The following is a 144179-nucleotide window of genomic DNA, read 5'->3' on the forward strand; positions in this document are numbered from 1 at the left end:
CTAGTTAGATGTCATCCATCCCTCCAGCTCCTCAAGACATTTCCTCAGTCGGCCAGCTGTCTCAGACTGAGTCAGGTCCAGACACACCAGGATCTGGGTGTCATCCGCATAGGAGTAATACCGGAAACCATGTGACTGGAGAAGGACCAGAAGTCTAATATAAATATTAAACAAGATGGGAGATAGCGCTGATCCCTGAGGAACCACACATACAAGTGAGGTAGGAGCAGAGCGGAAGGGAGACTGGACACTGCTTAATTTGCTGCTCCTAGTGTTATTACTTGATTATTACGTGTGTGCATTTTTATTGAATTGTGTGCCTGTGACACCCTTTCCTTAAATCTCCTGTCTGTGCTTTTAATTTATTTTGACATGCCAATGTTCATGCAGCGAACATAGTCTTTCTTCCTACCTTGGGTACAGTGGAGAAACTTTTCTGCAAATGTTGGGGGGGACATGACCTCTGAAGAAAAGGTGGCCCATTCAAATGAATGGGGACAAAATCGTGTGCCGTGAAAGTTGGGGGGGACAAACACCCCCACACCCTTTAAAATTACACCCATGCTTGGGTACCTGAAAAGTCTGCTCTTCATTGCCACGCATCCCGTGGTCACGTGGTGCTCATTCACGACACTTCTGTGCCAGAGTGAGGAGGTCAGTGTTAACTGTGGCCCCTGCTTAATTTGACCCTCCTAGTGTTATTACTTTTTTATTATATTGTGTGTGCATTTTTATTGAATTGTGTGCCTGCACCTTCCTTTCCCTAAATCTCCTCTCTGTGTTTTTACATTATTTTGACACAGCATTTGTGCTGCGAGCGTAGTCTTTTTCTTCCTACGCTGGGTACCTGATTAGTCTGCTCTTCATTGTGGCACATCCCGCAGTTATGTGGCCCTCATTCACAACACTTCTGTGCCAGAGTGTGGAGGTCAGTGTTGACTGCGGGCGCTGCTTAATTTGCTGCTTCTAGTGGTATTACTTTTGTATTATATTGTGTGTTCATTTTTATTGAATTGTGTGCCTTAGCCTCCCTTTCCCTATATCTCCTATCTGTGCTTTTAAATTATTTTGACACAGCAATGTTGCGAGCATAGTATTTCTTCCCACACTGGGTACCTGATTACTCTGCTCTTCCTTGCCACGCATCTCTGGTCATGTGGCCCTCATTCATGACACTTATGTGTCACCCATTCAGGTGGCGCAGTGGATGGCACAGCAGGATCACCTGTTGTGCTCCAAAGGCGTGCTTAAGGCAAGCCTGTCTGGGCCCATCCGGGTCCTGGCAGGGTTGCTGGGTCAATGCTCCTTCTTATCTGGCGAGGCTAACTTAGTCCCTTATGCTTTTGGCAGACGGGATCAACTCATTGCCCTGCCCCCGGCAGACACTATTTGGCCTTCTGGCTTTCTACCTAGGTTAGTAGCCAATGATACTGAGCCTGTACTGAATCTGTATCAGCTTAATTGCTTTTCATTAAATGCTAGGTCACTGGTGGCCCATGCTGCTGACTGTTTTGACCTGCAATATCACTTGAAGCCAGATTGTTTACTAGTCAGTGAAACCTGGCTCTCTGATTCCTCAGAACCAGTGGTAGTAGCAATGCATCCTGGTGGCTACAATATCCTGCGATCTGACCAAGTTTCCAGTCACCCTGGGGGTGGCGTCGCTTTTATTTATGAATCTAGTTTTTCGTCTACTGTGATTCCTCTGTCGGTACACTGCAAGATTGAGGCACTTTTGTTGCGTATGGTCCTCTATGTGACCAGAACTGTTCATTTCTGATGGCCTATCTCCCTCCAGGCTCTACTCCACTTTTATTGATATATTTGTTGAGGTGGTAGCTTCATTGCAGCTTCAATACTCTATTCTGATTGTTTCTGGCGATCTTAACTTTATGTGCAATGATCACTATGATAAAGTTGCTGCCAAATGAATTGCTGTTATGGATGATCTGTCGCTGGTAAAACTTGTCACTGAGCCGACACATATCCTTGGCAATCATTTGGATTTGGTGTTTGCTAAACATGACCTGGTGGTTATTTCTACCCCTTTCAGGATCACTTTGTCTGATCACTTTTCGATTCCTTTTGTGCACGATTTTGTTGATAGTCCCTCTGGTTCTGGTAATGAGAGAATAAGGAAGAGCAACTTGCATGCAGTTGACCCTTCTCTCCTTGCTGCAAATATTAATGCGTGCTGCAATGCTGCTCCGTCATTGGATCTTGGTGTTCTTTCTGAGATTTTTACTACTGTGGCTGATGCAGTGGCTCCTTAGGTGAAGATCCAGGTACGCTGTCGGCTGTCTGAGCCTTGATTTAGTGAAGACCTTAAAGCTTTTTGTCTTAATATTAAACATAGACAAGCGGAACATAAATGGCAATCCTCTTACTCGGCTAGTGATAGGACTGTTTTCTGTGCTATTACATCTAGTTATCATCTGGCCATTAAACAGGCTAAACAAAAGTATTTCACTGCACAAATTGAGAACTCTAGTACTCAGCCTAAAAAGCTGTTTATGGTGGTTTGCTCTTTGTCTGTCAAAGAGTCTTCTACTGTCTCCACTCCTCCGACCCGAGGACGATGTGATTCTCTGGCTGATTTCTTTCTTGAGAAAATAGTATTTGGGAACATATCTCTGCTACTCGCAATCCTGTTGAGGTGATGCCAGGTTTATCTTCTGCTCTGTTCTCTGGGTCTTTGTTACCATCTTGTGTTTTATGGGACTCTTTTCCTCCGTTTATTGCCACAGATTTTACTTCAGCAGTTGAGAGAATGAAGTCAGCATCCCCTACTGATACCGTTCCTCTGAGTATAGTGAAAGCCATTTTGCCTTTGATTGTGTTTCATATCACAGCTGCAGTTAACTACTCTTGTTCAACTGGGACCATTCCCTCTGCACTGAAATGTGCCACAATGATCCCTCTCTTAAAAAAAAAAAACCTTCCTTGGATTCCTTGATTCTTGCTCATTTTCACCCTATTTCACTCTGCCGTTTCTTATGATGTTGTTGGAATCCCTGGTCTCTCTGTGGCTTGGGAAGTTTTGTGCAGATATGTTCCTGTTACAAGACTGTTCTGGTGTCAGTGCTTGATAATTTGACAGTCATTGAGGATCAGGGTGGAGTGGTGGCATTGAACCTACTGTATCTTTCTGCTGCGTTTGATACTATCGATCACTGCATTCTGATCAGTCATTTGGCAGCTGCTGGGATATCTGGCTCTGTTCTTTTATGGTTTTGTTCCTTTCTTTCTGATCGTTTGAAGCTCATTTCACTTCAGCCTTTTGTTTTTTCTTTTTCTGAACTGGTGTCTGGGGTTCCCTAGGGCTCTGCCTTATCTCAAACCCTCTTCAATATTTACATCCAGCCTCTTGTTGCTCTTATCAACTCCCACTGGTTTAGATGTTACTCGTAAACTGATGATACTCAGATTCTTGTCTGGCTGGACCTTTCCCATCTGGCCCATGCCAGTCAACTGTGAGACTGTCTGTCTGCTGTGGGATAGTGGATGAGGGAGAACTGGCTTAAATTGAAAGGGGATCAATCTGAGGTTATGCTTGCTGGCTCTACTGCTGTCACATCCCTCTGGACTCCGTCTTTTTGGCCTCCCTCTTTTGGTTCCTTTCCTGTTGCTGTTCCTGTGGTCAAGAATCTTGGTGTAAAGTTGTTGGCATCCCTCTCTATGTCTTCCCAGATCAGCTCAGTTTGTCAAGCTGACCATTTCAGCTGAAGATACTTAGTACCGTTCTGCTGTTTATTCCACCTCACCTAAGGGCACCGGTTGTCTCTGCTCCGGTCCTTTGTCAGATCGATTATTTTTACTCTCCTTATTTGGCCCAGCCTGCTTATCTACTTCGCCACCTTCAATTTCTTCAGAATTCAGCTACCCGACTCACCACGGGTTCTTCCTATCAGGCGCTTATTTCCCCAGTCCTCAGTGCTCTGCACTGGCTCCCAGTGGCTAAATGTTTAGATTTTAAATCTCTTTGTCTGTTGCATAGAGCTTTTCATGCAGCTGGTCCTGAGTATTTACAGCTGAAGTTTGAACCCTATGTTCCTGGCAGTGTACTGTGTTCTAGGGACTGCTTCCTTCATGCCTTCCCTTTCGCCAGGCTTGACTTGGCGGCTGCTCATTTTCTGTTAAAGCTGCTATGCTGTGGAATGCCCTACCTATTGCTCTTCACTCTGTTACTGCTCATTTGTGTTTAAAAGGGCTCTTAAAACTCTGCTCTTCTGAGCCCTGCCTTTCTCCTTATTAGTGCCACAGTCTTTTCGCCAGGTTGCCTTTGGTGTCAGTTGCACCGTACCTCGGTACGACAATCTCTAACATGACATAACATAACATGTCCCACCCACATCATGCTTTAGTATTTAAAGACAAAAACCACAAAATTAGAATACATTTTGTATACATTCTTGGTGTAAGCACATTCTAACCATCCAGTTGGCTCCTGCCCATATAGACTAATTTCAACAGAAATTGGCCTACCCAAATTGGTTACTGCAAAAATATGTAACAATATGTAACATTCTATGTCCATCCCATCGCATATGACCTAACATACAGTCAGTGAAAAAAGTGAGACCTAACCCCAATAGCAACAACTAAATACATTGATATTCCATCCTGTGTGACCAGACATCTTGACATCCCAAGCTATTCACCAAATCCACTGCTTGTTACTGTCACATACCGGTCTGCATATGTCAAGAACACAAAGAGTTATTTCACAGTGTGCTCGACTCTCTGGGGAAGGTTTTATGAGAAAATATAACCATGGTCTAATTCTTTGGAAAATAACTTATATTTCTGCTATCATCACCCTTCCACGTACTCGGCAGCCTTGAAGGCTCTCTACAGTGAAGTAGAAATGAAACCCAATTCAACAAAATGGAAAACACATTAACTTCAATAATGTTCAACAGGCCAAGACTTAATTTACTAATCACAAAGCATAAACCCAATTTAATAAAATGACCAAGGTGAATTCCAACACATGGCAGGCCTATTCACTGAAATAATATTCAATAATATTCTTGCAGCTTATATTTTCTCTTACATGTAAAATGTTGCCCCTGCATGTTTACGTTATCAACATACCAATGAGCCAACTCCCAACTTCCTAAGGACAAACAACCTTCAGCAAGAGAAACTCTTTACCTTGAGGAAGTCAGAAATCATATGGATCACACCCAGTCCAAACCACCATGAAGCAGACCTCTTAATATCGGAGGGAATTTTAGTGACACTAGAAAACTGGATTTCCAGTGCAGAGGGCACCCTCATCACACTAAGCACCATGAGTCTGTGAAGAAAAAAAGAATTCAGCCAAATGGTTCACACCCAACTTAGAAAAAACTGAAAATCTGAAATCCACCATTACAAAGCAAAAAGCATTAAAGCAAAGAAACAATTATACCGAATTAATCAATACTTCACCTCACCCAAAGAAATGTTTTTAACAAATCAATAATGAGATAAGATGCTGCTGACAACCCTTGCATTGCAAGGACTGCAATGAGGAATAACAAAATGGTTCCCCTGTTTTAAGGCACAGCTCCTGTTTTGTCTGTTTTATTCAAAAGCATAACATGCTGTGATGAGCTTTGACAACCTAGATGCAAGGGTTGGGGTGGCCGCATCGGCCGATCGGCCACTGGCCGATGTACTTTGGGGACCTGGGGGGCCGGTTTTTCTTGAAGCCACCCTGGCTGGTTTTTTGTGACTATAATAAATTATTATACTCACTCACACAGCTCGCAGGCAGCCAGCCACTCTGTCAGGCAGTGCTGTGGCATGGCACTGCGCTGCATGCGTGAGTCAGTGTGCAGTGTCACACGTGGCGGGCACGAGTCGTGTGGGTGGCCCAAGCTGGGCCGTGTTTTTTTTTTTAATGGAATGTTTGTTGTCGCTGCCGCAGCTGTGTCACACGCGACTCAGGAGGGCCTGGGGGCCTTGGGCCAGGATGGCTGCTGCTGCCTCGCCGGGCTCGCCCTCGCCTCGCTAGCGGAGGAAACTGACACCATTCACGCACTCAGGGGGAGGGCAGGGGTCAGGAGGGCTGTCAGCCTGTCAGTGCAGCATACATTATGATCAAAGCAAGGTAACAACACACACGTTGTTACCTTGCTTTGATGATTTGACAAATCATTTGCAAATTTGCATGCATGCATCATGCATTACGCACCATGCAGATGCCAGAACTCAGGCCTCAGAGGCCGGGGTATGGTGCTCACTCGCCTTCGCCCCGGGCCGCCCCCAGCTCGCTCTGAAATGCTAATGAAAGAATTAGCAGGCCTGCTTGCCTGGCTGCCCCCTCGGCCTCCTGCTGCCAGGGCTGGGCCGGGGGCTGGACTGGGCCCCGGGGCACAGCACACAGTCTGGCTTCCCCAGGCGGCACCTTACAACAAGTTGCTTTCAACTTTAGGAAGTTGTTGTTGCCCTTTGTGATCTGAAAAGTTGAAAGCAACTGCTGTGCTTGGGGGGCTGGGCTGGGGCCTGGGAATTGTCTGTGGCTCAGGCCGCGGCCCAGATTCTGTGTCGCCACTCGCCGCAATTGGACTACACTGACTCTTCATCATACCACGTGACGTGCTAGAGAGAGGATAAGTTGGGCCTCTCCTCCGTCCCTGGGCATGATGATTTTTTTGGCCAGTGACACCGGCAGCAGCAGGCAGCGCCAGGAGGAGCCAGCCCACGAGATTACGAGTCCACACTCCACGGCAAACAGTCAGCACCTGTCCATCCCGAGAAACACTCCAGTCCCTCCCCAGCAGCAGTAGCGGCCCAGACGACTAGAGTCACTCACGAAAGACAGACAGAGAGAGACCGGAAGTTCAGCAGTCAGCACACTGTAGGAGCCGAGCCTGTGCTCTGTTAGGTAAGAAGAATTTGTTGTCATATGCAGCATTTAAACATTTTCACTGATGATTTGAGTTTTCAATTTAATTGCTGCAAACGTACGGCAAGAAGTATGCGTAGCCGTAGATAGCCCACAAAACAGTTTTCATTATTCATCAAAAGATGAGTGTGATAAAGTGATTTAAATGGGCCTTTTATTATATATTAATGGTTCTACCAGCAATTTAATGGCCTCTGTGGGGAGTGGGACCGTGTACACAGGCAGAGGCTAGCATTTCTAATGTTTGGAAGTTGGGGGTCTAGTGGTAATGGGTGTGCCACAGAAGCGAGGGCACGGTCTCTTGTTCCCAGTTAGGGCCAGGAGAAGGGTGGGGGAGGATGGAATGTGTTTCTGGGGCTGGAGGAGGGGTGAGGCTGCTTCTAGCCTGCAAGTGGAGGGAGAGTCAGCAGTGGAATGTGTTGTTTTGTGGGTGTGAGTGCGTAACAAGGAACGCAGATGCTGGAAAAGGTTTACTGTAGGAGGTATGCTGGTAGTGCAGGGTTTCAGACTGGGCATCGCAGTGCGCCTCGGGTTAGAATGCAGAGGCAGCATTATTATCAGCCAAAATCTTGGTGCTACAAGGATTTTTCACTGAGGGAGTGGGCATCCCGGAGGCAGTTCCCTGATTGTCCTCTCAAGTGCACATGCGCACAGGCAGAGGCTTTTGGGTTTTGTTGTGGTATAAGAGTATTGGGAAGGCTAATTCAGGCATGTTCTCTTGGCTCCAAGTACTGCAAGAAAGAGGGCGGAGTTGAAGTCAGTGAAGACAGGGCAAGTTAAGATTTGAAATATGGACGCATGTAGATAGAATCATCCATTCTCTGTGTGCTAGTTCGACTCTGGGTCAGGGCCGGTGCAAGCATTAGGCGAGGTTAGGCTTTTGCCAACATTGTAAGAATCAAGTTGGAGTGGCAAATGCCGCCCCCGGCAATAAGTGCTTTTTTTAAACATTATTTATTTTCGTACAGAATATTTATTTTCATTCTTGTGAAGGTGGCACTGCAGGCAGCAGGCGCCTTGAGGTTCGGGTGTGGCGTGGTGTTGTGCTGCCTGTCACTGTGCCCCACGTGGACTGCACCTGTGAGAAGCACCGCACATGCCCGCATGCAAATGTTCTGTTCTGTGTTGGCTTTGTAGTGGCTGCAGCCTCCAACTGCCAGCCTGACCGAGAGACAGCTCAGTCAAGCCAGTCAGAAGTGAACGAGGGCGGCATGTGATGTCAGCACCATCGGACTCTGAGATGGAGACAGCCTGGCAGCGAGCGAGGAGAGGATAGAGAAGTACACAGTACACTCCGCCCCAGCTAGTAGGGGGACAGCACAGATACTGCCAGCTCAATTGTAAGACACCATTAGGGGTCAGACACGTTAATGAAATGGCGTTAATGCTGAACCATCCCCGTTTGTGTTTAATAGGATGGGACAGTTAGAATTTTGCTGTTTATTTATGTTGTATTACTGTATTTGCACCCTGCACTTGGAAGAATGTCCGTCCGGTGGCATTGAAATACATTGCTGCTTTTATGAATTTGAATCTTCAATGGTGTTCTCCAGTGAACAGTAACAGGCCGAAGCCCTCACATTAACAAATGTGTTAGGTTTTGTTTTCTCAGAGCCCGTTAAAAAGGCAAAAATTGTCGTGTCTTGTTTTGCTTCAATGCTTCAATGCACCACCTTCACTCCCTTATTGTGACCGTGACTCTGGGCGTAGTACATAACATAGTTTGTGTTTCTGCTCTTCATGACTCAACTTGCCCTGGTGTGGGGCAGATTTTCAGTCAAGGCTGCGTCATCTGTGCAAACGTGGTCAGAACTCAGAAGGGTTTTGAAACTGTACAGAAATGCTTTCAGTGCGTTACTGTTGTATTGGGCGACAGAAGGCTTATTTCACGCTAGGCCACTTTGCAGCAGGTCCGTCAGGTCACAGGTCAACTAATATGATCTTGTCTGCGAACCAGACCGTTTGTGCATGTGAGTCTTGTTTCTGACCATGGAAGGAGTCATATTTGCTATTTGTTCCTCACTCGTCTGTGAACAGCAGTCAGAGTTCAAGCTGACAGTGGGTTTTCCGTTTCCCGACCTACAGTTCAGTGTGGTGTTTCTACATTCCCTCTGTAGAAGGATTTTCATTAGCTTTTGTGGCCAGTGCCTGACATCCTTGGCCTCTCTGCTGAGACTTCTACCAACTAATGACTATGCAGTAATGCTGTGTTCGCCTATTAAACCCCCAGCTGCCTTATTGAAATTTATGACTGCCACATTCGTATTCATTATGTACAGCACAACCAAACCTGTTTGTGCTAAAAATACAAAGCATAGTTCTATTTTTTTCTACTTGCAACTCTTTGTGCTTAAAATGGAAAAGCATAGTTCTTCTAGTCTTTCTATTTCCAAAGTGGGTGCATTGAAAATAGAATAAGTCTAAAATGCCCTCTGCCCTGTGACAGTCCACCAGGCCACTCTAACATGCTGTGTGACATGCAAATGGGCTCTGCGTTGGATGTCAGCAGCCTGCCTCTCTTCACAAGGCCAACATGTGTGACCCTCAAACATGTTCTCCCAGGACTAGTAAAAAGGGAGTTGAAACTTCAGTTGTTGAGTTCTCTAATTATACTACTAAGATGCTAGCATACATTCTTACACACACCATCGTCATACTCACACTAGACTCAACACACAGAAGCTATTCACTGATAAAAACCAGAACTACTGATTTTAAGAATCTTTGTTTCTATGTCCTTCCTCCCTCCCTCCCTGCCTCCCTCTCTTTCTTCCTTCCTTCCTTCCTCGTGACCAAATGCAGGCATTAGAGGATTATTGTATGGGGCATATCTTCAAAAGAATGCACTGCAGTGTTGTCATATGCTGGGCGTCCGGTACCCAGAGCCGTAGCCAGGATTCTCAAGCAAGTGGGGCCGGAAGCTAATGTAGTTGGGCCCACCGCAGTGACATTAACATCTGTAGGTGGGCTGAGTGGGCATGTACACATTTTGGGTGTGCCTTGCCCACTCAGGCCCTACCCTGTCTACGTCTCTGCCGGTACCGCCATCAAAACGGCATTTATCACAACATGCCTTGCCTTTTTACATCCTGTGTAAGCAACTCGCTCAGTGTGTGCAGCGGTAGCACCACATGTTGAGCTACACAGTCAACAAAATGGCTCGAGTTTTGCTGGCGCATTTTACTTGAGGGCAGCATTTTAAAAAGACAGTAGGCCTGATTCATGGAACATTTTGCACGGTGCAAATTGACTCTGCGTGGCAAAAAGACACTTTGCACTATTCCATGAATCAGGGTGTTTGTTGGCAGTGCAAAGTCACTTTGCACCATTGAAATGTACTTTGCACCGTGCAAAATATTGCATGAATCAGGCCCAGTATTTTTCAAAATAAGGTAATATGAGCACCTGTTGTTAAAGTGCTTAGAAGCTAGTGGAGTCTGGCATGAAGCATTATATCAGCACATCATATTACAGTGATTTTGAAAGCTTTGTGTTTACCTTTGTTAAAAAGGCTAGATTTGATGACACAAAGGTTAACATGAAAATAAAAAGGAGCCCTCGATAAAACTTGCTGTGGACACTTTTCCACATCCTAAAGCAGCCATTTATATGGAAACCTTCATGTTGAGCCTCTCTGATGTTTCTTTAAACCAGGATGAATCAAGCCCAATTCTTCTACAATCCACAACTAGCCAAAATCAAAATCTATGTATACTGATAGATAGCTCAGTGAGTTAAGCACACACCGCAAACATCTGTTTTCAGCTTGTGGGACAGAGGTTTGAAGAATCACGGCAGGGCCGACTTGTCCCTTCATCGGGGAGAGATTGATCAGTTGAGGGTAGTAATACCTATTATTACAGCACTTAGAAGCGTGATAAATCATATATGAAGTGCCATATCAAAACCTGATACTATCTCCACCACTGGCATTGCAGCTTCATTGCAGCAAAAAACACCTCTGCTCACCTTCTAAAGCTCCACGGTTGAACTTCCTCTTACCGGCCTGTGTCTAGTAGCAGCTTCATTGTATTGTGAGAGCACTGCAGATATCTAATTGTTGTAATACAATACAAATGCATATTGCAGGTCAGGAAATAGGTGACCTGTGAGAGATCTAGGGATTCCTAAGCACTGGGATACGTATGAATACTGCAGATTTGAACAAGGTGCATTGGATGTATGACTTACTAGTGGGATACCAGCTTGTGCAGTGCACACAATTAGACTAGAGGTGCATTGCAAGCACTCTATGGATATTTCATTAGAGGAACACAAATGCATACTTCTCGGGGAACACAGTGCGTTGTGGGAGCTGTTGTATATGTATCAGTATGAGTACATTAGAACATTTATGAAAGTCTATATAGAGGTGCATTGTGAGACTTCTGCTGCTCCACGGATATTTTGTACTATGACTCCCATGATCCTCGCCATTGACTATGAAGGCTAGGGCTGATGGGAGTTATAGTCCAAAACATTTGAAAAACCAAAGGTTTCAGCCGGCTGCACTAATGGAGTAGCATACAATGGTGCAAGCCCAGATACAGGTAAATGGTAAGTGGTAAGAGATGTCTCAGTGCAGGAAGAGCAGTGAATGGTGCGGATCAGGATAGGCATGGAATGATGGCTGGAATGTTTAGAATGTATCTTCACCTATGGCATAGCTCTGGGCAACCCTCCATACCATTGTTCTTTGCCTGCCAAGCTATTACAGAAAGGGCAAGAAACATATACAAATCTGGCTGGGTCCCACCTAATTGGGCATCATCAGTAAGGTGTAACTTGGGTCTCTAGATCCAGCAGGCTCCGGACCCACCCTAGGCCAGCTCTAATGTATTTAGGCTTTCCCCAATCCCACTGCTTGCTGTTTGGTGGGAAACTCAACATACTGAGTGACTTCTAATACAGACATAGCCTGAAAAGTAGATGCATTGCACACAGGCTTGAAATGCGGCCAAATTTGCACCAGACCTGCAGATGCTCATTTTACTATAGCCGATATGATAGCTTAGTGGGTTGAGTGCTCGCTGCTGTGATGTGTGTGTGATCTGCAGGTTCGAATCCCAGCAAGGCCATCTTAGCATTTCATCCTGAGGGCGATAAATGTGTACCAAAACAGATTGGGTGATATTGTATGCATATTTGTTCTATAAAAACGAGCTCAAGCGTAAGTGCTATACAATAACATATTATCATTTGGCCTTGGATGTCTGCTTGTATTCACAGTAATTTGACAATATAGATTTATGCACACAGATATTAATGATACATATGGTGATCCATTCTTGTATGAAATGTATATCACATTAGTGAAATCATAACCATATTTTTCATAGTGTACTTAGGAACAATGCTATTTGATGGCCATTTCCTGTTTTGTCAAGGGGTGAAAGGTAGTGTTTCATTAATGGCACTGATTCTGTAGAAACATCTGTGTTTGCGCAGTGAGAACCAGGGTAGGCAATGGATTCCTTTCTATAGCGTTGCGCTTTGCTGGGCACAGATTCCTCAGTCAGTGTTCACTCTGTATCAAGTCTCACTCACACACATTGTTTTTTACAAGCCCTTGCAGTTGATGTCTAGTTTAGAGCTTATATTCAAATGACCTTTACCTGTTTACTGCAATCCCAGTTCCCTGCACTAGCATGTTACTATCTGGAAATTCTTGAGCAATGTGCATCCTCCAAATGATACAAGGAATACATCAACACATCACAAACCATCCTCTATTGTTTTTTAGCTCAATTTGTATACAGCCTTTATGGACCTGGATGCTCTACTTCTTTTTTGTTACAGACTATCTATGGTTTAGCTAGCTATTGGGGATGTTGGCGCCCATCATATTTTGTTACAAGCCCTGCACTGTATTTATATGCTATATACTGTGTTTATTGGGTTTTCATCATCTTTACCTTGTTTCTTTTTGCAGGCAGGTCACTGTTCAAGTATCCACTCCAGTCAGGCCTTAGCGCGGAGCTACCAACAGCCAACCAGGCGAGCCCATCCCTGTGGGTAAGTAACCACTAGAGACTGTACATCTTCAATGCAGTGCAATGTAAGGTGGTCCTGTGTAGCACACTTAAACCACTTTGGCAACCTTTATTATGCACACCTGTTGTCACCCCCAGAAGCACGGCCACCCTAGGCTCCAGTCCAGCCTATAAGCAGCACAGTGACCAGGCAGAACTCCTAGCCTATTCCTCCTCCTTCAATCTGGCCATGTTTTGTTATTGTGAATTTGCATCCAGACCTAATGTGTGCTAGGGCAAAAGGAAAACCTGGATTATACCTCTCTCAAACACTGGGGTGGAGGGTAGGATGACTACACAAACGTGTGCATCTTTGTGCATGCAGCAGGAATTCACTTGCTATATGCACCCTTGGTGTTTTTCATAAGTTAATTACAATGCAGCTTTCCTTTTTGGCTACTATTTTTTTTCTGAGACCTCATACCATAATACAACGTCTAGGCCACTGTTTTCCTGGAGAAATAAAATGCATGCATCCAGTTCATTTACCATGCCATGGGACCGGATTACTGTTAGACTCAGCATTTTATAGACACAGCTGGATATTGTTCTCTTTTTTGGGAGGGAGGTTATTGTGAGGCTGGGGACAGTCAAATCTGAAAATGCTGACAAGCACTTGTTTCCTCTTAATGAAATGATATTTTGGATGTTGGCACTGGCAGCCAGGTTACTTAGACCTAGTGTGATAAAGGTAGGAATCAGATGCACAATTAAGCTAATTTTATTTTTTAGGAGAGTTCAAAAAAAAAGAAAGGGAGGAACAGAAAAACTAAGAGAAAAGAAGAAAAAGCGAATTGAAGAGAAAATCCAGCAAAACCAAAGAATTGAAGATCTGTTTACAGGTCAGACCATCAAAATGTCAGATGGTGGTATTGCTGGGAGAAAAGTGGATGAGGGTGACCAGCCATGTTTTTCAGGTACAAGTGTGAAACCTGGTTCTTCACTGGACCCATCAACAAGAGCTCCAGATGTGAGAAGACTAGAAGCCAGAGTCTCTCCAGTTATTGGAGACATCTCAACAGAGGCAGATGCTGAGGCAACTACAATGTCATCAATTATGGAAGGTGCCCCCCGAGAGGAAGTGTCGGAATCAAGTCTGCCAGAAATAATTGAGGCTGTCCATCTCGAGGAAGAGGCAGCCGGTGGTGGTACCAGTCTGCCACAAACCATTGAAGATTCCCCCGAGGAAGAAGTGTCGGAATCAAGTCTGTCAGAAATAATTGAGGCTGTCCATCTCGAGGAAGAGGCAGCCGGTGGTGGTACCAGTCTGCCACAAACCATTGAAGATTCCCCCGAGGAAGAAGTGTCGGAATCAAGTCTGTCAGTAATAATTGAGGCGGTCCATCTCGAGGAAGAGGCAGCCGGTGGTGGTACCAGTCTGCCACAAACCATTGAAGATTCCCCTGAGGAAGAAGTGTTGGAATCAAGTCTGCCAGAAATATTTGAGGCTGTCCTCCTCGAAGGGGAAGTGGCAGCTGGTGGTGGTACCAGTCTGCCACAAACAATTGAAGATTCCCCCAAGGAGGAAGTGTCAGACACAAGTCTGCCAGAAATAATTGGAGACAACATCATCCCCCCAGAGGAAGTGGCAGGTGCTAGTAATTTGAAGAATCTTCATCTGCTTTACAACATACTGAAGACTCAGGGAAGGGGGGTGTGAAGCACAGTGAACGGAAAGATGATCTACAGGTGGCAGACTATTTGTTTCAACGTCCAAAACCAGATCAACTTTCCTATTTCTTTCAGCACCATCCAATTCAACCTCCCAAATATAGACTCATTAAAGCAGGTTTAGCCTTTTGGAGGAAAGATGGGGGAAAACGGTATTGGTTAAGTTACTCTGAAATATAGAAGGCCCTTTTTTGCACAGTTTTTTTAGCGTTTACTAAACGTGGAGAGAGGGGTCTTTTCATCAACGGGGTGAAAAACTGGAGGCGTATTTACAAGCGCATTGCAGAACATGAGGCAGGCCAAGGTCACCAGAGGTGCACAGATTCATATATGTTGAACTTTTCAGGGGTCGACATAGGTGATTTACTCTTTCACTGACAGAAATTAGCTTGAAGTGAGCAAATCAGAAAAAGGAGCGACATATTGGAGCGCGTTATTGACGTTGTAAAAGTCATTGGGAAAAGGGGGCTCAGTTTTCGTGGGAAATCAGAGTCCATGTCCGAGCTGGATAATGAAGAGCTGGATCATGGCAACTTCCTTGAAATCCTTCTGATCCTAAGTAAATATGACAGACCTATAAAGGAACATATTGAGGCCATTCAAACCAAATCCAAAAAGAAAACTGGGCAAGGACGGGGTTCTTCTGTGACCTTCATGTCAAAGACTACAGTTGGGTATGTGATTGAAGCCATTTCCAAACTGATCAAAATGGTAATCTGTCAAGAAATAAAGGAAGCAGGGATATTTTCCATTCAGATAGACTCAACCCAAGATGTGAGTTTTATTGATCAGTGCTCTATAATTATTAGATATGTTACTGACACTATACATGAACACCTATTAGCAGTAACCAACTGCACTTTGTCTACTGGAAAGGGGCTGTGTGAGTTGGTGCAGAGTATTATTAAAGATAATGGTCTCGACTTACGCAAGTGCATTGGGAATTCAACCAATGGTGCATCCAATATGCAGGGGCAGTACAATGGTCTCACATCCTGGCTTAGTAAGGAATCCCCTGGTCAAATACATGTCTGGTGCTATGCACATGAATTAAATCTTGTACTTGTAGAAGGGACACAAGTATCAAATGAATCCACGTCTCTGTTAGGCCTGTTAAACTCCTGTTCCGTTTTTTTCAGGGAGTCCTACAAAAGGATGGATGTGTGGCGTGAGCTGTCTGTGGAAGGCCGCACAATCCAAATAATAGGAGAAACAAGGTGGTGGGCAAAGGATGCAGCACTACAGAAAGTTTTTGGCTCCTTTAATAACCCAAACAAAGCAATGTTCATTGATGTGGTGGTTGCACTCAATAATATTGGCTCAAATACGGATACATTCAATGCAAACGTCTGTTACCAAGCTTTAACCTTTTCTGAGGCTCTGTGCAAATTCCAAACAGTGCTCACAGCGCAGTTATCTAAGTACCTCCAGACAAGTGGAATGGACATCCTACAGGCACAAAGAATGGTCTTGGACACTACAAAGAGCTTGCTGCACAGTCAAGAAATTTTGATTCTGTGTATTCTGCAGCTGAAAAATTTGCAAAATGGGCCAGCGTGGGCTTGGAAGAGAGAGACTGCACTTCCAAAGGCGATAGTGATAAAGGAGTGGAAACTGCACTTCCAAAGGCGATAGTGTCCCACAAAAAGTGGATGCCTGGAATGAATGCAAGGGATGAGCCAATCACCTTGGCTAAAGACCGGTTTAGAGTTACTGTACATAATGCCATTATGGACTACATTCTTCAAAGCCTAACTTGTCGTTTTAAAACCCACTCATCTCTTGCCACAGATATAGCATGCCTGGATCCCAAAAATGCCAATGAAAGTCTACCCGACAATGCTCTTACAAATATGTGCTCCTTGCTTGAAAGACTGGATGACTCCATAACGCTACAAGGGTTAAGGGAAGAACTCTCAGACTTTGCAAGCAAGTGGACTAAACTGAGGAGGACACTACCAGAAGAGTATGCCTTTGAAGCCTACATAATGAAGATCCAGCACTACAAGATTTTGGAGAGCTACCTTTAGTACAGAAATGCAATACATGTCGTAACTTTGCAATATGTTCCTATGCAATTCTAAATAGGTATGAACTTTTTAGTAGTGCTTATCGGCAATAGTATTTGGCATACAAGTTCATCTTGACCTTATCTTGCACACAGGTAGCATGTGAAAAATGTTTTTTCAAAATTGAAGAATATTAAAACCCGCCTAACAAACCACCTCTGCCAGGACAACCTTGAAGCCTTTATGCTCATGTCTGTGGAGCGTAATGTGCTTGTCCAATTGCAAAATCCGGACATAATCGACCTGGTTGCACATAAAAGTGCATTGTTGCAGGAACTCTTGATTGAGTGATTTCCAGGATTTTCATGAACCTGGAAACAGGATTTCCAGGAGCTGTGGACCTGGCTGTCACAGAACTGTATGCAAAGTGATGTTATTTTACGAGTTGTGTTGTTATTGTGTCATCATTTGGCTGTACTGCTTATTAAATGCAACTCTATTTTCATTACTGGTGTCAAAGAGTAGACATGCTTTGAGTCTGGTTCTTCAAAATAAGTATTTTACTATGTGATGATGTTTTTTTTTTTTAAAAAAAGAACAAAAGGAATGTTATCACTTTCTCAGGCGTTTACACACAACATAACAACATGCAACAGACACATGAACCCTCCATAAGTAGCATTTTCTGTTAAGTCGTGAATTGACGCGATTCACGGATGATGGTTTGAGGGACACTTTTTTTGAGGTGAGGGATGGGCCACTTTTCTGAGGTGAGGTGTGGGCAACTTTATTTTGGGTGTCTGGGCCTATTTCTTGTCCCAGTCCGACCCTGTATTACCATTATGCCATGCATATGGGATGCATGTGATATTACATATAATAGCTATTTGTTATATATGTATGTATCATATATACATGTTGGTTCTATGTTGTTACATTGGCAGTTATTTTTTAATCGGTTTTTTGACGATATTCTTTTTGAACAAACTCATCAAAAAATGTTTTTTTTAAATATCTGGCGGTCCCCCTCAGCTTCCCTTTCTCCTATTATTTACTCCATATACCCACCACCCCCCAACCCATATATCTGCTTAGCCGTCCTCTGATATTTCTCAATTCGTTTTTTTATTGAAATATTTTCGGCAGAAAAAACGAATTGAAATATATACTGGAAATGTAACAATTTCATACCATGTTTTTTAAATATCACATATGTTCCATACATGTGATCAATATTAAAGTTACATATGTGGAACCAGGACATATTTGTCAGCCTGAAGCCAATATTTGTGTACATCAAGTACTTGCACCACACTGATGCCTGACTTTGTGTGGTGCAGGTTTGCACTAAAATTCAACACTGACCTATTTTGCATGTAGACCTGCACACCTGATATTTCCAAAGGTCGCCACAAACTGCTGTATGGTGGTGCAAACTATTTGGGCCATTTCATGGAATATTTGCCCGGTTCAAAGTGACTTTGCACTGCTGAAAAGTGACTTTGCACTGCAGACACAAACCGTGATTCATGGAACCTTGCAAAGTCAGCGCATAGTCCTCGGACTTGCACGGGAAAATACACTTTGCACAGTTCCATGAATTAGAGTTTGTGTCGGCAGTGCAAAGTCTCTTTTCAGCAGTGCAAATTCACTTTGAACCGGGCAAATATTCCATGAATCAGGCCCTTTGTCTTTGACACTTTTACTATCTAAATAGAGTATGACATAGAAATGGCGACAGCAAATGCAGTTTCGCAATATAAATGCAATGGATCGATTAAACATGATCCCAGAATCATTGGGCAAGTAATACATCATTAAATATAAGAATCAGCTAACAAGACACATGTACAAGCTATTCAAAACATTGGCTGGGTGTAATCTCTATGGCAAAGAATGTTCACACTGCTGTAGAAATCGTGGGTACTAAATGAAGGGACACAGGCTATATGCATCAAGGATAAATGGATGGTATCTCAGTACGAGTAGTAAGGGCCACCTTTGGGCAGCATTCCTCAATGCTCATGATGCCGTTTTAATAGTATGAACTAAATTGAATTTTTGCAGTTATAGAGATGCATTAATTCATACTTTTAAGATTAGAACATTATGATGAGCCAATGATTTACTCCAAAAACTGATTACCGGTAATGCCACTCAGTTCAATGAATTTACCACGGGATTACCAGTGGTGTAACAGTTGTGTAAGTCCCCATTTTTGGACTCCATAGGACTCTGCAAGAATTACTGTGAGTGACAATTCCGCTGCAGTTATTCTGACTCTTTTTGGTGGTAAGGTTGATGATTTACTTCCAGCTTTTGGCTAAACGTGTTTCCTCCCCCTTACAGCTGAAACTCATAGTATTGTGGTAATGTGGCAGTAATTTGATAATTGACCACCACTTGTTACCGCACTGCCGGAATGAGGCCTATTGTCACATCTGACAAAGTTCTGATGGCAAATGTTTTCTGGAGCATGATCGATGTCAGGAGTGAGAGTATTCTTTCATATCCAAATTGTCAACAGATTAATTAGCACTCAGAATATCCTGGGGTTTGGACGGATTGCATGCAGTGGACAAAGCTGATGACTTTCCACATTTTGAGCCCGATTCATGGAATTCTTTGCAAGGTTCAAAGTGACTTTGCACTGCAGAAAAGTGAATTTGCACTGCCGACACAAACCCTCATTCATGGAACTGTGCAACATGTATTTTTGTTGTGCAAAGTCATTTTGTACTGCAAAAAACACGTTGTGCTGACTTTGCACTGCAAAAATACACTTGGCACAGTTCCATGAATCAGGGTTTGTGTCGGCAGTGAAAAGTCACTTTGAACTGTGCAAAAAAATTCATGAATCAGGACCTATGAGTTTGGTGGAAAATAGATTTACCACCGAAATTATTTACTATTACTGATTCTTGGCCCCACGGCAATCGATCCATGTCTTTTTTGTTGTTGCAGAGTAACCATGAGCGGTAATTATACATAGGAAATCCACTTTTTTGTAATCTAGTAGTGGAATATTTACCTCCAGCATCATGCCAAACTCGGAAATCAGCAATACAATTGGTAGTTATTCAGTTACTGCCAAACAAAGCGGTGGTAACGTTATTACAGCCTTTTTATTCACCACAGTGCCAACTGCGGACTGAGACGTTTTCGTCTTTAAGCTACGCGTACAAACACTACCAGTTTTGGAATTGCAGGGAAATGGAGAACACTGAACACTCAGACAATGCTAAGTATCTGTGATGCTTGACATTGTAACTGTGGTTAATATCTTGTTTCTCTGCCATCACTATGAAGGGTGCAAGCAGATACGGTTGAAGCCAATGCTAAAGGAATACTGAATTAGGGAAGTTGCTGCGGCTCGCTCTTTTATAGATTGACAGAGATCCCCACTGTCACGATAGTTAATCGGTGGAACTTGGCAGTTCAGAACTAGGCTTTTCCAAACGATGATGTAGAAGAAAAATGGTCAACATAAATTATCTAAAAGAGTTAACAGAATACTTTTATATTGCCCTGATTGATCACTGAGGTGTTTCTCCTTTGGCTCTTTTTTTAAACAAGATATTAACTTTTGTGATGAGTGCTATTGTTATAGTTATATGTGAAATTACATGTTTTCGTTTACACATTTTAACATTGTGTGAACCGTGTATGATCTGTTTGCTAAACATTTTGGATACCAATTAAAAGAGAGAGATGGATATATATGTATGTACTGGATGTATAAAGTGCATACATAGTTGGTAATCAACAGAGCATTGTACATGTGGGACACACATTTGCAAGGCATGGGGGCAGCAGCAGTTACTGGGGTGGGTAATTGGTGCAGGCGGCCTTCAGAGGTGGACATATAGTTTTCAATTGCACAAAACGTTATTGTTTATATGTTGTTTGAAAAGTGCATCCTCAGGTGCTACCTGAACTGAAGTATGGATAATGCCATTCTGATCTACATTGGTCACATGAAGGGTGTGGAGCAGGAAAAGATATGGTTCCAAGTTTTCTTCCTCATGCAGTTATTTTCTTTCCAGTCTGGGGACATGTTGAGGTTCTCGGTCACACAGTTTGGTCTTTTAGTTATGATTGCTTCATAGTTGATGCAGGCTGCCTTGTGCATGATGCATACTTGAGGCGAAAGTCATTGCAGATGGGGGTGATATAATTGAATGTTCTAAGTCCTATAATCATGGAATGCTTTTAGAGGGGTCATTTTGACAGCTGAACGGATGTAATTGTCTATGTGGACGATGACTGGGGCTTGGCCATGAGTTCACAAACTCTGTGTCAGCATGAAGATTTTGACTTGGCTGAGGAGTGCAAGCAGCTACCAATGATGGTTTTTGTTTTCATGGCAATGCGTGCTTAGAATGAGAGTGTATAGTAAATGGTAAATAAGAGATCTTGCTCTTGGTTTAAGTTGAGGCATGCATCCAAGAAGTTTAATTTCCATCATCCAGTTCTGAACTTGGCATGCTTGATGGGGTTTCTGTGGAGAATGTTGAACTTTGTTGGGCTGAACATCATGTAGGTGTTTAGCATTTATGGTTAAATAAGGGGCAGGCGGTGCTTGAGTACATGGATGTCATTGATGCAATTACCCCGTGGGCAAATCTGTCTCTCATCTGTGTATTGATATATCTTGTTGGCACATTGGTGAACAGTGCACCCATATGTTCCATGACTGGTTGAAGTTGAAAGAGTCAGGGTGGAGCCTTGGTAAACTCTGCAGGTTATTGGGTGGTAAAGACTTTTGTTTGTGCCCATCGAAAAAAGCTGTTCCCTTCTGGTTAGGTAGGAGGTGAACCACTGCAGAGGAGTTCCATCAAAGGCAGGAAGATGGTGAGAATGTTGAGGATGACTTCATGGTCAACTGTGTCGATGACAGAAGAGTGGTTGAATAGGATGAGAATGCAGGGTCTCCTTGTTTGAAATGTGGAGAGTACTGTTGATAAATTGGAGGCTGATGGTTTATGTGCTGCATCGTGGTGGGCGGAATCAGGATTGGAGGTTCTGTAGAAGATTTGTTGCATGAACCTTTGAAACATCTGGATGGCAACAGTCTTGACATCTGCTTTGCAAACCAAGGCTATATATTTTTTTAATGGGGAAATGAGAGTCCAGTTTATTCAGCAGATGACAAATCTGTCCTATTCGCATTGTGTCCGGGAAGGCTTCTTATATGTGCAGTGCATTGACAATGTTAAGTCGTGGTGTGAGTGCTTCTCCAGTAATGACAGCCACAAATGACATAGGAGGAAATCTCTCTTTGCAGGTTGTATTTTTGAAGGCTGCAAGAGTGTTGGGTGGGTCTTCTGGAACGATTCGCATGAAATTAATCCATCTTGATATGAAGATGAATGGTATGAGTGTGACATATGTGTTGTTTTTTAAAAAATTACTACATGATCTCTTTTCTTATCGATTATTTATTTGAAGATGTTGATGGTGTTGCACCTGTATGTGGCGTGCAGTACTGCAGGGATCTGGCAGGGTTGATGCCATTACTCACTGTCATGTCTGATGCTTCCAAGATGGTTGTTGTCATAGTAATATGAGTACCCTGTGGTGATGTCAGTACCACATCTTAAATTGAGGGTACTCAGTTTGAGGAAGTCCTGTTGGTGGTAGGTGTTTCTCCAGAATGTTTCTAGTCTACGGATGGTTCTCTTACTGTGAATTAGTTTTGAGTTTTACCAGGTTCTGGAAGGCTTATGTTTGTTGAATTGACATTTCATTGATGCATTGATGTTGGTGGTGTCAGTTAGGGTGGGATTAAGTATTAGCTTGCTTGGGGAAGATATTTTCAGAGGGTTTGGACAAGGATGCTTAGCTCATGAGATTTCCATCCAATATTTCCATGAGACAATTCTTGAAGGAGAGGTGCTGCAACGTTTTTTTTGTTTAGGTTGAGGCCCGTGGTGGAGTGGTGCATGGAGCATTTGTTGTGGGTTGATTCTGAGGTGGGTTTATTGATGATAAATAGTTCACCTGGAGCCTCTCTAGTTTTCTTGTTAATTTAGCTTCCAGAGAGGTTGAGATCTCTGGGGAAGAGAAAGAACATACAACCTTTTCTCAGGGAATGCACATAGTTATGAATAGTTATACATTCAGAAAGGAAACTGACATGTTTATCAGCGTCTTTTTCTTTATTAATTATTGTTTTTTTTCTCTTTAAATAACAGCCTTTGCCCGGCACATATTTCTTTGCCATTTCGTGGGGTTATGATTTGCATATCACAAATATTATAATGTATCCGACAAAGTTCACTTTCTTGGAGTTTTCTTAGTAATGAGAGAAAAAATAATTGTCATAGATAACAGAAACCTTACATGGTCACTTTTGTTGTGGGAATTTCACAGTGTGGCCCACCACCGCCAGCACTTACGTGCACAGCAGTCCCTTTCATGCAATTTTAAATAGTTTCCATGCATAGTGACATGTACCATATTTTAGCAGGTGCAGGCAGATGTAATAGACATCAAATACATCAACAATTGCATGAACATCAATGTTTGGTTGTAAAGCATGTTTATGTATCATGTAAGTCGGCGTGGTGGAAGCCTTCATTTTGTTCTGTGTCATTGCTCTGCCTGCCAAACAACGAAGGTCCCCTGAATCAATACAACATTTGTATAATCATATCTAAAAGTTGTGTACATTTTACACACGTTTTTTCACATGTTTAACAAGAGGAGGGATTGGAATATGGCTTCCTTGGTATTTAACCCTGCAATAAATTGTGCCCATATAATAGAAGCTTTGAATTTATGTTATTGCAGATTTAGGCAACTCAAAAGCATATTCAAGGTATCGAAGCATACACAAGCATTTGACACAGCATTTTTATTATCATTAATGTTGGTTTTGTTGATGCTATAGATATTATTATTATCATTAGTCATACTTATTAGTAGTAGTATCATGAGCATGATCTTTCACATTTTCCCAAACATATGGATATTAAGTAAGATAGTATGTTCTGGATTAACTACACAACATCCAGCAACTGAGAAGGGATTACATCAACACTCTCTTACTGTGAGATAGCCATTGAGGTGAATCGTTGTACAGCGGGGCATTGTGCTGGTGTTGCATTCCCAAGGGAAATGAAGCAAATAATGCTAACAGTGGCAGAAGATCAATAAAGCTCAATACATGTGTGTTTAGGAGCCACCAATATTGATGGTAAACACCGATAGTCAATGTGCACTTGCTTAAGACAGAGTCTATAACTCTGAAGTGGAAAAACAGCTGAGAATTGCAACTGCAGTATATAGATCACTAAGGCCTGAGGGAGTAGGGAACCGCGTGCACAGCATTGTGTGACAGGAGAAAGTCACGCACAGCTGGTTTGGTTATTTAGGCCAGCGAGTGAAATAAAGGAAGGAGTTTGTTCTCTGCTTTCCCTTGGGGTCGCTGAGTCGTGTAAACAGGGGATGTACGTATAAACAGTGGGTAATTATCAGAGGCATGTAAAAGAAACGATTTTGACATGCAATTTTGCACGGACACACACAAATCTACATGTTCTCACACAACATAGGAATATAAATATTTGTGGTGCGACAATAAGCACAAAGTTCAAGAAAGTTGTGAAGTTCTCTGCATGTTTGGTATCGGGCACAGGGGTCCAGATTCTAAAAAAATTGCACAAATGAAAAGGAGCTCAGAGAATGGGCTAATTTCATTTGTGCTACTGCCAGAAAGGTGCAAGTCACCATTTTCTCAAAGGTGACCTGTGTATTTTAAGAGGGACTTCGTATACAGTTATGTCCTGAGTGCATGGCCGACAATAATGTATGACTGGCTCCCAGCACCCACGTTGGTTGCTGGGAGCGCATTTAACAGAGACAGGCCCTTTAAGGGACAGGCCTGTCTCTGTGAACTGCTCGAAAAGTAAGCCAAAAGACATTTCCATAACTGTTTAGGGGGTGGAAATATAAGTGTGATAGTAGTCCCACTCCAAAAATAAACATATTTCAGAAGCAGGGAGTGACCCCATTTCTGGTTTTAAAATGCATCCCGTTTGTGAATTGGGGATGCACTTTTAAATTCGTAGGAATGCTCCTGTTATGCACAAAGGGGTACAATAGGGCAGCTGAATTAGCGCATAGATGCGTTCATTCAGATTGCCCTTGAGAATGGTCCTGCTTTTTGTTGCAAGAGATGAGATGTGCTAGTTACAGTTTTGGCCGTAACAGGAAAAATAGACAGTAATGCTTACATGTGCCGCACTGCCGAACCCCAACTACGCATCATGGGGCTAATTCCTCTGCCCAAATAATTACTGAGGGGGGAATTAACACCCACAATGGTTGGTGAATCATCAAATGTCAGAGGAGTTAGCATCCATAGCACAGTAAAAGTAACCAATTACAAGGTTAAACTCCTCAGGAATACCACCAAAACAGGTGGTAATGATTCTAAACATTTTGGGCATTTACCGTCAACTAAGACGTGGATGTTAACGCAACCAGAAACTAGGAATGAAACAAGAGATTCACCCAATAGTCACTGACAGCGTATGCAAGGGTGACAACTTCCCCAAACTAACTTCCAAACACCATGCAGGTACTTGCTCTTGTGCAGATAGGTACACTATAGTCCTATTTATATATTTTATTGTTAATTTATAACATGCTTAATACCAGCAAGTGGTTTCTAAGCATGGGATCGGGATTCAAACCTTGCTTTGCTTCCAAGACGAACATGTTGCCCTTGAGCCATCCTTCCTCTCCTGAAGGAAGCACTCCATGAATTGAATTTCCAAAGGGAATGATCAGAATCATAAATCACATTTTAATATCAGAGCGGAAACAGAGCTAATGTAAGAGAGACAAATACACTAATTCACCAAGAGTATGGCTATTGGCAAGCCATTAAATGTGTAAAGGGAATACGTCTGACTGGTCATTGATGATGCATAGAGCATATTGCCTTTTATTTTCTGACCTTCGAAAGAACTGAACAATACTCACCACAATAGTGGAATTTTCCATGTCGCAATACGGTCATTATCTCAAACACTGCCCATCATTTTCTAAATAATTAGGACTTCTGCTGATTGCCAAAAAATGAATCATCCATCCCCATTGTTTTTTCAGGTGTCGCCGCTATTCTCAAAGTTTGTGTCTAATGGCCCCTCTCCGGAACCCTCAGACAGCACAGGAAATGGCAGATAATGAGGCATACATAAGCACCAGGTTGGGTATAACAAGCTCAAGAGGAGATTCTGGTGCAATACCAGATGGGGTCATACTGTACAGGAGGATGATAACATACAGCATGAGGCCCACATGACACCAGACAGCAGGTGTGTGGAACAGAGGGATGGATGCATTACATGTTAAGAAACCGGTTAGTGAAGACATATGTTTACACCTTCTGAACATGATTGTATAAAGCTCACTAAAGTAAATATTTGACACCCACTCAATGACAACTTTGCAATTCTCAATTCAAGGTTGAGTGTGTCTTTATTGTTTAACTATACAACACCAGTCCCCTCACTCCACCCATCATCACCAATTCTCTGTTTGTACCCTTTATCCCCAATATCAATGTATCTATATACAAAGCACTATTTATTTGGCTGTTTTCCCAGCGCAGGGTGCTCTGCTGGTAAGCATGTGTCTGAGCGTAGCTACCGACGATAGGCCTCCCTGCAAGATAGACTTCTGTTGGAATGACAGAGCTGGAATCCAGTGCCCAGATGTGTTGCTTTGTCAGGAGCAGTGTCCTTTACATTGTTTCTGTTCCAGATGATATTGCCTCTGCAAGTGTGCAGTCCTCTGGCCCACCAGTGCAATTGCTACTGACGCATCTGTGGTATTAGCATAATTGAAGCATTTGACCTGAAACAATTGTACACATTTTCTTGACCTGGTCAAATTTAATTAAATGTATATACATGGGGGTTGGTAAGGGTATAGATTAGGTTGAGGAAAACTGAAATTTTGGAGGATGCTGAGGGTAATATGAGTGGTCTGTGTTGGGTTCATGTGCAGGGACATGGGTATCCTAACCTTGGTACCTGTGTCCTCTGGTATGTACACAACTTGGTAGATCTGGTAAGGGAATTGGGTTTGTAAGAGTTTTTGTTGACATGTGCCCACTCTGATTTGCTCTGTGGGTCAGTATGCTACTGGACCACAGTCATGGACAGAGTATGCTTCATGGACCAAACACAACATTCTGATGATGACTGGTTTTGACCTGGGATACATGTTCATTTAATCTCATGGTCGCATCAGCGCCAGGAAAAAAAAAAATGGTCCTGCATTGATGCAGAACCTCAGTGGCAGATGCATTGCTCGTGTGGCATATTGGCAGGCATTGCCATAGGTGTTTTGGGCAGTTATTAACTCTGTTGTTGTCAATGTGTGTTTAATGTGGCTGTGCAGTTATGGGATGCATGTGGGCATGAGGGAGTGGTTGCATGAGTGTATGCATTTTGCCAGCCTTGATGAATGCATCTTCAAATTGAATGAGATCCCAAACATGTAGATGCAATGGCATTTTCTGACATCACAGTGTTGACATGGGGTCTCACTGAATGTGTCCCATTCTTTTTAAGATTACTCTTGTGGGTATTTCACCATGTGCTCTGCTTGCGCATTGTAGCCATCTGACTCCAGAACCTGGCACATTGCATTTGGCTAAGGAGGCAGATCCTGCAATCAGATCAAAGAGAGGACATTCCTCTAAAGCCGTGGTCTCCAACCAGTAGATCGTGATCCACTGGTAGCTCCCTACAAGCCTTCCGGTAGCCCTCGCATCCGACACCAAAATGAGCATTGTGCATTTATTTTTGTGTCTGACGTCCCTGGGTTACTCCCCCGACCCCTCCTAGTCCTGAAAAGCAAACAGTCAAAAGCTGTGTGCACGGTTAGAGGAGGGGTTGCATCTGGGCATGAAGGGCTTGGGGAGTGACTCGACGAGGGGTTAACTATTAAAAACAAAAGTAAATGGGAAATGTGTGTTGTGGCAATTGTCACCGAAAGGTGCAAATGATCGCTGATTAGAAAGGGGATGAGTGCATACATCTGCATGCCATGTGAAACAAAGCTGGGGGCTGGTGATCATTTCAGTGTTGCTGTGTTGTTTTAGATTTATTTCAGTTAGCATCACTTTGCATGCTGGTAATTGTAGGCTATCAATCAGAATGGGGAAAATGAAGCTACCGTTGTAATCATTTTTGGCTTAGCGAGTGTGTATGTGTTGAAAAGGCAATCCGGGTGAGTATCAGCTTGCAAGACAAAAGGTACATCCAGTGGTATGCGTATCTGTTAATGGTAAAACAGTTCATTATTTTTGTTTTCATTTGAAGATACTGAGTTCTCTATTTTAAGACAGTAGTACCTCAATTAAATTAGAGGTTAACGTTGAATTTGACGTGCTATGGAGGAGCCCACCTCTATGCGTGACACAATATAGTAACTTAAGCACTAACGTCAAAGTTACATACGAGTAATGTGGATAAACAACTAGCTGCACTGCATTCTGGTGCTTGTCCACACATTTGTAAAACTAAACGAGAATGTAAATTGACATGTGCTATCAATGACAAGAATTGACAGACACTATTTGAGAGCTCTGTTTCAGCCTATGTTTTACAAAACAAGAGTACAAATTAAGTAATTAGATGAGAAAAGTGAAAAGTGGTTTGTATGTATATATTTTGATGTATAGGATTAATGTAATGTAAGTGGTCTTGTATTCCACCTGTCTGCCACTATTGGTGGCTTTGCTGTGAATCTGTAAGAGAAAATGGGGGTTGGGGTTCATTAGTGGGACATTGGGAAAGTGAAACCTGTGGTGTTGATGGGTGCAAGTCGGAAGTACCTAGTCCATGAGTATAGCATCAAGCTAGTTACTAACTAACAGACACTGTACAAAACAGGGTGGTGAATAAAGGGCGAGAACATTGGAGAGAGCCATGTGATGGACAGAACAATTAATAGAGTTGATCCCCTTTGGCTATGTACAGAAACCCAGGAGATCTACAGAGATCTGTGGGTAACTTGTATGCATATGTTAAAATTCTGGCAGGGATTGTCAGCCATTCAATAATGGGTTGAAACGGTGCAATTTGTGAGCTCTGTTTTTGCAAAGAATTTGGCAAAACACCTTACAATTCACAAGTAATTCTTTAACACATGGAAACTTACATTAGATGCCTTGTCAATAACATTACGTAGGATATGCCGTCACTGGCACTGTGAAACACATGTTGACGCCATTACTAACAATATGTAATTTAATTTTAAACAAGTTTTGTGATCCTGGAGCCCTCAATATGTCTGAGAGAGCGTCCATGCAAGCCAGGCATGGCCAATTGGTCATGCACAAGAATGACCTATATGATTCCTGCAGGTAGAGGCAGCAATCCTGTGAGCCATTCTCCGTGTTAATGTCTCCTTCATAAATGGCAGACAGGGGGCAGGTTGCATCCATTATGACTATGTTGCCGCTCATTACAATCATACTCACTTTGCTAAAAATGTTAATATAACGATTCATATATTGTCTGGTTGGGCTGTGATATGATTTGTGCATGCTTCAAGTAAAAAAATGTTATTTTAGCCCTAAGATGTACACTTTTTTGCATATAACTTGATCACATGGTTTTCACATTATAATTTTTTCAATGTTGCCAATTATTTTAATGTAAATATTTTTAAGGGTAGTCAACTAAGTATGCTTTGGCTTGCTTTTCCTTGACTGAATTCTGTGACCTGTCCTGGCATGTGAGCAATTTGCATGAATTGTGGATTTGCTAAACTGGCACTGGATTTAATATGTTGACAAATCAGAACGTGAATGTTGCCGTCTAAAAGATTGAGTGAAATACCCAGTTTGTTTTTGCACATGCATCCCAAATAGAAACAAATTATTCTAGTTGAAATCATAGATGCAGATGCAGGCGCACCATCTAACAAAAGGCAAAAGATGTACCATTTTCAACTAGAGTGGGAAATCGTTTTATTTTTCTTCCAGTGTAAAAAGAAAATGTGCATCTTTAATCTATGGTGCCTAAGTTACAGTGGGAAAAAAAATAAACATTGCAGTGGATTTTACAATAATAAATACTCATTATTGTAAAAAATCTCCGAAAGGAAGCTGTCTGTGATCCTAAAAAGTAGGCACACTAAATGCTGCAATGCAAATGCTGTTACAGAGGCAACCTTCAAAGTCACTAATTATTTGATAAAAAATAAATGTACTCTTACAGATGGTGCAATTGTGAATAGCAAAGTGACTCCCCTGGCTGAGTCTGTTGCAAGACATTTTTTGTCAGCCATTTTAGGTGTGCAGTTAGGTGCAAACACTATGACAAGGGGTTTATCTGCACTATCAGCCAATGTGATTGCCTATCTCTTCCTGAAATCTAAACTTTTATCCCGTCTGTCAGCATTTGAGCGCTGTTGACGTTACAAGCTACACCAGATTACTGAGCACTAGTGGCTAACATGCAGTGTCAGCATCACATTGCATGTCCCGATTGGTTTCCTGTATTCCGATATGCTTGACAAATTTTAGGAGACCGCTACCAATAAATCATAATGAAATAAATATGTTTTAGAATTATTAATATCATGGTAAATGCATGTTATTCCCTTTTCATACAAAGAGCAAATAAACCACCCACATTAATCTTGGTGTAAATTCTCATACTCATGGACATCCCTGTAACGCTCACCTGATTCCCGTAGAGGCGCCGGTCTTGACTGGGCGTATACCGTATCTTCAAAGGTGATGTGTAACACACGGCTGGCTCTTTGGGCTGGACCTCTGTGCACTGTATGTTTGACTCGAAGGGTAAGATGTCTGCAGATAGAAAATATGGGATTAATGAACTGGGTTATTGAATGTCTCTCTTCTTCCCTTTCTCTTCTCCTGTAGAACCCCAAAGGTTAACGCTCTCACCTTAGGTAAGTGAACGCCGTGCTCTCCATCTGCCTCGGGGCAGGGTGCTGTAACCAGTTTCTTCACTGGATAAGGGGAGCAGGCCTCTTGACTTCAGAGGACTGCTGTCCATCGTTTACTGCACGAACGGTAAGTTTCGAGTAATTCTAATGTCTTTAAAGTCTTTAGTAATGATGTCTCTTGTTTTGCAGGGTTCCGGCGATGGTGGATGACGGGCTGAAGTGAGTTGAAGATGGAGCCCGTGTGATGAATAGAAGCGCCTGAAAGCACGTAGGTAAGCGCTTGTTGCCTGCTTCACGATGCGCTCTAACTGTCTTTTTATTTTGCAGGTACAAGTTCGGAGCGGCTGCAAGGTGCCGGAATACCCACTGGGTAAGATGTGGAAAGGAGTAATGGCACGTGAGTATTAAAGTTCCCCAATGTCTTTAAACGCACCTTGTTTTGTCTTTCAGATGCGGGATGCAGCGCCGAAGGCCTCCGGAGCGTGCGAAGAGTTGGTAAGCTTTTGTCTTTCAGATGCCGGAATGCAGTGTGAAGACCTCCGGAGCGCACGAAGAGTAGGTAACCCTTTGTCTTTCAGAATGCAGCGCGAGGCGTTGGTGACAGCCGATGGCCCAGGTAAGTGAAGAGCTGTCACTGAAGACCGTAATGCTAACCTGTTCTTTCTTGTCTTTATAGGTGTTGCTGAAGACTGGATTCAGGATGGTAAGCCTTTTTCCTTAGGCCCAGGATCAGATGCAGAAGACACGATGAGCGTTCTGCTGCAGAGGATGCAGAATAACGCAAAGCAAGATTCATACATCGGGTGTGGTTTAAATAGCCTCCTGTAGTGCTTAGGTGTCTCCTTCCACAGCCACGCCTAGGTAAGAAAAGAGTTCCTGCTTTCCAGAAGAGTTCCAGTGTTCTGAACCTAGGGAGTGGCTCCTGCCCCACCCAACAGGAAAAGTAGTTCCAAACAGAAGAGGATCAGAGGCTCAACTGGCAGGCAAGTAAGCAGCATGGTCTGCTGCAGGTAAGTCCACCCAAGCATTATGAGCCCGGTGCTTTCAGCGCTGGGACTGGGCATATTTATGAGCCTGGTGCCACTGGCACCAGGACTGGGTCCAAAAGGTCCCAATTGGGACTGGTTGGCACTCGGAACCTGGGTTATGAATCTGCTTCCAAGGGAGTTGGGAAAACCCTGACCTTTTGGAAGCAGAGTTCATGACAGTAACCCCCCTCAAGGCCCCTCCCAAACCGGGCTTCTCCGGGGGTTTTGGCTTGTCAGGAAATGTTCGGTGAAATCTTTTGATTAGGCGAGGAGCGTGGACATATTCAGCAGGTTCCCAGGATCTCTCTTGGGGGCCGTAGCCTTTCCAGTCAATTAGGTAAAATAGTTTAGATTTGGAGATCTTGGAGTCCAGAATGCTTTTGACTTCAAACTCGAGTTCCCCATCAACTAGGATAGGTTTTGGAGATTTAGTTAGTCGGGTTTGAGGTTGCACGGGTTTTAATAGAGAGACGTGGAAGACCGGATGTATCTTCATGTGCGGGGGCAAGTCCAACTTGACCGCTACTGGGTTTACTATGGTAGTGATGGAATAGGGACCAAGGTATCTTGGGTTGAATGTGCGTGGCCCTTTTAGAGGTAGATATTTGGTGGATAACCAGACTTGATCCCCTACTCGATATTGAGGGGCTTCCTTCCGATGTTGATCTGCTCCTTTCTTGTATTATTCTTTAGCCCTTTGAAGGTGAGAAACAGCTTCCTTAAAGGCTTGGGTGATTGTAGAATGCAGGTAGTCTACTGCTGGTGTTTCAAGATCTTGGAGGGGATCCAACTCCGAGGTTCGAGGGTGACTGCCGTACAAAAGAAAAAACGGGGTTTTCCCAGTTCCCGAATGGACAGAGTTATTGTAGGCATATTCGGCTATCCAAAGGATGTCTTTCCAAGTTTTTTCAGTTTGTTGCAGCATGCAGCGTAAATACTGTTCCAGAGTTTGATTGGTCCTCTCGGTTTGTCCGTCGGTCTGAGGGTGGTGACTGGTCGATAGTCTCACATCAATTTGAGACGACCGACAGCAACTTCGCCAAAAATGAGAAATAAATTGACTACCTCGATCCGAAATTAGAACCGAAGGAAAACTGTGCAGTCGGACGATATTTTCGAGAAATTCTCGGGCCAGAGTTGCTGCTGTTGGCAAGCCTTTGAGCGGATTGAAATGCGCCATCTTGGAGAATAAGTCCACGATTACTAGAATCGTATTGTATCCGGAGCATGGAGGTAGATCGGTGATGAAGTCCATAGAAAGCGTATGGCAAGGGCGAGGTGGGATGTCAATAGGGCGTAAGAGCCTGCTGGTCTTTCCTTTTGACTCTTGTTTTGGGCGCATACTCCACAGGACATTATAAAGTCTCTGATATCTTTTTTCCAAGACGGCCACCAGAAGTAGCGCTTGATCTTTTCTGAGGTCTTGGCTATACCGGGATGTCCTTCCATTAAAGAATCGTGATAACAAGAGATTACTTCTTTCTGTAAATCTGTGCTGGGTAGGTATAATCGTTCTTGGAAATACAATAAGTTGTCCTTTACTGCAAAGTCCTTTGCTTGCAGATGCCAATTCTGTATGTCTGCTGGAGTTACAAGTTGCCTGGCTTTATCCTTAACTTCCTCTATGAATTGTGTGGCGATTACACCCAGAATTCTTTGTTCGGGAATGATTGCTACAGGTTTAGGGTTGATCAAGTGTTCTTCCACTCCCATCCGAGAAAGGGCATCAGCTTTACCGTTTTTTGTACCAGGTCGATAGGTAATTATGAAGTCAAACTCGGCAAAGAATAATGCCCAACGGAGTTGTCTAGAGGATTGGGCTTTTGCGGTTTTCAAATATTGCAGGTTTCGGTGATCCGTAATCACAGTAACGGTGTGTCGGGCCCCCAGCAGATAATGCCGCCAAGCCTTAAAGGCAGACTTGATAGCCAGAAGTTCCTTGTCAGTAATCGTGTAATTGATTTCAGGAGGCGAGAATTTGCGGGACCAAAATGCCACGGGATGCAACTGATTGGTTACCGGGTCCTTTTGTGATAGAACTGCCCCCATGGCAAGGCTTGAAGCATCAGTTTCCACGATGTAGGGGAGTTCGGGGCGAGGGTGTTTTAAGATTGGTGCAGAGATAAATTTAGTCTTCAAATCCTGGAAAGCTTGTTCCGCCTCGGTAGACCATTCAAAACATTTGTTTTTCTTTAACAAGGCAGTGATGGGCTGGACTATTCGAGAGAATTCGGGGATAAACCTGCGGTAAAAGTTAGTGAAGCCTAACATGCTTTGCACACCTTTTACGGAGGATGGTGATGGCCATTTGAGAACTGCATCGACCTTCTTTGAATCCATACGCACTCCGCCAGGTGATAATATGAATCCCAAGAACTCAACTTCAGTCACGTTGAAAACACATTTTTCCAACTTAGCGAAAAGTTTGTGTTGACGCAACCATTTTCACGTGTTTCCGATGTTCAGATTCCGATGAAGAATAAACGAGGATGTCGTCAATGTAAACAACAACACACACATCTATGAGCTCTCTGAGGACATCGTTCATAAAATATTGAAAGGCGGCCGGGGCATTGCAAAGTCCGAAGGGCATGACCTGATATTCAAATAGCCCATACTTGGTGCGGAAGGCCGTCTTCCATTCATCGCCCTCTTTTACTCGTACCAAGTGGTAAGCTCCTCTAAGATCCAGCTTTGTATATATACATGCTTTTCTGACTTGGTCCAGGAGTTCAGGGATCAAAGGTAACGGATATCTATTCTTAACGGTGATCTGGTTCAGGGAGCGATAATCTATACAAGTTCTAAGGTCTCCTTCCTTTTTTGGAACGAAGAACAAAGCTGAAGAAGCAGGGGACTTGGAAGGACGAATAAACCCATTTGCCAGGTATTGATCCAGGTATTGTCGAAGGTGAAGGTTCTCAGGCTCGGTGAGGGCATACATTCTACTACAAGGAGGAGTAGATCCAGGTATCAGGTCTATCTGGCAGTCATAAGACCTATGAGGAGGTAGAGAGTTAGCCTGATCCTTCCGGAAAACATCTTGGTATTCTAGGTATTCGGGAGGTAACTGGGGAGTCTCTGAAGAAATTGCTGCCAGTGCAACACCAGGTGGAGGGTGACAAGTAGAGACACATTCTGGAAACTGGACCGTTCTTGCTCGCCAATCGATCAGAGGATTGTGTTTCTCTAACCAAGGTATTCCTAGAATAATCAGAAACTGAGGGGCCTTGATCACATCGAACACGATCTTCTCATGGTGTCCATCTTGACTTATTAGCATCACTTCTTGAGTGGTATGCGTTACTGGCCCGGAGGCTATCTCCGTACCATCCACCGTAGTAATGACGTCCTTTAGAGCCTTGGGACAAGGAGTTAGATTCATCCTCAAAACCATTCCATGATCCACATAATTGCCGATCGCACCGCTGTCGACGTAAGCTTCAATTGCATGTAATCGATCCGGATTATCAGGGCTAATGAGGACCATAGGTATCACGAAATGCGAGGTCACGGAACTGGTTTTCACGCTCAGCAAGAGGACCTCTATTCTTGTCGGGCGAGGTTGTTTCCCTGCTCAGAGTTTGTAACTTTGGTAACTGCAGCTCCTACTGCCTTCTTAGCAGGTTTCACCGGACAGTCTCGAAGAAAGTGCCCTGTGTTTCCGCAATAGACGCATAATTGCAACTGTTTTCTCCTTTCCCGCTCCTTTTGTGTTAGAGGACCTTTCAGAACCCCTATTTGCATGGGTTCCCCGGAGTCTACTCCTTTGGAAGGAGTTGGCGGTTTGGAAAATACTCGAGCATCAAACTTGGAACGATCGGCCTTCCTGTTCTGCAGTCTGTGATCTATTTGAACGACTAAGTCTATATAGTCCGAACAATCTTGTGGGGGATACACTACTTGGGCTAACACATCTTTGAGCTCTCAACGTAGACCTCTATAAAACAGCGTAATCCTTTTGTCCTCAGGCCATTGAGTTTCCACTATCAGTCTGTTGAAAGACGCAATATAAGCCAAAAGGTCTTGATTACCTTGTCGCAACGAAAGAAGCTCATTGTCCAAGGCCTGCCCCTGTGAATGTCTTGCGAACAGTTTTTCCATACTGAGCTGAAAAGCTTGAAAATCATGGAGGACCGGATCATCTTGATTTACTAGAGGGATCGACCAGTCTGCCGCATTTCCACTAAGGTACGAAAGCACGAAAGCTACTTTAGCTTGATCAGTTGGAAAGGCTGCTGGCCGGCATAAGAAATGCAACCGGCACTGATTGATAAATACTGCAAACCTCTTTGGGTCACCAGAAAATCGTTCGGGCGGAGCCAGAGGTACATTCCCAGGTAGGTTGATCTGCACTGGATTCATAGAGGATGTAGAAGGAAGATTTCCCCCAGATGCGGGTAACGGGGTCTGTCCGGCTTGTGACTGTAGCAATTGTCTAGCAAGATCATCTGTTCGCTCCTTGGAAATAATCAGTTCCCTTCTTAGAGCGTTCGTTTCCTGACGGGCTGCATGCACTTCTGCCCTTAGTTCCCCAAGTAACTGGGCTAGTTGGTCGGTATCTGAGGTTTCCATAGCGCCTGGACGGGAGTTTTGTGGTAGGCTTTGCGTTCTGTAACGCTCACCTGATTCCCGTAGAGGCGCCGGTCTTGACTGGGCGTATACCGTATCTTCAAAGGTGATGTGTAACACACGGCTGGCTCTTTGGGCTGGACCTCTGTGCACTGTATGTTTGACTCGAAGGGTAAGATGTCTGCAGATAGAAAATATGGGATTAATGAACTGGGTTATTGAATGTCTCTCTTCTTCCCTTTCTCTTCTCCTGTAGAACCCCGAAGGTTAACGCTCTCACCTTAGGTAAGTGAACGCCGTGCTCTCCATCTGCCTCGGGGCAGGGTGCTGTAACCAGTTTCTTCACTGGATAAGGGGAGCAGGCCTCTTGACTTCAGAGGACTGCTGTCCGTCGTTTACTGCACGAACGGTAAGTTTCGAGTAATTCTAATGTCTTTAAAGTCTTTAGTAATGATGTCTCTTGTTTTGCAGCGTTCCGGCGATGGTGGATAACGGGCTGAAGTGAGTTGAAGATGGAGCCCGTGTGATGAATAGAAGCGCCTGGAAGCACGTAGGTAAGCGATTGTTGCCTGCTTCACGATGCGCTCTAACTGTCTTTTTATTTTGCAGGTACAAGTTCGGAGCGGCTGCAGGGTGCCGGAATACCCACTGGGTTAGATGTGGAAAGGAGTAATGGCACGTGAGTATTAAAGTTCCCCAATGTCTTTAAACGCACCTTGTTTTGTCTTTCAGATGCGGGATGCAGCGCCGAAGGCCTCCGGAGCGTGCGAAGAGTTGGTAAGCTTTTGTCTTTCAGATGCCGGAATGCAGTGTGAAGACCTCCGGAGCGCACGAAGAGTAGGTAAGCCTTTGTCTTTCAGAATGCAGCGCGAGGCGTTGGTGACAGCCGATGGCCCAGGTAAGTGAAGAGCTGTCACTGAAGACCGTAATGCTAACCTGTTCTTTCTTGTCTTTATAGGTGTTGCTGAAGACTGGATTCAGGATGGTAAGCCTTTTTCCTTAGGCCCAGGATCAGATGCAGAAGACACGATGAGCGTTCTGCTGCAGAGGATGCAGAATAACGCAAAGCAAGATTCATACATCGGGTGTGGTTTAAATAGCCTCCTGTAGTGCTTAGGTGTCTCCTTCCACAGCCACGCCTAGGTAAGAAAAGAGTTCCTGCTTTCCAGAAGAGTTCCAGTGTTCTGAACCTAGGGAGTGGCTCCTGCCCCACCCAACCGGAAAAGTAGTTCTAAACAGAAGAGGATCAGAGGCTCAACTGGCAGGCAAGTAAGCAGCATGGTCTGCTGCAGGTAAGTCCACCCAAGCATTATGAGCCCGGTGCTTCCAGCACTGGGACTGGGCATATTTATGAGCCTGGTGCCACTGGCGCCAGGACTGGGTCCAAAAGGTCCCAATTGGGACTGGTTGGCACTCGGAACCTGGGTTATGAATCTGCTTCCAAGGGAGTTGGGAAAACCCTGACCTTTTGGAAGCAGAGTTCATGACAATCCCTGGCCCAGTTGCTCTCACCAGTAGCTCCCACCTATTGCCCATTTACTACAAGTAGCTCTTGCTAATGTAAAGGTTGAGACCCCTGCTCTAAAGTCTTCAGCAGGCTCAGGTTGACCGCCTTCTCCAACCTCTGCTTCTTCAGTCCCCAAAGGCCATTCATTGCAGAATGCAGAGGACTTTGTTCTCCCAGTGATTAGGTGAATGGCTCAACCGGGCCACCCCTTGGCAGCTCTCGCTAACCCAGTGGTTGACAGCAAACTCTGCACCCCCCGTCTTAGAGGACTTTCATCCTCTTGCAGCAGACTTCCTTGTCGAAAGCAACAGATCCCATATTTACCACGTTGTCACATGTTTTTGCCGAGATGGTATTTTCCTCTGGACAGTCTACTTCAAACAGCTCCTCGGCATAGCTGAAAACCTTATCAGCAAGGAAATGGAGCTAAGCACATGTGATTGTGAGTTTTCACACCTAAATTCCGGGCACCTTCCCTTTTATTCTTCCCAGTGCATAGTTGTCAGTACTGGTGAGTTCATATGGCAAGGGATAGTAGCAGAAGGATTGTGTTTTCAAAGAAGGCAGGCACTAATTCTTGTCTGCCATTTCTTAGTTCCCAATATAAACTAGCTATTGTTGCCACAAATACAAATCATCATCCATAAACACTGCTTCCAACTCTATCTGGGACATTTTTCTAAGCTAAGAATTGATTGTAAACTAGCAAACATATTATTTGAACTCAAAATAGTCACCTTTGACATACAGAATGCTGATATGATTTACACACTCTCGGTCAATTAACTAGCTCTCTGAAATTCTGTTTTAGACAACAGCAGGATCACAACCATTTTACTTTTGACAAGGTTACCGATGTTGATCTGAAACCTATTACTGGAAAAGTAGAACTAAGTTATTGTCCCCCCTAATTCATGTTTCACAACAATAGTTGAAGTCTGTGCAGAGAATTTGCTACCCTTCTTTACCAGGCTTGTCTATGCTTCCTCTATAGAAGGAATTGTGCAGAACTCGCAAAATATCTTTTGGGTTCCCCTTCTTCTAACGATTCTTACCCTTGATAAAAATGTACGTGCTCATTGTTGGCCTATTAAAGATGCTCCCTTCTTAGCTAATGTACTTGAAAAGATTGCAACCGCCCATCTTAAAGAACATCTTTCAACCTCGTTGGAGCCTAACAATCAGAATTCCAGCCTCATTGAGGTAAGGAGATGGCACTGTTGGATATAAGAGCCAACCTGCTATGAAACATAGGAAGTCACAAAGACACGTTATTAATTATGCTGGAACTTTCAGCAGCATTTCATAAAATATATCACCAAATAGTCTTAGATGGGGTTTCTTGGTGGTAAGCATCCGAGAGCAGATGTTAAAGCAGTAATCATTGTACCATTCTAGTAGATCAGTTTGCCCTACAGTTAAGAACTTAGTCACGCCACCAGACCCATGAGTCCTGCAGGTTACTGCCCTCTCCCCATTTCTAATTAACATGTATGATACGCATTTCCATAAACCATTTTAAGACTTTGAAGTCAGCTGTCACTGTTACGCTACTGGCATCCAATTGCACTTTTAGATATCTTAAATAATTGCTGGCATCAAAACTTTGACGGATTCGAGCAAGTTAATTCTACATTCAGAAGCAAGGAAATTAGTGTCATTGGTAAACCAGGGTGAACTTTGCCGCAGGGAAACAAAATCATAGGAATTTTGTGTGATTTGTCAAGTTAGAACCATGAATGCGCATTTGGAAAAGTACATCCACAAAACTTAAAAAGGGAAATGTGGCTTCAGCTCCCCTTTAATCTCATTAGCTGGGGCCATGCTAAGGATATTTATGGAAGGCCTAATAAAGTGCATTAGAGTAGTTGTAGGTATAAGGGTAGGGGGACATAGTGAGTAACAAGGACCCAGACATTATACACATCTCCATAATCTATTTTAAAACATTGAAGTCAGATTTTAATATTAAACCAATGAAATCCAATTGTACTTTAAGCTGTCTTAAATCATTGCTGGAATAAAAACTTTGATGGATTTCAACCAGCTAAGTCTAAATTTGGAAAAAAAAATAATTAGTCTCATTGGTAAGCCAGAGTGTACTTGCCCAGTGGGGCTCATATCCTCTCCCTCTTAGATATTGTTAATATATATTTGTAAAATAAAACCATTCCTTACCCACAGTCCGTGTGAGCCTCTGAGTATGTGTACACTAAAGTGGCGACAAGGATCCTGTCTCGTTCGGCGTTTGGAGCCCCACCGCCTCGTACGGCTGCCCAGTCTGCCTTGATTTACTGCTGAACTACCCAGGCAGCATTTCATTGCCGCTCCGCTGTAGTCCCAACAGTGTTGCAGCGCCCACCGCAGTCAGGTATTTCATCCCAAATTAAAATATTGAAATCTGGCGTAATTTAATGAGCGACGTGAATAATTAAATGCCCCTCGGTGGTCCCTAACCGACCTCTCTCAGGTCTACACAGAAGTTTGCACATGTGCACAAAGAGGAACTGTAACATTACAGTTTCGCTCATATTTAAAGGGGAAGTACTCAATTTTGTATGGCATCGTATACGCAATATCATTCTAAAGGGACAGTAAAAGCCTTATACATGTGGTTTAAAAGTGCATGGACCTGAAGCGTTTCCAGGTCACCACAACTTCTCCACTGTAAGAAAAGACAAATCCAACGTGTTGGTTTGATCATCCATGCAAGGATCTATAGTAAATACTCCCCAACAATCCAATCTCTACTACCACAAGTTCATTTCTAGCAAAGAACGAGATGCTGTATTTGCAAGGCACATTCATTTGAAAATTATATCAATTTTCACTCTCAACAAAGAACAAAGTACAATCTATATAGAACAATTATCTGAGCACAATATATATCCAGCTGCACGTCGTTGAGCAGTGTACCTCCACCCATGTTTTTCTTGCCAGAGGTTGGTGAACCTGCAATACCGTGGAAGCGATGGATCAGATTGTTTGAACATTATGCAGGTTGTCTGTGGCCAGAATTGCAGTGTAGAACAATGACAATCATTATTACTACATTGTCTATGTCCAGCTGGCCAAGAAAAGTTTGACGACTTGCCAGAACTGCCTGCCAATGAAGACATTGACTTGAATGAATATGAGCATGCTGTCAAAAAGATAAGTAAACACTATGAAAAAAATATCAGTACCATTCTAGAATGATACACATTTGGAAAAATGGTGCTGTAGGAAGGTGAAATTGTAGAGCAATACATCAGAAGCTTCAGGAAATTGGCGAGGACATGCAACTTCAATGAGCAGCTTGATAAAAGACTGAGGGACCAATTCATGTTAGAGTGCAGTACTGCCAAAGTGAGGGAGAAACTGTGGTCTGAAGATGATCCACCATTAGACACTGTTCTACGAGTAGCAAAGGAAGTAGAACATACAGAAAAATGTGTGAGAGAATTAGAGAGTAGAGTGAAAACTATTGAAGTCAAATCTGACATTATCAAATCTAATGCTGCACCATTGAATATGACCAATACAAATGAATCAATTGCTCAAGTGAGTAATGGGTCGACGAGACAAAGAACATCTGGAAAAACATGGAAGCCGTCATGGAATAATGACAAGAGAAACAGAACACATTTCAGGGGACAGGCTACAGGCAACCTGAGAAGAAGAAGTTCAGCCCGAGGACAAGTAATCAAGGCAGGTGTTTCAGGTAAGATATTGTTAATCATTGGGCAGATGACCCAGATTGTCCTGCTTTGAAGATAATATGTAGTAAATGCAAAGGAAAATTATATTTTTCAAGATGTTGCAGAGTCTGTAACACAGTATTCTGAAGTGTACCTGGTTACTGCCTTGCTCTGCCCAGGTTGGTACAATAATATCAAAAAACGAATGAGCAAGGTCAGGTCAATCTCTGCTGAAGAGTAATGACTGCTACACCCTGAGTGGGTGACCCCTTGTGTGGGTGGTCACAGAATTCTCATGAAACTGTTCTTCTGCACAAAAGGGTTTTTTTTTAAGTGCAGTGGTGTAGTAATACACTGGTATTTTTCAAAAAACATAGGACATTCACATATCAGGACATACAAAGTGTAGAACCTAAGTACGAATGATCAAGTAGTCAATATTTGAGACATCTAGTTGTACAGTTCGTTCATTCTCTATAGGTTCCTTGGGAAGGCAGCTTAGAGAATTCAGTGGAATCATAAACAGGTGGGGGGCCCATAGAGTGTGGGAACAATCAAGAGTTGAACAACAAATAGCCCTCCAATATAAAAAAGCCATTTTAGCAGCAAAATCCAACTCCTTCAATGATAGGATCTCAAAGGCCAACTCCCAAGCTAAAGAACTATTCCCAATCTTTAATGAATTAGTCACTCCTCCGGCTACCTCTGACGAGATAACTAAAGACAAAGCCTGGTTTGCCAGCATTCAGTCTGCCATGCTCAACAAAATAAAACTCCTCCAGAACAAAATCCAAAACCACTGCAAAGCCCTCCCAAACCAAAAAACCAACCGCCCTACACAATACAAGTGTAGTAATCTCAATCACGCTCAATTCTCCTTCAGAAATGTCACTGAACCTGAGGTCCTTAATCTCATCAAAAACCTCAAACCATCCCCCTGCAAAGCAGGCATTTGCCATCCCAAAATCATCAAGGAATGCGCCAATGACCTAGCACCCCTGATTACTGCCTTCATTAACGCATCTTTCCAAACAGGAACTGTCCGAAACAATCTCAAGGAAGCCTGGGTGCGGCCACTTCTAAAAAAGGCCACACTTGACCCAGCGCAACCCAACAACTGCAGACTGATAACGACAGTCCCGTTCCTCCTAAAAATCCTGGACAAAGCAGCTCACATCCAGATCCAATCATACATAGAAGCTAACTCCATACTAGGCAAAAGACAATCTGGCTTCCGTGTCGGGCATGGAACAAAATCCGCCTTATTAGACCTAAAAAATCAAATCTCACAGATCATGGACAAAGGCAAACCTGCCTTGCTCCTCCTCCTCGATCTATCAGCTGCTTTTGACCTGGTAGATCACCAAACACTCACCACCCACCTCACCCATGCAGCCCATTTCTCTAATCAAGCAGCGTCCTGGATCACTTCCTTCCTTGAAGGAAGAGCCATGTAGGTCTACTCCGACACAGCTAACGCAGATCCTACCACTATAAACTGTGGTGTCCCCCAAGGATCTTGTACAGCCCCCACCCTCTATAACCTCTTCACAAAACCCCTCTTCGACCTACTTGACTCCATGGGTGTTGCATATACAAACTATGCAGACAACACTCAAGTACTTTTACCTCTATCTGGACTCTATCACCAAGACGCCACGGCCCTTCACAACATTTATGCCACTATCCAAGCTTGGATGGCAATCAATGGCCTCTGTCCTAATGGGGAGAAGACTGAAATTCTCATCCTGGGCCAGTCAAACACGTTATCTAAACTAAGCCCCCAATACAACAACTTCAACACAGACAACTCAACCATCTCCGTATCATCTTCTGTCAAGACTCTAGGTGTTCACATGGATGCAAATCTATCGATGACCAAACAAGTCAGTGCCATAGCCTCTGCATCAGCGTTCAGCACCAAACTCATCAATGCCATTAAACCCTACTTATCCACCCCCAACCGCTTGGCCATAGCTAGAGCAAATATAGGAGCCAAAGTTGATTAGTGCAACGCCCTTCTAGCTGGCACCTCCGCCAAAAACATTCACAGACTGCAAACCACACAAAACAATGCCCTCAGAGCCACCATGAGCATCCCTAGAAGAGACCATACATCCCACGCCAGACGTGAAGCCCGGTGGCTCCAGGTCAAAGACCGTATTACTCTGAAAATCCTCACCATCACTCACAGGTGCATCAACAAAACCGCTCCAGCATACCTATCTGAAGCAATATCAAGGACCACATCCACTCGCCCCACCAGAGCTCAGTACACCAACCAGCTACACATACCGCACATAAAGAGAGCCACAGCGGGAGGTCTAGGCTTCTCCTATATTGCACCAAAACTCTGCAACTCACTCCCTGCCACACTTAGAGCTGAAACTTCCATCTCTGTCTTACGCAACAACCTCAAGGCCACTCTCCTCAACTAGCAAGTGGAGGACTGCCTCCTCCACTTCTGCCATGTATATTGTAATATAACACAAATGTAATATAACTATGTTGTAACCTGTGTATATACTGCTAATGACTATGTAACTGTATTGCACCCTGTATATATATTGCTAATGACCATGTAACTAAGTAACTAAGCTTTGTACTGTAACAAGTGCCACGATGTCCTCGGCTGTTGTGCGCTATATAAATACGAATAAAACAAATAAAACAAACAAACAAAAACATATAATCCATGTCAACACAACAGTGTTTCGGCCATTTTGCGTGGAGCTAGGTGAGCTCTAATGGTGTAGGCCTTCATCAGGACAGGAGTGACTTTACGAGTGGAGGGTCCTATGTGGTCTGTAGGAGTGAAACATACAAAGAACGTGTCAGGATGTACATGGTCAGAAAAGATCTAGCAGAGAAAAGTTATGAATACTATGTCGGGCTGTTGGGTGTCCTGACCCACGTTTGGACTATTAAGCTGCAACATTTGGTGCTGTGGGCTTAGAAAATCCAAGATGGCGGAAAAGCCCACATTTGCGCCAGAATCCAGGAAAACCGCGCAGTTTGTGCGCACACCAAAATGGCTGCCTAACCTGCCACCCTGCAGTGCAAGCATGATGGGCCAGGAGTGCCATGAGTGAAATGTGTGCCAAAGGAAAAACAGCAGTGCCGGTTGGCTAAAAAAGTGCTTTAAAATCACCTTTGTTTCCCTGAATGCAAGCTCAAAATGCCTATTTCAAACATTGCAGGATATTCAAAAATCTTACTGAACACCAGCATACATCTGGCAGAATGAAGTTTTGTGTGCATACAAAATCTGGAAAGATGAAGAGCCCAAAACAATGTTTGTAACAAAACTGGCTGAGCTGTGGATGTCAGCAGCTTAACTGAAATTGGATTTAAAACCACTAAAATCGAAATGTTTAAATTAACTGAATGACCTACTTTTGAGTGTCACATAGTTGCAACTGTTAAATCTCATAGTTTTGAACTTAGAATCAGCATTCTAGCTGCATGTGTAAAAATTGTGAGTTTCATTTGAATGAAGAAAAGCTGGGAACAAAAGTGACATTTAGCTGAAGCCTGACTTAATGAAAAACTGGATTCTGCCTGACAACTACCCCCGACAGGAGAGGGAATTCAGCAGCTGTGTTCCCAGGCCTGGCTGCATCCTGCTGCCCCTGCAAAAAGGAGATGACACCTCTCTGATTGAATTAGGGGAGTGGTACCTGCAGACTGCAGGAAATTGAACAAAGCCCTGTCCTGGACTCAGGCAAATGTTATATTGGGGGGGTCGTAAAATGGCTTCCTCTTGGGAGAAGCTGGGAGGGGCACTGCATCTGTGAGCAAGCAGAACTTGGGGGAAGTGGATAAACCAGAAATTCCACCATGTGCTTTGGAAAACCACACCCCTTTGGGGCCAGAGCATAATTTTAAAAAGATGGATAATTCATAGTACGGACTTGTAAAAATTATATAAATAACATCATCATTCTTGTGATTTTTCTGTGCACCTTTTAAGAGGTGTTAGGACCCTGTGGCATGTTCTTGGGGATAGTAGCGGAAAAGAAGGGTTGTTACTCCAAATGTATGCATGTTAAAAATCTGACACTTTATCATCTGAAACCCATATCCCTGGTGCACATTTGTGTAAAATCTGCAAAGGTTTAGAGGTCGTGATCTGGATGAAAAGGGCAGAATTCTGTCATAAGTGGACACGAAATCTTACAAAGACAGGGATCGGATGGTTTGGTGCTACAGAAAATATGTTAACTGGACATATAATATTAGAAAAATGGTATATAGATAAATATGTATTTGGATCAGAAATAGATTTGTGTGCAATTTGACAAGGGGAGGATCCTCTGACCATAAACCAACCTCATCACTCTGACTCACAACCCAGTTCCCCCAATCAAGGAAGAGAGGAGGAACTGGCCAATGATAAGTTGAGAGGGTTGGGCATGCAGATTTAGCCGACCCACCCTCTTTCTAAACACATAAAAAGAGCCATTGGAAGCCAGATAGGACTTTTTTTTTTCACTTTCTGCGGAACATTTTGACTTCAGACTTCACATCCAGAGATCCAGACTTCAAATCCATCAATCTCCAGAGACCAGAAATTAACTCCAGAATTTGTAGCAGAGAGGCCTGAATCCACAAGCTGAATCCTTTTCAGCAGGCCGCCAAATCATTTGCAAACTATACAGATTTGCACTAAGTTTTCCATGCACTTGATAAATGGCATTTTGTTATTCCACAGAAGCCCTCTTTATCCCATTTAAGCACACTCCATGTTTAGTGGGACCACCACTAGGTCTACTGTCACCAAATCTGCTAAGACCTACACCAACACCTCCCTAGTCACACACTAACTATGGGTTAGAGAGGAACCGCACCCCTGGGGTGCCATTTAGTAATCCTACTTCCTCATCCCCTTACAGACGTGACCGCGCCTGTTGACAAGATGACGACTGCATCCTAAAGAAGTGGATCCTTCCACCTCTTAATCTGAGCCACTAAGCTCCTCGGATTCGGTAAGCACTGGCATCCGCCCTACATAGTATTCATAACTTTTCTCTGCTAGATCTTTGCTGACCACGTACATCCTGACGCGTTCTTTGTCTGTTTCACTCCTACAGACCACATAGGACCCTCCACTCGTAAAGACACTCCTGTCCTGATGAAGGCCTACACCATTAGAGCTCACCTAGCTCCATGCAAAATGGCCGGAACACTGTTGTGTTGACATGTATTATATGTTGTTGTACAACTCTTGATTGTGCCCACACTCTATGGGCCCCCCACCTGTTTATGATTCCACAGAATTCCCTAAAATTCCTTCCCAAGGAACCTATAGAGAATGAACCAACTGTACAAGTAGATGTCTCAAATATTGACTACTTGATCATTCATACTTAGGTACTACACTTTGTATGTCCTCAAATGTGAATGTCCTATGTTTTTTTAAAAATACCAGTGTATTACTACACCACTGCACTTCAAAATAAAACCCTTTTGTGCAGAAGAACAGTTTAATGAGAATGCTGTGCCCACCCACACAAGTTGTCACCCACTCAGGGTGTAGCAGTGGTTACTCTTCAGCAGAGATTGACCTGACCTTGCTCATTCGTTTTTTGATATTATTGAGTCTGTAACACATCCACAAACTGGATAGGAGACCACAGTGAAGAGGAAGTAGAAGAATGTGTTTATATGATAAATGATGAGAATGAGGATGAAATAGAAAGCCCCAAGGCAACTGTGTGCATTGATGGAACAGATATGTGTATGTTGATAGATGCTGGTGCCAAATATACCTTCATACCACAAAATCTATGGAACAAGGGTAAACATGAATAGTTACATGAAGCCGACATCAACCCAAGGCATATGAGGGGGGGTAAGGATTGATATAGTTGGTTGGTTTTGGGGCACACTGAAATTCAAGGACAAAAAAGCAAATGGAAAAGTATATGTTACAAGTACAGGTAGGACACCTTTGCTAAGTTGGATGCATCAGAGCAAACTCAGGTGAAGTTAAATGCCAGTTGTTACGCTCACCTGATTCCCATGGGGGCGTCGATCTGGACTGGCCCGCTGTTGCTCCCACCAGAGTAACACGTAGAGCCGAGATGACAGACTGGACAGACCCACTTAGCTTCGTTTGTTGGACTCGTACGAATATCTTTCTGCAATGGAGAAGGGGAATTAACCTCCCGTAATCTGAGCGTTAACCCACCTTCCCACTCCCCTTGTCTGCCCACAGAACACTCCTGAAGTCCCCTCTTAATCTCACCTGATGATTTGGAAAGATGAGCTCTCCATCCTGCGTCGAGCGTAGGGGCGTGCAGGCGACCAGTTACTTCACTGGCGTGGAGGAATTGGCGAGTTCCAGTATTGACTCTAAAGTCCAATCGTTCGTAAGAGTTCAAAAGTCTGATCTTCACTCTGCCAGATTCCTTGCAGGTTGCAGATTTAAACCACTGGAAGAGTTCCAAGTGGCAATTGGTAAGATCCTGGTAAGTCTATTGTGGTTCTCCCCTTTGGGGCCGGGTACAGTGATGATGCAGAATTAACTGCGCCGACCCGAAATGAGGTGAGTACCCTCCTGTGGTTAATCAGGTAAATCTTTGGGCTTAAGTTGTATTGTCCTTGTTTTCCCCTTAGGGGCCGGGGTGCGGCGGTGATGCAGAATTGACTGCGCCGACCCGAGATGAGGTGAGTACCCCCCTGTGGTAATCAGGTAGTCTTTGGGGGTAGGTTGTATTGTCCTTGTTCACCTATTTGTTCTTGTCTCCCCCAGGTGTTGAAGAATGGCCTGGAGATGCTGGGTTCGCGATGGAGTAAAGGAATGCAGCCCCAGATAGTGAGTTCAGCGCGGCGCTGCGAGATGCGTGGCAACGCACCTGTGAAGGCTTCTCTCTTCCAGATCAACGATGTGCTGGATCAGGATTCAGGTAAGGGTTTTGTTCTGATCTCTTCTCCTTCTCCTTTTCTTGTTCCAGGTGTTCCAGGGCTGAAGCGGGCGTGGCTGAAGACTGGACCTGCTGAAGACACGGTGAGCGTTACGCTGCAGCACGCAGAATAACGCGAAGCATGTGTGGCTGTCTGGGTGTGGCTTAAATAGCCTTGGAAGAAGTCCCAGGTAAGTATTCTTCCACAGCCCCACCCGAGAGGAAAGGAGTCCCTGAGGTAAAATAGTCCCTCTAAGCCTCATTTGGCTTGTGGCTTTGTGCAGCATGGTCTGCATCAGGTAGGTATGCAGCATGGTCTGCATCAGGTAAGTTTTCTGTAATGAGCCTGGCGCCCATGGCACCAGGACTGACTTTATTCTTATGAGCCTGGCGCCATAGGTGCCAGGACTGTAGCCAAATATCCCCTAACTGGGGTTTTTGGGCATGCTTCAAGTGGCATGATGCCTGCTTCCGGGGTTGCTGGGCCTGGTCTGGCTTTCTGGGGGCAGGCATCGTGACAGCACTCCCCCTCAAGGCCCCTCCTAAAGTTGTTCTCCCTCTCAGCCTAGGTTTGTCTGGAAATTCTTGGTGGAACCTTTTCACTAATTGAGGTGCATGCACATGGTCACTAGGCTCCCAAGATCTTTCTTGCGGACCATAACCTTTCCAATCAATGAGATTGAAGAGTTTTGATCTCACCCTTTTCGAGTCCACGATATTCTTGACTTCGAATTCGGGTTCTCAGTCTATGAGGATAGTTTCAGGTGGGGTGGTTAGCCTAGTTCCTGGTTGCACAGGCTTCAAAAGAGACACGTGAAAAACAGGATGAACACGCATATGACCAGGCAGGTCCAACCTGACGGCCACTGGGATAATTATAGCCTTAATAGAATAAGGTCCCAAATACCTGGGGTTAAAAGTCAGTGTTCCCTTGAGTGGTAAGTACTTGGTGGCTAACCATACTTGGTCCCCTACTTGGTATTGCGGTGCTTCACTCCTGTGTTGATCAGCATCCTTCTTGTATTTATCCTTAGCCTTTTGTAAATGTGCAGTCGCCTCTTTAAAGGCTTCTGTGATAACAGCGTGGAGATGCTCCACCGCGGGCATCTCTAAATGCTGGGGAGAATCTAAATCTGAGGTTCGAGGATGGTGACCATATATGGTAAAAAAAGGGCTTTGTTTAGTTCCTTAGTGTACAGAATTATTGTATGCATACTCGGCGATCCAAAGAATGTCTTTCCAATCTCCCTCAGATTGATGCAGCATAGAACGTAGGTATTGCTCAAGAGTCTGGTTGGTTCTCTCTGTTTGACCTTCGGTCTGGGGATGGTGGCTGGTTGAAAGCCTAACATCAATTTGTGCCAGCTGGCAGCACTTCCTCCAAAAATGTGAAATAAATTGACTTCCCCGGTCCGAAATTAACACGGAAGGAAAGCCATGTAGGCGGACAACATTTTCAAGGAACTCCTTGGCCAGGATTGAAGCTTAAGGTATTCCTTTTAAAGGAATGAAATGGGCCATTTTAGAAAAAAGATCTACAATAACTAGAATGGTGTTATAACCGTTGCACGGGGGTAAATCCGTGATAAAGTTTAATGACAAGGTATGCCAAGGAGTAGGTGGTATGTCTAATGGTTGTAATAATCCAGCGGGTTTTTTCTTTTCCCCTTTATTTTGAGCGCAAATGCCACAAGACATGACAAACAACTTGACATCTTTTCGCCAGGTGGGCCACCAAAACTGTTTCTTGATTTTGGGTTCAGTGTTTGCAATGCCAGGATGCCCTTCCATCAAGGTGTTGTGGTAATGAGAAATGACAAGTTTCTGTAGTTCCTCTAGTGGCAGAAATAGCCGGCCTTGGTAATAAGGTAGATTGTTGGTGACAGAATACTCTGGACCTTTCCTTGCCCAGCCCTGTAAGGCATTGGAATCAAAGAGTTGATGGACCCTTTCTTGAATGTCCTCCAGAGAGTGTATGGATGTCAGACCAAGGATCCTCTGTTCGGGAATTATGGGTACAGGTTCTAAAGCTCTTTCTGTTTCTCCCAATTCAATTCGGGACAGGGCGTCAGCTTTTCCATTTTTACAACCTGGTCGATAGGTTATTACAAAATCAAACTCGGCGAAGAACAATGCCCAACGGAGTTGGCGTGAAGATTGGGCCTTGGCTACCTTTAGGTATTGTAAGTTGCGGTGATCAGTGATGACTGTAATGGTATGTCTGGCGCCCAGCAGATAGTGCCGCCAAGCCTTGAAGGCGGACTTGATGGCCAACAGCTCCTTGTCGGTTATGGCATAATTTAATTCGGGAGCCGAAAACTTTCTTGACCAAAACGCCACTGGGTGCAGCCGGTTAGTTTAGGGATCCTTTTGGGAGAGCACTGCTCCCATAGCTGAACTGGATGCATCTGTTTCCACTATGTAGGGAAGCTCTGGGCGCGGGTGTCGTAATACAGGAGCGGACGTGAATTTCTTTTTTAACTCTTGGAAGGCGTTCTCGGCTTCTTCTGTCCATGCAAAGCGTTTATTCTTTCGCAATAGTGTAGTAATGGGATGTACAATGTGTGAGAAGTCCGGGATAAACCTGCGGTAGAAATTGGCAAAGCCGAGCATGCTTTGAACTCCTTTGACTGAGCTTGGTGAAGGCCAATTAAGAATTGTGTCCACCTTACGTGTATCCATCCGGATTCCTTTCGGGGTCAGAATAAATCCAAGGAACTCTACTTCCGTAGTGTGAAAGATGCACTTTTCCAATTTAGCATATAACTTATACTGGCGTATCTTCTCTAGGACTGCTCGGACGTGCTTTACATGATCGGATTCTGATAGGGAGTATACTAAGATATCGTCGATGTAAACGACTACACAAACATCGATGAGCTCTCGGAAGACATCGTTCATGAAGAACTGGAAGGCCGCTGGTGCGCTACACAATCCGAAAGGCATCACCTGGTACTCAAATAATCCGTACTTGGTGCGAAAAGCAGTCTTCCATTCGTCACCCTCTTTGATGCGTACCAGATGATATGCCCCCCGAAGGTCTAGTTTTGTGTATATACAAGCGTTCTTTACCTGGTCTAGTAGTTCGGGGATCAAAGGCAATGGGTATCGATTCCTGATAGTTATCTGATTCAGTGCGCGGTAGTCAATGCATGTTCTAAGGTCGCCTTCCTTTTTAGGCACGAAGAACAAAGCGGAAGATGCAGGGGACTTGGACGGGCAGATGAAGCCATTAGCAAGATACTGGTCTAGGTACTGGCGCAAGTGGAGATTTTCAGGTTCCGTGAGGGCATAGATTCTGCTGCAAGGTGGTTGTGCTCCTGGTATGAGATCTATTTGACAATCATACGATCTGTGCGGTGGTAAGGTGTTTGCCTGCTCCTTTTGAAAGACATCCTGAAAGTCTTGGTATTCAGCAGGTAATTGTATGGCAGCTGGGATTATTGGGGCCAGTACTGAATTTAAAGTTCTCTTTGGGTAACAGGTGTTAGCACATTCTGGGAAGGTTAGTCTCTTCTCTCGCCAATCAATACAGGGATTGTGTTTTTCCAACCAAGGGATTCCCAGTATCAGTTGAAACTGTGGAGCCTTGATTAAATCAAACACCATAACCTCTCGGTGTCCATCCTGACCCAGCAATGTCATCTCTGCAGTGGAATGAGTTACGGCCCCAGAGGCAACCTCAGTTTCATAAACAGTGGTGACAACATCGGCAGTGGTCTTTCGGGTGAGAGATAGATTCATCCTGGAAGCCAATCCACAGTCCAAATAGTTTCCTATGGCTCCACTATCTACATACGCCTTTACCGCATGCATGCGTGATGGCTGCTCTGGATCTATAAGGACCATGGGTATGGTGAAATGCGAGGTCAGAGTGTCCTTCTTTAAGCTTGGCAAGCTGACCTCTACGCTTGCCGGGCGTGGTCGTTTCCTGGTTTCAGGTTTCAAGTGGTTTTCGTCTGCTGCTCCTATAGTTTTCTTGGGTGGTTTTACAGGGCAGTTCCGAAGGAAATGACCAGTAGCTCCGCAATATAGACATAATTGCTGTTGCCGTCTTCTATCTCTCTCCTTTTGGGTTAAGGGTCCTCTAACCCCCCCGATTTGCATGGGTTCTGAGGCATCTACCCCCTTAGAGCTTACGTAGGTTTTAACCAAGACCCTGTTTTCAAACTTGGTTCGATCAGCCTTTCTGGTTTGAAGTCTGTGATCTAACTGGACCACAAAATCTATATATTCAGCACAGTCTAGAGGCGGGTTCACGACTTGGGCTAAAACATCCTTGAGTTCTCCTCGAAGCCTTCGATGGAATAATGTAATTCGCTTGGCTTCAGGCCATTCGGTTTCCACAACTAATCTATTGAAAGTTTCAATGTAAGATAAAAGATCCTGATTACCTTGCCGTAAGGATAAAAGTTCGTTATCCAAAGCCTGTCCTTGGGAATGTCGGGCGAACAGTCTTTCCATGCTTGTTCGAAAACCTTGGAAATCTCGAAGAATCGGGTCATCCTGATTTACTAGCGGAATGGACCAGTCCGCTGCACTGCTGCTGAGATATGACAGTACAAAAGCTACCTTGGCTTGATCGTTTGGGAAAGCTCCAGGTCTACATAAAAAGTCTAAGCGACATTGATTCATGAATATAGCAAACCTTTTTGGGTCTCCGGCAAAGCGTTCAGGCGGAGCCAAGGGAACGGCTCCAGGAAGGTTTATCTGCACCGGGTTACTCGGTGGCACCGGAGCTGGGCTGGCCCCGAGTCCAGGCAGAGGTGTTTGTCCAGCCTGGCTTTGTAATAGCTGTCTGGCCAAATCATCTGTTCGTTCTTTTGATACTATCAATTCCCTCCTGAGGGCATTGGTTTCCGGGCGGGCGGAATGCACTTCGGCCCTTAGTTCCCCTAATAATTGGGCCAACTGATCAGTTTCCGAGGTCTCCATGACGCCCAGGTGGGTATTTGTGGGTAGGCTTCGCGTTCTGTTACGCTCACCTGATTCCCACGGGGGCGTCGATCTGGACTGGCCCGCTGTTGCTTCCACCAGAGTAACATGTAGAGCCGAGATGACAGACTGGACAGACCCACTTAGCTTTGTTTGTTGGACTCGTACGAATATCTTTCTGTAATGGAGAAGGGGAATTAACCTCCCGTAATCTGAGCGTTAACCCGAATTCCCACTTCCCTTGTCTGCCCACAGAACACTCCTGAAGTCCCCTCTTAATCTCACCCGATGATTTGGAAAGATGAGCTCTCCATCCTGCGTCGAGCGCAGTGGCGCGTAGGTGACCAGTTACTTCACTGGCGTGGAGGAATTGGCGAGTTCCAGTATTGACTCTAAAGTCCAATCGTTCGTAAGAGTTCAAAAGTCTGATCTTCACTCTGCCAGATTCCTTGCAGGTTGCAGATTTAAACCACTAGAAGAGTTCCAAGTGGCAATTGGTAAGATCCTGGTAAGTCTATTGTGGTTCTCCCCTTTGGGGCCGGGGTACAGTGATGATGCAGAATTAACTGCGCCGACCCGAAATGAGGTGAGTACCCCCCTGCAGTAAATCAGGTAAGTCTTTGGGGTTAAGTTGTATTGTCCTTGTTTTCCCCTTAGGGGCCGGGGTGCGGCGGTGATGCAGAATTGACTGCGCCGACCTGAGATGAGGTGAATACCCCCCTGTTGTAATCAGGTAGTCTTTCGGGGTAGGTTGTATTGACCTTGTTCACCTATTTGTTCTTGTCTCCCCACGGTGTTGAAGAATGGCCTGGAGATGCTGGGTTTGCGATAGAGTAAAGGAATGCAGCCCCGGATGGTGAGTTCAGCGCGGCGCTGAGAGATGCATGGCAACGCACCTGTGAAGGCTTCTCTCTTCCAGATCAACGATGTGCTGGATCAGGATTCAGGTAAGGGTTTTGTTCTGATCTCTTCTCCTTCTCCTTTTCTTGTTCCCGGTGTTCCAGGGCTAAAACGGGCGTGGCTGAAGACTGGACCTGCTGAAGACACGGTGAGCGTTACGCTGCAGCACGCAGAATAACGCGAAGCACGTGTGGCTGTCCGGGTGTGGCTTAAATAGCCTTGGAAGAAGTCCCAGGTAAGTACTCTTCCGCAGCCCCACCCGAGAGGAAAGGAGTCCCTGAGGTAAAATAGTCCCTCTAAGCCTCATTTGGCTTGTGGCTTTGTGCAGCATGGTCTGCATCAGGTAGGTATGCAGCATGGTCTGCATCAGGTAAGTTTTCTGTAATGAGCCTGGCACCCATGGCACCAGGACTGACTTTATTCTTATGAGCCTGGCGCCATAGGTGCCAGGACTGTAGCCAAATAGCCCCTAACTGGGGTTTTTGGGCATGCTTCAAGTGGCATGATGCCTGCTTCCGGGGTTGCTGGGCCCGGTCTGGCTTTCCAGGGGCAGGCATCGTGACACCAGTGCTAGTGAGTCTGTGTTGTCAGTAGAAGGTATTAAAACAAATTCAAATGACATGAATAAAGTAATGAAAGAGGTTTTCTGGGAAGAAATCGGATGCCTTTGTGGGTTTGTTCATGAGATCAAAATGAAATCTGATCAAGCACCTGTGGCACAGAAGTTATGGGGGATTCCATTATCAATGAGAGAGAAAGTGAGAAAAGAAATAAAGACTTTAGAAGATCAAGGAATAACAGAGAGCATCAATGCCAGTGAATGCTGTCATAGAAAAGGAAACCTAGACCATTCAGTGGGCAGCAGAAAAATTTAGAAGTTTCATCTGGTGTGTAGATGTAGAATTTTGCACGGCTCATAAACCACTAGTTCACATTATCATGAATAAAGGATTACATAAAGTCTCAAATCGAATTAGAAGATGGGTTATACTATTGCAGGAATTCAATTGTACAGTGAAATATGTACCAGAAGTCAGAAATACTGCTGCTGATTGTCTATCATGCCTCACTAGTATCTCTGAAGTGGATGATGGGAATGAAAATTACTCAGAAGTAGTTCTAAACGTAGAAGCAGTGTCCACACCGCGCAATGCATGGGATGAAGCAGAGACACAAGATGTTTCGATGACAAGGTTGAAGCAACTCATTGAAAATCAATGTTCTTTGAGGAAGGCAAAGTTTGAGGAGTTTTGTCTCATGGAATACTGGAAGGTTGCAGATGAACGTCATGTACAAAATGGCATGATTATGAGAGGTGACAGAATAATTCCAACTGCAAGAGTATGTCAAAGACTGATTGATATTGGTCATGAAGGTCACCAAGGGATAGTGAAAACCAAACAGAGAATACAGAATTATTTTTGGTGACCAGGGTGTGATCTTCAAATTGAGAGATCAATATGAAATTGTATCCTTTGCAATGAGAGTGATAGAGTATGCATGAGTAGTAGATATCCAATGGCTTTAACAGAAATTCCGGGGAAGCCATGGGATGAATTAGGCATGGATATTTTGGGCCCAATATGCAGTAACGGGAAGCAACAATTCTGTTTAGTCATAATTGATTTATTGACCAGATGGGTAGAAGTGCTGATTAGACCATGATCACTGCAAAGACAGTTATGGATTTTTTGTCTGAGATTTGTGAAAGAGACGTTTTTTCAAAGAGCATTATGACTGATAATGGCACTCAGTTTCGCTCCAGAGAAATGGGAGATTGTTGTGTAAAATATTCCATTGAGCACAAAAAAAGTGTCATCGATCACCCTCAGACAAATGGGGTAGTTGAGCGTTTCAATAAGGTACTCAAAGAAGCCATTCGGTGGGCATGGTCGAATGGATTGGATTGGGAGAAAACAACAAGGGAAAAAAATTGTCTCTGTTTGATTTGAGCAGAGGACTGAAAGCAAACACCAAATTGGTACCATCTTGGATGGGGAAAGAGGCCGATGTGAAAAAAAAATGTTTGTGGTAGTGTGGGAGAAAATTAGAAACACCCAATTAAAGAATAAGTCTGCTCATAATAGGATGTTATATGGTGGTGGAAGAAGTTTAACACCGACTGTGGAGCAACTAGTGAGAATCAATCTTCTGTCTGCACTAAGGAATGGGCCATGTAAATGGTCTAAACCTGTAAGTGTAGTTGAAGTATTGAAGCATGCGATTAGAGTGGAAGATGGACGGGTTTGGAATATGGAGAGAGTTTGTGCAGTGAGAAATAGGACTGGTAGCAACTCTGTGCTGAATTGACAGGTAGCCTGAGTATCCTCCATTTTGGGATGCTCAGGCCCTGTCATTGGAATCAATAGATTCCTGATGGAAACAAGATGGCCCCTGTGGCCTCTTGCCTTCCATCACCTGTTAACTTGGTTTTCCCGATGTCCCGGGAAGCCCTGACTCTGTCCCTTCCCCCTGACTGGCTTTTAGGGTGAAGTTCCATATTTGGTAGTGTGGGGAAGTGCTGACCAGACTGGCTGGAGCCTTCCCAACGACCGTATGTTGTGGGTACGCCTGTGGGTGGGACCTGGGTGAATGGAGTGTGTGACGAATACACATTCTGTGTTGTGTATGTCTAGTATCTGGTGTTTGACACAATGGGGGTCATTACAAGGTAGGCGGCAAGGGGTTAACGGCGCCGGTGTAGGTGCCGTTAACTCCTTATCGCTGCATTACGAGGTCTTTTAGCGGGGCCCGCTAAGGGCGGCTGGTTTTACCAGTCACCCTTAGTGGGAGCCGCTAAAGTACCAGCATGCTAACATCGGGCCTGTTATTAACGCGCCTGTTGTTAGCATGGTCACCATTCCCATAGAGCCCTATGGGGGCTTGAATGGGAATGGGGATGGGTTCCCTGAATGGGGAAATACCGGGTCCTCCAAGGTTGGAATGGCCCGCTAATTCCACGAAAGCTGCTGTGTCTTCAAGAACTGGCCCAGAGCGGAGCTGGTTAGGCGCCCTTTTCCCGAGCTACGAGGGACCATTGTGCACTGCTAATCTTCTCCGAAGCGCCCTGGAATTCACGCTACGAAAGACTGTCAGCCGGAGATGGGGACCGCAGATGTGAAACGAAGAGAAGCATCGGACAGCCGTCCACCATCGTCGACCAGGGTTCTCTGGTTTGCTATAACCACTGGAGGCCCATCGAATTTATTTGCCCTGAAGCAGGGACTGCTTGACGCTGTGCCGTCGACGACTAGAGCCGCAACCCTCCATTGATTAAGACATTTGATTCCTGGACGCGCTTGTCTGGACAGCCGACTGCATCAACCCGCCGGAGATGGGCAGGCTGTCGACGCGCAGCGGATCATCCGCCGGTGGGCTTCCCACCACCCAAAGACCGTAGATATGCTGGACGACTCGAAACCCTTGCTGGGCCAAAGTTCTTCACAAACTCTTTGCGGTTCTGAAATATCGACGTCAAGGTGCCCTGCACGCCTCATCCTTGCAGGGCGTCTTCGAATCATCGTCGACGAGCACCGCCAGGACCAAAGCTGCTGCCTCGACTCCTTCTTCGAGGCCCATAGACGATGTGTGGCTCCTGCTTTAAAGGGAGTCACTCAAGAAGGATCCATCGATGCCTCCTCGAGGAACTCTGCTATTCCAAGTACACAGGGGTGGCAGGAACACTTTAGAAGGAAATAAGACTAATTGAACAATATATGGACTGGGTTTGTAGTTTATCTTTATTTTACAGCTTGCCCAGATGGGGGGATCTCCACACAGAACTGTGCCTAGTTGTAGGGGCCAGTATTCTACCAATTGTTCTAACCAGCTCTTTCCTCCTATGTCTATAGTTGGTTACCTTTATTAATTGATTTGTGTGACATTTGACCAGAGTACAGTTGATGCACTTTAATGAAATCTAATAGTAATTGTGGTACCATTTAGAACTGTATACCTTTGTCATTGTAGATTAACTGAGCACAAAGTGAGTTATTGTGATTGTGTATATAACCTTGAAACTTAATTATATAAAGACTGTATTTTCACTAATACAGTGTGCAGACATCTCTTTGTGGGGTGCTTGGGGACTACACTGTACTTAAGAACCAGTGTGCATAAAACCCATGAGAAGCTAGGCCTTGATTTCTCGCCCACGTTTATCAAATAGAGAATCTTGACTAGGGTCCACTGTGCCTCTCCTCTACCATGTAGAGAGCAGGATTAAAGACACCCCCCTCCAGTCTTTACAGTCATTACTTTTCAATTCAGTACACAGAGCACATTCTCACGAGTCAAATGGAAATCAAACAATGGCAAAGCCAACTGGTTTTGGGGTTTCCTATAATATCTGCTAAAATAAATATCTACGGTATGGGGATAGGGACATAATGAGTCTGGTGAAATTTGATCTTTAATCATCTATGTAAACATGTATTTATTTTCAGTCATGTTCTTCATCAAGAGAAGCATTGATTTGGGGATGCCATGACTGGCACACCTGTCAGTCTCAGTCTCTTGAAGCTAGTGGAAAAGGGTCATGCCATTGGGTTACACCTGAGATAGGAGCGGAAGAAGCCTGCAAAACCCTCAGGGCAGCTTTTGGGAAAGGCATGTTTACCTGATTTTGTTTGGAGGGAGAAGAAAAGATTGGTGGAAATGACAGATGACAAACATTTGCTGTGCATCATGAAGTGAGTGCGCGAGACATGTGCCATGTGGTGACACCTGTGAGGAGGAGTGGGTGGAGCTCCTCCTCCTCTGTCTGCCTTCTTCCCCTTTGCCTCTCAGCATCGAAGCCGGAGTGCCATGTCTATGTGCTCACTAATCAATCTGGGAACCCAAACTCATGCAGCCCAGGAATCAGAGTTGAAGCATAGCACACATTCAAACAAACAATCCTACTCCTAAAAACACCAATTACAACTAATTCACTACTCACTACTAATACTATACTACTTCTACAACTACTATACTAATAATATACAAAACATTGCATTACCATAAACTGACAGGAAACAAAATCATATTTTGGAAACGGACAGAGAAGGGGAAAGGCCAAAATGGGAAAGGCACAAGAAGGAAACCTATTTGTTCTTTGTTCACATGGGGAAACTAACACTGGAAATGTGCTTTTCTCAGCAGCCCCCTCCACCACATATGCACAGTTCAGCTGGCTGATCATGTGCACGTAAATGTATAAAGCATACACAAATGCTCATAGCAGTGCAATTCTAGGAGGTGCCCCATGTTCTGGGAGGGATTTTGACCGTGCCCACGCCTATTATTAGAAGGAGTGTTTTAAGGAACAGCTGAACCTATCCCAACCTATGAGAGCCAATGGACATAGGGTGGATCAATCTGAAATCAATCTTCATTGGAAATAAAATCATAGCCACAGTTGTGTTACTGAGATAGAAGCCCAGCCTGGGCATGGTTGACAAACTCCCTGAGGCAACATATAAACTGCTGTGAGAGTCCACTGCCAGGAGCACTAGCTTCCCGCCCACCATCCATCAAGTTGAGGACAAGAAGGCTGGGGTCAAGCCCAACTGCACTAGCATCTAAACTCTGATGAGTTTCTTTTGCAGCCTGAGCTCAGGGAATACCACTCAGGCAGAAGTGACTCACAGAACTTTCCACGCCCAGCCAGATATATTGAGTAGTGCCATTTCAAGCTAATACCCTTTACTCATCCTGGCCATAACCATAGCCAACCTGTCCTCTTTCCTCATTCCTTTCCTGTGGAGCTCTTTCATATCAGACATCCCTAGTGTCTCAATCCCTGCCTTATGCATTCTCATTTATTACCCTGGACCTTGCCCTTTATTGATGACTGCACCACACTGTACACACCATGCATACATTTCTCACTTTGAGATACTCCTTTGGACTCACATCACTTAGTGCCTGCCCTGCACAGCATGGCTAGCATTAGGCATGGGCAATGGCAATTGAGTCACCCAATCGGTTACAAGATGGGACCCCACAGCTGCAAGAAGCAGCTACCTCTGTACAGCTGTCTGGCCATGGCAGGAGAGTGAGGCTTCTTACCAGCACAAGTATAAATGTCTGTCTTCCTCCTGCAAGCCCTGTCAACTCCCCCACCCAACCCCTACCCTGGTGCTCAACAATTTCAATAGACTGACTTCTGAAAAGAAACGTGGCAAGGAAATCATACCTGTATTCTTGGTTTTGTTACCAAGAATAAATGAGAATCAGATAGGCATATGGTGTGGAAAAGTGAAAAATGAGGCTCAGAGACCGCCTGGGCTGTATCTGAATTGTCCTGGGCCTCATGTTTTGTCAACTGTGAAAACATGACCTCAATGACCTCGGCTCAGCAGGATAAGGATGAATAGTGGCTAAACCACCTACTCATCCTCTTCTCTTATACAAACCAATAGTGATGTTATCCTAAAGGTAAAACAGGCTAAGCTAAGAGTCATTCCTCCTTCACCTTTTATGGTAAAGGGGAGGCTATGCTCTCAGATGGGGTATGAATGGTTAAAGGCAAAGTGCAAGTGTCCAAAATATAGGAAAGTCCAATCAAGCTTCAATAAAAATAAAAACACTTTAATTAAACACACCAATGTACAAATAACTATAAAACACAATAAAAGCCCACCTTTGCATAGAATATGCAATAAAAAAAGAAAGGAATGAACTCTGGGTAATAAAACAGGGGTGAAAGGCAATAAATACCCACAATGCATTTAAAAGGATATTTGTTTCACTGGATAAAGGTGCAAAAGAGGCCAAAACACCTCTACCGCCAAAAGATTCTCCAGACAGGCAGTTATGTGTCAATAATATATTACCACTGATCTAAGGCATTTTGATAGTGTCAAACCTGGCTTGGAGCTGTACTGCTCTGTGTGTTGAACCAGTTGGTTTGAATGTGGAACTTGGTGCGATTTGAGTGTGATGTTTGGTTCCTGCAGTTTGGATGGTTCACTAGGGTCAGATCGGCAGTCGAGTCAATTTGAGACAGTGGGCCTCATTACAACCATGCCTGTCCGGTAACAATGGTGCCGGTAAGCGGCATACTACAACTCTGCGTGTGATTGCCGTCCTGCCTGCCAAGGTCAGACCTGGCAGGTGGAATGGCACCCGCCTGCAGAGTTTCACAGAAGCAACGACACCATTATTAACGGTGCCAGTGCTTCTGTGGTCCCCATTCCCATTGAGTCCTATGGGATTAACATTTACCAGCACCTGACTTCCCGAAATGCAGGGGTCATAATCATAATCCCCCGGTGTTTCCGGCAAGCCAGGTATCACCATCAGGGTTACTGCCAGACTGGTAATGAGGCCCATTGTTAACTGCTTGGGAAGAATTATGATGTGATGTTCCAGCGGTTCAAGGTGAGGTTCATTGTTTCCATAAGGTGACAATGGTGCTCCGAGGCATGGTTTAAAGAGGCAGCGGTTAAAGATTGGTTTGTTGGTGCAAGCAGGTTGTTCGAGCTGCACAGGAGACATGCTCCACTTGGAATGATGTGGCGGTGAGCCAGTTAGACAGGTGCAATACAGCAGTAGTCTGAGTTCGATGGAGTGTAAAAACAGCACCAGCAGCTCCCCCTGGTTCAAGTGCAGTAAACATGGTTTGAGTGCAGTTTACTGATCTGGTCCTCCAGACGCTGTGAGACCCAGTTAAGGGGCTAAATGACAGAATGATATCATCCCCAAAATGTTTTGTACTACAGGAAGTTGAAGGAATAGGAAGGAAAGAGAAGTGCACAGGGAAACAATATGGTGCAAACCTCCTCCCACTATGCTGAATTCCCTTTGTCTACACTAACGAGGCACCATTCTCAGACCCATAGAATCAACGGCTATTAGTCTGCAACACCCCAGTGTGAGGCTTGTTCTTTTCTGTAGGGTGTGCCCTTTTATGCTGGTTTCCCTGGACAGCCTCTGCTGAGGGGCTGTCTCCATGTAGAGAGTTGTTACCTGACCCCACAAAAGATCAAAGGAGAGGCGCAGTCTCTTTCCCTGCTAGTGACAGGGCCAGGCTGTCTAACCAGAATACACCCAATCCTTCTACAGCTGGCCCTGGCACATAGTGGTGACACATGCTTGATATAAATCAGATGTGGCTTCTCATAGTTATGGGAATTACTATCAACTATACCTTAAACTCAGGTATGGCTTCATCTGTATAGATTACATGCCACCAACATAGCAATTGCTCATACTTATAAGGTGTTGGAACAGAGATGCATACTCTAAAAGGAGTATATGTGCTGTTGTGGTTTGTCTCTCACAGTAGCTGCCAAAGGTGCACCTGTGACCTCTGCTCTGTGCCACTGGAGAGCAGACACTGCACATCAGGAGACAGATGCAGCAGGGCACGTGCTACTATGCTTTTGCCATGGAGTATATGAAAGGGGGATCGAGCATTTTTCTCTTGTATACATTATGCAAGACTACTCGTTTCTGTGGCATAATTTAAATGAGAAAATATGCCAGACTACCTTTACCAGCTTAAGTTTCTATTTCCTCTGTAAATGTGAGGAGTATACAATGCAGACGGTGCTAAATTAGCATTTTAAAGCATAGAAAGGGAGCAGCGAAGCAGCAAAGTCCCTACCCTGAGGCTGCTCAGCTCACGCTCTGCGGAAACTTACACATGTTTGTATTTTGCCTGCACCAAGCGACCAGCATGTTCCACCGCAGTGCACATAAATTGCTCCCCACACATGGGGGGATGAGCTGCTTGCTGGACGGCGAGGTGGCTGGGGCTTGGGCAGTGAATTATCAGTGGTTAATATTAAAAGTGCAAGCAGAATTAATAACCTAATAAAAGAGAGCCTTTAGTTTATGGTGCATTTTAAAAATAGTGTTTAAACTGATTGCACAATCACACACATATTCGCTTTCCTAGGGCTTTCCTGTTCCACAATAGGTGTGCATTCCCTTACGCCAGATTCGTTCTTCTAAACCATAATGCTTCATGGATGGGGCAGTCAGGGTTTGTCTTTCCGTCGCCCTCTCTCGGATGGTATCTGTTGACTCACACCCTCGCATTCCACTCATCAATCCTTCTACTCTTCTCTCCCACGACCACCAGCTCATGTTTGTCGAGCTATTCTTACCTGGTGGAATCAACAGGAAACATTTACACATTTCAACATCTTGCCCCATTATGTTAATATTTCACAGGAATTTACGTTTTTATTTTGTCAAACGAGCACAGCGTTTGCATCACTCCATATTGTCTATGAATGACTATAGCCAAATCTAAAGCGTCTTGCGGTCATTCCTCAGACATGCAGTCAGAGGGAGTGACAAATCACACTAAACCTGTGTGTGTATACTGGGTACCTTGATTGAAACACATGGTTGCTGTATAGCTCATCAAAATACACATGGAGGGGGAAAAGGATATCGCTTCACCTCATTGCATTCACACATTGACCACGGGTTCTGGAAAAGCGTGCACACATCTGAGAGGGGGCAGACTGCATGCCCCCAGTGCCCTGTGGCACCTTATTGTGGCTGTGCTTTATAGAAGATGACATTGCTTCTGTGAGTTCAGCACAGCTCCCTTATATTTGTTCTCTGCTATAGGCCTGAATATGCTTGCAAGTCAAATACATCACATAGAAAACTGTGTACCGATTGCAAAATATTGTGACATTGAAATCGATCCTGCAACAAACGTGTATTTATTTATGAACATTGAGTGATGGAAATCATTTTGACAGAAAAAATAAATGTGACTATATTACCTCCAAATTTCCCCTCATGATGATCTCAAAATAGAAAATGGAAACACAAAAAATGAATTGCAGTACAATGAAATGCTGATTGATTATTTAACAACATTTTTGGAGGAGAGATATAGGACTGAAGGAGATATTACCTCAAGGAGGTACAGAATGAAGAATAAAAAGTTATTGAATGAAGAGAGAGGGGAAGAACATTCCAGTGCTGTGAAGCAAGAAGAAAGAAGGAACGGAATCGAGATTGGGCACAGGGAGGACGAGCGACAGATATTAGGAATTGATATTGAGAATAAGTGGGAGAAAGAACAAGATACCATGGATGACAAATAAACAGGGGCAAGACCATAGGATTTGAACGCAATACAAAGAATATTCAATTTGAGACGAGGGTAGAAGGAGAGCCAACTAAGCGAAGATAGAGATTGAGAAATAGAGTCACAAGGTGATAGCTGATAGGGGGGCAATTGGAAGCATTGAAAACAAACTTAAGTAGGTCCAAGCGAGAGAGAGAAATACCAAAGAGAATAGTGAAACAGTAGAAGAGGCAGGAAGATATACAAGAAAATATAAGGAGTTTAATGGCACCAAAAGTCAGAAAAGAATTTGCTTTTCGAACATTAAAAAGCTGAATACGACAAGAACGAGGGATAGTAGAAATGTGATAAGAAAAGGATAGATCAGAGTCAAGATAGAGACCGAGATTATGAGCAGTGCAAGTAACAGTTAACAAAGAAGGAGGGAAAGAAAATAGAAGAGGGGCGAAAGGTGGGGGAATGGTGGTAGCCGGGTAGAACAGAATGTTGGTTTTAGATGAGTTCAGGACAAGAAAATGATCAGGCATCCAAAACTGCGCTCAAATATGCTATGGCATTGAATGAGCTGGATGAATGGTAATCTGATCTTGGATGAGAGATTGAAATGAGGCCTCGAAGTGAGCTTGGCTTCAATCCTATTCACAGACATTTAAAAGACTGCGTACATGAGTCTGTATTTGAAATAGAAATTCATTTTGCATTGTCAGAAAGCGATGTAGGCTTAAAAAAAAGACATCTTCCCACCAGGATATGAAGGTATCCACTAGGAATCAACATAAACTAAATAGTGCTGGACAAAGAGTGATTGAAAATCGCTTGTCTTTAAGCTCTCAATGTTCGCTCTGTATAAAATGTTATCTCCAAAATTAAGTGTATAAGGCTGGGACATAAACAGAGGAATGAAGGTTCCCTGTGTTGCATGCCCAGAGTTAGGATGATAGAAAATGTAAGGTTTCCTAACGTGCCACGCTTGACCTGCAGAGCTGTGCATGGTGTCTGGTTTCTTGTAGGGGACTGCTGGTTCTTTAAACCATCCGCCATAGAACAACCAATTCGAAACGCCGTTACCAAGTAAAACTGCTGATCTTCATTTATTTTTGATACAACTACATCAAGCCGTGTTATTTTTTTTAATCTGGGCTCGTAAACATGATTGTGTTTTAACAATTAAATAATAATTGCTTCAGTCGTATTTAGAACGCACTTTGCAGAAGTGTAAGAGTGAACCAACTCTCATCTCGATTGTTGGTGATGGCAAAACTAAGCAGATGTATTACTTTGCTTGCAAAACAGACAGCATCCCATCCGTTAACCCGCTCCTTCCTCCAGACCCATAGATTTATAAGGGCATGGACACCTGACCATTCAATTTTCTCGAAAGTGTAGAATGGGATTTCCAGCATGCTCTTTCCACCTCCTGCTTCATTCAAAGAAATCTTTCATACAGGGGCTATTCCTATCTCGTTACTGATGACAAATAATGATGTGTAACAGTGTGCCTGCTTCCCCTTTGACATGGCTGTCATCATAGAGCAAGGGGCATAGGGCCTCGGCCACCATGTCCATTTCCGGTTTGACTAAATGGTTTATTGCCCAAACTAGCTTGTGCCGGTGTGATCCACCAGCCTTAGTCCAATAACCGGGGATGGTAGGAAAAGCTTGTGGTCAGCAGTTCTAGCCCACATGCATAGTCCAGTTCATATGGGTCATTACGTGTTCATCGCCAACAAGGGAAAGAGCTTTACCTAACCGAAGGCCCCCAATTCAAATTTGCCAATCTGTGGAAATTGCTGGTAATTCCGTGACCGCCCATTTTCTCATACCAGCAAACTAAAGGTTTCCCATTGAGGATTCACTGATTTACCTTCAGCCAAGAGCATTTTGTTTTTTTCTGTCCAGCATATAAGTATGCAAGGAATACATAAATATCTGCTACCCTTGGTTATGCTCTCGTTGGTACTATGCTTCTGTCTGGCTGGCAATCCAATCATGTTCTCTGGCATGGCACACTTTCTGCTGCTGGCATGGGGGAAGCAACAAGCTGATGGCAGATACGTCGAATGAGTTGTATTTAAATGTTACATTTTAACGTGCATTGTTTTACCCATATTTGTATTTCCATGGTCTTTTTGTAGCAATGCATTTTATTGGTTTTCTGTATTTATGACTTATATGACCTATTACTGGTCAAAATAAAGTATTGATTGATATCCCGGTTAAACCAGATATGAGTGGCAGAAACGGTAAGCTGAGGTTGCCGGTAGTTCGCCTGTACTATCAGCAGCCTACCGGCAACCTTGTAGTGATGCACTATATGACCTTGGGTGCAGACCCCTTTTGCATTATGTGTGGGGATTGCAAGAAACCATGCTTCAGAGGAACATGCCTTTTACAGAGTGTTTCGGCTTGTGTTGTGGGTGTAATTTAGGCTCTGATGTGTCTATTGGTGTGGCATAGTGCATGTGTGAGCTTTATTTACATTATAGAATCCAGTCTGTTAGTTTTGATATACACAGGTGGGATTAAATCTTGAGTGCTCTGAAAAACATAAATAAAGTATGGTACTCATATTTTGATTTCAAGAAACCTGACAACAAAGACTGCACCAACTCATTAGTATCCCTATCCCCACCAGAAATGTCTGTGGTTCTGTCACAGCTACTTTAATTAAAGCTTGGACAGTTCTCTCTGTATCTGCACCAGAGTGGGAATGCATCTCTGAGATGCTGAGAGCCAGCTGAAGGGGATCATCATTCCATACTAAAAGGGATGGAGACTTTCATTCATCTCCTCAGACAGAGAGAAGATGATAGGTCCAACACTGAACTGAAATGATTGTGCAACTGTATGCTCTTGCATAGACTGATACCAGTACGCACCTGCCACCCAAACAGGCCTAAAAGGGCGTCACCAACAGAAGGCATCCAACCCCATTGCAGTGCCTTTCCCCACTAGGCCATATACCTACAGGTCTCCCCATTGCCCCCATTACACCTCCTGAAACATCCTCTCTAGGGGCCCATCTCTTCAGATATCATCGAGAATACTCAAAATTGGAGGTAGGCTCGGGCAAACCCCCACCCACCCAGCTACTGACAGGCTCCCTGACCATCAGTGCACCTGTAACTGTGTAATGCCTAAGAACAGACTGCACCCACCATCTCAGGGCCTGAACTAACTCATCAGACCCTCCCAGAGGACGCCTCCCCCACAAGACACTCACTCGAAACTTGTTTATGTGTCTCCATACTGAGGCTTACCACACACATTGAAAGACTTCACTTAAAATCAAAACTAATTAGGAGCCAAGCACACCCACACCCCACCGCCCCTTTCAGCTGCACCTTAATATAAATCAGTTGTTGCTCATGCCCTCGACATCTACAATCTCATCACCACCAATGAAATTGACATCCTGGCCATTACCAAATATTTGCCACAACCCATCTGCGAGGCCAGCCTTATCCATCGCTGGTCCCCCTGGCTATGCTATTCTCAGAGAAGACATGACAGTCAGCGAATGATGTGGTGTCGCTTTCATCTACAAGGATACGATCCACTTCAAAGGACTACCACCACACCCATCCCACACTGTGAATCCTTAGCGACAAAACTTAGCAGCTCACCCCAGGCGCACCCGCCACCTTTGAAGATAATCTTACCCAAGTCATCACTGCCGACCTCAAGCCTACAACTCAGCTTATTGTTCTAGGAGACCTCATCCTAGCTTTCAATGTTCTTCTAGATGTTGAAGCCTTAGCCCTGGCTAAAGCCACCTCTGCCCTCATCTGCACTCAGCGGATACTTAAGCTCACACATTCCCAAGGCATACGCTAAACTGGTTACTACATTTCAACTGCAAAATATCTACAGTCTCCAACATACCGTGTCCCTGGACTGACCACCACTGCATATCCTTCAACATCCCTACACCAAAGAAATGCACCAATAACCCTTCGTTCTTATCACCGATGCTAGTGCCAAGCACCTGCAACATAACGAGTGACTGCCTACTCGCACTGATTGCAACTCACATCCCAGTTAACAACAATATCGACTCCCTAGTGGATCACTACAATTCCCTACTAGCTACTGCAGTTGAACCCCTAGCACCCATCAAGCCACCTAAAGTTAAGAACTTCAACCACAACAACACTTGGTTTACTACCCATCTCCACACCCTGAGAGCTGAAAAATGAGCTGCAGAAGCAGCAGCCTGTCAGAAGGACCCCAATACAGCCAATACGGTTCTCTACTCAGACCGATCCACAAAATATAAACTAGCTGTCTTAATGACCAAAGTAGCATCCTACCATAGTAGGATCTCGGAAGCCTCCTCAAGTTCACAAGAACTATTCATTATCCTTCACAGATTCAAATTTATTCCTCCTCTCCTGTTCCTCGCTCAGTTGGAGTTGTGCGTCTGCATGATAGTGTGTGTAGGCTTATCATGCATATTTGTTGGCACCATGGTGCAGAAGTGACTGGCACTTTTCAACAAGTATTTCATCTGATTTTGCACAATTGCTAGAACTGCGCAGGAGAAATTTCGCTATTGACTGAAATTGTATTCATTCTGTGTAAAGCTATCTTGCATGATTTTGTCAGTACTCATATGTCTGTCGGTAGCTATACATTTAACTTCTAAACCTCTGGATTGAAGAGGTCTAATCAATTCTACAAAACCATACTTCTCATTTGCAACAGATGAAGCGCATTCTGTAAACTGGACCACCACAGAGCTTAAACTCTTGCATTAGTCCTGGAAATTATAAGTGCAATACATCACACTAAATCGAGTACTGTCACACTGACCATCACCTGTCAACTAAATACTTTTTCCTGCAAGAGCATTGCCCAGCGCTGCCTGCACTTATTGTCATGGTTCATCTATGCAAGGAATGGCGCAGGAAGGATGCATATTCTCTGGTATCTGAGGTAGGATTTTTTTGACATGATCTTTAGTGCAATAAAGTTATAAAATGTTGACATTTTTTAACACGTTGAACCATTAAATTGAAGTGGAGAGTAACTTTGCAGATTACCCTCCCCAACACTTAATAGAGTGATTACGTGGACCATGAGAGGCTGTGGTTTTCATCCTCACAGGTACCTTGAACTATTAAATTGGTTCCCATTGCATTTTTCTTAGAATCTGATCTTACTACTGTGCCAGTCTCTTCTATGGACATCACAACTATTCTTTTTCACCTCCCAGCAAAGTCCTCAAATTTGCAGTCCATACACGCTTCAATCTTCCTGACTACCCCTCACATTCCCAGCCCATCATCAATTAGGATGGTTAGCTTTCAGACAGAAGGCAAAGTATAAATTCATTCTCACCATCTTCAAAACTATATCGGACTTGCTCCACCTTACCAATAAACCCATCTCACTTTGTCCTCACCCTCTTGCTTCATACAATCTGCCTCTGCTCACCTCCTTGCCACATCTAATCTACCTTGTGCTCCCTTTCATTTCTGCTCTCCCCCTTTCTGAGCTCCCTTATCCTGAAATGATCTTCCTCTCCCTCTCTGCACTACTCTGACTATATCACTATAGAAATTCAACCTCTTAGCTCACCTCCTTTCTGAAGAACGACTTTCATAGCATTCTAAGCCACTGCATCACCCTGTACTCCTCTCCCCCTGCCTCTCTACGACAACCCCACAGCACTTATCACTTATCCCATTATCCTTAATTTAGCACTTCCCCCACTTCCTCCACTATTCCTTTTCTATATCATATATCATGCTCTACTGTCCTCATCCTTGGTTCATGTTTCTCTCTCCCTTGCAGCATCTGATCTAATATCACATCTGCTCATCCATTGTTAAGGAAACTGGTCTTCCACTCTGGAAATCAATGTAAACGATGTTGAAAAATGCATTGCTTTCCCCTTAATTTCCATAAATAAAAAAAAAATTAAAAAATTAAAAATGTGATTTTGACTAGTAAAGCACACAAGGTACAATATGTATTGGGGTATGAGCGGGAATACAGTGGTTTATCATTGAAGCTTGTATCGCTTTTATAAATGATTTTCACAGTAAACAGAGGCATGCTTTAAAACCCTCTACAACTGCACCCTGGTGAGACATTCTGCTTAAATCAAGTTGCATGTATTACTTTATGAAGACGTCTTTAGAAATAGTGATGACATTTAAAGAAATAGGTTGCATTCCCTGCTCCTTTGTGTTTGTGTGTTTTGACCTTGTGATTTTGGACGGCTCATCACTGTAATTGTCAAGATATATGGTGATTTGGAGTGGCAGATTTTGGAATGGCTCCCAAGACTGTATACGTTTGAAAAGCAAATTAAACTAAGAGGACAATGGGCGTAAATAACTAAATTCCCACATCAAGCTAAGATTGGCCATGAATTGACATTGTGCCATAAATGAAGAACAGACTTCAGGGGCAATTTTCAATTTTGAGAGAAGAAGAACATGCAAATGATCTTCAAAGACATCCAGTTTCGGAATAGGGATGGGTGAAATTGTTAGATTCTGTTCCGCCAAGTAAAATCTTTTAGATTTTGAACCGCTTCAACCTGAACCGCCGTTCAGCCACACCTGTGTATCGAAAGAAGCCACACAAAGTTTCTTATGTTGCACCACACAAAGTTACTTGTGTCGCTGCACGAAGCTAACATGGTTCAGAAAGAACCAAAGTTTCTCTTGTCACATTGCTGAACTAAAACAGATCGTAATAGACTTGGACAAAGTTTATCATGTCGCTGCGGGAATTGAGCATGAATCTAAAATATTTGCAAAGTTTCTCGTGGTGCTGCGTTAAAATGACACAGTTCGGAAAAAATTGCAAAAAGTTTCTCGTCTCGCTACACAAAACCAACATGGGAGTGAAACACCACGCTCTGCACAAAACTGCACAAAACTGGGAGAAATTTCATTGGCACCAGAACCGTAATGCTGATTTCACGGAACAGGCGGAAGTGGATTTCAGTGCGATTTTCACACTTTTTACTTGGTGGATGGGAATTTTGCCCACCTCTGTTCGGGAAAATGATTTTCATGTTTGTCTAAAAAGTGGCAGGCACACTGGAATCCGATAAATCTCAGTACAAATGAAATAACTCACCAGAGCATCAGACATTGTTTTGATCAGGTACTTCGTATCATATTGAAAGTGAAGAACATGATTGTATAAAACAGCCAATGGGAAAAAATACAAGTGTACAAATGTAAACCTTCCTCAGAATATTAAAGTGCCTTGATTTCCTTGTGCAGCTAATCAGGTTTTGAAAGGATGCAACATGTTCAGCCCAAGGTCCATGGTGATGCTTAATGAGAATGTGTGACACAATACACATTGCTCGAATTACACACCATGAAGTGATGCTTGCAAAAACATGCATTTTAGTTTCATAGTTTACCATTACGTTTCATTTTAAATAAATAGTCCCTTTTCACTTTTCCATCTGTGGTGCATAAAATTAGTGTAACCTCTATCATTCATTTAAATGTGATTTTTAATTATTTTAATACTGCCTTGCAGAACACCCTTTCCCACCCTGCCACACACTACATACCTTAGACATTAACAGTACCAACCTCGGTTGGTGGTGGGATGGAGATGGAGCTAGACATATTGTGGGCCGCTTTGCTAGACACAATTCATTACCAGTGTTTTTGAGGTCTTTGACCTCTGCTACAGTTTCAAATACGAATCACATGTGATGCTGTACAGTCTAATGGCCGGTGAGCACACACACATCTTAGACAAGTCGTCAAAATTGACAGTGAAAGTTAAAACATGTAAGGAGGGTGCAAAAGCAGCTCATCAAGTGCGTCATTTTCCAGATGTGCATTTTTAACAAAAAATGACACTAGGGCCCTCATTACAGTTTTGCTGATGTCCCACCGGTCTTACCTGAACAATGGGCAAGTATTTCATTTATATTATATGTTACAATCATCTCGAATAGAAGAACACTTCATATGTGGATGCTATCATATCAAGTAGCCATTTATAAAAAAAAAAGACGAATCGCTTAAGTTCATCAAACTATAGACCAATCAATCTGGTGGACGTGGAGAGTAAACTCTTCTCTGCCCTGATACTAAGGGAACTTGAATCCTGGGACCTAAAACCGGTCATTTATGTAAACAACAAACAGGATTTATTTAGTAGGGGTACGTGGACTACACTCAACAAGACAACTGTACATAGTTTTAAAAGTACATCACATACTACTAAGCCTCAAATCTTTCTGGGATCAATTGATTTCTCCTGTGCATTTGATACATTGAGTCGGGAGAGATTGCGAGCAACGCTTGCTAAATAGGGGCTGCCAATAGGTCTTTTAAGTACTCTTGACTACTTGCACACAGACACTCCAGGTTCATGTGGATTTGGGGGGTACCATGTCAAGGAGAATTGCTACAGGTCGAGGGATATGGCAGGGATGCGTGTTGTGTCGCTGCCCTTTGAATATGTACATCACAGACCTGGGGAATCCCTAGAACCATCGGCCTTGGTTTCGCCGAAGCTGGGGGACATTAGATTCCATTGGATGGGATATGCTGAGGATATTCTACCCATGGACCACACGCAAATACGTCTCCATATGAAGTTAAATGCATTGTCTAGGTTTGCAGAGAACAACAGGTTAACCATGAATAAAGCAACAATCCAGATCATGGGACTTGGGAATTCAAGGAAAGATTGCGCTTTAGCTGGTCGATGGACAATGTTAACCTGTAAGTAACCAACTATTTTAAATACTTGGGCTTACCGATTTTCGGTTATAACAATAAAGGGGGTCTCACAGACTCACACTATAGAGGACATTGAAATACCAAAATGTAGGAAAATCAATACTAAATATGGCAGATGCACATAACTCCACGTTATCAAATACCATAAAATGAAAGTAATACCAACATTCGTTTATGGTATAGAAACAATGTTAGGATTTGACTGGGGCATTTTTGATGGCCTGGAATCTGTAATTTGGCGTCAAGTGCTGGGCTTACCAACTGTCTGCCGATTGCGCGATTCGCTACGAGCTGGTGCTGATGTCACTGAAAAGTTGAGTAATGTGGAACACGTTATTGTCATTGAGAGAAATTACAACACCCCTTCATCATGGGAACTTATTTTGTGGCCTACTGCCATTGCTGGTAAACAATGAAAGTGAATGTTTGTTATTAGCGCTTAACTGACCTGAACTGTACGTCCAAACTCCTTGTGGAGGCTACGGACAGGGTTAAGAGTCGTATGCGGGATGGTGACTGGGTAATGACGTGCAACACTGTGCCTAAATGCAAGCTCCTCTAGGATCTAGCGCTTGAAATCAAAAGGTGGGGACAACTGCCAAAGTATGTGGAAACATTTCCAAGTTATGAATTTAGGAACCAATACATGAGGATATGCTTTAATATATTCGAAAGAAATGTTAAATGCCAGGAAAATGCCTGAAATCTGTGTTTTCATTTGTCACCCATGGAAAAATGAAGAAACAAATCAAACTTTAAAACATCTAGTGGCAGAATGTCCGACTCGCAGGGTAGTAAGCAATACACATCTGAATTCATATATTTATGAGAACATATGCAATGGCGCTCAATTATTTTGTAGACTTACTCTATGTCACTTGAATTAACATGTTGAGATTTTTTAAATCTATAGGAATGATTGGCTAACTGCTTAGAATATATGGTGAAATGTTACCAGAAGATTGATGCAAAATGTATAAGTAATTGGTGGGTTTTATCCTTCAGTAAATGTTATACATGTTAATGCGGGAATGGCAATTCGCATTCTGATACATAGTGAGATAAGGTCCCAACAAACTACTTCTGAAACAGAATCTAAAACACATCAAAGCACAACATGCAACGTATGAACCCAGAGTATAGAATGAGAACATCAGAACACACTGATTCACTTGTCAACAAGTACCCGTGTTACCCTGCCAGAAGCGACATGGTATAATTAACATTCAGATGTGGGACTACTTTCACAGTTGAATTCACCCTTTTGATTGATTAGTGCTGTTTGAGCAATGTCATTCACAATCATATGAAACCCCTATACAAGCTGGAGAGTTGCCAAAAGACACTACAAGGAGTATTGGTTTGAACAAACAAACCACCAGACACAAGGTGTTCTAAGGATGTACTGCAATCAAGATACATGGGCTAAATAACTATGTGCACAGATCATGGAAATCTAGCACAAGTTACCATTATAAAGCTGTCAATGTACTTCCCTGGCTAAGTCGGATTTACATCAAGACAGGCGAAGTCTCTTTGTAGGCTGGAGACGTCAGCACATTACTGATATGTTCATGAATAGAGCGCGCCCACTGTGAGCAGATTTTCCCTCACTGTGTTAATTGGCAGTGACCATGCTCTGTAGGGCTGGGAGCAGGGGTTAGCTGTTTACAAGATGGAAGTGGTTAGTAATGCCTTCTTAAGGGGGCTATGATGTAACCATATGTGTGTGCCCCAGGGCTGCTCGGGAAGCGCAGTCTGGTAGTTTGTGTACATGAGTGCTGGGAACATGAAAACTGATCCAGTGTCACCAAGCTAAACAAAAGTGTATGAAAGGAGTTTTTGGAAGATCATTTTAGAAAGGTATTTTCTAAAGAAAAAAATTAAAGAAAGACATGAAAACAGGATATCTGTGGGGAAACCATAGAGCACAGCAGAGAACTTCATCGCCAGCGGATGTAACAACCTCGAATTCTCAGGCTGTCCTTAATTACCTCGTCATTTTCACTCATTTTTTTAAATTACATTTTAACTGCTCAGCAGAAAGAAGATGCTGCAAGAAGCCTGGAAGCCGAGAGTGAAATAGCTCTGCGGTTGCTAAGGATCCAGTGTAAAATTGCCCGTGAACAAGCTCATTTTCCCACTGCACGAGCAGAAAGAAAAGGGATGGAACATTTGCAAAAAGACGAGCACTTCACATGTGCAAGCAATGGACAATAATTCACTTGACGCTACTCATCTTTTTGCACGTGCAAGTTCCCTCACAAAATGGACTGTCTGATTTCAGGATACCATATTCCCTGTGTCTCTCAACCTTTCCCTTTTGCAACTCCTCTCACGTTTCTGACCCCCCTGTTTGCTTCCATGGTTGCTTGTAGATCCCTTGCTGCCATATTAACTGCCCTCCTCCTCCCCCTCGTTAGATCCACTCCCCCTTGTGTGGATCCCTTGTGTTCTGCTTCCTTTTGGCAAGTACTGCACCCTAGCTTTTATTAGTAGTAGCAGTAGTATTATTAATAATACTAATAATAATAATTGTCTTCATTCTTCTTTCACGTTCCCTACATCAACTTCGCTCTTTCTGTTTTATCATCTTCACCTTTCTCTCTCCCTCTCTCCCTCTCTCCTACGGTTTACTTTACGTATTAAGTTAATGATAAAGTTTCCTTTGTATTGAATCCTACCTTCTAATACTTTTAATATGTTGTTTCACCGTTGATATGGCTTCTGGCACTCAGACCCCTTCCTTTGCTTTTTTGTCAATTAACAGAGTGTGAGGGCAAATGTGAAAGGAAAGTCATATTGATAGCATACACTATTTAACATTAGTTCCCGGCACGCTGCATCCACAGGACACACTGAGTGTGGATTGACTCGTTTCCAAGCCATACCACAGTGTAATCCCTGGACACACATATGTGCCTGCGTTTGTTCCTGGCGGGGGGCGTGGCAGCCCCTTTTTCCAATGAGGAGGCTCAAAACAAGGCAATCCCCACTCCGAACCTCCCCGCTGCTGGAGGCTGCCATGTTTTTTCTTTCCTCCACCCTCCTCCCCTACAAACTAACCCCTCCATCCTCCCCAAACTCTGTTTTCCTTTTCCCGGCGGCCATTTTATTAGACTAGAAAAACATGCTATTAGTACCCCGGTCTAACTAGCCGGGGTACTAATGTCAATAAACCCCTCGACAACGGGCCAATACCGCCCGCAGTAATGCCCCCGGGGCCTTCGTTAAGGCCCAAGTGTAACTATGGGCCTCGGGGGCATTACCTTGGGCGGTATTGGCCGGCTTTCTCAGGGTTTATTGCCACAATAAGAAGCCTAATGAACTGAATGCTGCCTATTGTGTGGTTAAGAGAGCGATAATGCTGTTTGCATTATTGATGTAATTCACCATTTCATTAGATATGAATTATTATCTGATATATACGCCTGCAAAACTTTTCCATCTTTCTATTTTATATCTTTTCTTGGGAACAAGGCATTAACTGTACATAACATATAAGGAAAGCATATTTTAAGTGTAGCAAAATTACGACAACACGACAATTTCAGAAACAGGACCCTACAGTGAATAGTGTGCAATAAACTATCGATTCATTTTATTTTGCGATCTCCGGGTATATTCTGCATACAGCTAGGATCCCCTTTAGCCAGATGACAGTAGACATCTTTAATTGGTTGTTTGATTTTCTCTAACAAGCTTTGTTGGTACATCATAAATCCATGAAAGGACAGGGCAACTGCGGAGAAATGATGCATTCATTACCATCCACGAGTTAGAAGATGCCCTAGGTATAGGCACACTTTCAGTCTTTCTGTACCTGCGGCTGAAAGGCGTGATGAACCGAGAGGTCTGGAAGGAAGCCTTACAGAGAGACCTCACACCGTTTGAGAATTTTAGACCTGTACGTGGGTTCCAGGGGCCTCATTAGCACAATGTACACAGCACTAATTGGTACTAACACAACCCCCTCAACCACCCTGAAATGCAAATGGGAAAAAGACCTTGGAAGAAATCTCCCACCAAAGACATGGCTCAAGATATGTAGGAGGACCTCGAAGTCATCTATCTCCTGTCAGTACAAACTGCATGGGATCAAGTTATTGTATAGATGGCAGTATGACCCGATGAGACTAGCCAGGATGTATCAAGATATAACCCCGCTTTGCTGGCAGGGGTGCGGCCAAAAAGCAGACTACTGGCACATGTGGTGGGGTTGCGGGGCAGTTCAAGTATATTGGGACGAGGTACTCAGCTGGATCAAAGAGCTTGATGGGAAAGGGAGGGAAAAGCAACCACTATTGATTTTGTTTGGTTTGGAGGAAACGGAAGAACATATACTTAAAGTACCCAAAATGATACATGGACTCTTCCTGGCGGCCAGGGCCTGCCTCACATCCATCTGGAAAAGAGCAAGTTTACCGACAAAGTCTGAGTGGATAAATGTCTCCCGCAATATCTATACTATGGACAGGCTGACAGCTGCCATTCATGGTGATCGCACCTCCATTGACTCTGAATGGTCTGAGTTCCGAGCCAAGTACAGTAACTGCAGTTGAGTGTGCACCACGACATAGCCAGAGTACTGACCTGTTAATCTGCCATTAATGCTTTTGTTGATCCAAAAAAGAATTCAAATGTGGTACCGATGTCTGCACCAGCGAATTAGCCAATGATCTCCTCCCATGCCCTGAGTTCAGTAAGCAGATCACCAGCTGCCTCAAGTGTTGCGGGGTGGGGGGTGAAGTTTGAATTGGAAGATATATGTTATTTTGAATTGACTGCATTGCATCTAAAAGTGTGTTATGTTGTATGTACCAGAAAATGCTATACCCATGTTGAAAATCAATAAAAACAATTAAAAAAAAAAGGCTTGATCAGAGAGAGGAGCATAGGATGATATGGAGTGTTGGTGACTATCTGGCTAGGAAGTTTCACCATGGAAAACTTATCGTAGAGAATTGCTTCTTATGTTTAAAGTTTATCTCGAAATGCTATTTTCTTGCTTGTTCAGTTGTTAAAAAGATGCTTGTTTGTTTGTTTATTTTATTTATATTGCACTCCTGACCCGAAGGTATCTGGGTGCATTACAAGTCGTTACAAGTCTTAGGTTACAAATACTGTCAAAAACAATTAGTCAAAGTACAATAGTTGATATACAGAAGTAAATCATAAGCATGGCGGCAATGCTTGGCAAGGTCGGGCAATATTCATGCACAAGACAACGATAGATAGGGTAGTCAGCAGTCATTTGACCTTATCCATTTTATCATGTTGGTCCTAAAGTTTAGGAATGTCTGATCCTTAGCAGATGTGTGGGAAGAGAATTCCAGCAATGGGCTGCCTGAACGGGCAAATTAGTACCTCCTGCCTTTTTCAAGTTAAATCTCAGGACTACTAAACAGTTCAAGTTTGCCTTCCTTATAGCTTGTGATGAGGATTTGTTTTTACGATTATATCTCTTAGGTATTGTGGTGCAGCATTGTTCAAGCATTTGTGTGTGAGAGAGGCTATTGTAAGCTGGATTCTGTCCTTGATAGATAGCCACTTGTAGTTTCTTCTGACTTCAGAAATGTGATGGCTCCTCAGGATGCTTAGTGCCATTCTTAAAGCATCATTTTGCAAGATTTGCAATTTATTCAGGCTCTGTTTATTTGCGATTTCATATAGGGCATTAAAATGATCGAGTTTAGACAAGATTTAAGCCCTTGCTAGTGTGATGCAACTGTTATTAGATAGAAATAGTTTGCAAGCCAGTATCAGCGTACTGGTATACGCTGTGGCTGATGATGTGGCGTTAACTTGTTTCCCTAGGTTCAAGGTTGAGTCCAGGTAAAAACCTAGAGTGTTGGTCTCCTTAGCTACTTTGATGTCAATACCATCTATGTTAAATGAGGTATATTGTCATCCAAGTTTGCTTAGGTTAGTTGGGGCAGTCAAACCTTTTAAAGTACTACCCATTGTGTGGTGTGCAGCACAGTGTTTTAGTGAGACTGCTTTACCTGCTTGAGACTCTGCTCATGCTGGAAGTCTGCTGGAAGTTTGCTTTTCATTTCTACTATTGCAAGGAGGATCTTTTTTTTCTACAAAATCCCCACTCCAGCACGGAGTGCATACGGTGTGAAGCGCAGTGTGTTAGTTTAAATGGTTTACCTGCTTGAGACTGTGCTAATGCTGGAAGTCTGATTTCTGTTTGTACTATTGCGAGGAGGAGCTTATTTTCAACAAAATTCCCACATCAGCACGTAGAGTGTGTGGTGTCCAGGGCACTGTGTTAGTTTGACTGCTTTACCTGCTTGAGACTCTGCCCGTGCTGGAAGTCTGATTCCGTTCCTACTATTGCGAGGAGGAGCTTTTCTTTCAACAACATCCCCACACCGGCGCCCAGCGGGCGTGCAGTGTGCAGCGCAGTGTGTTAGTGGTTTGATGTTTGGAGTTGGGATCAGAGAGGGTAGCAACACAACAATGAACCACCTGTGATCAAGTGAAACACTGCACTCAAAAACGTGAGGATGCCGCTGCTGTTTTGGTGAGTGATTCATCATGTATGATCTGCGCAGCGGGGGGGGCAAATACCTCACTGAATCACATGATAACTGATGCAGAAATGTTAGCCACAGTTAACGGAGCCCTGACATGCTGGCCTGAAGAACAACCATTAAGCAATAGATCCTTATCTCCCGTACCCATAACACTTATGATAAACGCCGAAAAACAAAGAACAAATGTAATTTTGCGGCACTTAATGTTTCATCAAACAGGGAAGTACAGATGTCAACTTGACGTCACAGGCAAATCAGAGGGCCCACAGATTGATCAAAAAACGAATGGCCTCGTAAACCCTCAGCAGACACTGCACCATGAAGCATCCAACCTGAGCAAAAGTACACAAAGTAATACACAACTTAAAAGTGGAAAGTCCACAGATCTTTCCATGGCTAGATTTGTCACTTAACATGTACTCCTCAAATAAACACACCTATCTGGAACAGACTTTTTCTCATCTTCTCGCACTCTGAGTCCCATTCCTCTTCCACCTCGACGCCCGTCAGCAGCACTTCGTCGAGTGGAAACAGGCACTGCTGAGGAATGGGAAGGACTAATTGCTGAAATAAACCAAGTCCTCTGTATCCTGGTTTCATTGTACGAGGACATACAGAAAGAAACAAAGATGAACTCAGTTCTGCTGGAGTCTCTTCTGTTTAGTTTAAATTTGATCACAACAATCTTCACCTGACTACGAAGGAAATACTAGTGTGCCCCAGTAATCTTCAAACAGAAGCTAAGTCTTATACCCATCCTCATGTCACAAAGCAATCTGTAGTTCCAGTGTCATCAGCTGACAATGTGCTGACCACACAACCACCACAAATTATCAACAGGGAGATACTTACCCAATCCTATTGGGAAATGCTGGCTGCTTCATCAGAAAGTCCAATCCAGCAGCTGGGATGAACACAGCAGAAAAGCGAATGGGACAAGACGGAAGTGCAAACACGAAATGAATTTCCTTCAGCAAACAAATCACCCAAAAGTCCTCTACAATCCCTTTGCAAATAAGTACCAGTCTGAGGGTCGTGAACCAAGAGGGGCTACCTCCAACAGATCCCAAGACGGTAATAAGAGACGTTTCTGTGTAAGATATATTGAGCATGAAACAGAGGGCAACACTTTCAATAGAGCCAAAGGCGACTACAGAAGATGTTTCTGTTGAATAGATACTGAGCATGGTCACTACAGTGCAAGTGACTGCCTCAAAGACATTTTTGGCTCACGAGAACAAGGTGGGAGACAAATAAGAAATACTAAAAAGAGCATCCAGAAATGCTCACACAAACAAATGGCACAGAAATTCATAGCCTCTCTCTGCTCTCAACCAGCTACAAAAGTGGCATTGAATGTAGACAAGGTTCAGTCAGATAAGATATTCAAAGTAATGCATCCTCAAATGACCACTAGACCATCAGAAGCGGCCAAAACCTTACGAGTAGAAGAAAACTCCTCTGCCGAATTTAAAGGCAGTGATGTAATCACATCAGAGCGGCAGCCACAAAAATCAAGACCTGATAATGTGACCACCTCTGAGACAAAAAGTGTACTTTCTCCTTCAGTACTACTTGCAGTACAAGAACATTTTCCTCTGAACGGGCATCATTTAGGAGTTCAACCACTGTCTCACATTCCATCTTGGAGAAAAAGTGGTTGTTCAATCATAATTCGAAGGAAATGAAGCCGGTGGGCCCAGTGGGTCTCAGTAAATTATGTCCTTCACAGGCGCGGAAGGACCAAGAAAATGATTTGTCCTCAAACACGTATGCCATCCTAGTAGAACATTTAATTCCTGAAATTAGCATGGTCAACTTAAACCGGACTAAGGTTTAAGCTTTATTGCAAGACATTCCACATTTGGCTTGCATACTCTCTAAAGACCTGACAAGAATCCACTTCCCGGATCGGCAAAGACCTGAAAGAGTAATAGTACATTTTTCATACAAAGTTGTGTGCAATTTACTATTAAAGGAGCATACCAATGTGCGCCGCTTAGTTTTTCACACCTTTACAACTCAATCAAATCAAGAAAGAGTGTAAACTGCTGAGGGAGTGAACAAAAGAGACAGAAATCAATCCCAAGCAAGCAGGAGCAACTGCATGCTCGATGACCAAGTTCTGACTCTGAAAAGAAAAATTCTAGAATAAGAAGAAAGTCGGGACTGGTCTTGTCTCCTAGAGAATTTGCCAGATTAGACTGAGAACATAGACTCAATTGCCCATGGAACGGACCTTCTGTCTCTTCTGCCATTTAACACTCGAGACAACACTCATTTATACAACAACATTCATCTGTCACTAATATTAAGGAAACATAGTATTATAACCCTTCAAGAGATGTGGCTGCATGCCATCCCTGTTATGACAGCTACTCACTTCTGTTTCAGGCTTCCCGGCAATGGGACATTGGGTGTCCATATGGCGGGTTACCCGCCCTAGTCCGCTCATGCCCTGAAATTACTGTGGGCGGAGATTTTGAGATTTCATTGTGTTACATGGCGAGGTCCAGGAAAAAAAAAAGTGGAATATTCTCACCATCAACCTATATTGGCATCAAAAGATGTGCTCAGTTAACTTACATCACGATGTTTGTAGCAATCTGGCATGTTTCACATACACTTAGCTGGAGATTTAAATTCAGAATGCATTGGGTGTAAGACAACAGTAGCCAAAAGAATGGGCAGCCTGAACTCCCGTGAAAAATTGAGCATGGGCCTAAGAATATTGAATGGGTCGGTGTCAGATGACGTTCCCCTTCACTTCACCTGGACAAATGGGACAAGTTCATCCATCATAGATTACATCTATCTAGGAGCTGGCCTATTTCATCACTGCACTCACCTAGAAATTACCCCAACTCCCTTGACCGTGCCATATTAACAGTTTCTTTTAACATAAAGTTGGGAAAGGAAGAGGAGAATCTACATCATCGGACAAGTCCTCCCACAGCTGTGATTTCACAGGGTAATTGCCTAGTTTGGTCATATGCAACTGCACAACGTGCAAATGCCACTCTTTTTGATCGGCTTACATGTCAATCTAAGTCTAATCAAATAGTATCACTCAGTGTAGACAACTTGTTTCATCAGAGGTACAGTTGTTGACTGTACCAGTGAGAACATCAAGAGTTACTCTGGGTACATGAACCACCATGTATACAATAGTGAATTAGTAATTCGCAGACAAGAACTGAGATGGCAGATTAGAAATATCAAATAGAATCTGTCGCTATCCCACACTGAAAAACAAACGTGCTAGTGATTGGCTCGTTCCTGATATAAGAACTGTATTTCTGCTTCAAAAGCTATCAGGTATCAACAAGATGCAGAATCAATGCTAACCACGCTGAAAGATAAACATTCTAGAACTTTCTGGGTGTTGATAAAAAGCATAGATCGGCCACAGTCTGCAAGATTAGCTAACACTGTCTGCGAAACAGACTGGATTGCTCATCTGGAAAGCCTATACGCACATTTGGAATCTCTAAATGCAGATGGTTATTTACAAGTGTTATTCGCTCAGAGTGGTTTGACATAGACGTATGACCGGAGTCTATTTTGAGAATAATTAAAAGCATCATTACATCACGGGCCCTGTGCCCAAATCAATAGTCAAACTAATTATTCAAGTCCGACCCACATATGTGGGCAGAGGTGCTATCTATTTTGTTTGTAGACATTCTTGATTCTGGCCTATTTCCTACGTCTTGGGGTACAGCGAACATTATCCCTATGTTTAAGACGGGAGTAAGGTCTTTACCATGCAATTATAGGTCTATTGTCATAATGGATGCAGACTCGAAAGGCTTTGTAAGTATGGTGCTTGAACATCTCGAGTGTTGGGCTTCTGAAAGAGGGTTGATCTCTAAGTATCAAACGGGACACAGGAACAACATGGGAACAATACTTAGCAGCACCATATTTAAGCGTATTCAACACTCAGTGTGGGCAAAAGGAAATCATTCTGTTTACCTATCAACCGTAGATCTTTCATCGGCTTTTGATGCCATCGACTGGCGGTTGCTTTGGTACAAACTACATAAATGGTGGGTAGCAGAGGGCCTATTACAACTCATAATGGGTCTGCACAAAAACTTAGTGGTCAAGGGTTGTCTGAACCAACAAGGTGTAATGTCTCTGACTATCTCTACTTTTAGAGGTGTAAGGCAAGGGTGTGTCCTTGCCACCTGCCTCTTTAATTTATAAATGGTGGGCATTGGAACCTACCTGAAACCGAAGGCCTTGGTTACCCCCAAAATTGGGCATATGAGCCCTATATGGTTATTTTACGCAGATGATTACCTATTATTCAACAACATGCCCATAAGGCTACAACATCTTTTGGAAGGATTCAGGAGTTTTGTCAAAGCCCACTCTGTGTGTATCAATACCACCAAAACAAAAGTCATGGAATGAATGCATTCCAAAAAACAAAAGTAATGCAAATGGCAGATAGAGGGGAAGCACGTGGAAAGAGTAGACTCTCCATTGAATACCTTGGCTACCTGATTGAATCAAAAAATGTCAGGCTAAACATACAAACCTGTTTAATAGACAAAGCCATAAAATTAACAAATGAACTATGCGGAGTCTACTCGCTATGGAAAATGTACTCTCCTCCCTCTCCTACCTACTATTTGATTTATGAGCTGAAAGTAATACCTAAATTATTATATAGTATTGAGGTATATGGTATATGGTATCAGAATACTTACCTATATTGGAAGCCATGATATGGAGAAGAGTACTACAGGCCTCATTACAGGTCAGATGGTCCGGAAATAACAGTGGCGGTAAACCCGCCGCCACTGTTAATTCCGGACCGCCCAATCCCGACTCCTGCAGGCGGGAGGTGATGTTCCCGCCAGGTCTGACCTGGAGGGTTTAACACCGCCCGCCTGCAGGCGGACGTGGAAACACCAGCACCATATGTCATACCCCCTGTCCCACGCACTCCTGACAATCATACCTCCCCTGCCCGAGACCTTGGAATCCCAGTTGCTCGACCCTCTCTCCCCATTCCATCACTTTCCCCTTCCACGGTCCGGGACTCACATGTGCTCTCCGCTGCCCCGCCTGCACGAGCGCGCCTCATGGGAAACAGAACACTTTCCAAGTTACGCCCTTTCTTACACTGGCAACTTCCTTGGTGTGTGGCAGCCCGGAAAATCTGCGTTGGACTTCTGCGTCGCGTGACAGCCATCGCTCACTCACGTGACCAGGCAGGCCAGACACGTGACGCGATGACGCGTCACGTGACACAGGGTAATGCCAGTACCATGAGTATTTAAACGTGGATTTCCGTATACTCGCTGCTTCACAGCTGTTACTCGTCACCTGTTTGGCGTCACGTGTTTCTTCTTGTTGGACTTTGTATACTTTGGTTTTTCGACTCGCCTTTGTTTCACGGACTGTCCTTGGAATTCCCTTTTGGCATCAACTTACCCTGGATGTTCACCGACCACGGATTGTTTATTGGACTGCCACACGGAACTTTCCTTTGCATCTGGTAACCTGGACTTCATGTTTTGGAACCTCATAGCCTGGTTACGTTCTTGACATCAGGTGGACACTACACTATACCACTCCTGGATGCTCCAACCTGAGTGGTGCTGCATAGTGAGTCCCGGAACCCTTAAATCCTAGGTTTCCAGCCCTTCTTCAGTCATCCCTGGTAAGCTCTTGTCACGTTGTTTGGTATTGCTGCTTACTTGATTGCTTGGTACTTAACCATTGTTTTCTGGCAGCGGATCGGGTTCTCCAGAGGTTCGTGGTTCCGGAGTGACATCTCCACCTGTGGCCTTAAGGGCTGCACAGGGAGTGATTTTGGTCCTCGCTATGCGGCACATGGGGACGGAGGTCTCTTCTGCCTACACGACACTCAAGATCACAACAGACTGTGAAGCTTTGTTGTCTTGTAGGCAATGGAGGGAAACGCAGAGGATCCCGTCTCCGCTATGGTCCAAGCTATCACAGTATTGCGGGCAGACATGGTTGCTGCCAACGCTGCCATCCATCAACGCCTTGACAACCTACCGAGCACTAGACACCCCTTACCACCCAATGAATTGTTCGGGGATACGTCCTCCGTCCCTCCACCCACTCCGCCTCCGGCTCCATCGCTCCAAAACCATGTTCCCTTGGTACTGCCTTCCCCGTTCCCATTAGCAGCCCCTGAAAGATATCACGGGGATCCCAAGAAATTCAGGACCTTCGTGAACCAATGTAAACTACATTTTTTATTCAGACCTTCTGCATTCCCTGATTCCATAACAAAAGCGGCCTTTACACTCTCCCACCTAGCAGGCACGGCCGCCGCTTGGGCCAATCCCCTTCTGGAGAGCGACAGTCCCACCCTGGTTCCGGAGTGACATCTCCACCTGTGTCCTGAAGGGCTGCACAGAGAGTGATTTTGGTCCTCGCTGTGCGGCACTTGGGGATGGAGGTCTCTTCTGCCTACACGACACTCAAGATCACAACACCATTACGAGATGGTGCTGGTGTTTCCACTTCCCCATTCCCATTGAGTCCTATGGGACTCAATGGGAATGGGGATTTACCAAACTCCCAGGACACCAGGGTCGTAATGCCCTTGTATTTACGGGGAGTCACGGAGGCGAAATGGTAATACGAGTCCGGCGGTAACCAGGCGGTTTTACCGCCTCGGTTACCGCCAGACTCGTAATGAGGCCCTACGTCTTCTGAATTTTACCCCCATCCTATCATGTGCTACAAACTAGGCTTACCATCATTAAAAGCCATTGCTCACTGGCGTTACCTCTCTCTGTACATGAAAATCCTAGTTCCTGCTCAATACTCACTCTACCTTCATCTTAATTTGATCCCACTGAAAGGGAATTCTTCTGTCATCAATAATTTAAAGGTTTATTCCGACCATCTCATCCAAGGCTGTGGCTGTAGCATTGAGGACCTGAAAGGAAACCCCTGTAAAGTAAAGAATGCTGTGTTCGGCACTGACTGGGGGAAACAGTGGATGTGGTGCACCATTACTCATCAGTCTCCCACTTGAAGGGAGACCACAAAAAGCATTGCACATTGTTTATGATCTTCCGTCTTAATATAATACACACTAAGGAGATTCTTCTTTGATACGGCAAGGCGCAATAAGAGCCCTTTTTGCATAGATTCTGTGCAGATAAAACACAAACAAAAATGCTAAAACATCTTCATATGCAATGTAACTCCTTAAATTCTTTCAGAGAGAGGGTGTTAGGAAAACACTTCCATCGTTCAAATAGATCAGGCTCAGACGCCCAGTGGTCTTAATATCTGTCTGGATTGACCACAGTCATAGTGAACTCAGTGGTTGACTTTTTGAAAGCTCTGAACCTGAAGTCTCTATTTAAGTGAAAGCTTTGTTATTTTGTGTTATTTTATATGTTTCTTTTTACTTTTCATTGAATGTACTGTATGTTAAAAGTTGAATTTAACCAATAAAACATAAAAATAATAGTTCTCATTGAGTCAAGAGAGATTTTAGCCAGTGCCGGTTCTTTCTTATCCATGTTTCAATTAGGCCAAAAATAAAGTGGATCTTAGAACATATGTGGTTAGTCTGGCCATTGGGATTGAAGACCACCCGGGTATTAAAGAGTTGACACAGCGTCAAAGAAATTACATGATACAGTGGTCATGTGCAATACCGTTTTTCGTTTTCTGTCTGTAATACATAGTTGAAGTTGTTCATAACGAATAGCCTTGTAAAAAGAAGGAAGACAAATAAAAAGAACATAACAAGTGGAGCATATGTAAAGTAAGGTAAAATTGCCTTGTGTAGTGCACCTCTACCATTTGGGTGGTCTGTTTGTCTGTGGTCCTGCAATAAAAGATGGGTGCGTTGCTTGTTATTGGGACAGAGGGAGAAAAGGTGCACATTCTGATCTTTAGATGGGTGCAAGCATAAAGTAGCTGTAGCTGAGTGCTAAGTGATGAGTTTATTTAGTTGAATAGTTTTTGTTGAAAGATACTCTACAATAACACAAAACCAACAGTCAATTTGTCATCATCACACTGATGTTTTACAATACTTTCATTAAACCTAGGAAGGGAAATTACGAGAGAAGAGAAGATAAAATGTCCTAAGTGAGCTTGAATACCTTCCATAGAAGTAGTAATACCTAAGCAGATTGGCAAAGATATAAAAAAAGACAGAAACAGCATTGATAAATCATAACAAGATATCCTATCCAATTCATAACAAATTCATAACAAATTCACAACACATTCATAACAAATTCATAAGAGTACTCTCGTGGGGGTCAGGGGGGCGGAGAAGAGGAAAGAAGTAAGAGAAAAGATATGAATAAAAAGAGAAAGACAATAGATAGACATATCAGATACTGTAGCACCATCTGATCCTGAGCATAATATTCCCTCTGCACAACACATATGGCACCACGACACACACGCCCTTCTGTTCTAATAGATAGAGAACAAATTACACAATCTGCATCTAACAGTAATTTATTGGCTATTGCTCAGGTAGTGAGTTGTCTTTCATTGTATTGAGTTAAATTACTGATTGATACATCAGAGAAATAGTGTGATATATAATTCAATACATAAACAACAAATTAGTCAGAAACCAAATACTGCACATTAGTATGGATTGTTCCAATGTTGTCCTTCTGGAAATGGTTTGATAGTTTCAATAGTATGTAGGAGGAAGGCTACAGGGCCACCCCTGCTAACGTCCGCTCACCGGCTATGGCAGGGAAGGTCCCACCTGGCCATTTCCCAGGAAACTGTATCTCCCATGTTGTGGTAGGCCGGCTCCACATCAAAGGGAACCAGGCTGAGTGCCAGGCAGAAAATCTTCCAGCATGCACCATATGCAGAGGTCATAACTCTTTGCCCATTGTCTTCCTCAAGAGGAAACTTTCCATGCAGTGGGTATATGCCACTGGGTTCCACCAGCTCACCTTAAAGAAGGACTGCAGGTTCTTCCAATTAGTTGTTATAGTTTTAAAGTCTATTGCTATCAAGGAGACAAACAAATGTTGTTGATAACTGCACTTGTACTCTATAAATGCTATGGATTTCTGGCCAAATGGACATCCAATAGGGGTATTTAAATTGACAGTCATATAGCATATAGTGCATTGAGACTCTAACCTCTCAGCAGGACCAGTAGAGGGAAGTCTTCATATCTCGCTCTGACCCTCCCAGCATAGAGGCTATTATATATCATGTAGAGTTTGAGTGACCAAGGCCAACCTCTAAGTATGCCATATCGTCATCCCGATGCTCGGTCAACTACTGGCAGGGAAATCCATAGGGTTCTATAAATCAACGCTGCTGATGTAGGATGGGATCTGACAATGCCCGCCCCCTAGGTTGCGACACTGTACCCACCAGCCTGCGCCAACACCGTAATAAATCACCCTTAGGAAGACTAAGTCTGTCTTGTAGCTCCTGGAAAGAAATAATGAACCCCTCGGCCCAGCCACATAATATCCTAGCAGAAATCCATGCCTGCCATAAAATCAGTTTGCCCTCTACCTTTATATGATCATTGAACTATATCAGTGTTGGGGATGCTGCTTCCAGGGGTGATCCAGCAATTTCAAAACAGACCCATAGAGCATTGCTGGTATAGATAATTGTGGGCATGATCTGTAGTGCTTGCTTAGGAATTAGGTATGGAATATCATACAAACGGAAGGGAGCAGCTAGGTCTGCCTCTACCTCAAGCCACCTAGGTGGACTATGCTGTGTAGGTTCAGAGAACCAAGCTAATCCTTGCTTTATTTTAAATGCATCCAGGTACCTCGAGAACTGTGCAAATTTAACTCTGCCCTGCTATAAGTGCAGTGTAAGCCTATGTAGGTAAATTCTGGATTTCTTTTTACCCCATAAGAAGTGAGAAAGAATTCTAATGATTGCTATGAAGCAGGGGTGTTGCTAGGTCTGGTAAAGATCAGGGGCTAAGCTAATGTCGGGAGAGGTGGGACTCGGGGCTAGCTAGCATTTTGGTTGCAGCACCTGAGCTTCTATCCGGGGCTACAACCAAAAGACCCAGGGCTATAGCCCCCTCAGCCCCCCCCTCCCTAGCAACACCTCTGCTATGAAGAATTGTGGTGGCCACTTCAGAGGCAACCTCGAAACGGCATACATAATCACTCGGGAGATCAACATTTTATTTGTTTCAAACCTACCCTCTAGCTCAGAAAAGGGGGTAAGGACTTGTGTGGGTCCTCTAGTAAGACTAAAATGTCATCTACATATGCATACATGTATACATATGCATCTACATATGCAACAGCAGTGGACTTCGTGTGGCTAGTTCCCACACCTCTATTCACCTTACTGTCCCTAATGCGATGGAGCAGGATCTCTAACGAGGGAAAGAACAGGAGGGGTGATAAAGGAAACCTTTGTTTTGTGCCACGATTTTGTGAGAAAAATGAAGAGAATGCAGGGACGTCATTTGGGGGTCACCAGGGGTCGCAACTGTGACCCCTGAGTTATCCCTTGCTACCCCTGTGGTCTCCCTTGCTACCCCTAAAAAACAATGTAAAAACGATCTTTTCTTTGTAAATGGAAGATCCTAGGCCAGCACCATTTTGCTCTCTGTTTCTGGAGTGCCTGGATTTCTTGTTCATCACCTCTTCCACAAGTGTAACAAATTGAGCAGTGACTCTAAATTAGGAAAATAGAAGTAACAAATCATGTGTCTTTCTGGAATTCTACCCAATCATTGCTAGGCTCATTAAGGGTTAATTTCAGGCACACTTCAGGGGGTGAGTCACTGATTTAGGGGTGGATTCATGGAGCAAACGTGCGCCGAAAATCCCAGCGCAAGCAGGCGCAAGGTGGCGCAAGTGTGAGAAACCCAGCACACGCGTGCGATTCAAGGAAGACGCTGCGCGTGTTTTCCGCTGTCCGTGCGCCCAATCCTGCCATGGCGCACGCGGGCACACACGGCATGCGCTACGCGCACAGCAAAAGTGCACATAGCGCGGCGCACACAACCAAAGTGTGCGGAACAGTGGGCGTAACATGGTGGTGCCCCCACATCCCCAACCACAGGCACAGGCGCTGCCCATGGGAGGGGACAGGGCACGTGGCAAGGAAGCCCGGACCCAGCTTGTGGCCACATTTTTCACCTAAACTCCCACCCCTGCGGAGTGCACACAGGCCTGGCACATACCAGGTGACAATCGATGATGACAAAGAGACAGTCAACTGTCACAACCCTACCACCCTGAGATAGTTGCCATGGAAGTGCCACATTGTCTGCATCCCTAGCTACTTAAACACAAGCTATCCTGTGTGACCAAAAGGCACACATAGGACATGACATGATATGGCCTATACACAAGTATTTCAAGGTGCGATGAGGCAGGGAGGGGGGAACAAGGGAAGACAGACAACAATACTACTAGGCCATGTGTCATTTAGATTGTGCAAGTGCAGGGGTAGGGGGAAGGGAAAACTGCAAGGGGAAGGGCAGGGGGGGAGTGCAGTACAGGGTAAGTAGACTAAAAAACAAATAAATAGGCCAGCTGGTGGCAACTGCAAAGGTAAGTGCAGACAAGTGCTGGGAGGGGGGGCTGTAGGGATAGAGAGACAGTCCCGCAGTGCAGGGGTTGCCAGGGAGGCAGTGTAAGTGGAGAGTGGCTGGGCCAGGGACCAAGGTCGGTGAGAGTGGCCCAGTTGCAGATCCAGTGCAGTTCCAGTGAAGTATTTGGCAAGGGAGAGGCAGAGAGAAAGCAGAAGCAAAGAGGAAGGTCTTGAGGTGCTTCCGGAACCGGAGATGGTTCTCCTCAAGTTCCAGTGAGGCAGGAAGGCTGTTTTAGAGGGAGGCCCCTGCCGCGGAGAGAGATCTACCCCCAGCTAGTTGCTTTGAGAAGCAGATGACCCTGACATGCAAGGTGTGAATCACACACACCTGCAAAACAGGCCATGGCCATCACCGTTATGTCACTCAAACCCTCCCAAACCACAACATGACATGGCAAGCAATACCCATACACCAACACAGTAACAATAAGGTACACATTGCCATGTCAAAAATGTACAGTGGCATCAGACAATGATGCCTGACAAGGAATCAGATGAAATGACTGACCAACAACCTCCCACCCAAAATAAGTCATTTCCAAGTGCATTACAAGAGTTGTAGACGTAACATAACAATGAATGCCTGTCTACATGCACATTGTGCATTGCAAAATCAACACTGCAGCTTCTGTGTGCTGTGTCCAACTCCTGCAACACACTGCTCAGCGCACAGCACAGCGAACAGCCATTGTGTGTGATGTACACCCTGAGCATCACATCTAAGTGACAGACCACATCAAAAAGCAAATTAGGCATGTACAGGATCCATAATTGGTCACAGAACATGTGCTGCAGGGACACAGTGGGCACCAGAAGGCAAACAGTGTACACGTGGATATGCAAGGGTGGTTGTACATGTAGTGCATCATAGTGCAAGTGTGTGGGTCAGTAAGGACATGCACTCAACATATGCATGTGCAATAAAGTGACCATCAGTGTCCTCTACACATCACATGTGAACATTCACCATGTGTACACCCCAGCATGTCAAACCACAACTATCCCCTCAAACCTGAAAGGTAAACACAACACATGAACAGGCATTGATCAGCAGAACACAAAATGTACATAGGATACCACCATTACAATGTCAGGGTTCCCATCACACTGCAGGGCACGGCAACTATCAACAACAACCCCCCCTCCCTCACAAATGACCATGACCCACTGAACAACTGCACCTGGGTCATGGAGCCTTCAACCCTCAATTTCACCTGGCCACAGGATCACCTTTCCCCTTCGTCACCATCTCCCACCTTGTGTGTAAAAAGGTGCCTGCACCCTCAGAGTCCACCCTCATTTGCAAAATCACAAAATCCAAGCCAGAAAAACGAACCAGAACACCCTCCAGTAGATGACTTGACGTAGAAGTACCTCACAAAGGCCAAGTACTACCACAATGATGTAACAACCAAGGTAGCACAGTAAAACAATGTCACAACAGGATGTGAACCATGTGCGGTACATAACATAGAATGATGCACCATGAACGGATGTGTACTGTCACAGGTCCCATGTACAGGCGCGGGAGTGTCACAAAACAACCACCCCTACCGTGTCCCGGGTGCCTGCAAGGTCAAACTCACACAGGCCTCTGAGACCCTGGTGGGGAAGGAGGGTCGGCGATATGCAGTCGGGACAGGTGTTGGCACACTGGATAACTGGAAAGAGTGGCAGGAGAGGGGAGGAGGAATGACACATGAAAGTAGGGAATGCACGAAAATGTACTACCTGCATGAACACATACACAATCCAAACAAACTTGGAAATCATTGTCATGGCCTTCTGTAGTCCAGGCTTAGGAGTGGCACGAACCAACCACCCCCTCTAGGGTTTTTTGCGCCTGCAAGTTTGGGGCTTACACAGGCATCCGCAACCCTAGCGGGGAAAGAGGGTTAGGGAACGTTGCTTGGACAGGTACGGGAAGCAGGAACACCGGGTAGAGGGTACAGGGTTCAAAATTGGATAGGACTGCGGGTGATTAGGGGAAAAAAAACATACCAAATTGAATTACACATTCATCCATGCATTAGTGCACCCCCCAGCAAGCCTACGCAGAGCAGTTTGAAAGAAAAACAACAAAACACTTAGCTCTGGTTTTGAGTGCTGGCCTCGTGCCTGCGCACTCTCAGGTCTGGTTACAGGAGCACTGCAATGCTGCAAAGAGAGCCACAGTCAATAATCTGTACGTGCCCATTACACAAAAACACACCACCAAACATGCCCCATAGCAACAAACTACTCTACAAACAGACAATCTGGTGTAGATGCTTCATACCCATATATAACATTATCCCTGTGATGGGTCATACACAGTCAATGCAGTAAGTCAGCCGCCTGTGGGTGCGTGGCAAATGGAACACCAATGTGTCACAATTCACACAACATGCAATGTTCCCTGGGTAAGCAGACAGACCCATATAGCAAGACATGACTTCAGAACAAGTCGTGTTCCACCATGACCGAAACAAAGTTGGCAGTGCATGTATCAAAATGTACATGGAAATGAAATGCACTGCACCCGAGTATGTCCCTTGCTGTATGTCCCTGTGAGCTGCCCCTTTCCATGTCTCGGAGGGCTACATGGTTGATACAAGTGCCTCAATGGACCTTGGTGTACCGGAGGGTATGTGCCACTGCCCCTGCAGGTGTCCCAGACAACCTTACAAACAACAGCCATCAGTCCACCAACACATCTGAGCTGCATTGTGTGCTTCAACACCAATATTCGTCCAAGCTCACCCTCAGTGCTGTGACTAAGCCTGCATGTGCAACTCGCCTGGTGCAAGCTTTGCTGTGTTGTGGCCCCCCTGTGCTGCTCACCTTGCCTGGAGTTCCTTGGAACACGTCAGCAGTTCTAGGATGTAGGTCTGCAATCCCTGTGCCTCTGCTTGTGCACACATGTGCATGTGGGCACCAACAAACGTGTCCAGAATTCAGACGTCCAATGGGCCATGTCTGCTGGCAAAGGTGCTCTGGAGGCTCATCCCCCTGCAGAAAGGGCATGAAACACATGATTAATGCTTTAAATTCATCTGTGTGTGTCTCTTCAGGCATCTCATTACTTGACCATGTCAGAGACTTACATCAGAAATCACACCATCAGTCTGTCTTTCACATCCAAAGTGTGGAACACACTATCTACGGCATGAATTGCAACAAGCACGTGTACAGTAAAGATAAGAAACATACTACACAATGCATAGCAATGAATGTACACATTAATCATGAAACACCCCATCTAGCAAAAGCTGAACAGTGGACAATAACACCGCAATCATCCCCACTAGGGGTATCAACACAAGTCACACAGCACCAGACATGCCACAGATATGACAGTCCAAAGCCCTTGTGTAATAGGTTGTCACACCGAACCATCCTTGCGAGGCCATGGATAAGGGAGGCAGGAGTGGCATATGTGAGTCAAGGACCCCAAGCAGCAAACACATATACAAGACAAGCCTGAAGGGCCCAGCTGGAACAGACAGTGGATGCCTTCAAAAGCCACAAAGCACCGCACCGTCACATGAAAACACAATAGACAAGCAATTTTAAACTATATTAACTAATTACACTAACTATGGAAAACCTACATTACCTAATTAAACTAACTATCAAACAGAAACTTAACTAACTAAACTAAAAGAAAAATCAAAAATGGCCACATACGACCCGGGGGGGAGGGGAGGCACCCAGGAGGGGGGAGGTACAGGGTGATGCTCAACACCCACATGCGATGATGCTGAGCCAAAAAAAAAACCTCCATGGGCTCAACGCCTGCACAGCCTGACCCATGTGGGAGATAGATGGTCGTCTGAGTGTGGCTCATCCTGGAAAGGAGGACGTGGCAAAGTAGCCTGGCCACGCCTAGCCGCAGCTTGCCCCTCGTCGGCAGCAAGCCTTCCGGACAGGTGAGCCTTGTTCTGTATGGCGATGTGACGTAGGTCTGCATGCAGAACCTCACGTGATACACGTGCTTCCTCTTGCAAGGTAGCAGGTGTAACACAGAGTTCCTCCTGCAAGGCCTGGCTGGACAAACGCTGCACCTCCCGGAAAGCCTGTAGCTCAGCTGAGATGGTACGCTCAAGCTGTGCAAACCTCTCCTCTGCCCGCTGCCTCTGGGACATCATAAGGACACCCAGAGTGGATTTGAGGGAAGCATACTCCTCCCTCAGGGCATCCATGTGCGCCTCTGCGTGAGCAGCAATTGCTTGACGCAGAGACGACATTTCAGCCTGGCGTGCCCTGTCTGAGTCCGCCATGCCCAGCCTGAGCGAGCGGGCCGTGGACCATGCCGCCTGCTGCTGGAGAAGCACCTGCCTAGCAGGGGGGAGCACAGATCGGGCCACACGCTCCATGCTGTCAGCGATGTTCTCCATTGCTGCCCCCTGCCGTTCTGAATGGGCAGTCATGTCTTGCTCCCACTCAGTATACTGCGGTTGCGCGCGGCGACCGCGTTGCCGGGCTTGACCCCTGCGGGACCCAAGGACCGGGGGTCCTCGCTGTGTTGGCACCGCCCGCGGCTGCACGACTTCATGCCCCTGTCGACGTGATGTCCCAGGGACATCAGTGACTGGTGTGGAGGGTGACCCTGCATCCCGATCCACCACGAGCGGAGGAACCAAGACTGTCTGATCCCTCAGTGCAGGTGTCGCAGACAGAGGAGTGTCCACATCAGAATCACTCACCCCTGACACATGGACTTGATGCTCATCCAACTCAACATGGACGTCAGAGTCGTCATCAAGGCTGGACTCATAGGCAGCCAGAGACAAGATGGACTGTAGCACTTGGGGGTTTTCGTGGCCTACCACCCCACGACCCCCACTTGTGCCGGGTTGATGTAGTGGTAACAACCCTGTGTCTGGCATGACAACACCATCCTCTGCCTCCATTGCGTCATCACCTCAAAAAATAGAGAGAAAAAAGGTCACTACACATGTCAGAAGCACACAACACACACCGACAACAAACGCATCAGGCAGACATGTGACATACAACAATATAACCTGGCATGCATGCTGGGTCAACTTAGAATTGCTTCTGTGATCAGACCTGTTGAAAGGTGGCAGTTTCCATGGAAGTGGGTCTATGCAGTGCAGAAAATGTGTACGCCACTCACTACCTACATGTACAAGGACTCCATAGTGTGTGCCAGGAAATGTGAAGGCAGTGCAAGGTCAAATTCAGGCATCACGTACATTGTGCATTCAATGTGTACCATATCTAGAAGCCAAGCACCCCTCCACCCCAGTACCAAGGCAGGGATGCCTAGCATGGTATCAAAAGGCTGACCAGACACCTGTGTATTGACAGGCAGTGTTGACTGGCATCAACAGCTTAATGTGATTCAAGTGACAACACTGCAAATGATGATGGGACAGTAAGAAGGACACATGATGAAAACTCTGGAGGCCGCCCACGTGTGAAGAAGACACAACAACAGTTGGACAGAGTCATTGACCATTGAACAGGCTGAGGCCTGTGAGCCACACAGATTGTTAGACCCTAAACATGTGTGCAACGCAGTACTGAGCCACAGTTGACATGGGAAGGCTGATGAGATGCCATGCAATGTATGTCACCCAGAACTTGTATCACAGTGATCATCCAGTCAAGGGCACACAGGGGCATGCGTGCAATGCACATGGAGCATGAATGGGCACTCATGTCCCTGCGGGAAATCTGACCTATGCACAGTACAAGTGACATACCCTGCATCAAGTACTAAGGCTTACCACACGGCATATGTCTTGCAGATTCTACGCTGGAAGTTAGCATCTACACAGGACGCATGAACAGGAAAGTACACATTGCCAAGATTGAAGCAGACCAGTGCAAAGGTGGAACTGGGGTGCAGAGTGGCGGAGGAGGGGCAAGGGAGCATGCCTACATGGAGTCCCCGCATGCAGGCAGAGGAGACATGCATCACGGAAGCATTGCATTATTTACACATCAGAACCATGTACATGTCACATGTAGTGGCAATCATGCACAACACATCCCACAAGTGAAACACACATGTCCTCAACAAACACGCATCAACACTCACTGGACTGGGCATCAAAGTCCAGCATCTCTCCCACTCCTTCGACCAATTCAGGTGGTATGAACTCCGCAACGAGTGCCTCATGCGGAGTGAGCTCTTCCTCCTCTGGTGCAGGCCCACCGCCAGTCACCAGAGTCAAGTTGTAATTAGAGGCACGCTTAGCCTTAGTGCTGCGTTTGATGTCATTCCAATGCTTTTTGCACTCTTGCGCCGTGCGCACCTCATGGCCGAATGAACTGAAATGTTTTTCCGAAACATGCTTCCAGTGGGTGTCACATTGGGCAGCCGTAGTCTGACTATTGGCACCCACTAGCATGTCACGGCTGTGGCCCCGCACGTAGCCCACGAGGAAGTCCAGTTCCTGCTTGCAGAAAGGCTTCTTCCTCGACGTGCAGGAGGTCGTGACTGTGTGTGCGCTCCCAGCCTGTGCTGCAGGTGCAACCTTCCTCCTCTTGGACTGTGGCGCAGACCCTGGCTGGCTAATGCCGCCCTGACCAGTATGGCCAGTGGGTTCGGTGGATTGAGCCAAGGGAGTGGCAGGTGGAGGGACGACCAAAGGCCTGACTTGTGTCAGTGGCAGCTGGGTGCCCTCTAATGGACCCTGCGCAGCAACATCAGCTGTGGCAGGGACATTGACCGCAACGGTCCTGGTTGGCAGACTCACAACCCGGGTGTTGTTGGGTGCATCTGCCCTGCACTTGCCAACACCTGGCTGTTCGGGGCAGCAGATGACATAACTGCCCCAGGGACACGTGTCTTGGTCTGAGCAGCCCGGCCTGACCCTATGGTTTCCCTCTTGGCCTGTTGGAAATCTACCAAGGGCTCCTCAAGTGCCAACGCAGCCTGCGCTGGCAGACCCTGAGCCTGGGTGGCGGTGTCCACAGCTGCACCTGCAGCTACCACTACCCTTGGGCCCGTGGCAGTCGATGGAACGGACTGCCGGGTCACACGGGCGCCAGTACCAGATGCAGAAGCTACATCCCCCGGAACCACAGGGGGTGGTGGCATGACTGCACCAACACATGGCACAACATTGTGCTCAAGTGGCGCACCCCTGCCTCTTCCCCCTCTGTCGCCGCCCTGGACACCCTGGAGTCCCCCTACTCCCTGGTCACCATGGCCACGTCCCCGACTACGCCTGCCACGAGGAGTACGCCCAGCTGAGGCGCCCCTCACCTTTGGTGTCCTCCCAACCATGGCACAGATTTAGTAGTGCCGGCACAGATGGAGTAGTGCCAATGGGAGGTGTACACCACAATTGACCAGGGCAATTAGGGTGAAGGGGGTGGAAGCAAGATGTTAACAGCCCTCCTGCATCTGCAAGGCTGTATGAGACCCCGGTGATGTAGTGACGGGTCACGCAACGCTCAGGCACCCCAAAACTGCAGTAAAACCATGCACGCAACCCTGCAGCCTACGTGCGTGGATTCAACCTCCCGCAATACGCGGTAGCACCCAGTAACACGAATAACGCGTACGAGTGGGACACGCAGGCTACTATGACATCGAAAATGGGTGCGATACACAGCGGCACCCGCAGTGGGAAAAAGAGCGTGTGTGACTCACCGTCTGACTAGCGCGATGCAGAAAAACACGCGTAGCCAATACCCCCGCCAAAAGAAGAGATACGTCATTGATAGCTGTGAAGTTGTGATGGCGCGCGAAACAACCGGAAGCAGCAACACATGTCGGTCTCCACGAAAGGCACATACAGGGAACTGCTGGCCCCGCTCACCTTTAACCCGTGCTGAGGGAAACGCCCACGCGCGTCACGTCACTTACGCGCATGGGCCCTTTCCTCGGATTACACGCGGCCATGCAGTTTTTCACGCGCGCTGAAACGTCCATGCACGCCTGCGCGCGTCACGTCACAGAGGCGCTTGCTCTTGAAGGGCCTTCTGTCCAATGAAATTGCGTATGTGTGCAGACGCGCTTACTCGCTAAGGGCCTTTCCTTGAATTACACGCTGACGTGCAGAATTTTCATGTGCCAAATCACTCCGTATCAAGCTGGCCACGTGTAAGCACACGGAAGACCACGCTCCTGCCCAGAAGGCCGAATTACTGCCCCCCAGAGCCCCGAGCACGCTCCCACCTGCCATCTGCTGCTGCCTGACTGCCTGCTGCCCACGTGCCCTGCCATTTGCTGCCTGCACATCAGCCAGGGGTGCTGTTGCTGTGACCACCCCTGCTGGAACCGAAGACTCCCAAATGGGATTCCAGCGCTCCACAGCCCAGCTCCAGGACCCAGTTGCCCACCCATTCCTGCCTCTGGGGTTGTCATGTCGGACACTGCAACATCTGGCACCACTGACAACCCCCTGCCAGAGAGGCAGAGGGGCACCAGCTTCAGTGCCAGGGAAGTTGGTGTCCTGGTGGAGCAAGTCCTGGGGCAGTATGATGCCCTCTTCGGAAGTTCCCGCGCCGACAAGGAAGGACGGACTCGGATCTGGACGGACATCGTGACTGCCATCAACGCAGAGGGGGTGGCAGTCCGCGACTTCCAACATGTCCAGAAGCGCTGGGAGGACTTCAGGTCCAGGACCCTTAACAAGGCCCAGCGCCTCTTGAAGGCAGCGGATGCTAAGGGGTGCCGGGGCCACTTGTCGGAAGATCAGATGAGGGTCCTGGAACGCATATCCCCAGCGCTCCACGTCCAGGTCCTTGAGAGGCAGACCCGTCTGGAGTCGAGCGGTGAGTGTACATGCATCCTGATTGTAAGCTGTGCATGTGGTGATGTTTCAAAAGTGTGCAGGTTGCACATCTGTTTGTATGGGGCCGAGTATGGGTGGGAGTGTACAGGGCTGTGAGGCTAACACATGCGAGGGCTGTCATGTGTGAGACATGGATGGTGCTTGTGTGTGTAGGCTTGCATGTTTGGGTGAATGTGTATGTAAGTAGGCATGTTCGTGATGTCACGCATGTATGTTATTTTCAGCTGCATGTATCAGCACTGTGTACATGTGTATGTGTGTGTATTTGACAAGGGTGCAACAGTGATGCAACATGGATGCATGTGACAGCGGGATGTGGAAGCCTGATTGGCAGATGTGACATGGACGCCCATCTGAACACTGCGACAGTTGGCAGAGGTGTACACATGCATGCAAGTGTGGTGGTGTGTGTACATGTGTAGTGCACTCCCTGTGTTGCATGTGATGTCTGGCTCACCTTTGCCTGCTCATGCTGTTGTATGTGTATGGATGGTGCTGGCAGTTGCGATATGGCTGTGGTATGGCTCATGTGTGCAAGTTGAAATGACAGGTGTGTTGGGGATTGTGATGGCATGTCTGAGGTTTGCCAATGCCACTCATGTACAACTGTCATGTGTGTATGTGTCCATTGTACAGTGCCCTGATGCCTGTGTTTTATTTCTCCCTGTCTGCAGCGTCAACTGATGAAGAGGGCGGAGAAGGTGCTGTGGAGCACAGCGGCGGGGATCCCACCGCCAGACGGAGATGCAAGGCCCGGCTCCCCTCCCAGGTTGTGATCTCGTCGGGGAGTGAGGAGTCCAGTGCCGCGTCCCAGGCCGCAGCTGCCGGGGGGAGGTCCAAGAGGCGGAGGTTGGAGTTGGACTCCTCGGCAGCAGAAGGGGCAGCTGGGACCCCACAGGGCCCAACGGGGGAAGATGGCACGGAGTCATCCAGGGTGGTGGGGGGTTTGGTGGAGGAGGAGGCCGTGCAAGCAACTGAGACGGGGTCTGGAGGTGGGGATTCCACTGGTGCTAGTTGTGCAGTGCAGGACCAGGGACAGGAGGCAGCACAGACCGCCGCGGAGGTGCCAGTGTGCAATCCTGTCCCTGATCCTGTCACTGCATCATCTTGCACCAGCAGGGATGCCTACGTCCAGACCCGTTTTTAGGCAGGGGATGAGCTCACGACAACTAGCCTTCCTCTGCCTGCGGACGTCGCTATCCGAGTCCGGCTTGAGCCTGTCCTGACTGGTGTGGCGTTGCGTCAACGGGCCATGCGAGGTGACCTGCAGTCTTTTCATGAGGAGACTGCACTTCATCTCGAATGGCTCGTTGACCGCGTCGGCCTACTGGGACAGGTCACCCAGGCCGGATTCCTCTGTTTGATGGGGCTTGCTACGACGCCCTCCTCAACTGAACCCCCTATGCGCCAGTCGTCCTCCGTGCCATCTTCCCACCCATCAGTCACCTGGGTGCCCTGTAGAGCTGCCTCTGACGGTGCGGCCAGGCTGGTGGAGGAGGCATCCCTGCCACAGTCGGGAGTCGGACGCCCAGCAGGGGTGGCCACATCAACGACTGCACCCCAGCCAGCAGAGGATGTGCAGGCAGCAGGAGGCAGTGCACGGGCAGAGGCACAGCAGCAGAAGCAACGTGGTGGGAGCCATGATGGCTCGGGGCCTTCAACATCGGAGGGGCAGGCATCGGCCGGAGGGCAGGAGGACCCAGGACGGGAAGTGTCTTCCATGTGGCAGCGGTTGGGCCACGCCATAGATGCGGAGCGGCAGCGGGCGGAAGAGGCACGGCTCACGATGGTCAGGGCGGAGAACTCCATGCGGAGGGCCCTGAGGCGGGCCGAGTGCCTCGAGGCAATCCGTAGGGGGTTGGAGGTGGACACGTCGACCGCCCTGCGGACCCTCAGAGCCATGGAGGAGGACCGCCTCTGCGACATTGAGCAGGAGTTCGATGATGACCTGGCCCGGGACATCCAAAAGTGAGCCGTCGGACTAGCCCGCTGCCCTTGTAAATAGTTCTGTAGTTAGTGTTAGGTTTCCTTTGGTTTTGCATTTTTTTTTTACCTTTTGGACAATGGGCCACATTTTTGTATATAGTTTTTTTTTATTAGGTAGTGTTATTAGGTTTTATTTCTTCTGTTGGGATCATGGACCCTGGATTGTTTATCTGTACATAGTTGACTGTTGGATTTTCATGTTTTTTTACAATTTACCCATGGAGCAATGGTTTTCAATTTTAATTTTCCATTGGATTTACTTTTGTGGACTGTGACTTTGGACACCTTTCCTTTGGATTATGATTTGTGGTTTTGCTTTATTTCACGGACATGCTGGTTTTTATTATTTTTGAATTCCCATTTTTGTTTGTTAATTTTTGATTCAATTTATGTTTCTTTTAATACATATTTTTTGTTCAAACTTCCATGTGTAGTATCATCTCATTGGTTTCATGCATATCATGATATGGGTTTTGAGATTCACTGACACCCATTGGGTGTATGTGAGGGACATGTGTTCATTTCCAAACTTGCAATTGGGGTTCTATCATGTTATTGCCATTTCTAAGTGGGTGGATGCAATGCTCGGGTGGGTGTTTGGCATTTGGAGGCTGACCATAAGGGCCAGGGATCTAGATTGTGATGACTGGGGGACATGAGTTTGGGCCTGGTGGAGGGTGCCCCACAGTGCTGGGGGGTGGGGGTGCAGGGGGACATGAGTTGACATGAGTGGGGGCCTGCTGGCAGGTGCCCCACAGTGCTGGGGGTGGGGGTGCAGGGGGACATGAGTTGGACATGATTGGGGGCCTGCTGGCAGGTGCCCCACAGTGCTGGGGGGTGGGGGTGCAGGGGGACATGAGTGGGGGCCTGGTGGAGGGTGCCCCACAGTGCTGGGGGTGGGGGTGCAGGGGGACATGAGTTGGACATGAGTGGGGGCCTGCTGGCAGGTGCCCCACAGTGCTGGGGGGTGGGGGTGCAGGGGGACATGAGTTGGACATGAGTGGGGGCCTGCTGGCAGGTGCCCCACAGTGCTGGGGGGTGGGGGTGCAGTGGGACATGAGTTGGGGGCCTGGTGGAGGGTGCCCCACAATGCTGGGGGGTGGGGGTGCAGGGGGACATGAGTTGTACATGAGTGGGGGCCTGCTGGCAGGTGCCCCACAGTGCTGGGGGGTGGGGGTGCAGGGGGACATGAGTTGGACATGAGTGGGGGCCTGCTGGCAGGTGCCCCACAGTGCTGGGGGGTGGGGGTGCAGGGGGACAAGAGTTGGACATGAGTGGGGGTCTGCTGGCAGGTGCCCCACAGTGCTGGGGGGTGGGGATGCAGGGGGACATGAGTGGGGGCCGGATGGAGGGTGCCCCACAGTGCTGGGGGGTGGGGGTGCAGGAGGACATGAGTTGGACATGAGTGGGGGCCTGCTGGCAGGTGCCCCACAGTGCTGGGGGGTGGGGGTGCAGGGGGACATGAGTTGGGGCCTGGTGGAGGGTGCCCCACAGTGCTGGGGGGTGGGGGTGCAGGGGGACATGAGTTGACATGAGTGGGGGCCTGCTGGCAGGTGCCCCACAGTGCTGGGGGTGGGGGTGCAGGGGGACATGAGTTGGACATGATTGGGGGCCTGCTGGCAGGTGCCCCACAGTGCTGGGGGGTGGGGGTGCAGGGGGACATGAGTGGGGGCCTGGTGGAGGGTGCCCCACAGTGCTGGGGGTGGGGGTGCAGGGGGACATGAGTTGGACATGAGTGGGGGCCTGCTGGCATGTGCCCCACAGTGCTGGGGTGTGGGGGTGCAGGCGGACATGAGTGGGGGCCTGGTGGAGGGTGCCCCACAATGCTGGGGGGTGGGGGTGCAGGGGGACATGAGTGGGGGCCTGGTGGAGGGTGCCCCACAGTGCTGGGGGGTGGGGGTGCAGGGGCCATGAGTTGGACATGAGTGGGGGCCTGCTGGCAGGTGCCCCACAGTGCTGGGGGTGGGGGTGCAGGGAGTCATGAGTTGGGGGCCTGGTGGAGGGTGCCCCACAGTGCTGGGGGGTGGGGGTGCAGGGGGACATGAGTTGGGGGCCTGGTGGAGGGTGCCCCACAGTGCTGGGGGTGGGGGTGCTGGGGGACATGAGTGGGGGTGCAGGGTAGACCCCCGTGGTGTGGGCTGCCTGCAGGGGCCGTGGAGGTTGTGGAGCGAACACCTGAGAGGACCCACACGGCGAATTCATGTGTAGTAGTGCACAGAACCCCTGAAATACACGTACCCTGCTGAATTCACGTGGGTAACTTTCCGCGCACCCCGAAATACATGTACCCAGGACATTCGCGTGTGGAACTTCCAGCGCACCCCTGATATACACGTACCCTGATGGAATCGCGTGTAGAACTTTCTGCGCACCCTTGAAATACACGTACCCTGCTGAATTCACGTGTGTAACTTCCCACGCACCCCGAAATACACGTACCCAGGACATTCGCGTGTGGAACTTCCTCGCACCCCTGAAATACACGTACCCAGCTGAAATTGCGTGTAGAACTTTCCGCGCACCCCTGAAATACACGTACCCTGCTGAATTCACGTGTGTAACTTCCCTCGCACCCCGAAATACACGTACCCAGGACATTCGCGTGTGGAACTTCCAGCGCACCCCTGATATACACGCACCCAGCTGAAATCGCATGTGAAACTTCCCGCGCACCCTTGAAATACACGTACCCTGATGAATTCACGTGTGTAACTTCCCGCGCACCCCGAAATACACGTACCCAGGACATTTGCGTGTGGAACTTCCAGTGCACCCCTGATATACACGTACCCAGCTGAAATCACGTGTGAAACATCCCGTGCACCCCTGAAATACATGTACCCTGCTGAATTCACGTGTGTAACATCCCGCGCACCCCTGAAATACACGTACCCTGCTGAATTCACATGTGAAACTTCCAGCGCACCCCTAACATACACGTACCCTGATGGAATCGCGTGTGGAACTTCCCGCACACCCCTAATGTACACGTACCCAGCTGAAATAACGTGAGGAACTGCCCACGCACCCCAGTGATACACGTACCCCGCTTGCCGTGCTGGTACAGGGTTAGCGCAGCCCTTTGCGCTGGATTGGGGATTTTGATGGCTTTTCCCTGCGTAAGGGGCGTTCTTGGGGACGTAACTGGTGCTGCTGCAGGGTCGCTGCCCCACTGTGCGCCACGGCTGGTTTTGGTGGCTGGAATCCATGAATACGCTGTGCTCAGAAATGTATTTTGGCGCACGCTGCTGGCGCAGGGATTCGCACGCGCACACTGTGCGCTAGCCGCGTGCGCCACTTGTGCGCTGAATTCTATGAATTACCCCCACAGTCTGTTCTTAAACACCTCAAATTCACCATGCAGACAAAAACTTCCAAAAAGCATTTAGAGTAGAATAAGCATCCATTTTGTATTATGTATTTTGCTTTTCGCAAGGTGGAGTTATAGCATGCTTTTTCTGTAATTGAGCCTCATTACAACCGTGGCAGTAGCTGTGCTTGTCACACAGACACGGCTTCTGCCGTAGTTGCATTTTTTCTGGCCACAGGCTATGGGGATGTACAGGGCCATTCCGACCTTGGCGGACCCTGTATGTCCCCATTGCCAGGGGCCGCAATCCATTACTCCCCATTCCCATTCGAGCCCCATAGGGCTCAAAATGGAGAGGTTGGATGCACCGGCACCGTTTATAACGGTGCCAGTGCATCTGTCATGCTGTGCTTGCGGGTGCCTTCTGCCCGCCAGGTCCAGTGGGCAGAAAGTCACCCGCAAGCACAACTCGTAGTTTGCCAATCCGGGAACTATGGTACCGGCATGCTTACCGGTACCGTGGTTCCCAGACCGGCATACTTATAAGAGGCCCATTGTCTCTGTTGAGATCATCACAAGACATTCCCTCTTGGTGTCATCAGTCACTCGACAAAATCTGTGTGCCTTTAAACTTGTGTACAGTGTAGAAATGTTTGACCATAGCACATAAAATGACCCTAGATTTAATTGTGCCAGAATTAATGGGTTCTTGTTGTAATGTGTCCATCTTCTCCACAGCATGCTGTTGAGGATGTTTGGGTTACATGTATGAGTTAACGAGTTCCCAGAGTACGGGATGACTTGTGAGTGTGCTGCTTTCCCAGCGCTACTCTAAATTGTTTAATACACAGTTATGAACCCTTCCAATGGTATTTTGCCAACCTCTGAAACCTGAAAAATAGATCCACGCAGGCTTGACATGTGGCCAACTTTGCACCAGACCTGCAGATGAACTGGCCTGGTGTTAAATCTCAGTTACCAGTTTAATGGTATCCACCTCAGAGTGTTATTTGCTTTCTGACTTCAAGAACATTCAGACATGCAATTGTTCATTTTACTATAGCCGGCAAACAAGCTATAGCGGGTAAGCTAGCACAATGTGTTTTGAGTGCTTGCTGTTGCAATGTCTGTCGCCCTCAAATCCTGGAAAAGCCAACTCAGCCTTTCATCCTTCTGAGGTCAATAAATGAGTACCAACACAGATTTGGTGATATTATATGTATATGTGTTCTATATAGAGCACGTAAGCCTCAGTGTAATATAATAGCATATCGTTATCATTTGGCCTTGGATGTCTGCTTGCATTCACATCAATGTGGTAATATGGGCCTATACACACTGATATTAACGATACATATGGTGATGTATGAAATGTCTATCACATTAAAGTGATATATATCGTAACCATATTTTTCATAGTGTATTTAAAAGCAATGCTGTGTGATGCCACTTCCTGTTTTGTCAAGTGGTGAAAGATTATGTTCCGTCACTTCAAGTGATATCACTTCAAGGTGGTCTAAATGACATCACTTCCTGTGATGCAATAAGAGGTCAAGGGTTGTGTGATGCCACTTCCACTACCCCTGGCATTTTGCTGAAATGACGTCCCTGAGAGAATGTACCATTGACAAATACAGCCAATCTGGGATGCTGATATATGGAAAAGAAATAGGAAATAAAGTGGGAGTCAAATCCATGCCTTTTCAAAGCCTCTGCCAGGTCGATAAATGGCATTCTCGGCATCTAACGTAACCGATGCCCTGAGCCTTTTCCGCCTTCCTCGCCAAGTGAATTATGTCACATAACAAATGAGTATTTTCAATGGCCACTCTCCCTTTAAAAAACCCAGAATGATCTTTATGGATCAGCCTCGGTAGAAGCGGATTCAGCTTAATTGCTTCAACTTGTGTGAATATTTTCTGCATTGATGAAGGAAATAGGTCTCCAATTCTTCACCAGTGAGGGATCTCAGAACGGGTTCTGTATGACATGTATTATGGCCTCAACATTTTTTCCCTGCAAGTTCTCACCTCGAAAATATCCACTGATACTTTCATCAGCTTGGGGGATAATATATTTATAAAAGTGCAAAAGCAATCCATGGGCAGGCCATCAGGTTCAGGGCCTTTCCCTAGTTTTAATTTGTAATTGCCAATGTAATCTCATCAATAGTGATCTCCCAACCTAAGTCTGCTAATTTGAAAGTGGGAATGTTTCCCCTCTGGGGATTTGGAGTGTTATTCACGTAAAGTTCTATTCGACAAGCAGATGGAGATGATTCGGGTGTGTGTAATGTTTTAGAGTACTCTGAAAAAGCGATCTTCTCATCCCTACAAGTAACTTTGTCATTAACTTGGAGCACATCAACTTTATTTGTTGTTACTTCTGGATTTTAGATATCTGGCCTGAAATGTCCACAACTTGTTCGCCCTTCCAAACAAAAAAAATATATATATATATTTTAGCGGAAAGCCAGCTGCTTTGAGGAACCATTGTTTATCATATTCTATTTACTCTTTTATTAATGTTGTCAACTTCCCCTGGGACGGCGTGCTAGAATAATGACCCTCCATGTGCTTGATATTCTGGAGTCACTTGTTTCACTGCTGTTTTAACTTTTTATTCTGTCCTGCTACATATCCTATAATGTGCACTCGAAGTGTGGCCTTGTATGTGTCCAATGCCACCCACAGAGAGAGGCCCCAGGCTAATTGAGTTGAAAGTAGTCTTCGGTAAAATGCTTTCTAGAGGTGACAAACTCCAGAGCCTGCAAAAGATCAGTATTTAGTCTCAGTCCAATACTCCTCCCCTGTTTCTCTGCCCAATTCACAGCAACTGTCACTGACGCATGATCGGAAATTAAGATCAGTGATATGCCCGCCCCATGTACCTGCACCATCATTTTTTTTACCCCTGAACAAATAATCTATTCTATAAAACGATTTGTGTGGCGGGGAGTAAAGCGTATACTCCTCTATGTCTGGGTGGCATATCCTCCAAATGTCTACCATATCAGTGTTCTGAATCAGCCATTCAAAGGCAACGTGAATGGTAGATCTATGGAAGGGGGAAGGGGATCTTCTTTCTAACACAGGATCCAATGGCAAGTTGCGGCCCCTACAACGATCTAGGACATGCCCACCATCTGCTGTAGCCTCCCACTTAGGGCCCCTGCTAAACCCGGCATTAGACTGGTTAGGACCATATACATTCACAATTACAAGGGGTATACCCCCAATCTTACAATTATTGATCAACCATCAGCCCGGCCTGAAAGTGACTCTGTGATTTTCATGCTGCAACTCTTACGAGTTAGTATTGCCACACCTCCTTGAGGCTCTTCAGCTTCCGAGGCAAGCACTTGACTCACCCACTGTTTCTTGAGCATGTTGCACTCTTTACATGACAAATGTCTTTCTTCAATAAGGGCCACGTGAACGATCAGCCTCCTCGTGTGTGACAGGACCTTCTGCCTTTTAATAGGGGAATGTAAACATTTCACATTCCATGTGATCACATTGACCATGGATCATGAAGCCAATCCATATACGAGTAAATGGTTAGATAATAACTGCTTAAACCTAGGAATCTATGTCCCCATCTGAGGAAGCAGAGCACCATGTGAGCTTGCCAACTGCTCCAAATGCCATTAAACTTTACTCCCAATTCGCCACCAGATCTGTAAGAAAAGTACCAGACATGGAGAGAAAGGGAAAAGAAGAGGAAGGGACCAAAGAGAATGAGGGCTGGCTCAGCCAACACTACTGAGGAATCTCTGAGGTATAGGTAAACCAACCACGCAATTTACCCGTGTCCAGGGCTGCATATTCCCAGAGGTCAACAGGGTAACAAAGGGGGTGCAATGAGCATCAGAAGTGGCTACTGCACCACCACCTGGTACAATGCTAGGGCTTGGGAGACAGTACACATACATAGGGTTAAACAATAGAAAAGGTAAGGAGCTTGGGATCCTTTGAACATGGTACCTCCAAGGTTGCGATCTACCAAGAACTCTTTCCCTGCACCCTGTCATGCCATAAGCACTGTGCAACTCTCATTCAATCATGATGGCCTAGTGGGGCAAGGTACAGGTGGCGGTTGTGGGGTTTTACGCGGGTCCCCGAACCGCGAGGAACAAAGTCACACGGGAGCCAGGGAACAGTGCAACTTCTTTAATCGCACTCCAACAGGAAACTGCCCTTCCCCAGTCCCGCCCCCTCCCTAGCCCAACGTCACTTCCCTTGTGCCGGGAACTAAGACTGCAACGGCGGTCTGCCCACACAATGATGTGGGCGGGCTGCATGGCCCTGACTAACAATCTGACATCTCCCCCTTTTTTAACAACCACATGTCTCTCTGTACCTTACTCCATTTCTTCTATGAGTCTGTGAGGCTTGAAACGACTTCTCTGAGGTCGACCTCTGTGACCCGGTGTGTGCTCAGCCAGGCCCTGTGGTGATGACCTGTCCTCACCTTCTGAGGTCTCGCTCTCCTCCACGTAATACCTGTCGTGGGCGTGGTCATCTTCGCTGTCTGCTTCTTGATCTTGTGTATCCTCCCTGTAGCACCTCTTGGGTTTGAAGTACGACACGTTTCTCGTAACGGAGGACTGGTCGGTCCTCTGGGCCGTAATCATCGTTCCTTTCTTGTGCGTGACCGTCAGCGGTTCCGGTGCGAACGTGGCGTCCTCCTTGCGCTGTTTGGGTTGCCGCAGCCACACTTGGTTTCCCAGTTCCACGTTCGACTCCTGTGCCTTTCTTTTGTGATCAGCCGTGTCCTTCATTTTGGCTTTGGCAGTGTCGTCCTTGTCTCTGGCCTCTTGTTCCAGAGGCATGGCCTCGGCTGCGCGTGCGTCTTCTGGCAGTCGTGTCTGTACTGGTCTGTGGAACATCAGGTCCGCGGGGCATACGCCCGTGGTGCTGTGGGGAGTGTGGCGATAGTCCCTGAGGAACTGATACAGTGCTTGTTCGAAAGGTTTGTGGAGGATGGTCGCTATTTGCAGTGTTCTTTTGATGTTGGCCATGAACCTCTCGACCATTCCGTTGGCCTGTGGCCATCGCGGAGTTACCTTCCGATGGTGGAAGCCCATATACCTCGCGAAGTTCTCGAAGTCCGTGCTCATGAATGGCGCTCCATTGTCGGATTTTATGATCCTGGGTATTCCATATGTGGACAACATACGGTCCAGTACCGGGATGATGCTGGATGCTGCTGTGCTGTCCACGATCTGTGCGTCCCGGAATCGGGAGTGTTCATCTATTAGCACTAACACATATGTGCCATTTCTTAGGGGTCCAAAGAAGTCCACCGCCAGTTCTTCCCATACATTTTTCGGTAGTGGCGACATTTGGAGTGGGTTTGGGTGCGGAGGCGGTGCTACCTGTGCGCACGTCGTTCATTGTCCTATGATTTCCTCAACCATCATGTCCAGCTTGGGGAACCACACTTTTTCCCTTAGTAGTCTCTTGGTGGCCACCACTCCTCGGTGACTTTCGTGTGCTACCTGGATTGTTCTGGTGCGCAGTGACTTCGGGAGGAGTACTTTGCACCCTTTTAGTATTACGTGGTCATCGACGATGGAGAGCTCGTCCCGGACGTGGTCTATTAGTTTGACGTCTTCTCGGACCTCTTCCGATTCGTGCTGTGCCTGTTGATGCATGTGCGCCCTTCTGTCTTCTTGTATGCAGTGTCGCACGATGCGTAGAGCCGGGTCTTGTTCTGAGTGTGCCATGATGTCTGCCCACCCTACTGGTAACGGTTGTAGGTGATGCACCACGTAATTGAGGTATTTGTCAGCGATGGATGGTTGTGGTGTGGCTGGGCCAGTCGGGTGGCGTGACAGATAGTCCGCTGGATTATCTTCTTTTCCAGGCCGGTGCTTGATGACGAATTTGTAATCCTGCAGTCGTAGGCCCCATCTGGCTATTCTGGGCGGCATCCTTGACTTGGGGTCTCCATATATTGTGATCAGTGCCTGGTGGTCGGTGATGATGGTGAACTCCTTGCCGTACACAAACAGATGAAAGTACTCGCATGCCCATACCACCGCTAGGCTCTCCTTTTCTGCCTGGGAGTAGGCTTGTTCTGTGGGGGTTAGGCTCCTGCTGGCGTATGCAACCACGTATATTTTTGCAGGTTCCAGTGGGTCAACTTGCGTTAGTATGGTGCCCAGCCCTACGGGGCTGGCGTCCACTATCACCTCGGTGTGCCTTTTGGCGTCATAGTACGCCATGTCCTCTGCCTTGGAAATGGCATCTCGTATCGCCTCAAATGCCTTCTGACAGTCTGTGGACCATGTGTAGGGTTGATCCTTGCACGTTAAGAGGCGCAGCGGGTTACTGATGGTTGCATAGTCCTTTAGGTATCTGGAGCAATAGCTGGCCAGTCCCAGGAACGAGCGAAGCTCCGCGTGTTCGTTGGGGGTGCGGCTGAGTTGAGTGCCGCCACTTTCTCCGGGTCTGGTCGCATCCCTTTGTCAGAGAATATGTGGCCGAAAAATCGTAGGGAGCCTTTCCCGAACTCGCATTTGGTTTTGTTGAGCGTTAGTCCTGCTTCTTGCAGTGCAGCACACACTCTGTGGAGAGCAGTGTCGTGCTCTTCTTTGGTCTTTCCAAATACGAGAACGTCGTCCGAGTAATTCAGGCAGTTGGGCACGTGCCTGATGACTCTGTGTATTTCCTCCTGGAAAATTTCTGCTGCGGAGGATATCCCAAAGCTGAGCCTTTTATATTGGAACAGACCCAGGTGTGTGACGAATGTCGTGATGTACCTGGATTCGGGAGCAATCTCAATCTGATGATAGCCTTTCGTGAGGTCCAGTTTCGAGAAGACCTGGGCCCCGTGGAGCAGGTGTATCATGTCGGTGATTCTAGGCGCCTGGTGTCTTTCCCTCTCAATGGCCGCATTGGCTCTCCTCATGTCGACACACAGGCGTATCGATCCGTCCGGTGACTTCTTGGGGACGGGAACGATGGGGGACACCCATGGAGTGGGCCCTGAGACTGGTTCAATAACGTTGAGCTTGATTAGCTTGTCCAACTCCTCTTCGACCTGGTGTTGTATATTTATCGGAATGCCCCTGTAGTGCTGGGCGACGGGTGGTATCTTCGGGTTTATGTGCAACTGTACCTTCCGGTGCTTTAGTTTTCCTAGGCCTCTGAATAGGTTGGGGAATGTTTGCTCGATGGCATCTGGTCTGGCGAAGTATTTATGGGCCATTAGCTGGTACAGGATGTGCACCAGACCCATCTCGACGGCTGTCTTAAAACTGAGGATACACCCGCTGTTGGCTTCCATCTTCAGGATGTGTAGCGTGATTTTTGCAGCGTGCGATTTATGCACGCACCATGCAGATATAGTTCCTTTGCATGGCAGCGGGGTTGTGGCACCATAGGGGTATATGTCCACTGACGCCTTTCGGATCTTTGGGGGGCTGGAGAGTGAGTTGTACGCCTGTTCGCTTATTATATTAACTGTCGCCCCCGTGTCTATGAGGAATTCTAACGGTGTGTTGTTGACTTGGAGCAGGAGCGTCGGACTGTGCTGGGTGGCTGTGGCGTTGTTGAGAGCCCACACGTACCCTTTTTTTCGTTGATCGTCCTCTGATGACTGGGATTCACTGCCTGATGGGGATCTCATCTCAATGTACCGGACGAACCGTTTTCTTTGCGATCGCCTCGATCCGTCCGAAGGCCTTCTGTCGTCTCTGGCGTAGGCGCTCCTTCGAAGTTTTTCTTCTCTCCTGGGTCCCGGCTGGTCTTCATCTCCTCTGCCCGCTGGTGGGCTATGTCGCGAGCTTCTCCTTCTCTCTTGTTGTCTCGTTCTGCTGGGTCCCTGTCCCGGCGGATTTTTGCAGACGGCTCTGTAGTGGTCCATTCCGCCACATGCGGCGCACTTTTGTCCTACAGCAGGGCAGTCACCCACGTGCGGATACTCGAATCCGCATCTGCAGCACGTGGCGTCTGTTCCTTTCCCACTCGGTGAGGGTGCGGTGTGCAGTTTGTTAATGGTCTCAGCAGTCAGTGGCGGGTGTTGAATGGTGACTTTGCCTAGACTGCCGAGCTGCGACTCAACTGCTGCTTCCCTCCTGGCAAGTGCAAGGATTTCCTCCAGGGACCTTTGTTTTTGGAGGAGCTACTTCCTGAATGGCTGTGAGATGCAGCCTTCTATGACTTGAGATCTTAGCGCCTCGTCATTAGAGTACCTATGGAACTCACAGTACTTTAGCTTGATGCGTAGGCGCATCACAAAGTTGTCGAGGGACTCTCCTTTCTCCTGTCTCGTAGTGTGAAAAACGTGGCGCTCGTAATCAATGTTTGTATGGGGCGTGAAATATTCTGATAGCTTCCCATGTAGTTCCGCATAGGTGACCGTGTCTACATTCATCAGTTCGCCTGCGATGTCCCTGACAGCGGGGCCTACTGTCATGAAGAGGGTGTTTTTTAGCATCGCGTTGTTGGTCAGACCTATTGCCCCCGGGTAAAATTTGAAATCCCTGAGCCATATGACCCATCTGGGTCCTAGGTTGGATGTGTCTCTAACATCAAAGGGGCCCGGTAGCGGTAAATTGTGAGCGGCGGTACCTGACGTTGGTGCCTGTTGATGGCCATCATTCGCGGCTCCAGATCCGTCCGACGAGGAGGCTACGGGGCTCGCTGGGGCCGACATGTCCGCTGCGACGGTGGTGGACGCCAGGCACCTCTGTGCAGCTTCGTGTTGGGCTGTGTGGCAGCCCGCAGCACGTGTAGGCGGTGAGCAGCCTCTTCACAGGCTATGGCTTGTCCTTGGGCTCCTCACGGGCTGGTGCATGTACTTGGCCCTGTCTCCTGGGCCTTCAGGCCGTCTCGGGGCCTCCCGGGCTGGTGCATGTACTTGGCCCTGTCTCCTGGGCCTTCCGGCCGACTCGGGGCCTCCTGCCGATCGCGGGTTGATGTGCGGGGGGGGGCGGGACCATGGCAATTTGCCCGCGGGCCCGCGTTCGCCTTTTCGGGCGCAACTGCAGCCACTCCCCCGCGGATTCGACCGCTTCGGCCGCTCCCCCGCGAGATAATGGGGGGGCCTCCTCCCTCTTCGGCTTCTCCGGCGGGTTCCTGTGTTTGGGAGGTGCGCCGACGCGCCACGCCGCTCGACCGCGGACCTCCGTGGTACCCCTGGCCTAGGGGGCGGAGTTGTGCCGACGCGCAGCACCCGCTCGCCTGCAGGTCTCCGGGGTTGCGAGTGGGTACAGCGTACCCCTCGCCGCCAAATGTGGGGTTTTACGCGGGTCCCCGAACCGCGAGGAACAAAGTCACACGGGAGCCGGGGAACAGTGCAACTTCTTTAATCGCACTCCAACAGGAAACTGCCCTTCCCCAGTCCCGCCCCCTCCCTAGCCCAACGTCACTTCCCTTGTGCCGGGAACTAAGACCGCAACGGCGGTCTGCCCACACAACGATGTGGGCGGGCTGCATGGCCCTGACTAACAATCTGACAGCGGTACCCATTTTTTACTATCTTCTGAACGGAAAATAATGAAAAATCAACTTGTAACCAAAGATGATATCCAAAAGGTTACAGAGGATCTGACCTGAGGAAACATTGGCAGATGCACGATCTAAAACCGTAAGGCTGCTGCCAAACTTGCAAAATTTTCCAGCCCCTGGCAATGGGGAAATACAGGGACATTGCAACCCTGGCGAACCCTGTATTTCCCCATTGCCAGAGGTCGGACAAATTTACTCCCCATTCCCTGTAGGGCTCAATGGGAAGAGGGAGGCCGGTAGCACTGGCACCATTCAAAGTGGTGCTGGTGCTACCGGCAGTGTCTGCTAGCGGGTGCCAGTATGCCCGCCACGCCAGACCTGGTGGGCGGGTAGGCACCTGGGAGCACAACTCATCATTTGCCGGTCCGGTAACAACAGTGCCGGCAAGCTTACCGGGTACCATTGTTACAAGACCAGCAAACTTATAATGAGGCCCAATATGTTAATTGTATCACGGCTCTCCCAAACTCCACTCAGTCCAATCATGCTCAGACTTTCCCATATATGTAAACACTACCAAATTCTAGTTCCCCCCTCCTGACCCAGCAGATGGTTCACAGCTACCTTATATCTTCCCAGATGCTGCAAAACTCCAGACTCTGGCACAGTACATAAGGGGTTTCAGTTTGGCCAAGGAGTCTATACTCTGTAATCCTACCTAAAGATGCATAAGAATGTTTGGTGAACTGCGAGGTAGGACTAAAATCTTCTTTGAAAAAACATGTTCTAACGTTGATAAGGCTTTGCAATTTCACTCTCACCACTCCATTGCCAAACATTTCAGAGAAATTAGCCACTGCCCCACTGTCTCTGCTCATAGCCATGCTAGATTTTGCAAGATTGGTTATCCAGTTGACCTATTCTGTCACCCTCATGCCCAGGTAATCATATGGCTGTTTGATCCATATTTAGATCCAACCAGCATTATAGCCAGTGTGGGGGTATTTTTCTTTTTACCTCAAAAACATGTCACTTGGTGTTGCTACCGTTAATGTTTGGGCCTTGCTTTATACAAAACTGATTAAACATGTGAAAAAGCCTTTTAAGACCAACTGGTGTAAAATAAATGAGTACTGTGTCATCAGCAAACATCAGAAAAGGGTATGTGTCTTGTCCCAACCTTGGCACATCTGTAGGACTAGATCAGATTTATCTTATCACTTTGTTAATGAATAAACACAATCATTTTTGTGCAAGAACGCACCATTTGCAGACTCCTTTTTGGATTTTAAATGGCCTAGACACCATGGTAGCATTATCAGAGTGAAACAACTTGTGGGCTGAGAGCAATGCAGCAGGATCTCTAGTTTAATGAGAGCAGTTCATAGCCTGGCTCTGGGAATGCTGTCAAGCACTTTCTCCAGATCTATCAAGATGGAGTAAAGATGCATTTTCTTTAGTGTTACATTTTGTTTAGTGTCTAAGAGCTGCAATCTCATACACTGGTCAACAGTGCTTATCCCTGCCTGTAGGTGGTTGATTATTTCTCTTTCCTCTGTCCAGTGTTTGAGGTGTTACAATAGCCGTTTGGCAAACAGCTTACCTACTGAATCCAATAGGAAATAGGCCTTAATTGGCAGGATTTTCCTGACCACGCTTCTTATACAGGAGAATAATTTCTTCCCGTGTCCATGACTTGGGGTACTGCCAGTCTCAAGGACGGCATTGAATAAACGTGTCAGTTAAGGGACCCAAATACAAGGTTCAAAGTTGAACAAGTCCATAGGGATCTTGTTTGGGTGTAAAGCCTTGTTAATATTCTGTTTGCCGAGGGCAATGCCAAATTCTTCTGCAGTAAAAACTAGGTGTTGGTTATCCATGCACTGCAAATATTCATAGTCAGCACCCGATTATCGATCTTCCCTTGCTTTGCCATAAACATCTTTAAAGTAATTATTCCATGTCACTTCAGGGATACAACATTGTTGGATTGACCCACCCTCTGGTAAGCCTGTGTCATGATGCACCAGAATGCTGACAGGTCTTTAATCCTTATTTCCTCTATTAATGAGTCCCTACTGGAATCTATATAATCAGACATCTATGTCATTAGCAAGTCTTAAAAGTCGACCCTTGCTTTTTTGCAGGTCTGGCTTCTCCAGGGTAACTATGTTTTCGATGCAATTAATTTTGACTTGGCATCCCGGCACTCAGCATCAAACCACAGGGTTGTTTACATGCTCTTTTTTCTATTAAACTATGGGTGTTGGTCAATAAGGGTTGAATTGTGTTCATAGAGTCTACATGAGATATTAAAATGTTGTTTACTGTAGTCTCCGGATTGCTAAATGTCCCTTCCAAAGGTGGTAATACTTTTGCATAATCTAAAGGTAAGAATTTAGCTTTATCAATGCATTCCCCTCTGATTTTTTGTCTAGTTTGGCCAGTGATAGCTATAGGTACATTACAGTCACTCACCTCTAAACAGCTTTGAATGGGGGACCACGTGACTCTGTTAAAGTCAATGGACGATGGTCACTCTCGGTATGTGGCAGAACCTCAATCTTCTGTATTGATTCCAACATTCCTAGGTCCAATAAAATATAGCCTATACAACTAAATCGGGTCCCAGAAACAAAGGTGGCCCTGGCGGGATTATCACTGGCCACCCTGCCATTACATTCTCTTAACATGGATGCAGAGCATTGGCTTGCCATCTCAAGAGCGACATTGTTTTGTCTTTTTGGTTTTATAGCAGATAGGTCAGAAATCTCCCCGACCACATCCTCCTCGTCCAAAACGTCTCTCATTAAGTCCAGGGGAAATTGTCATAGATTAAAGTCACCTGTCATGGTTATGATAGGGTCTGTCTGGTGTTTATTTTGCCACAGTTCAATTCTTTGCTTTATTAAATTGGGAGAGTTCATCCCATTCACATGATTCTTTCAATTGTAGAGAATGATTAACAGGATTAGCTCAATGTAATTAAATGTGATGTCGGCAAATCAACTCTGTGGTTGTGTTCAGTGATGGAACCACCCCGATTAAGAGGCCACCCCCCCAGCCTTCTCCCTGATCCTTTAATTGCCGGGATGTCATATGAAGTATATCTCTGTGGTAGAATTTACATAAACCGTTATACAATTAAACAAAAAAAACCTCAAAAAGAGCGTGTGTGCATGTTGCCAGAAAAGCTAATTATTACATGAAAACAGCCAGGGGAGGTGGTTAGTCAACTTCTGTTAGGCGACCCTCAGTACATCAGGCCCCCCCACATCAGAACACTGCTCACATTCCCCCCACATCTCCACCCCAGCTTCGAGGCTCAAGGGATTCGGTGAACCCACAGAACCGAAAACACCGTACCTTCTTTGGTGTACGGGCTCGATTGCAACCCTTTCTGCATTGGCAATTGCCTTGGAGAGCGTATAGCAGAAAGGGCGGTGTTACGTCACCACGTCGGTCACGTGATCCGGAGTCACGTGACCTTGTTGGACGTCACATGATCCAGAGACGTCACATGACTCCCAGACACACAGCATAAAGGTCTGAGAGACAGAACACTCATTGCTTCTCAGCTGGCTTCGGACACTGTTTGGCGTTACATCTTGCTCCTTGTTACCTTGATCACGGAACTCTATCTCGGACTCCCTTGGACACCCCTTGGTACTTTTGCTTGGAACTGTCTTCCTGTTGCCGGATATTTGGACTGCACCTCGACTTGTCTTTGGATCATCCCTTGGTACCTTGCTGATCTTCTACGCCTTTTCCCTACTGGGGATTCAAGTCAAGCCCTGACTCCCACAGGTGGCTACCCATCATCCACGCTAAACTGCGGTTCTACTATTCCAGGGACCGCCGCATCTAATGAGCCTCGAACCTCCCTACTAGGTTACCTGGGTCTCCCTTACACCAGATAGGTAAGACACTTTAGATTCTTTTGTTTACCTGCCTGTATTGTGATTGCCTGGTGCTTAACCTCCTTCCTTCTTGACAGCAGCATCGGTGTTCCAGAGGCTCCGTGGATCTGGGAAGACATCTCTCACCTGTGGCCTCAAGGGTCGCACAGCGGGTTTCTATTTCGTTCCCCTGTGCGTCACTTGGGGACGGAGGTCTCATCGGTCTACACGACACTCAAGTCAGAACAGACTGAGAAGCCGTATAGTCGTGTTAGACGATGCAGGGATCCACGGACGAACCCATAACTGCTTTAGTTCAGGCAATTACAATACTAAGGGCAGATATGGCCGCCGCAAACACAGTGATCCACCAAAGGCTGGATACCATACAGAGCGTTCAGCATCCCCTTCCTGCAGACCCGGAGTTTGGAGAGGGCAGCTCCTCCCCTACACCGCCAGTACCGACTCCAATAGTCCTCCCAACTCCTTCCCCCCTGGCTGCTCCTGAACGTTACCAGGGTGATCCCAAGACATTCAGAACCTTTGTTAACCAGTGCAAGTTACATTTCTTATGCAGGCCTTTGGCTTTTCCCACGTCCACTGCTAAGGCCGCCTTCGCCCTTTCCCATTTAGCTGGAACAGCTGCCGCTTGGGCTAATCCCCTGTTAGAAAACAATAGCCCGGTTCTCTATGACTTTGATTTGTTGGTCCTAGAAATGTCCCGAGTATTCGATACTCGGCACAAGGCACAGTCTAGGGATTTGGAGTTGTTGGAATTGACTCAGGGCAAAAGAACGCTGATAGATTACATCACCAAGTTTAATCAGCTAGTTGCGGAAACATCATGGCCAGAAAATAAGCGGGCGGTGGTCTTTTACAGGGGGTTGAGTAACACCATGAAAGACGCTTTAGCAGTAATCCCTTCTATGCCTACTCAGTACCAGGAATTGGTTGATCTCGTCCTGCAGGTAGATGCACGCCGAGCGGAGCGTAGAGCTGAATCGGGGGCCTCCTCCTCTCCTCCTATTGTTAATACTCCCGTTTCCGGTACTGAAGAACCTATGCAAGTGGGGGGGGTACGCAGTCCTATTACAACATCTGAGAGGGAACGAAGAAGGGTTGATAATGCGTGCTTTTACTGTGGCACCACTGGACATTTCGTGAAAGAGTGTCCTCGACGTCCCAAGAAGAGTCAGGTTTTTCGGATGGCTCGACCTTAGGACCGGAGACCAGGTCGAGTGTCCCATCTTCTTCTCCGGGAACCCCTCTTACCTTTGCTCGTGTTCAACCTATCTCCGTAAAGGCTACCCTATGTCCCTCTACTGGCCTTCTGCATGCAGTCAATATCATTATTGATTCTGGTGCCACTGGTAATTACATAGATATTGATTTGGCCCATTCCCTCAATCTACCTTTAGTGGTAAAAACACGACCGGAACCTGTCCAAGCCGTAGACGGCTCCGCATTGATATCTGGTCCTGTTAGACATCAAACCGCACCCCTCTCGTTGAACATACAGGACATACACACAGAAACCTTGAGTTTTGATTTGATCACCGCACCTCAATTCGGTATCATACTAGGGATACCCTGGTTACGTGAACATAATCCATTGATCAATTGGCAAGCAGGCACTGTACTCTTTGAGTCCGATATTTGTCAGAATTATTGTCTCCCGATCCTTCAAGCCCCTGACACACCCTCTCGGGTCTTGGGAGCCCTAGCACAACTCACACTGACGGTTGACGATCCAGAAGTCATACAGTCCCATACTGTTGGGGGGTTGGTGTCTGGGATCCCACCAGAATATCTGGCTTTCGAATCAGTTTTCGATCGAGGCTCGTCTGAGGTACTTCCTCCACATAGACCTTATGACTGCCCAATCGAATTGCTTCCTGATTCCACCGTTCCTTCGGGCAGGATCTACTCTCTGTCTCCTTCGGAGGAACTGGTGTTAAAAGAATATGTACAGAATGCCCTGCGTTTAGGACACATTCGCCCCTCCACTTCACCAGCGGCAAGTCCTATCTTCTTTGTACCTAAGAAGGAGGGGGATTTACGTCCTTGTGTGGATTATCGGCGTCTTAACGCGATCACCAAGAAGGATAGATATCCCATCCCGTTAATCACTCCACTCTTAGATCATTTAACACATGCTACCGTTTTTACCAAACTTGATCTACGCGGCGCATACAATTTGGTACGCGTTCGCGAGGGAGACGAGTGGAAAACTGCTTTCTGTACACGTTACGGATTGTACGAATATCTTGTCATGCCCTTTGGCTTATGTAACGCCCCGGCCACGTTCCAACGATTCATGAATGACATTTTCAGGGATATTCTGGATGTGTACATGGTTGTATATTTGGACGACATCCTGATCTTCTCTCGTGACCTGGATGATCATGTAAAACACGTCCGAGAAGTATTAACCCGTTTAAGCAAACATTCCTTATTTGCCAAACCTGAGAAATGTCAGTTCCATAAGACCTCTGTTGAGTTTTTGGGTTTCCACATCACCCCTGGGGCGGTATCCATGAACGAGTCTAAGGTCAAAGCAGTCTTAGATTGGCCAGTACCTCAAACACTCAAGTCCTTGCAGGCCTTTTTAGGATTCGCCAACTTCTATAGGCGTTTCATCTCTTCCTTTTCCACGATTGTAGCCCCACTCACGGCCCTGACTAGTCCTCGGGTGCCATATCAGTGGCAGAGAGAACAGCAGGAGGCTTTTGAGACTCTGAAAACTGCCTTTACTACCGCACCGGTACTCCAACATCCCAATCCGGATCTTCCGTTCATAGTCGAGGCAGATGCCTCTTCCTTTGCCCTCGGGGCGGTGCTGTCACAAACGTGTCCTAATACCGGCAAATTACATCCGGTGGCATTCCACTCCCGTAAGTTTTCCAGTACTGAGTCTCATTATACCGTTACGGAAAAAGAACTCTTGGCGGTTATGGACGCGTTCCGTGTTTGGCGTCATCATCTTCTGGGGGCTAAGTATCCTGTCACAGTATACTCCGATCATCGGAACCTGCAGGATTTGGCCTCCCTGAAATGCATTAATAGCAGACAGGTCCGATGGCATCTTTTCTTTTCCTCCTTCGACTTCCGTATTATGCACCGTCCTGGAACGGCGCATGGGAAGGCGGATGCCTTGTCACGTTCCCCGGGGGGGGTCCAATTGCCTATTTTCCCCGACACTGTTCTCGAAAAGAGTCATGTGGTTTGTCTCTGTACTCCCTCATTGTCACTGATAGACTCGGTTCGATCCTGGACTAGCGATCATTCTGACCAGTTACGAGAATGGGATCCGGTATATTCTGATGGTTTACCTTTCGTACATGAACGCCTGTTCCTTCCTACACCTGATACACGTAATCTTGCCCTTGAGTGGTCTCATGACGCCCCCTTTAATGCCCATCCCGGACAAGAGCGCACTTTAGACCTTCTTAAGCGTTGGTGTTGGTGGCCTTCTATGAGGCGCGATGTGGAGTGTTACGTCAGGTCTTGTGCGGTATGTGCTCAGGCTAAACATCAAAGGGGTCGACCAATTGGGTTGTTGCTTCCGCTTCCAGTACCTCCCAGGCCCTGGCATACGTTGACGATGGATTTCGTCACTGATCTCCCCAAGTCGAAGGGCTTTGACTCCATCTGGGTGGTGGTGGACACGTTCACAAAAATGGCCCGTTTTGTTCCTTGCAAGGGTATCCCTTCGGCTCCTGTTTTAGCGGATTTGTTTTTTGAACATGTGTTCATGCTATTCGGCCTTCCTTCGGTCATTATATCTGATCGAGGGTCACAGTTCACCTCTCGGTTTTGGAGATCCCTGACGAAGCTATTGGGCATTGATACCAGGTATTCTTCGGCCTATCATCCTGAGACCGATGGACAGACCGAAAGGACGAATCAATCTATGGAACAATATCTTCGTTGCCTTATATTGCAACATCAGACCTCTTGGTTGGCCGCTTTACGGCTTGCGGAGTTCGCATATAATTACGCGGCTCATTCAGCCACTGGTTATTCTCCTTTTTACGCCCTCTATGGCCAGCATCCCAAGGTCTTGCCGGTCCCTGATGCTTCTGGTTCTGCGAACCCTGCGGCCACGACATGTCTTAGGGATCTTTCTGCTTTACATGCCAGTACAGTGGTTCATCTCACTGAAGCAAAGGCTGCTATGAAGGCACGTGTGGATGGCAAACGTCGGGCTGCTCCCCCTCTGGTGGTGGGTTCCAAGGTCTGGTTGTCTTCACGTCACCTTCGCCTACTGGGTTGTCGGAAGTTGCTACCTCGCTTTGTCGGTCCTTATGTAATATCAAAGGTTGTGAACCCGGTGGCTTTCCGTCTTGTGCTTCCCAGCTCTTGGCGCATCCATCCTGTGTTTCATGTCTCCCTCCTCAAGCCTTGTCCCGACTCTGTCCGTCTTCGTACCCCTGTTGCGCCGGTGTCCTTGACCTCTCCTGATGTTTTCGAGGTGTCGGCCATTTTGGGCTCCAGATGGTTTAGGGGTAGGATCCAGTATCTGGTGGATTGGAAGGGTTACGGCCCGGAGGAGCGCACATGGGTTTCTGCCTCTGACCTGAACGCCCTTCGCTTGGTAGCCCGTTTCCATTTAGACCATCCATCCTGCCCACGGGGTCGTGGGCCGTTGGGGAGGGGCTATGTTAGGCGACCCTCAGTACATCAGGCCCCCCCACATCAGAACACTGCTCACATTCCCCCCACATCTCCACCCCAGCTTCGAGGCTCAAGGGATTCGGTGAACCCACAGAACCGAAAACACCGTACCTTCTTTGGTGTACGGGCTCGATTGCAACCCTTTCTGCATTGGCAATTGCCTTGGAGAGCGTATAGCAGAAAGGGCGGTGTTACGTCACCACGTCGGTCACGTGATCCGGAGTCACGTGACCTTGTTGGACGTCACATGATCCAGAGACGTCACATGACTCCCAGACACACAGCATAAAGGTCTGAGAGACAGAACACTCATTGCTTCTCAGCTGGCTTCGGACACTGTTTGGCGTTACATCTTGCTCCTTGTTACCTTGATCACGGAACTCTATCTCGGACTCCCTTGGACACCCCTTGGTACTTTTGCTTGGAACTGTCTTCCTGTTGCCGGTTATTTGGACTGCACCTCGACTTGTCTTTGGATCATCCCTTGGTACCTTGCTGATCTTCTACGCCTTTTCCCTACTGGGGATTCAAGTCAAGCCCTGACTCCCACAGGTGGCTACCCATCATCCACGCTAAACTGCGGTTCTACTATTCCAGGGACCGCCGCATCTAATGAGCCTCGAACCTCCCTACTAGGTTACCTGGGTCTCCCTTACACCAGATAGGTAAGACACTTTAGATTCTTTTGTTTACCTGCCTGTATTGTGATTGCCTGGTGCTTAACCTCCTTCCTTCTTGACAGCAGCATCGGTGTTCCAGAGGCTCCGTGGATCTGGGAAGACATCTCTCACCTGTGGCCTCAAGGGTCGCACAGCGGGTTTCTATTTCGTTCCCCTGTGCGTCACTTGGGGACGGAGGTCTCATCGGTCTACACGACACTCAAGTCAGAACAACTTCTTAAAGTTGTAAACTAACAACTCCACACCATGTTCAACAAAGTTACAGCTCTAATACAAATAATAAAAAATAATTTACATAATTAAACATAACAGTTACAATGTTATCCCACAATCCCCATCAGCTAAACCCTACACAAAGTACCTAAACATCACCTATATTCTCTAACACCATTGGATACATTTACTAAACACAGTACCATTTTCACCTGGTCTCATTAAGTAGTCAGTCATGACCTCCTGAAATATAATTGGTCTGTTATCTCAAACAATTTTCACAAGTTGACTCGCCACATTTGTCAAATACATTTTAACCCAGTTTGTGATGTGTATAACCTCGATAAGATCCCATCAAAGAGATAGAGGAGTGAAGACAGTGGCCATTATTTTGATCGCACAATAGTTTCCTCATTAACCCATGCAAGCTAGCATCCCAAAATGCTCCTTCAGTATTCCTTTGCAACACCTCATGCTACTTCCATCTTAAATCATACTGCCTTGCTAGAACATATCCTGCTTATCTTCCTGAGAACCCAAATGGAATCATAAAACACTGGTCAGGATCTGTCCTCGAGCATGCATTTCATGTATTTATTGACTGACCCCAATCTGACCCTCGCAATCATACCTGGACCACTGGCCATTCAATAACACGGCTTTGTGTTCCCAGGAAGTTTGTCCCTCACATCTTCACATCCATCTAACTATAAAAACAAACTTAATGGTAGTTCATTCCGTCCTCGCTTCCAGGAACAATTTGGGGTGCTATTGCCATCTTCCCGATATGTTCTGCTTCCTCCCATTCTCCTGACCTCAGTCATCCAAACCCTCATGGAGGGAAGGAATCTCAACCCCTTCAAGCCTGAAACTCTTTGGTCTAAGGCTCTAACTACAATAAGCCCACAATCTTCGAGATGTGATGCACGGGATATGAGAAAAACGAAAATGGTTATACTGACAGACCACGGAACCATCTAACAGACATTCAAATTCAAGTTGAGAAAATGGCTCATCTTATAGTAGTTACAGAAAGGAAAACACAACAATTGTTCCAAACTGCAAAATCATTAATTAGATAGTGACATCTACAATATAGGTGATACTGTACATTTTCTAACTTTATTGGCCTATTCTAAACACGGGTTAGAAGTGACACGCTTGCTAGTTAGCTCATGAGTGATTAAATCATTTCCATTCTCACACCTTTCCATTGGACAGTGGCTGTTGAAACATGCATCAGTCAGAATTGCTCTACTATTGGTTGTTCCACGAGGAGTAGATGTAGGGAGAATGGGTACAGAAATCTTGATCAATCATTATTGTAAGATGTGACAGTGTGACACATACAATATAACATGTAAATCTCTTCCTAAATGACCCCAGAGGCTCGCACCAACATACTGAGCTACTTAACATCAGTTCATTTTGTTGGAAAAATTACTTGCATCCATTCCTGTTCTCATGGTTTCATTTGTCCGGTCTCTGAACTTATGTGCTGGGGCTTAGCTGCTTACATACTTCATCATCTGACAGCAGCCAGCAGCGCTAATGTTTCTGTGTGTATATAAATGTTATAGACAATTATGTTACAATGTGTGTTGCATAAACTATATATATATATATATATATATATATATATATATATATATATATATATTTATAGGTGTTTGTGCAAAACGCATTGTAACATAATTGTCTATAACATTTATAACATTCATACATTGTGAGTAAGATGAGAGCTGTTATTCTGTCTACTGGTTCCTACTTAGTTCTGCTGTCTGGGCAATGGTGCTTGTGTAAGGTGTGGTTTCATGCATTGTCCCGTTTCCATGGCAATACCAAGATTATGCAATGCTCCAATGGCATGGGTTAAAGAGTAGTTATCTACATCCTTAGGATGAATGAAGGTGCTGCAAGAGCTGCTGATCTTCTGACAAACCCCTCCCTCCATTGCAGTAAGGAAGATAAGTGTGTATTGATTTTGGAGCATCATCAATCAAATGGCTCTCATTTCCTCCTTGATGGAATTAAACACATCCTTGGTATGTTAGCTATTTAGATCAGTTCAAATGAAGTCACTTGAAACCATTTGGAATTCACAGCTGCCTGAACACCAGGAGCCAGAAGGGAGGTAAATGACACGTCTGTCTTGCTGAACCACTTGTGCAGCTCTGGAGTTTCCCTTAGTGTCTCTGAACATGTTGATGAAAAATAAGGTCCCTATCATTTTGTTGCAGGGGAGGGGGCATAGATATGACTTGGGGTGGCACATTAACAACAGTGAGATGAATGGCAGGCACTATAAGTACTGGCGAATGCAAGGTGGAAATACTACATACTCCTTTCCAAGATGGTGGCAGCTAAAGATAGCAAAGTCTCCACATGTCTAATATGTATCCATAATCACAGAAGTCCCATCAGCAAGTTCTGTGATACCTATGATCTTACTACAGTTCTGATTGGTGCCCACTGGTACAGTACCATCGCTCCTGAAACACAAGGAAAAGTGTGTAAGCAACTGGTTCTTAATATGTTTTTCCTTTTGCTTCAGTTAGGTCAGTTTTTTTTGTGTACACATTCCAAATCGCAAGACAGTTTTCATCAATATGTGCAAATGCTTCTTCTGTGAGCCCCCTGAAGTCTCCTGCTCTGTAACTCATCACCCCTTCTTCCATTGATTGTGCGACAACAGGGATCCTTCCAATTTCGAGGCTGCACCTTTTTAATGATTGATGTGATCGTAGCCGGTACTGATTGTTCTTGAAATATGCCACATACTCTGTATAAGGCTAGATGCAATAAACATTGTGCTATTTGAGTTGGCATTTCTCTTGGAATAAACAGTCTGGGAGTGCCAGTAGCATGTGGGTTGAGGGAACAGATTGACAGGAATCTATAGACCTCTCCCTTCTGACCTCTCTCATGTGGTTCTGCCACATTTAATCTGAATCTAGGCAATGCACATCTATGATACTATCCGAAACAACACCTTCATATTCGACAATCCTTTGTTGCTCAGTGGCCCGCCTCCTCAGGGGCACTGGCACATCATGTGATCTTATGACAATGACTGCTAAATTATTACCATTTCATACCTACCTTTTCCAACACACCGCACAATCCCTGTTGCACATAGACAAAGACAAAAGAAATAATTGAAAACAACAGGCAAATATACAACATATTCTTGTTCCTGTATGCTCCTCCTTGAGTGATTGAGGAAAAACATTGTCCATTCATCCACACAGACTCCCTAATGTAAACAAATGTCACAAGTCTCATAAAAATACTAATCTTTTTAGTATTTGCCTTTGTTTCCACTAAGGTCTTGCTCTTGTGGATGTGGGTTGGTACTGGCGCTTTGTCTAAGATCTGAACAATGGAATCAACACTTATGACTTTCTAACTTTCTACAGTTAGAGTCACAAAATCAAACCGATATAGGCCATGAAAACTCAGATGACTCCAACAGCAGGCAAACAAAAATATGAGCTCTACCCTGGGAAGAGTTGAGGTTGCTGTATGGACTTTGGATTGACACTTTCCGATGCAGCCGCCTGTTGATGACAAGATGTAATCTGTGAAGATTTAACTTTAACATTATGTGCATCAGAGGTCATGCATGCAGGTGAGAGTAGTGTGTCTATCACAATGAGGTGTCAGGTGATGTTCTTTTCTGGGCTGATTCTTAACACTAAACAAAACCAATGGAAGACAGGATAACCAGTTCTTAGACAGGCTATGGCAAATTTTGGAGAGCTTTAACTTTAGAAATCCATTAAGAAACTTGACAACATTGTTGTCGTGTAGATCATACACTGAACACAACCTGTTTTTTATTCACTAAAAATAAGTGATTTTATTAAAAAGCTTGATAAAGAGGTGAGTCCCATTGTTGTATTTTAGGGTGTTACATATTGCCCAATGAGGAAATACCTTAGGTACCAACAATGTAACTGCTGATTAAGCATCAGGATGAGTGCAGGGTCCAGCCTCAAACCAATGGAAATATGGACAAACAACAATGAAATAACAATAATTGCTGCACCTGATAATCATATCAACATAATCAATATGGAGCTGTCTCAGGGGCCCGGAGGGGCAGGAAAACATTCCTTTCAAGGTCTTGAGAATGTAGCCTATGTTGAACTGGTGTCAGGTAGAGCAGTTTGCCAAGACACTAGCTACATGCTCTTGGAGGTTGGGGACAAACCAATGGTCCTCGATAACAGCAGCAATGTACTGTTTTGAAACATGAGTAGGGAAGTGCAGCTGCTGAAGTGATTTTGTAAGCAACTCTTGAGGCATCACTACCTTGCCTTTGAGATGCTGTCTCGCAAACAAATCAGTGGGTGATGAAGAACACCCTATTTTTCTTTACAAATCCTTTTCTTGCTTCAAAGCCTGACTTTGTAATTCGATTATTTGCAGTAGGGGCACATAATTATAAGGAATTGATAACTGAACCTGTTGCATCACTAATTCATGGGGCACTGGGGTATCTGCTACTTCGAGATAGGTGGCTTCTTTCGCCGCTTTGTCCGCTACATCATTACAGAAAGTAATTTGATCAGTACTGTTAGTATGCTCACTGCACTTTCTTACCTCTACTGTTGCTGGCATTGTTTACTCTTCAACTAGGAGCCATCAAGGAAGAGTACTTTTCCCTCAAGTGCATCCTCCCTGATGTTGGTACTCAAGTCCGTTTCTCCTTCGTATCTCGTGCAGTCATGCACAACTTCATCTGTTGCACTTGCTTGGCTAAGAATGGCTCAGGATTGACTCTTGGCACCTTACTGGGTGAATGGAAGCATTCAATACTATCACCTCATAGCTCGAGGCTCTTTGGGTGGTAAGGATTGACTTTGGGATCATTCTGAGTTTGGTGGTAAGTAATTGTCCTTACTGGCATGGAGCAAATAGCATGTCTGTGTAGTCACAAGCCCGCTAATAGAGGGCTATTATGACTTTGCGGGCACAAGCTTTGCGCCATGCCGGTAAGGGCATCACTGCCATGCCGTAAAAGGCCCGAAAAAGGGCCTTAGCGGCATCATGTATCGCACAGATTGCACTATCGGCATGAACCAACGCGGCATTAGCGGTAACAGCTATTAACGGTGACCGTAAATAAGTGGAACCGGAAGTAGCGTCATCGCACAGGAAAGGGAAGGAGCACAGCGGCCATCTTTAAAAACACAATCCATTGCTATCCTCAGCAGCCAAAACCTGTATGATTCTGCTGTTGGTGAAATATCATACTCTACCATACCACAATGCATAAGGCTGTTAAGAAGTGTGCCTCCCACCAGCGCAAGGAACGCTTCAATGAAGATGAGCTGGCCATGCTAGCTGAGACCCTGCAAAAACATGCTGACATCGTGTTTGCCCAGAGCATGAAGAGGGAGGCCATTATACGCAAGAAGGAGATCTGGGCACTTGCGGCGCAGAAAGTCAGCGCAGTAGGTTACACCCCCCACACTATCAAGGACTGCAGGAAGCGGTGGGACGACTTGCGGCTGCAAGTCCACAACATTCTCTCAGCCAACAGGAGCCAGACAATGGCAACTGGTGGAGGAGCAAGCTCCCCCATTAAGTTGGCCTGATGGGAGGACATCTGTGCTAGCCTGATCGGCATGGAGGGCATAGAAGGAGTCGGAGACATGGAGTGTGGCGCCACAACATGGATGGATGTGAGTGTCCTAAGAAAACACTGTAATGCAAAGTCTGATGAAAGTCCACCAATATGTCTGTCCAAAGAGGCAAGCCATGGCCCAACACACACACATTCCCAGTTAAGTTGTCGGACGCAGCACAGACACATGCAGTTACACTCTGTCCAACTATCATGTCACCGTCTGCAGCCATGTGTGTCAGTAATATTGTGCAATCACTGACTGACCCACAGCACGTCCCTCCTGTGCATCAGTACCGCAATGATGTGCAGCCACTTCTTCTTCATCCCCTTCATCATCACCAGGTGGTTGCAGTTCAATGTCAGGGGCACATTGCGTCGGATATACATGTCGTGCAGCATGACACATGTCACGATGATCTTGGCCACCTTCTCATGCCTGTAGAGGAGTGCCCCACCTGACGGGCTAAGGCAGCGAAACCATGCCCTCAACAGGCCAAAGGTCTGCTCAATGACCACACGGGTATGGGTGTGGGATCGATAGTAGTCCTCCCCGTGCCTGTTCTGTGGGTTATCGGGCAGGGGTGAGGAGCCATGTCATCAACGGATAGCAACTGTCACCTGCATGGGAAGCAAAGAAGAGGTATATGTCAGTCGATTCATGATGGACAGCTGTACTAGTCACACATGCTGGCAGATTATCGTTGGTCACATTCACATGTCCCTGGTTGTATGCACTCCATATTTAGGCCCTAAATGTGTCCTGTGCCATGGAATAATGGTGTGGGTTGCATCTTCAAGATGATGCACGGTGTGCTCTGCCGTCTTGTAGCTTATGCATTGTGTACGCATACAGCTGTGTCTGTGTCCATTTAGTGATGTGTCGTGTTCTGTAGGATTTTCTATTAGGAGCGTTAGCAGTAGGCTCTGCAATGTTAGGCATTCAGCGCTGATTTTTCCCATGGTGTCATGTAGTATTCCTGTGGTTGATCTGGGATGTCAGGCAGAACAATGTGTGATGATCTTTCTGGCGTCGCACACCATCTCCACCTTGATGGAGTGGTATTGCTTGCGGTTGCGGTACACCACCTCCATGGCATGCGGGGCCACCAACTCTATGTGGGTGCAGTCAAGGGCACCTATACAATTTGGCATGCCTGCCAGTGCATGGAGGCCAACTTTTGTTTCAAGAATCTCCTGGGGAGTCCGTGGTAGGGATATGCATTCCGTTGTGTGCTTGAGGAGGGCATCCAGCTTTTGCTTCAGAATGGGAGAAAATAAGGGTGGTGATATGCCATGCATGTGCACCACTGTGTGCTGGTTGGTGGAAAGAAAGTGGAGCACAGACACTGCCTTAAGTAGAGGGGGGGATGGCGGTGCGTATTTCAATGAGGCTGACAATGTTGTCGTGTATCATGTCCACGATGGTGTTGATGGTGTCCCAGTCCAGACGGTACAGGGTGTGGTTCTCCTCCGGGGTTGGGTTGAAAGGAATGGCTGTGATGCGAGGGATTGGGTGCTGCCTGTGTAGTTACGGTGGCTGCACTGGTAGGGCATGCTGGGCCTGTCTCACCCTCCTTCTCCTGCCGTGTCTCCTTTGTGTTGCCTGCTGTTGCTGTTGTTGTTGTTGCTGGCGTTGCAATGCAAGCATGTCCTCCAGCTCAAGTATTGATACTACTATTAGAATTATTTTGGTGTGGAAAGGGGTATGGTGTGTGGGTGTGCTCTTATTGTACAGGCCCAGACTCCATTGCCTCCACCTGTGCTGATAGTGTGCACCTGTGGCAGTTGGGAACACCTCACACAGCATTTTACGGTTGGTTCGCGATGCCGGTATTTACAGCATGCCGGTATCCACTATTTGCGCCTTCATGATGTCAGTATTTGCTTGTCTGCCTGACTTGTGATTTACTCCCTTTAGCGGCATGCTGCTATTGCCAGTATGATGGGATGCATTCCTGTGCCCATGCCGCTATTAGATGCACCGTTATTTACGTTGCCGCTAATAGCGGGTTGGCAGGTCGGAATAGCCTGGAGCGGTAAGCGATGCCGGTAATCCCTTTACTGGCTTCGTTTTTCCCTTACCTCCAACCTCGGAATGAACCCCTTTGACTTTTTGAAGATTGCAGAAACTGCATGTGCCACATATAAGGTTACCGGAAAGCCCATAGTAACTGTCAAAGACTTTTCAATAGCAAAAACTGCTGCCGTTGATGCTTGCTTACAAGTAAAATGAGACTGCATCACTGGATCTAAAAGTCTGCTTTAATAGTCCAAGGGCTTGGAACCCACAGCTGTTTGCTGCCTGAGGACAGCTGTCATCACTTACAGATTCGAATGCAAAAATAGGAAAAATTGTTTCTTATAGTCCAGTGTTACTGAGACTGGTGCAATACTGATAATCAAACCCGCACTTTCTGCACTTCCTTAAGTCCTTGCAATTAGGGTCTTTTGTAGCCAAATTAGTCAAACATCCATGACCTCCAATACTTATAGAGCCCCAAAAATGGTTGCATCTGCTTGACTGTAACTGGCTGTGGTCTATTTTTCACTGCAACTGCTCTCTCCGGCTTCACTTTTCTTCCTTCTGGTGATATTACTTGCCATAAATATACTACAGTTGGCTGAAAATATTGCAATTACTCTTTATCCTCCTTGTACCACTAGTCAGAGAGCAGAGTGAGAAGCGCTCGGTCTCCTCGACACTATTCCTCCAAAGTACTAAACACTAACAAATTGTCCAGGAACTGGATCATCATGCTCAACACTTGTATATTCCCCAAATTCATCTGTACCACCCTATTAAAGATGCTAGGGGATTCACAATAATCCTGCAGTAACCTTGTGTGCTGAAATCTCTGACAACAAAATGTGAACGCAGTGATATATTGAAAATTGTGGTGTAAGAGAAACGAGAAAAGTTAAGTTTTTAAATCAATCACAATGAAGTGCAACTCATCCATAACAGGACTGTGAGATTTGTCATTTGCCTCAAGCCCAGGGATTGTATCTCTCCAGCACCAAAATCTCTGCATTGGCTCCCATTGGCTGCAAAGATTAAGTTCAAGACCCTCTGCATTGTCCACAGGGTCTTCTGGGGCCTGGGCCCTCAATACCTCCAACTCTATCTTCGTAAATACCTTCCTACACAAGCTCTTCACTCCTCCACCTCCAACTCCGTCAGGGTCAGTTGCTTCTCCAAGCAACGAGTTGGTGGTAGGTCTCTTTCTTCGGCTTGGGCCTCCATCTGGAACAACCTCCCTGCCTCTCTGAAACTTGAGGAGAACCATCTCTGGTTCTGGAAGCACCTCAAGACCTTCCCCTTTGCTTCTGCCTTCTCTCTTCTTCTCCCCTGCAGATTTCCTGTCTAATACTGCACTGGTCACCTAGCTACCCTCTGATTTCAGACCCAGGTCCCTACCCACTCAGTTGCATACCCACACTACATCCCAGCAACCCATGCACTTGGGTCTGTATCTGTAACCCTATAGTCCCTCTATCTGCACTTTTGGACACCTGCTATCTGCACTTACCCTTGCACCTGCCACCTGCTGGCTGCACTTTTTGTTATTGTTTTGATCCCATGTACACCACTGCCCCCTCCCCTTTCCAATGGCACATTTCCCCTTCCACCTCCCCTTGCACAATCTCAATGTCACTTGGCCTAGTAAGAACGTTGTCTCTGTCCTCCCTCTGTTCCCCCTTCCTTGCCTCATCGCGCCTTGAAACACTTGTTTATAGGTGCGTTACATATGCCATATCATATCATATCATATGCTCTATCCTAATCTGGCAAGGTATACAGATCTCGAATACCATCTCTCCTGTGTCCTCGGCATTCTCAAACAACTGTTTGTTGGACAACCCCCTTAATGGCAGGCTACATGTATGCACAGAACTGTATGCCATTCTTCTCCTTCCTCATCTGTGCCTAAAAGAACAACCATGTCCTTTCTCGTTATTACTGTGTCTTGATGCAAAGTAATAACAGTGCCTGGCGCTTTTTCTTGTGGGACAGCAGTATGGAAAAAAAAACAACAAGCACGTGCAGTGCTCTACATCTAATCCCAGGCACCCACCCTGTCACTATTGTCGCCCCGCAGAGAAACAGATCTGGATGTACAGGCAATCCTTGCACTGCACCATCGCTGTAACATGCTCACGACTGCTATTATCCTAACCTGGATACAAACCTGGTAACATGTATACTATTCCTTTATCCAAGAAAAAGATCTTCACATTAAGTTAGCTCAGAAGAAACAACATAATCTTTACTATGGTTCTCATCATAACTCATTGATTTGAAACAACAAACAGACACCCCTTTCTATAGGGATGGGGAAGGGCTGCACAACTTCTATATAACAGACTGCAACTACAGTGCTTTTGACTACAACACTGTCTTTCCTTAGCTACGAGGAAATGTCTCTTCACTACTTGATTACCAACAAGAAAAGAAAATAATAAACAAAGTAATAAGAAATACATTTTAATAAGGACTGACAATATATAACAATTCACAGCTCTATTAATTTCCTCCACACTCACAATTTCCTTTCTCTCTCTTAGTCAACTACCTTTCTGACTCCATTTAACCTCAATGACCTCTCTGACTCCAAACAACCTCATATATCCTCATAACCCGAAATAATTACATATCCCTCTTCCCCTGGGTTTTCCCACATAATGCATTTACCTAACATGTATCCTCCAAAGCTTCCCGAAGCTGCATTTCCAATAGCCTGCACAGCTGGGCTGCAGCAACATGCCACAGAGAACCGGCAGACCTGCAAACAACACAATGCCTGCGAACACCTCTTGGTGTGCATGTGGACTGGTCACTGCAGAAAGTTACCACAGTTGAGTGTGGGTCAAGGAAAGGAAACGCCAGCGTCTCGGAGGGCCTGGAGATCATGTTGTGGGTCACCAGATGTAGAAGTGTAAATACAATAAAAATGCAAAAAGAGAGTGAATGTACATTGCAGGGAAAGCAAATGTATTACATGTAAACGCAAAGGGGTGTGGGGGCGTAGTCAGCTTCGTAAAGCTGACAACTATCTACTCCACACCGTGTTCAACAGAATTACAGTTTTTATACAAAAAATCCAATAATTTACATAATACACATAACAGTTGCAATGTCATCCCGCAAACCCCATTGGCTAAACTGTATAATAAGAACCTATACATCTCAGATATTCTCTAATACCATTGGATACATTTACTAAACACAATCCCCTTTTCACATGGTCTCATTATGTAGCCAGTCATGACCTCCTGAAATATAAATGGTCTGTTATCTCAAACAAATTTCTACAATTGACTTGCCCAATTTGTCAGAGAAATATTAACCCAATTTGTGATGTGCATAATCTTGATAACATTTCGTCAAAGATAGGGAGTAGTGAAGACAGTGGCCATTTCTTTGATCACACAATTGCTTCCTCATTACCCCAGCCAAGCCGGTTTTCTGGGCTGCTCCTTGAGCATTCCTTTGAAACACGTAAATGAACATAAAAGAATGGGGTGGTTTGACGCCGGCTTTCACATCCTGCGACCTAGAGTTAGACTCTCGTAACTTCGGTAAAGTTGTCTCATATGGCAGGAGAGATAGAGGTACACACCTCCACCTCTATAATAAAATAGTATAATGTTGGAACTCTCCTTCGTACAAATGCGCCAGATTGAGTCAAACAGTATCTTGAAAATTAAGGTTTATTAACAACGTTAATATTAACCCTTCTTGGTTAACAAAGTTAATATTAGCGCTTCTTGGTAACACGTGTTTAGGCAACACAAAAAAGTGCCCTTTTCAAACCAGGGCTGTAAGGTGAATGAACAGTTAAACACAATGCATCATGTCATAATATCACAAATGATCAGTGTAAAAATGATATCAGAAAACATTTCATTCAGCATTATGCCAACGTAAATATTGTTAATATCACACATTTGTTTGAGAAACAGGGATAACAAAGGATGGGTGAAGGGGAGGATACGTATGGTAAAAAGATAAGCAAAGAAAACAAAGGAAAAGAAAAAGAGAAAATAATAATGATAATTGAGAAACATTGTATTTGACTGCTCATTATTTCGACAATAGTTCTGCATATCATATTTCTTTGTTGCTATCATGTTTGCAGACTCCTATCGAGTATGCATGACTCCTCTAATATCCCAAATTACTTTTTTTATTCAGTACTATTTGTGCGGTTTGATTAATTGCAAATGATAATATATATTGCTTGGCTATACATTATGTGTGTCAGCAAGGACACAAGGTACCAATACCTAAATCCAAAGAAACAAAAAACACACACAAAAAACACAACACCATTTGCTCTTTAGTGAAAAGGTGTTACCTGTTTGTTTAGTAAAACGTGCTGGGTAGATTGCCGTCTGTTTTGTATTGTAGTAACCGGGTTAAATCCCTGGAGAGAAAGATAGTTCTATTCACCCATTGCTATAAATGATTTGTCGCTGTCATGATGGATTTTAGTTTGTGGCATTTTAAACTTTATTGTCTCTTATGATTTATTAAACATGCGCGCTCCTCTTTAAGGGGCTGGCCCTCTTGCTGCATTCTTACAGATGCATTTTGTCATTAACGGACATAATGCCGGCTATCTTTCTATCTCTGTGTCTGAACACATACGCGCGTTGCTTGTATTTCGCGCGTGTGTTCTCTTATGGGTTGTTATAAGTGCGCGATCCTCTATAAGGGCCTGGCACTGTTCTCGCATTTGTCGGAAATGCATTAAGGCCTATTACGGATATTGTGCATGCTGGCAAATTTCCTTGTGTTTAAACATATACACGCGTTGCTTTTCACATACGCATTGCTTTGTAACGGCGGTATACTACGGCGAACGTTCATGTCCTAGTGTGCACAAGCTAAAAAAGTACAGAACGCTTACCGTGCTGATCTGGGCTCCCAAGCCTTATGGATCAATATGTATTCACTCAAAGTTTCTGCTTATGAGTAACCTGAACATTGGTGTTGTCGGCAGGCGTCATGGCAACGACATAGTCCTTTCTTTGTTGCCATGATGCTGTCGGCCATCTTTAACTAGTGTATGACATATGGTAACATGGGTTTGAATGCTGTGCTCGAAATTCTGATTGAAAACGAAGGCTATAATGTTAAAAAGCTGTGACAAATATTATTTATACAGTAATTGCAATTTAATCACGTTGCTTCTACTATTTGGACCGATTTTTCATATGTAATTAATTTAACAATTTAGTGGACCACTCTGAGAGACTGCAGGAAGACGAAAACGGACTTGCTTGGTGAGAATATCTCTGTTGCCTTTCTTGTATCTGCGAATTTGGTTGATGAAACCTGACTTTTGCGGAATGGGAGTTGTCCCATCTGCATTGTCTGATGCTGGTGGTGTATCCTCTGCATCCGAAGATCCAGACGAGGTATTGGGTGTACTGGTTTTAGATAAGGGTTTGCTATACTTATTATACTTTTCTTGAAAAGTATACACTCTGTCTTCACGATAATCTCGCTCATCTCTAAAAAACTTTCGCAATTTCCTGAGTTTTATCTCGTCCCGGTAGTCCTTTAAGATCTCATGTAATTTTAAATAGTTATTTTCTTTCGTGACTTTCAAGGACTTCATTTCGACAATTTCTTTCTTGATTGTTTCTATCAATGCAATGATTTTCTTATGCTCTCTCGTGGCATGCGACTTCCATCGTAAATAATATAGCCTCACTAGCACGCATCCCGCTTATCTTCATGAGAACCCAAACGGTCAAGCTCTGCCCTGGAGCATCCATTTCATGCATTTATTGACTAACCACAATGTGACCCTTGCAATCCTAACCGGACCCACTGGCCTTTCAATAACAAGGCTTCATGTTCCCAGGAAATGTGTCCCTCACATCTGCACATCCATCTAACCATAAAAACAAACCTATTGATAGTTCATTCCATCCTCGCCTCCAAGAACCATTTGGCCTGCTGTCGTTATTAGCCCATGTGTTCTGCTCCCCCCCTCTCCTGACCTCGGACATTCAATCACTTGCAGAATGAAGGAAACTCAATCCCTTCAAACCAGAAACTCTGCGGACTAAGGATCTAACTATAATCTTATTTCTGATGTATTGGATTCTGTGATTCCCTTTTCCAGAGAATGGGGATGTCTTGCTCTTCAGTTTCATATCTAACTACAAAAAGCCCGCAATCTTTGAGATAGACTTTATGTAAAGATGGCAGAACTTCTTGATACTAAGATATTCAAACAACATATCTATTCTAAGTCATTCTAAGTCTGCATGTGTCCACTTCACACGTTTACCGCATACCCCTACAATCACCCCTACAGAAAAACTCTTCTCTCAAGTTTAGAGCAAAAACAACGTTGTACTCTCCCATATGAAAACTAATGTCAAGCACACAGGAATTCCACACAACTTCTTCCTGACCACAAAAGCCAAAAGGAAGTCAACCCTCCCACCTTGGTTAGCAGGTGTTCCTGTTTGTCAATAACAGGAACCACAAGACAGCCATTAGGGGAAGAGGGTTAGGGACAAGTTGTGGATACGGAGAGGGAGTAAGGAAAAACAAAAGGAGGGTTAGGAAAACTTGTTGGATAGGAAATGTGGTTTAGGGGAAAGAAATAACATAACACTATTCACACCACACCTGTACATTCACCCTGTGCTGGCCTAAGGCACAGTGGTTGATGGAAATATAGATCAGTTCCACAACACCTGCTGATTATTACACACTTGCCCTTCCTTGATCAAGGACACCTGAAACTTAAAGAGTACATCCTACTTAAGGGCCCCTGAGCCTCTAGAAAACATGATGGCACCTGAGTTTTAACACAAAAGGTTGCAGCACGGAAAAAAAAACATAGAGCTTAAATATATATACCCGTTATTTGCATAAAGTTCAAAGCACAAGAAGCGTTTTCACAAACTGCCCTCTATTCATGTTGACTTCAAGGAATTACTGAGGACTTAGATTTCAAACATCCAGAAATTGTGAAAGAACATGTCTGATGCCTGGGGAGCCTTCCCAGGACCTCCCCAGGCTTTATAGGATGAGTGAGGTTCACAGCGACCAGGTTGCACGTTGATATTGCTCAGTATGTGAACGCAGACCAAGCCTCCTGCAAAAGGGCAGCCAGCAGCCCGCAGCACCTCCCACATGCACCGGACCCAACAGCCAATGAAAAGGGCAGCAGCCTCTGTCATTGTCTCCTGTTACCTACCGACTCCTGCCGTGATGCTCCAGATACTTGGCCGTGCTTGTGTCAATAGAAAAATCACCAGCTTAAGAAGGCCTCTGCTGTTTGGGGCTGCCAGTCATTTCCTGCCAGTCACATGCACTGCCGAGATGAGACCAACCCACAGGATCATCGGAATTCTGGTCCAGAAGCAGTCCGCCGTTCCAACAATCCACATCTCCAGAGCTTATTAGCCTGTGTGTTGTGAGACCGAGCACATATACCAACATGCGACACCCGAGCTCCCTACTTCCTCTCAACTGAGCTCCTCAAAGCTCAATTATATGTGCTACAAAGTTGTGCCTCACACAATGATATAGTGATTACATTGATGCTCATTGTGTTGCTACATGATGCATCCTAAAATAGATTCAAAACTAAATACAAAGAAAACCTCTTTCCTCTATTGATTTGCTGTGTGCGCATCCCAACACCCATGTAAATCGATTGGGGGCAAGGCTCAGGCCTCTTGCAGATAATATGGTTGGATCTTTTGAAAGTGCATCAGTTGACACCCCCTACATTTTTTGCTAGACCAGCTATACTCCATGACTAGCTCCTCAACTCAGAAGGCCGCCTGTTCACAAAACACCTTTAGGGTGGCCCAGGGAATCCCTTCTGACGAGGTCAGTCAGTCTACATCATTCAGATCCTCTTCTGGAATACTAATGGGACCAATGTTATCTCTAACAGGCTGGCATCCTATGAGCTCTGGTCAACATGCTTGGCCCCTCGTGGTTTTATGGTTATTAGTTTCTCGAGTGTCAATAATCCTGAAAAGTATTTGGGGGTGGTCTCATTTTTAAAAAATTGTCATGTGGGGGATAGCATCTATATTTCATTAAGAGTAGTCCTTCCACTAGACTCTCATATTTTTTTAATTCAATTCGTATGTAGTCTTTATTACTATTATCTAGATTTCCTCTCTAATGATCGAGCAGAAGCCTCTTTTTGATCAAATCCCATTGATCGCTGTGTTTTCCAATGCTTCTCTGGATTTGCTGACTTGTCTATCTACTTTGAGGACTTTACTCAAGTAGACCGGCTTTAACCTTGCTACTGAGTGATTTAATCTAGTATTCAGTGTAGGGAGTTTCTTATTGTGAGTTCTTGCCCTCCAAACTTGGGTCCAGAGACCTGTTTTCGGGGTTGGTGGTCTATTTTGCTCTGCACGGCTTTTCCACACATATATATGGAATTTTGGAGATAAGACCTCCCTCCGTGGGATTTCTTGATCAGGCCTGTATATCGCCCTATTCACTTTGACTACATGGAAGTTTTCGTGGTATTGCCTTCCATTACGTTGGCTGGTGCCCTGGTGTGTACCACGTGCGTAGTGCTCAACTCACATGCTAGCAGTCTGTGAATGCCCTTATTGGATAAAAGATTTGCTTCAAGCAAGCCTATTTCATTAAGTCTTAATGATTATGTCCTTCAAACCCAGAATGGAATCCATGACCCTGTCACAACAGGGACAGGGGATGGTCAATATTGGGCTCAATCCTTGTCTGTCCCTGCTTCCACCCTGCATGGGTTGCACTCCTATATCACTCCCACCCTCTCTTGCACCTGGTGTTTTGGTAGAGGGCTCCATCTTTTTGGTTGGCCTATTGTCAAGTACAGGATTTATTATCTTAACGTCACATTTTCTAGAAACCTGGAATCTAATAGAATAAGGGACATCTGGGGGATATGTTACCAGAACGTCATGTGTAGCAGGGACATCACAACCAGTGTTACATTTAAATCCCTGAGGATTAGGGATGGTGATCTGTGGTAGCATGTACAACTCTGTGGGAACATTGTAATGTTTGCCACCCCCATATTTTGACCCATGTCAGGCTGAACTTATAGGGGCATTTTATTCACTTGGGAGATCTTCTTCTTCATAGTGCCCCCCTAATGATGTATCCCATTAGGGTAATGTTTGAACATATGTCAGAGGACATGAGAAGCTATTTGGCATATATGGAATATTGTGTCACATTCCCCAAAACAGTTAGGTTTTTTTGGGACACAAATTACACTCATCCCCCGGGAATACCCCAATTTATGACACCTGTGGATGCTGTGGAGGAAAAATAGGATGAATAGAGAACTATAGTTTTGCCCATCCCTATTGAGTTCTCTATGGGGGACCCAGTTTGCCATGGACGAATTAGGTTTTAAATGGGTCAAGTGATGGCTGGACATGGGTCTGGATTGAGTGGGCCATCTCCTTCTCAATGGTAATTTTAAATAGTTCTATGAGTTGCGTGAGATGTTGGGGAGGGTGAATATTGGCATTTTCGATTGCCTCTGACTCAAGGGGTTGGTCTTGATCTCGAGATGGAGGACAATCTGCTCTGTGTTCCTATGCCACTTGAGACTGTCCTGGAGGGCCTCAATCTAGATTAGGAATGTTTCCAAGATATATAAAGACCTGGTTATGGTCACAATCGAGGGGAGGTATGATTTAAGGCCTTTTGGAACCATGAGCTAGGTAACACAGTGCTGGAAGAATTATGGGGGAAAATGTATAAGGTCACATTTCATACCAATCTTTCTAAGTATGCTATCAGACACAATGTTTAGGTCCTTCATCGGTGGCATATGGACCCGATAAGAGTTTCAAAGATGTTTCTTGAAGGTTTTCCGCTGTGTACTATGGGATGTGGGGAATTGGGGACTTCCATACACATGCGGTGGGCTTGACCTCGGATCAGGTCTTTCTAGTCAGATTCATTGAGCTGGATTAAGGACATTACGGGGTCCCCCTGCATCCAGAGCCCCTCACGCTTCTGATATGATATGATATGATATGATATGGCATTTGTAACGCGCCTATACACAAGTGTTTCAAGGCGCGACGAGGCAGGGAGGGGGGAACAGGGGGGAAAGACAGACAACGATCCTACTAGGCCTGGTGTCATTCAGATCGCGCAAGTGCAGGGGTAGGGGGAAGGGAAAAAGTGCAAGGGGAAGGGGAGAGGGGGAAGTGCTGAACAGGGTAAGTAGAATAAAAAAATAAATAATAAATAGGGCCAGCTGGTGGAAAGTGCAAGGTAAGTGCAGACAAGTGCTGGGAGGGGGGGGGCTGTAAGGGATGCAGAGACAGACCCACAGTGCAGGAGTTGCCAGGGAGGCAGTGCAAGTGGAGAGTGGCTGGGCCAAGGACCTAGGTCGGTGAGAGTGGCCCAGGTGCAGGTTCAGTGCAGTTTCAGTGAAGAATTAGCAGGGGAGAGGGAGAGAGAAAGCAGAAGCAAAGAGGAAGGTTTTGAGGTGCTTCCGGAACCGGAGATGGTTCTCCTCAAGTTTCAGGGAGGCAGGAAGGCTGTTCCAGAGGGAGGCCTCTGCCGCAGAGAGAGATCTACCCCCAGCTCGTTGCTTCGAGAAGCGGCTGACCCTGAGGGAGTTGGAGACAGATGAGCGAAGGGCTCGGGAAGGAAGATATTTAGGAAGAGAGAGTTGAAGGTATTTAGGCCCCAAGCCCCAGAAGTCCTTGTGGACAATGCAGAGGGTTTTGAACTTAATCCTCGCAGCCACAGGGAGCCAGTGTAGAGATTTCAGTCCTGGAGAGATACGGTCCCTGGGCTTGAGGCCAAGGACAAGTCTCGCAGTCCTGTTCTGGATGAGTTACAGAGGGCGGAGAGTAGAGGCAGGCAGATTAAGATAGAGGCTGTTACAGTAGTCCAGCTTCGAGAGAACCAGGGCTCTGGAGACCGTGAGCTTCTGGGGGAAGGAGAGGAAGGGAAGAATACCTCTGAGGAGGTGTAGCTGGTAGTGAGACTTCTTAGAGACGTCAGTTATATGAGGAGAGAAGGAGAGTGTGGAGTCGAAGATGACCCCGAGGTTTTTTGCCTTGCAAGTAGGAGCAAGAAGCGGGCCCAGAGAGGCTAGCCAGAGCGCTGCAGGGAAGGAGGAAGTGGGTGTGCCGATGAGTAGAATCTCAGTCTTACTGGCATTAAGGCAGAGGTCATTGGCGACACACCATTCCTGGATAGCAGACAGACAGTCGGAGATGAGGGAAGGAGAGGAGGAGGCCGAGGGTAGCCTGAAAATGAGCTGGGTATCATCCGCATAGCATTGAAAGTTGGGGCAGAGAGTGGCGATGCGGTGGGCAAGGAGTGCCAGATACTGGTTGAACAGCCAGGGAGAGAGATTAGATCCTTGGGGGACACCACAGGTAGAGAAGAAGATGTCAGAGAGGAAGGACCCCAGTTGGACCTGGGAGAGTCGGTTGGAAAGGAAAGAGGTCAGCCACGCCAGAGCCTGACCAGTGATACAAAGGTTATCACGGAGACGGTTGAGCAGGATGGCATGGTTGACAGTGTCAAAGGCAGAAGAGAGATCGAGCAGAATGAGAACACACGGAGTGTTGGAGTCGAGGTTCGAGAGCAGGTCCTCACGGATGTTGTACCCCTTGAGTGGGATCTCTTGCGGATCCCACTAAAGGGGTACAACATGTATAGATTTCCCAAGATGTAGCAGGCCCTTCTACGTGCAGGGAGGATAGCAGTAGCAAAGAGGTGGAGACAACCATCCGTACCCAATAAGGTGGACTGGCTACAGAAAGTGTGGGAGGTTTACCTGATGGACAATTTGACAAATATGGTGCATGACTACTTGTCCACATTCATGGAGCAGTGGGGATGTTTATTTAAAGTACGGAACACACCATGGGGAATTCTCCATGACAGACCTTCACATAGGGGTACCCCCTGAGTCACAGGGGGAGATTTGAGTTGCATAGAGGGACACTGGCAATTCCCACCAGTGGGGGGGAAGAACCCCCTACAGTGTACAAAATTCCTCATGTCCTCAACATATTTATACAAAGCGTATTACCTGTGTGGTTGATCAGTGGGTAGTGTTCCCATTCTCGGAATAACTCCCTTGTGTATTGTTTTTTGTAAATGCATCTGTTAATGATGTGGGGGTTCTCCTGGCATAGGGAGCAACATTCAATTGTTTGGAGTGGAAATGTTGGGAATATATCAGGTCGTTGCTACCATTCAGGAGTCCTCCTAGGAGTGAGTTAGAGCCTTTTACGATGTTTCAGTGTTTGTTTGGCATGTCATTATTATTGTCAATGATAATATTTTGTATTGTTTATGGTGTTATAAACTTGCAATAAAAACTGAATGACAAAAAAAAATATGTATACAACACTTTGGAATTTCCACAAACCCCGATTATTCATGTTGAATCTCCCTTTCCTGCTCTTTTGTACTTGGAATCAAAATTGTATTGGCCAATGCATGTTACCCTACAAATAATAAAACAATGATAAATAACTGAATAAATGAACACTTTACT

Source organism: Ambystoma mexicanum, chromosome 7q, assembly GCF_040938575.1.
Source record: "Ambystoma mexicanum isolate Mex_15411 chromosome 7q, UKY_AmexF1_1, whole genome shotgun sequence".
Lineage (NCBI taxonomy): Eukaryota > Metazoa > Chordata > Amphibia > Caudata > Ambystomatidae > Ambystoma > Ambystoma mexicanum.